The sequence below is a fragment of the Juglans microcarpa x Juglans regia genome, chromosome 1S (assembly GCF_004785595.1).
Source record: "Juglans microcarpa x Juglans regia isolate MS1-56 chromosome 1S, Jm3101_v1.0, whole genome shotgun sequence".
Classification (NCBI taxonomy): domain Eukaryota; kingdom Viridiplantae; phylum Streptophyta; class Magnoliopsida; order Fagales; family Juglandaceae; genus Juglans; species Juglans microcarpa x Juglans regia.
In genome coordinates, this window is record NC_054595.1 from 924,927 (window position 1) to 1,069,105 (window position 144,179).

The 144,179-nt window shown below is 35.8% G+C and overlaps 10 protein-coding genes and 2 pseudogenes across 14 annotated transcripts; 8 read left to right on the forward strand and 4 right to left on the reverse strand.

The window, feature by feature from the left end:
• Positions 1 to 2,520, forward strand: part of LOC121247876 — a 2,734-nt pseudogene extending 214 nt beyond the window's left edge.
• Positions 2,521 to 15,177: 12,657 nt separating this feature from the next.
• LOC121246703 (F-box protein GID2-like) lies at positions 15,178 to 16,023 on the forward strand. The gene has a single exon (XM_041144941.1). It carries the CDS (start codon positions 15,193 to 15,195, stop codon positions 15,868 to 15,870), a length of 678 nt encoding a protein of 225 aa, XP_041000875.1. The 5' UTR covers positions 15,178 to 15,192; the 3' UTR covers positions 15,871 to 16,023.
• A 10,700-nt stretch (positions 16,024 to 26,723) lies between these two features.
• On the forward strand, positions 26,724 to 27,705 carry LOC121246702. Its single transcript, XM_041144940.1, has one exon. It carries the CDS (start codon positions 26,845 to 26,847, stop codon positions 27,529 to 27,531), a length of 687 nt encoding a protein of 228 aa, XP_041000874.1. The 5' UTR covers positions 26,724 to 26,844; the 3' UTR covers positions 27,532 to 27,705.
• A 2,671-nt stretch (positions 27,706 to 30,376) lies between these two features.
• Positions 30,377 to 42,707, forward strand: LOC121246701 (protein MRG1). Of its 3 annotated transcripts, none has more exons than XM_041144936.1 (11): positions 30,378 to 30,653; positions 31,515 to 31,568; positions 31,765 to 31,778; positions 33,965 to 34,110; positions 34,522 to 34,557; positions 35,413 to 35,453; positions 35,910 to 36,011; positions 36,232 to 36,311; positions 41,097 to 41,266; positions 41,710 to 41,794; positions 42,371 to 42,707. In XM_041144936.1, the coding sequence occupies exons 1-11, from the start codon at positions 30,516 to 30,518 to the stop codon at positions 42,459 to 42,461; spliced, it is 957 nt and encodes a 318-aa protein (XP_041000870.1). In that variant the 5' UTR covers positions 30,378 to 30,515; the 3' UTR covers positions 42,462 to 42,707. The 3 variants fall into 3 exon arrangements, with proteins under 3 accessions (XP_041000872.1, XP_041000870.1, XP_041000873.1); XM_041144939.1 differs by having other exon boundaries at positions 30,566 to 30,653; positions 31,765 to 31,782; positions 33,922 to 34,110; XM_041144938.1 differs by lacking the exon at positions 34,522 to 34,557 and having other exon boundaries at positions 30,377 to 30,653.
• Positions 42,708 to 52,816: 10,109 nt separating this feature from the next.
• On the reverse strand, positions 52,817 to 54,137 carry LOC121247091 (transcription factor MYB44-like). Its single transcript, XM_041145426.1, has one exon. The coding sequence runs from the start codon at positions 54,064 to 54,066 to the stop codon at positions 53,110 to 53,112; it is 957 nt and encodes a 318-aa protein (XP_041001360.1). The 5' UTR covers positions 54,067 to 54,137; the 3' UTR covers positions 52,817 to 53,109.
• A 27,599-nt stretch (positions 54,138 to 81,736) lies between these two features.
• On the forward strand, positions 81,737 to 85,188 carry LOC121247081 (probable LRR receptor-like serine/threonine-protein kinase At4g37250). Its single transcript, XM_041145416.1, has 3 exons — positions 81,737 to 83,918; positions 84,283 to 84,951; positions 84,991 to 85,188. The coding sequence occupies exons 1-3, from the start codon at positions 82,238 to 82,240 to the stop codon at positions 84,993 to 84,995; spliced, it is 2,355 nt and encodes a 784-aa protein (XP_041001350.1). The 5' UTR covers positions 81,737 to 82,237; the 3' UTR covers positions 84,996 to 85,188.
• LOC121247082 lies at positions 84,843 to 94,908 on the reverse strand (annotated as a pseudogene).
• A 2,823-nt stretch (positions 94,909 to 97,731) lies between these two features.
• On the forward strand, positions 97,732 to 101,463 carry LOC121244971 (microtubule-associated protein RP/EB family member 1C-like). 2 transcript variants are annotated; one of them, XM_041143238.1, is made up of 6 exons: positions 97,738 to 97,940; positions 98,054 to 98,209; positions 98,404 to 98,510; positions 100,315 to 100,537; positions 100,604 to 100,717; positions 100,801 to 101,463. In XM_041143238.1, the coding sequence occupies exons 1-6, from the start codon at positions 97,833 to 97,835 to the stop codon at positions 101,077 to 101,079; spliced, it is 987 nt and encodes a 328-aa protein (XP_040999172.1). In that variant the 5' UTR covers positions 97,738 to 97,832; the 3' UTR covers positions 101,080 to 101,463. The 2 variants fall into 2 exon arrangements, with proteins under 2 accessions (XP_040999166.1, XP_040999172.1); XM_041143232.1 differs by having other exon boundaries at positions 97,732 to 97,940; positions 100,315 to 100,717.
• A 6,047-nt stretch (positions 101,464 to 107,510) lies between these two features.
• LOC121247588 (cyclin-D3-2-like) lies at positions 107,511 to 109,580 on the reverse strand. The gene is made up of 4 exons (XM_041145963.1): positions 108,722 to 109,580; positions 108,410 to 108,611; positions 108,137 to 108,267; positions 107,511 to 108,026 (listed from the first exon to the last, which is right to left on the reverse strand). Exons 1-4 carry the CDS (start codon positions 109,217 to 109,219, stop codon positions 107,763 to 107,765), a joined length of 1,095 nt encoding a protein of 364 aa, XP_041001897.1. The 5' UTR covers positions 109,220 to 109,580; the 3' UTR covers positions 107,511 to 107,762.
• Positions 109,581 to 126,362: 16,782 nt separating this feature from the next.
• Positions 126,363 to 134,366, forward strand: LOC121247205 (small RNA degrading nuclease 1-like). 2 transcript variants are annotated; one of them, XM_041145572.1, is made up of 13 exons: positions 126,363 to 126,532; positions 127,005 to 127,093; positions 127,772 to 127,954; positions 128,186 to 128,275; positions 130,043 to 130,111; positions 131,034 to 131,174; positions 131,387 to 131,503; positions 131,573 to 131,642; positions 132,007 to 132,107; positions 132,295 to 132,429; positions 132,511 to 132,618; positions 133,228 to 133,332; positions 133,638 to 134,366. In XM_041145572.1, exons 2-13 carry the CDS (start codon positions 127,061 to 127,063, stop codon positions 134,058 to 134,060), a joined length of 1,575 nt encoding a protein of 524 aa, XP_041001506.1. In that variant the 5' UTR covers positions 126,363 to 126,532; positions 127,005 to 127,060; the 3' UTR covers positions 134,061 to 134,366. The 2 variants fall into 2 exon arrangements, with proteins under 2 accessions (XP_041001506.1, XP_041001508.1); XM_041145574.1 differs by having other exon boundaries at positions 128,219 to 128,275.
• Positions 134,367 to 135,379: 1,013 nt separating this feature from the next.
• On the forward strand, positions 135,380 to 137,642 carry LOC121247207 (protein RER1A-like). The gene is made up of 4 exons (XM_041145576.1): positions 135,380 to 135,846; positions 136,725 to 136,905; positions 137,028 to 137,093; positions 137,184 to 137,642. Exons 1-3 carry the CDS (start codon positions 135,410 to 135,412, stop codon positions 137,082 to 137,084), a joined length of 675 nt encoding a protein of 224 aa, XP_041001510.1. The 5' UTR covers positions 135,380 to 135,409; the 3' UTR covers positions 137,085 to 137,093; positions 137,184 to 137,642.
• Positions 137,643 to 140,764: 3,122 nt separating this feature from the next.
• LOC121247206 (cysteine proteinase COT44-like) lies at positions 140,765 to 144,020 on the reverse strand. The gene is made up of 4 exons (XM_041145575.1): positions 142,974 to 144,020; positions 142,069 to 142,304; positions 141,795 to 141,935; positions 140,765 to 141,247 (listed from the first exon to the last, which is right to left on the reverse strand). The coding sequence occupies exons 1-4, from the start codon at positions 143,458 to 143,460 to the stop codon at positions 140,987 to 140,989; spliced, it is 1,125 nt and encodes a 374-aa protein (XP_041001509.1). The 5' UTR covers positions 143,461 to 144,020; the 3' UTR covers positions 140,765 to 140,986.
• Between the last annotated feature and the right edge of the window lie 159 nt (positions 144,021 to 144,179).

A 144,179-nucleotide genomic window follows, 5' to 3' on the forward strand; every position in this document is an offset into this window, starting at 1 on the left:
GTGATCTGAATTCTGGGTCTTTCTCAGTTGGACCAAGCTCTATTATCGTTGCCACCGAATCATCACAAAATTCGTCTCTTTATCAAACTGCAAGAATATTCACAAACCGATCTTCATTTGAGTTTGATATCATCGATATTGGCTTTCATTATGTACGCATCCATTTCTTTCCGTTTGTGTCCGGGAGGGTTAATCTGGCTGGTGCCCGATTCGATGTTTCAGCTTCTAATTTTTCACTGTTGTCAAATTTTGGTGTTAAAAGCATTACTAAAGCGCCTGTGATTAAGGAATACTTGCTCACTATCAATGGAAGCAAGTTCAACATCCACTTTAATCCTCGGAGAAAATCTTTTGCTTTCGTAAGTGCCATTGAAGTATTTCTTCTTCCAGATCAGGAATTCGTCTCGGATGATCTTCCTCGAGGTAATCCGGGAAAAATGATAGGTACCATGGTGTCCGTTCTCAGGTTCTACATACGATTCACAGGGTCAATGTTGGAGGTCAAGAGACTAATGACACACAGTGGAGGAATTGGATAACAGATGAAGATTATTTACTCTCTACAGGGTTTGCAAAAACCTGTGTTCCTTATGAAGATACGCTTTTATATCTTATTAATGGAGCAAATAATTACAGTGCCCCAGATCTCGTCTACAAGACCTGCAGAGAATTGAATTTGGATTACAACGGGGGATTATCAGATTCTCCTAACATAACTTGGCGTTTTGAAGTGAGTAGGAGTGCCACACATCTGGTTAGGCTGCACTTTTGCGATATTGTCAGCCAGAATTCTGATAAAATCTACTTCAATCTCTACTTTGACGGAAAGATCAGCGAAATGATAGATACGCTTAACATAAGTCTAATGAGGGCAGCTCCATTGTATTACGATTTGGTGGTTAATTCAGATGATTCGGGATCCATGAATATAAGTGTAGGGCCTAATCAGGATTCAATATATAGAACAGCCTACCTGAATGGGGTGGAGATAATGGAGTTTATGAAGGAAGCAAGTTTGTTACCTTCTGGCAGTAAGGAAAAGAAAACCCTTCATGTTATAGTTGGTACCGTTTGTGGTCTGGCGTTTGTCTTCATTTTGGTAGTACTGCTGTTCTTGATGGGTTTAAAATGCAATAAAGCAAATCATGGTGATGAAGTGGGCTTATTGCCATTTTTTCATGGAAAAGGAAGTCCTGGTAAGGGGACGTCATGTGCCTCCCTGTTCGTAATTTGAACTTAAAGTTGAAGATGCCTCTTCTTGAGATACTAGATGCCACTCATAACTTTGACACCAAATTATTGATAGGTGAGGGTGGCTTTGGGAAAGTTTATAGGGGTATCTTCGGAGTGGCATGACTGTGGCAGTCAAACGAAGTGATCCAAAACATGGCCAGGGACTTCCGGAATTCGAAACAGAAGTATTGGTCTTGTCGAAAATTCGTCATCGCCATCTTGTTTCTTTGTACGGATATTGCGAAGAAAAGTCAGAGATGATATTGGTGTATGAATTCATGGAAAATGGGAGTCTGAGAGATCATATCTATCATTCAAATGACAACTCTGACTCTGAGGGACCATCTAAGAGATCTAAGTTGTCTTGGAAGCAACGGCTTGAAATTTGTATTGGCTCGGCTAAGGGCCTTCATTACCTTCACTCATTTTCAAATGGGGGAATCATTCACCGTGATGTTAAGTCAGCAAACATCTTGCTGAATGAACATTACGTGGCTAAAGTTGCTGATTTTGGTCTTTCAAGATCAGGTCTTCTCGATCCAGACCATGTCAGTGTTGGCATAAAAGGTAGCTTTGGCTATATGGATCCCGAATATTTTAGATCTCTTCAATTCACAGACAAATCTGATGTCTACTCCTTTGGTGTGGTACTTCTTGAAGTGCTTTGTGCTAGACCAGCTATCATTAACTCACCCAACAGGGAGGAGGTGAACCTAGCTGAATGGGGGGTGTTTTGGCAAAACAAAGGACAACTTGAAAAGATTATTGATCCCTCTTTAGTGGAGAAATTAACCCTTATTCATTGAGAAAGTTTGGCGAAACAGCTGAGAAGTGTTTGAAGGGTGATGGAGCTAGCAGGCCTACTATGCTTGATGTGCTGTGGGACTTGGAATATGCACTGCAGCTTCATCAAACTGCGGTGCATAGAGAGCCGCATGAGGACACTGGAACAAATGCTCTTTTGGAGTTACCTTTGCCTACTATTCAGCATTTGCCTTCTAAAAGCATCCCAGATTGGGGGGAGATGATAATGTGTCCATGGGAAGCAAAGGGTCAAGGGTTTGGATACAACAGATGGTGGAGTGTTCTCTCAGCTTAGGATTGATGGTGCCAGATAATCTCATCAACTGCTTTGGAATATTGTCCTGTCATTTTGATTTCCATTCTTCCTTATATCTACGAAGCTTCAAGTGTATTTTGAAGTGATGCCTTGTTTACCATTAGTGTGGAGTGGCGTGTTGTTAGAGCTATTTTGAAGTGTTATGCTAATAAGGTTAACAGACTCAATTCATTGGCTTCCAAGGTTAGGTATCATTCCTTGCTGCATAATTATTTACAAAATGCTGACATAATTATTTACTTGTATGGGATATGTATCCTATTCAACCGGTTTAGTTAGAATTGGACCAAAGCCAAAACCTATTATATTATAACTGCTACGAATCTTGTGGATCTGTTACATCGTGCACTTTCAACTGAAGTATTATCGGGCTTGCTGTATGGGTGGGATTTGCTTGTTCTCACCTGATATGATTGCTTTGAGATATAATCATTTAGATACGTTGGTACATGCATCACACTCAGTTATATGTTCATAGGTAAAGGAAAGAATACGTATTTTCATCATCTCTGTTATCTTTCTTATCATTAGTTATCTATGTTAAGAGTTGAAAGAATCTGTATTACTGACCTACTATGTACTGGCTTCTACCTATGAACTATCCCACCCAGCCTCAGAAGGTGCCGCTCTCCATGAATGCATGGAAGTTAGCCCTTCTATTTTGGAGCAGTTAACTTTGGTTTTCAAGTATGTAGACTGCACCAAAAAGACTGAAAGTTTCCTATGATTTGGGTAAATTTTCAACATGGTGCCAACTTATACAGTCATAACAACATAACTTGGCAAGTTTCAAAGCGACATGTTAGGGATTAGCTTCCATGAATTTTTTTGGACAAGTTGCAGTTATGTTTCTGTTTCATTAAAAATAATCAGCTCACTAATGTCTGATAGAATCAATGCAAAAAAAGAAAAAAAGAAGAAGAAAGAAAGATAAATGCCTCGTGTGAAGTTCGAAAATGCGTTATTTATAACTAACAATATGACACAAGAAGACAAACATAGGAAAATTGTAAGCAAGATGGTTAGTGACCAGAGCCTTTCCTGCTAGGTCCAGAGGCCAACGGAATGCCTTCGTCCCTCACAAAAACCCGACCACCAATCCTGTTGGCAGCGCTAGAAAACGAAGCATCTCCAATGATTACACCGCCATCAACAGCCTCAGGATGATCATCCATGCCCTTCTTCATCTCTGCTCCAAGGGCTCGACCATGAACCAGACTCGGCTGTGTGAACACCACGAACATCAAGACCAGCAGAACCAGCATCAAACACTGTCTCATTGGTGATGGTCTGGGTCTGTTTTCCAGGAAGCCCATGTTTGATGTCTCTTTCAGTTTCATTTATATTCTCTCAACCAAAGGATGGAGAAGAGAGGAGATTTTTTGGGAATCTCAAGTTGCATAAGCTAACGGCCTTCATATAAGGGGAATGGAAGGTTTGGGTGGCCAAGGTGTGAGGACTGAGGACGGTGCGACTTTTTGGTAATGGGACCCTTGTTAAGTGGTATTTGACTTCACTTTTCCCATTAGTAATGAGGAGCTGAGATTGCGAAGGAATTCCACCTCTCAAGTTTGCGTTGGTCCAAATTTCCACTTTACAGTAGGCATGTGTGACCAAATTGGTAAATTGAGGGGATCCAATGTATATCGGGTCGGTGCACACTGCATAGTTTCAGTTCTGAAAGTCGATCATTACCGGTTATTAAATTGGGTGGCATAGTTTCACATCAATTTATTACATAAAAATCTTACTTGCAAACCAATGCTGAGAGCACATCTACCTTCCACACTCCTAACATAACAGAACTTGATTTAAAAGAGAAGCAAGACAGCATAAAGAATCCACCGGCAAAATTATTAAATCTTTGTTTTTTTCCATCAATCTAAGTTTTTCGGATAAGTAATGATTTCACATAATATTAGTATAGGTTCTGGATTTGAAACCTAAGGCCCTGTTTGTTTCTTGGACTCTACTGAGATCAACTCAGTTCAGTCTAATTTTAAGCTAAGTCTAACATCTAAACACTCGACTCTCAAATTACTAAACTCATCTCAACTCAAACCTTTTTACACGTGAAACTCACAACTTTTTTCAATTCAACACTTATTTATACGAGAGACTCACAACATTTTCTAAATTTTCATAAATATATCTAAACTCATTTTAACATCTAAACTCATCTTAAGCAGATCCTAAAAAACTTACTCTAACATCTCAACTCACTACTATTCATAAAGAACTCAACTCATCTCAACTCAACATCCAAACGTAACTTAACTTTACGCTTCATCCAATTAATTAAATATCTCATATGTTGAGCTCATGACTTACTAAAGAAGAGTCTAGCCCGCACATGCAGATGAATGACTGTTAAGATAAAAATAAAATCTCGTTCACTTCAAATTATAGTATATTCGAGAAAAATACAGAGATGTTAATGTTGTTGTCCACAATCTTGTTAGTTGAACCTCCAGTTATGAGAAAGAATTTGTAAATTGAGAAAATAAAACTAAAATACCCAACCGACGAATTTTCTATCCTCAGGAAAACCAGTACTATAATCCCTATTAGAAAAATTTCCTGTGTCTTAGCTTTTCCTTGTTCCTTCTCCTTCCCAAACCAACCACTGAATCAAAGGTGCCACCAAAAATTTTGATGGATATGAGTAAAAGAGCCAATGAGTGTAGGATTCTCAGCCTCTTTAATGAAAGGGATCGGAGTCGACAGCGAATAGTGATAAAATTAATAATACAAGCAGTCCAAGATTTCAACAAAAGAATTGTTGTATAATATGTAGTTTGGACGAATATTCCTGATATTAGAATCAGTGAAGTAATGGGGGTTCCAACTTCCACGGTTCCAGGTAAGCCCTCATATTCTCTTTGGCAAGTACATGTTTGGAATAATGTTCTGGAGGTGAAAATTAAGCAGATTGTCGTGTGTTCATGTTACTCATGTCTGCACAGAAACCAATTAAATTCCAGATTTTTTTTTTTCTTTTTCGAAAGAGTGAGCTGAAAGGGTTTCATTATAAGATCCACCTGTCGAGAAGAGATGAAAGTTGGCCTTAGTGATTCAACAGTGCCGTGAGGAAGGACCGTGACTCGAGTGATGAGAGTTTCTCTACCGATCACATGTTGATCTTAAACACCGTGTATGCAAGGCGTTTCAAAAATTACTCATTCACCGTGAGAGTGTCGAGAGTCATTGTGTTGATTTATATACAAGGATACAAGACTGTGTCATGAAGAATACAAGTTGTATTGACCATTGGGGTGATGTATGTACAAGGAAGAATTAGATCTTAAGTTGACTAAAATGGATTGTATATAGACGTTGTGTTTGAAGACTTCCTATATATAAAACAGTTGTTGGTGAGTTCCCATATATATCATTCTTGACTTGAATCTTCAGTGATGTTGTGACCATGATTGGAGCATATCCGTTGAGCGTGATTTTGGACATTATTGTGTGTTAATTCTCCCCTGCAAACTGTGCCGAGGAACAAGGCCAAGTTTGGACAAGAGTGAATAGAGTTGCGAGGGGCCAAGGGGTTTGCTGAGGAGATCAGCAAGTTAAAGCGATGCTAGATCATGTTGGGTCTGAAGAAGTCAAAGAGCTACTCGTTCTCATACGTAGTGGTAGTCAATCTCGATGTGTTTACTACGAGCATGAAAAATTGAATTGATTGTCATGTAGAGAGCACTCAGGTTGTCACATAGAAGAATTGGCGCAATCGAGAGTTGAACTCCAAGATCACAAAGTAAAAAAGAAATTCAAGTGAGTTCGGCAGTAGCCTGGGCCATGGCTCGATATCCAACTTCAGGACTTCATCTTGAAACAGTAGCTTGCTTTTTGGCAAACCAGAATATGCAATTACTTCCAAGAAATACACAGTAACCTGTGATGGAGAGTCAGGTGAGGGACAACCTCCCCAATCTACATTAGAAAAGGTATAAAGATCAAGTGTAAGATTGGAACTAAAATGAATGCCAAGGTCGACAGTGCCATAAGCATATCTAAGGATACGTTTAACCATTTTATAATTAGCCTCAGTTGGGGAATACATGAATTGAGATAGAAAATTGACACTATAAGATAAATCAGGCAGATAAGAGTACGTATCGAAGAGCACCAACAATGCTACGATAGGGGGAGGGATCAGGGAAAGGAGTATCAGAAGTGAGACCTTTGATCTTAGGCATCAATGGGGTTCCCATTGGTTTACTATCTTACATGTGGGCATATTCTAAAATATCTAAGGCATATTTGGTTTGAAACAAAGCAAGACCATTAGTGGTGGGGTGACTTGAATACCAAGAAAATAGTGCAAAAGCACAAGATCTTTCATGAGATATGAGAGATTAGACTCGGTTAGAAGAATGTCGTTGACATATAAAATTAAAACAAGTGTACCATGAGCGGACTGACAATTAAAGAGTGAAGAATCAGCACTGCTACAAATAAATCCAAAGCTAAGTAAAAAACTACTAAGTTTGTCAAACCAAACGTGGGTTGTTTATTTTAAACCATAAAGAGCTTTATTCAATTTACATACATGAGATGAGAGAGTACAATGGACAAAACCTGGGGGGTTGTTCCATGTAGACTACCTCATAAAGGTCACCGTGCATAAATGCATTCTTGATATCAAGTTGGCAAATAGACCACCAATTCAGCAAAGCAAGGCTAAGGACAATCCAAATCGTACTTGGTTTGGTAACCAGAGAGAATGTCTCATTATAATCGATAATGTCTACTTGATGAAAGCATTTAGCAGCAATGCGAGCTTTAAGATTGTAACGACCCAATCCCAAAGGTCCAAGGAGTTAACTCATGTTACCTAAAATCATATCTCAACCATACAATCATAAACTCCAAGGTTTCAATGACACATACAACTCATTATTTCAAATCAACTACTCCAATATAATCATGGATTCTATAATTTGTTCTGTGAATCATTTTCAGGAAAAGGAATCAAGTGGCCGACTGGTTGGCTAAAAAAGGGGCGATAGGCTCAAATTTTTCATGGCACAATTTTGGGGATATACCTCGTGTTAAGAGGATTAATTCATATGGATTATTCAGGGTTGCCTTCATTACGTTTTTATTAGAGGTTGTTGGTTTTTTTTTCTTGTAAGGTTTTGTTTATTGGTTTGTAATTGATTGATAATAAGAGTTATTTTTATATAGAAGTCATGTAACCACGGTATTCATCCGCTAAAAGTGAGAGTTTATCAATAAAGACTGAAGATACCGTCCTCCTTCCACCAAAAGAAAAAAAATTAATGTAAAACACCACAAAATCTTAAAATAAATATCAACCTTCCAAAATATCAAATCAACAAAGCAAAGCAAAAAATAATGAATAAGATTCTCAAATAATCAAAGTACTTTCTTTGTATTTAAATCCACTATGCTCACATAGTCTTGCCCATGTTTGCTATTTTGAATCCTCAGCTGAAATACCCAAAACATCTGAAAATATTGTGGAGATAAGGGTTGAGTTATCAACAACTCAGTAAGCAACTAGTATGTAAATATGAGTTTTTTCTCAGAGTTCAGAATGCAGAGCAAAACATTTTTAATTTCAGAGTGCGAAACCAAAACATATTCTCAAACTATCAGAGCAACAATTCATAAATATTCATATTCAAAAATATCATTTAGCATAGTATAAATGAACATCATCATCATCATCAAATCATCTCATATCATATTGTATCAGAGCATCATATTGAAACAAATGCCATGTTTAACCCCTGTAGTAGGGTTATGCTATCCCCGATGGCCAAACTGGGTAGAGATAAAAGTGAATCTTTCCCTTTTTATTCTCGAAGCCCAAGTGTGCACACAAGAAAGACCACACATAAAATCACTTTGTTTCCAAAGTGGATGCACTCAAAGACAGAGAAGTTGGTACCAACCCAACAGAGGTCATAATTTTATACTCGTGGTAAGGTCAGAGCAAAGCCAGATACAAAATCAGAATGTCATGTCAAAAGTTTTCAGATATCATATCATATCAAACAGAATATTGAAAAGAGTCATATCATTTTCACATAATCAAAATCGATTCAGAGTATTTTCACATAATCAAAACAGATTCAGAGCATTTTTTCGTAATCATGCCAAGAAGATTTCAGATTTTATTTTTGCTCATTTTGCGTAGTTCAGAAACAAAATGCCAAAACTTTGTTCATGTATATACCAGTCATGACAAAATATCTTTCTCTTTTCTTATTCAGATACAATGAGTCATGCAAAACAAAATGACCAATGTTGTTTTCAAATTTTCTTTTCATAACAAAACATGTATATTTTTCATAAATCAACCTCAATCCATCTCTTTTTATACAAAGTCTAGTATAAGAACTCCGCTTATCTGGACTTTTTAAATTTATAATTTTTTTTACAACTGTGCCGAACGAATATCAATCATCACCTATACAAAATACTAATTGTTACTAAATTTCTAAAAAGACTTGTTAAAATTCTCCATTTACTTAGATACATACTACAAAAATAGCTTTAATAATTATTTTGCTATATACAAAAATTAATAGATACTAATATTATTTAATTTTTCCTATCTACACTTTCAGTTTACAACTTAATAAAATACTTGTATCAATTTCAATTTAATGTAAACAATGGAAACTTATTTAGTAAGATAGACATAAATTAGATTTAAAATATTTAAAATAAGATTAAAATCTAATTATTTACTACTGAAATTATATCTAATTTGAATCCATAAATATTTTTTTATATAAATTCTTATAATTCAAACGAAACCCACCCAAAGCAAGTTTAATATAAAAATTAGGCCCGACATAGAACCATCCTAATGAAAATGGCATTTTGGAAATTAACCATAAACATGCATGGGCTCTTTGGGAAGGCTGGGAACAAAAGAAAATCTAAATTAAAAAAAAAAAAAAAAAAAAAAACTCTAGACTAAAATCGTGCAACGAAGAGGCTTTCCACGTGCAGGGCTCGTGGCTTGGGCCAAAAATCACAGTGGCACACTCAGATTTCCATGTGCGTGGTGTAGAAAATTTGAAGAGAGAAAAAAATTGTTGGGTGGTGTCAAACCCTGCTGCAACAAAACCAAAGGAGAGGAGGAGAGACAGTATCATGGCTTACCGAAGCGGTGCGAGATGGCAGAGGGTGGCTGATCGGCAGTTTCTATAGCTACCCGAGGACTCCAACGCATTGTGGTGGTTAATGGTGGGCTGAGCAACACCCTCAAAGAGAAATCAGTTACGACGGAGAGAGAGAGTGGAAATTTCACAGTGCAGTTTGGGGTGGCGCTACCGTGCTTGGAGGGATTCACGTTGACTGGTATAGTGGTGGAGGGTGGTTCGCCGTGCAGGCTGGGATTCACGTTGGGTGTGGCTGAACAACCGTTGGTGACTAAAACCAAGGGCGTGGAAAGCCTGCTTGCTTGCTCTGTTTTGAGGAGTAAAAATAGAGGTTGGGCAAGGGATATTTTCAGTGGTTCACGGTGTCGCAGCGTGGGCTTCCTATGGTGATTTTGTTTCTGTTTGTAGAAGGGAAAGATCAGGGCTCTAGTGGTGGTCCTCTGCTTCATTGCTAGACTTAGAGAAGCATGCAAGATGCAACACTGTGGGCTTAACGTGGGCCGGGGAAGACAGCTTGAGGCTTGGAACAACGGAGACTAAGGGTTGTTTCTGTGAGGGGTACGACAGCCAAGAGTGGGCTTTGGTGGGGATTGGCAGCAACGTGGGGCTATATCATGGTAGGTCATCTCAATGCATTCAGTGGCTAGCAGCATGCTTGGCATGATGCGGTGGGGTGCAGGACATCGTGAGGGTGCTGATCGCTATGGTGGCTTGGGCAGTGTTCTATGGTAGTTTGCTTGAATGTAGAAGTCTTGGTGGTGGAGGTCATTGTGTGACAACTATGCTTGGCTTCAGCGCACGATAGAGCGATAAAAGGATGAGGGAGAACAGTTGTTGAGAGAAACAAAGACGTGGGTAATGGAAAGGAAAATTTGTTGAGGAAAAAAAAAAAAAAAAAAAAAGAGGAAACCGTCGGGGGTGAGGAAGAGAAGAGAGGGAGAAAAATAAAAATAAAATTAAGAATAAACCCACTTATTAGAAACGACATTGTTTTCCTTAACTACTAGGCGTCTCTATGGGCCTGAGCCAAGATTGGGCCAAGAATGTCTCATTATAATCGATAACGTCTAACTGATGAAAGCCTTTAGCAACAATGTGAGCTTTAAGACAATCAAGGGTGCCATCGGCGTTGAGTTTAGTTTTAAAAGCCCATGTACAACCAATGACAGGCATGTTAGGCTCACAGGGAACAAGCGTCCAAGTATTAGTGTCATGCAAGGCTTGTAACTCATCATACATGGCTTGGGTCCAACCAGAATGGAGAGAGCAGATTGAATGGTTTTAGGTTCTTTTGGTAAGGGAGCGATGTCATGGATGTGAGACATACTTAGGGTTAGGTTTGCGAATACTAGCCTTTGAGCGAGTAACCATTCGGTATTCAGAGGATACTAGAGGACGTGAAGAATTAGTGTGTATAGTGAATTAAGGAGGTAAGTCATGGGTGGGCATAGTCGAGGAAGAAGCACATGGAGTAGTTGGTGGATTGAGAGTCGACTCACCAGGTGGAGAAGTAAGGGCAGATGCAGGCCTAGGAATAGTGACGATGCCGATGTCAATGGATAGAGGAGTCTCTGGGGTGGAGTCAACAAGCATATCAGGAGTGGTAGGCGTGGAAGAGGAGGAGAGTTGCACATATCAAAGGTATAAAGAATCACCTAAGTGGAAGGAGATAAATGTATATTACCCAGTTGTTTAAATGGAGAAGTGTGTTCATCAAAAACTACATGATGAGAAATAAAGGCTCACCGAGATGGAGGGTGATAGCACTTATACCCTCAATGTTGGTCACTATATCCCATAAAGACACAAGGTAGGGTTTTAGGCTCAAACTTATTTTGTTTGGTATCCTAAGTATAGGGATAACATATTGACCCAAAAATATGGAAAGAGCTATAGTCAGGATATGTACCATATAGAATAGAAAAATGGGACTCTAAATCAAGAGAGATAGAAGGAAGGCAAATTAAGAATACATCAGTTGCAAAGGCTTCCCCCTAAAAGTGCTTTGAAACACCATTGTGGAAAAGCATGATCATACCTAATTCGCATATAGTATGATGGTGTCGCTCCACCACACCATTTTTTCCAGGTGTGTGTGGACACAAAAAGTGGTGAAGAATGCCTCATTGTTGCAGATGAGAAGCGAGTTGGTGACTAGAAAATTCACCTTCCCATGAGATTAGAAAATATTATTTCTTTATTAAATTTGCATTCAATATATTTCTCAAATAATAAAAATGAGTGAAAGAAATCAATTTTTTTGCGCAATGGAATAAGCCACATACATTTTGAAAAAGCATCAACAATACAAGCATAATAGTGAAATTTTCCAACAGAAATAACAAGGGCGAACCCTCACAAGTCATAGTAGATTTTATCAAAAATTGCATGAGTAACACTAGATGAGGGTAAAAAATGAATTTTACTTAGTTTGCCTAATTAACAATTTCACAAATGGGAGAACCCTTATTAGAATCCAAGACGAATAGAGGCTTTTGATGCTTGTAACCGAGAGACACGACGGAGAAGGAATAGGGCACTACCGTTGGCTGCTTCCGGTGGCTGGTTGACTGCTCTGGGTTGTGTTGGCAGTGGGAGTTTTGCCGCTTGCTAGATGTGGGCATGAGACTATTGCACAACATGAGTTACTTCAATTTCCATTGGACTGGTTTCCCCGTATAACACAACTAGAACGAGAGGGGAAAGCAATCGGCAGACGTTTGTAAAAGGAGATTAAGCGGCAAGGAGATGAATGTGCATATATATATATATATATATATATATATATATAGCAACCCTAAGAGCAAGGAGAAGAAGATGAACGTGTGCAAAGTGGATCGATTACACGTGATTTATTTGACGAGAGAGAGCGAGGGAGATACAGAGCTTAAAATGCTTAAAATACATTTATCCTATTAATAATTAAAATTAATAATAATACCAGTAATGATAACTTGAGTTAAAATTACCCATGTTATTTATAAAATTTAATAAAATTCACAATAGTAATATATGTTAAAATAAATATTTTTGATAATATTTGAAAATTTAATATATGGTCTAATTTAGGCTCAATATGAGACAAACCTAAGCAAATAATAGCTTATCAACTTAGATAAAATTGGCCCATTAAACCTAATTAGGCCTAATAAGATTATCTATATTCTGACCTTAGAAATATTAGGCCGAGTCGTTACAATAACAATGATCCAACCACGTAGCAATCAGTCGGATTTCTGCCAATAAAGGAACTACGGATTCAAAGCTGGTTTGTCAAGAGCAAAGACACATACAAAGTTGTCAAATTGAGGGGGTGCCAACTTCTCATCAAGAAGGTGATCAACTAGGTCTTGGCACTTAGCCAAGGCTAAAATTTGCTCATGCCACAGTGGATAGTTTGTGTTGTTGAGGCTGAGGATAACGAAGTTACCAACATTAAGGGAGATAAGCCATGGGAGAAGACTCTCTTACTCTCACACTGGCTCTAGTACCATAAAGATAGTGTATGCAAGGTGTTTGAGAAAACTACTCAGTCACCATGAGAGTGCCGAGAGTCATCTTGTTGATTTATATATAAGGATACAAGACTTTGTCATGAAGAATTCAAGCTGTATTGACCGTTGGGTTGAGGTATGTACAAGGGAAAATTAGATCCTAAGTTGACTGAAATGGGCTGTATATAGACGTTCTGTTTGAAGACTTCTTATATATAAAACAGCCGTTGAAGAGTTCTCATATATATCATTCTTGATGTGAATCTTCAGTGATTTTGTGACCATATATAATTGGAGCATAGCCGTTGAGCATGATCTTGGACATATTCTTAGTTAATAGATCTTCCCAAGCTCACACAAATACTTATCTCTATTGCTCAATTGAGGGTTTTCATGGACCCAAAAACCAAGCAAAGAGCTCCCTTGGATGAGAATAGATCGAAACGTTAGGCTAATCTTAATGAAAAGAAAAATTCACATGCCACAATCACATCTCACTTCTACCTCATTATGGCAAGGTAACATTACTCATCATCTATTGATTTTTTTTAAAACAAGAATAATTAAAAGGATGATAAAAGTATCACATTTTATATAGTAAATAAAAGCGTAATAGAAGCGTGATCCATAACATTACTCTAACAAGAATAGAGTTATTTCAAGCTTTCAAAGAAGTTTACGGCGTTAGGCAAGGTCAGTAAATGGGCTGATCCATTATTGTTTCTTACTAGACTTGTGGGAAATATCAGCCCGCTTTTGAAATAATGACCAGCTCAAATGCCATTGAGCTTTAGGCTGTCCAAGATGAAGCCTAGCACAGTGCTATTAACATTAGGAGAAGTCAGAAGGCCGATGAAGTCAGGATCGAGGTTGCTGCTACAGATTACAAACGTTGGGCTTTAAAAAAGAAAGCATTTCTTCTTGCCTTGAATTTTGTAAATTTCTTTTTATATTAGAGTATTTTGTAATATTAGGTATCGTTTATTTTTATAATTTTTTTTATCTCATCTCATTTCATTTAATTTAATTATTACAATTTTTTTAAATTCTTACACAAAATATAATAAACAATTCAATTTTTTTAAATCACAAAATAAAAATAATATTAAAAAAATATATTCTAACAATATTTTATTTAACTTTTAAATTTTATCTCAATTTAACTCAACTTATTTCATTTCATCTGTGAAAACAAACGAAACGGTCAATTTACTCACATGATGTATTTTAAATAATTCCAAAAAATAATTATTCAAATAATTTTTTAAAAAAATTTGACAATCAATTAGCATGACTGAAATGATAAACTTATGATTTTTTACGAAAAAAAGAAAAAAAAAAAAAAAAGAGAATAGATGGGGTTGGAATCTTTGGAATTTTGGCTAAACGCCACCCACAAAGCTACATGTTAACTCAAGAGGAGGCATTAGGCCGCAAGCATCTTTTTGCTGTGTCTTCTTCCTCCACCACTTGCCAAAAAGTGAAAATACCCTGTCGCTTTACTTTGCGTACAAAGAAAGTTTTAACTATGAATTTTTTTTACGTGCTTTTTTGTCCATAATGGCGACAAAATGCAATGTCTACCCCCCTCTACACTTTTGTATCTTCTGTTTTTTTTGCTAATTTTGTTTTAATCCTCTCCGGTCACAATAAGTTATTATTTTGAATTATTAATTATTCCAAAGATCTTAAAATATTACACTTTATAAGAAATATAATAAATAATAATAATAGAGAAAAAAAACACTATTCCACATTGTAATATTCATATAATCAATTATCTTAAAAAAATTTAAAGAACAAATGGAGTCGATAAATTAATTGAATATTAATATTATTTTAACTATTTGGTTAAATAATTTATTTATTTTTTCATTATCTTCATCAATACAGTCTATATTCATTTTTCAAACAAAACTGCTTTAGTCTCAAAAGATTATAAAACTACTTTTATTATAAAGTAGATAACGTATTATATGAAGTCATGTCAATTTGTGAATATATTTTTAGAGAATTTTTTATAGTGATAGTACTTCTCAACTTCAACGTGGACTTTTACTACAAATGTTTGTTTTTCCTAGGCGTTGATTTCATCAAATGTGACGGACATAATGTGTGATTTTGCTATCCATGAATCATCATGAGACGTGATTGCGAATAGATTATATTAACCAGAGAAATGTTAGCATAAAACATGGTCCTAATACCAACCCAGACACCTTGCGTTGGAGTGAAGGCATACCGGTCATTCCGCTTAAACATACTTTCTCATAGTTTCCTTTCCCCACACACGAACGCACTCGAAGCGAAGGCACAGCTTGAAAGGGACTGCAATATTCCTCGCGTCTGTGATCGGAAAATGAAGCGAGCACTCCACTTCAGCGAGTTTCTCGAGGCCGGAGACTATAAGAGAAAGAGAACAAAGCTCTCAGACGAACAAGAAGAGAAGCGCGAAGAGGATAGGTTCGTGAACCTTAACGAAGATTTACTGTTTGAGGTACTGAAGCACGTGGACGCGGGCACGCTAGCTACGGCGGCGTGCGTTAGCAAGAAGTGGCGGAACACGGCGAACGACGAGAGGTTATGGGAGATGATCTGCACGCGCCACTGTGCTAACGTTGGGTGCGGGAGCGACCAGCTCCGCTCAGTGGTCCTCGCTCTCGGAGGCTTCCGTCGGCTCCACGCGTTCTGCCTCTGGCCGCTCCTCAAAACCTCGTCGTCGCGCACTCTCTCAGCGTCGTCGTTCCCGTCGAAGAAGGGGTGTCGGAGTTGGGGGAAAGATGAGGTTCAGCTCTCGCTGTCGCTGCTGTCCATTCGGTACTACGAGAAGATGGATTGCAGTTCCCAAGCTTGTTCGAATAGAAAATGTTGATCGTCTCTCCGAACTTGTGAGTATTCCATGTTGTGATTTGGTTTGTTTTGTGTGAGAATTTTGGTTCTTTTAATTAAATTATGCAATTTCTGTAACATATTTTTGTTTATTTTTTTTATGGGTATAATACAATACATATGACGTTTAATGGTACCGGATCTTGTCATTAGATGTATATAGACAGAAATAATTTACTTTTTTATTTTCCTCAATCTCTTATCTAATTTCAATTCAAGATATTTAAATTAACATGGAAAAGTTCTTCTCTTTGTTTATTGGTTTTTACATCAAGCGTGCGATGCCTAATTGATTAATTTTGTATTATGAAGTTTAGAAAGAGAACTATAAGAAATTTTATCATAGAATCATGATGTGTCTAATCTTTTATAACCTCACAGTAACATTAACCTTTCAGGAAAATGCTAGTTTGTTATGTGGATTTGACACTTAGTGTATTTTTTTTTTTAATGTTTAAAAATGTTACTAATGAATTTGTATATTTTTTTTTTTAAAAATGAACTCATTGAATCTCAACTCAACTCAACTCATTTAATTTGTGAAAACAAACGAGGTCAAGTGTTTATATAAAATTGTATATATGCATGTGTTTATGTATATAAGCTTCTTAATATTTATAAAGAAATGTTTGCTCTGTACAAAAGTCTTATACAATAAAGTTTAGAAATCAGCATGGTTTAATGTGGTTTATCACATTGTAAATTTTTTTAGTATAAAGTATATTTGACATAATATATTAAGTCACTCTATTTGTAAAAAATTATTAAATATGACAGAAACTAAGGAATAAAAGACAAGACACTTGTCTGATTTTGAATTTCAATTTATACATTAACAAGAATTAGATTCTTTTAACTTAAATAGGAAGTGGAGTAAAAAATAGAATCTCATTTTCTCATAGGCAATATTATTTCATTATTAAATAAAAATAAATATATAAGGAGGGCGGGTGGGACCCAACAAACTCCCCAATTCATTAGATACCGTACAGATTAAAAAAACTAATTCGGAAATGACACCACATGATTGGTTCGGTTCCATGGTCAGAAAATTTGAGGATGGTTGATTGAGCAATCCATTGATTGATCAAATGCTTGAAACATCCATTGCAAAAAGATTTCACAATATCTAGAGTGGGTGGACAAAAGCCACTTCTCGACAAAAGAATGCACTAACGAGCTTTTAGAAACTGGTGGGAGAACCGAACATCTTGCAAATTGCAACAAATTGAGATTCCAAATGCGTACACAAAACATACCGAAAAAAAAGCCCAACATAGTTGCTGCTCAAGATGGACAGAATGTGTGGAAGGGATCGATGCAGGATCATGGGCCTGATTTGGAGGAGGAAGTGTGGCAACGCGTGATGGCCACGTGCACCACGCCAGAATCTAGTGTACAAAGCAACGACGAAGAGGACAGTGTAAGTAGACACGAGGGGTGGCATGAGGTTGAAAATGTTGGATTTTATTAGAGTTGTTTGGGAGAGGAGTGTGGAGTAATAATATACACACAATACATTTTCACAACATATTTCACAACAATGTTATAAGATGATAGTATTTTTATAAAATGATGTTATTTTTATATAAGATATTTTACAAAAATACCTCTCATTTAAAATATTGTTATGTAAAGTGTTATGAAAAATATTGTGTGCAAATCATTTTCCTTGTAAAAAAGAGAATGAGAAGAAAGCCGTGGTGAGGTTTGGTGTGAGTGACAATGAATGCTAGAAATGTGTAAATTTTAGCAACGATTAAAAACATAGTTTAAAATAAAAAGAACAATTGAAAAATGTAGCTAACTGACCAGAGAATAGAGCGTCCAGCTAGATTTATTTTTGAAGGGGGAAGGAGAGGGAAGACCAGCTTGCTTGTGTACTCATGTACATAATTCTTCAAATAACTTTAATATGGATAATAAAGAAATAATAACAATATAGTAGCTATAAGGTCGAGGACACTACAATCACTATATAAGGTTTAGAATAAGGATATCTATATGATCTTGTTGCCCTATTATGTATAGTATACAAAAAGCGCATTCAGATGTGAAATTAGTTAATAATTATGACGAAGATGACTAATTAACCCTAATAAAAACCTAAAGATTCAAGCTATCACACTAATGAAAACTTGATCTAATTTCGAAAAGAAATTAATTTTTAGGATGAAGTTAATTGCCAATTGGCATGCATGACATTATTTTTGCAGTGATTTAGTTTTTTAAAAAATTAAATACAGTAAGGTCGGAGAACCACCTTGTCCATATATATATAGTTGAGAAATAATAGTTACAGTCGTGACTACGCAAGCGTCGTGCAATCATTTTAAAAAAAGTAAATAAATACGGAATCAATTGAAAATAAACTAATTTTTTAATATGAATCATACTCTTTTTTAAAGCGACTGCAAATGCTTGTACACTCTACTACTATACGTAACATTACTAGTTTGAGAGACTACATAACAATTTATGACTGATCTATACACTTTGCATGTCAATATAATCCTACGAAAAAACTGGCAATTTCAAAGATTTTACAAGTTATCACAACTGCCCATGAATACTACTCGTAGTTTTAATATCATGGAATAATAATGATGGTAGAAGTAATATATTTAAAGTAATGATATACTTACGACTCTTGGGGTCCATTTGGATACAGAGGTGAGCATCTCACCTCATCTCATCAAATTTTAATTAATAATCTCACTACTATTTATAAATCATTTCTTTTCATCTCAGTATCTAAATGGACCCTTAATTTACGACTCATATCATAATTAACTATTGTAAAAATCCTATTTTATTATAAATAAATTTTACAAAACTACCGCTCATTTATTTAATATGAAACTGTAAAACAGTTGTAATTAAGGAAATTGTAAATTAATCATTTTTCTATGTAGTTTAAGTTCCTTCAACGCGGTAAACCTCAAACCTGTCAGTCATGCATCATGTGCATGCATATTATGAAAGAGAGTTTGCATGGAGCGATTTTCCTTTCAATAATTCCTTCATAATGTACCATGCATTAATTTGCAGTATTTCTTTCACATCATGTCATTATCATATTTATTTTTTGAATGCTCTACGAAAGGTATATTTGCCAGAAAAATAAAGAAATTTAGAAAAAAAAAGTATATATAATTGCATAGATATAGTCTAGCAAGTAATCTTACAGCTTATTAATGTTTGTTTTTATAGTATCTATCAACAATGCCGTGTCATCTCAAGTACTTTAGAGTCGAATCGTAGTTGTTATGTTTGTAGTTTGATTTTCAAAATCAAAGCTGGATAACTATCAAGAAAATAACTGGCAGAAAAATACTTTCTGATAATTACCTCAGCCAAACAAAAAAAAAAAATACAAGGATATATATTCAATGTTTACAACTCAGCAAAAATTATCTACAACTAGTTACATTCGAAATACAAGTTGAAGCTAAGTCTAGTTAAAAACTAACCAAGTCAAAACATTGACCAATACATCAAGTAGAAAATTTAATTCTCCCCCTTATGATGGAGAGTAGATAGAATGAACTCTCATCTTGCGTATCAAAGTAATAAACTGCTGATTGCCCAAAGCCTTAGTAAGAACAAGAGCAAGCTGATGTTGAGAAACAATGTGAAATGTCTTTATAACTCCAGTTTGAAATAAAATGGCAATCAAGCTCAATGTGTTTTGTATGCTTATGAAAAAAAGGGATTTGCAACAACGTGTAGAGCAACTGTATTGTCACAAAACAAATGAGCACAATCTGTATGAGGAACAAGAAAATCTAAAAGTAAAGTGAGAAGCCAAATAATTTCACAAGTAGTGGTTGTCATCGAACGGTATTCAGCCTCTGTTGAAGAACGGGAAACTATTTGTTGTTTCTTGGATTTCCAAGAAACCAATGAATCTTCAAGAAAAATACAATATCAGAACAAGAACCCCAATTAGAATATGTAAAAGCTTTAATTTGGAGAAGATTGTCAGTTGAAAAGAATAAACCATGAGTAAAATACGACTTGCAAATGAGGTTGGCGAGGCTAATCCATATATTGACTAAGCCTATGTACAGAAAAAGTAAGGTCAGGTCTTGTAATTGTGAGATAAAAAATTCTACTAATAAGTTTTCGAAAAACTGTAGGTTCCTCCAATAAGTCATCATCTTCTTGACTACTTTTTCAGATTCTGCTCCACAGAAAAAGATGTTGGTTTAGCACCAAGAAACCTAGCATCTTTGAAGTATTTCAAGAGCATATTTTCGTTGGCATAAAGAAATGCCTTGAGGAGATCGAGTAACTTCCAAACCAAGGAAGTATTTAAGCTATCCAATACCCTTTAGTTTGAATTTTGTATCCAGCAATAGTTTCAATTGATCAACAGAATGTAAATCATTACTACATACACAAGAAGAGCAATAAAAGAATCACCATTAGATCGTGTAAAAAGGGAATAATCAGCCCTTGATTGAATAAAACCCAGCTCAAGAAGAGTAGTGAAAAACTTGGAAAACCATTAGCATGAGGCCTGCTTCAAACCATAAAGGGACTTGTTTAACTTGCACACTTTAGACTCCCCTTAGTATGAAAACCAGGAGGTAATTTCATGTAGACTTCCACTACCAAATCACCATGTAAGTAAAACATTATTCACATCAAGTTATACCAAGAACCAATTTTGGACAGCAGCTATGGCAAGTAATGTTCAAACAGTCACCATTTTAGCCACAGGTGAAAATGTTTCAGAATAGTCTAAACCTTCAAGTTGGGTATAACCCTTAGCAACCAATCATGCCTTATTAATGTTCAATAGAGCCATCAACTCTATATTTGATTTTATAAACCCATTTACATCCAATGAATTGTTTCCTTGGGGGTAGGGAGCTTACAGTCCAAGTATTATTGGTTTTCAAGGCTGCAATCTAGTCATAGCACCACTCCAATGAGAGTGCTGGACAACTTGATAGTAAAACTCAGGTTCAATATCAGCAGTAATTGCTAAGACAAAAGGTCTGTGTTTAGGAGATAAACGATGATAAGAAACAAAATTAGTAAGGTCATATTGATTACTGCTGAAATAGAAACAAAACCTGTGGAATTGTTGGAATTTGATGCAGAGTGTGCAGTAAAAGAGTTACAATAATAATTATGCATATAACCAGGAATCCTTGGTTTCTAGATGATTTACGAATTGGTAAAGCCGTAAAGGAGCTGTATGGAAATTTGTGGATGAAGAATCTGGATTTGTAAGTGAGGTTGTGTTTGGATATGTTTTTGTAGAAGAAATATCTCCATTGATCTGGTGAGAGGGTGGGAGGGTGAGGTAACCGTTGAATGCACAGTAAAAAATTCAGATATTGATGATTAACTTAGAAATGGTAGTGGAATAATAGGTGATTGCATTGAAGTATATTTAGATGGGCAAACAAAAGGTAAGGAAATAGAGGCTTTATAAGGAAAGACATACTCATGAAAGATAACATGTCTAGAAATAAAAGTTTCTTTTGTAGCAAGGTCTACGAGCTTGTAACCCTTTTATACCAAATGGGTAACCAAGAAAGACACATTATGGTGCTCTAGGATCAAATTTGGACCGAGATCTGATTAAAGAAGATGCAAAACAAAGACACCCAAAAACCATAAGATGATTATAACTAGGAGGGGAATGAAAAAGCAATTCAGAATGAGATTTATGACTCAATATAGGTGTTGGTAATCTATTTATGATGTGAGTGACTGTAGAGATGCCATCACCCCAAAAAGAAAAGGGTAAATGAGATTGAAACATTAGGGTTCTAGCTATGTTTAGGATGTATTGATGTTTACACTCAACAACAAAGTTCTGTTGAGGAGTTTCAACACAACTAAATTGATGCAAGACACATTTGGAATTGAGAAAAAAGGATAATGAAAATTCAGTACAATGGTTAGAATGAATTTTCTTTATTTTAGTATTGAATTGGGTTTTTATTAATTTGAAGAATTGAGGAACAATAACTGAAACTTCATATTTGCAACGTAAAAGATATATCCATGTGGCTTTCAACAGTGGGGGTGGAGAAGGCCCCTAAACATCACAGTGGATGAGATCAAAAGGGAATTTAGAAAAATGAGGGATTATTAGGAAAAAGTAGTTTCTTTTGTTTGGCCAAATGACAAACTGAACATGGAAAATGAGAATCTAACATGCCAGGAATAAGTTTATTGAGAAACTTCATCCTTGAAATTGAAGGATGACCTAATCTATGATGCCAAAGTTTAAACAATGTACATTTTGATGAATTTGAACAAATAGACAATTGTTTAGCTAAATTTGAAGGAAATATAGACAAAGGCTGAGAGAATGAAAATCACAAAGGAAAGAGCCTGATTGTTGCAGTATGTAGAGTTCTCCTTTTTGTCTACCCACTCCAATCAGCTTCTAGTGAATTAGGTCCTGTATGAAAACAATATCAGAAAGAAAAAATAGACAGTAAGTTAGAGATGAAATTAACTTGCTAACAGAGATTAAATTGAAGGAAAATGCTGGAACACAAAGAACATCTTTAGGAATTAGAGTTTCAGAGATACGAACAGTGTCAACGTGTGTGACAGAAACACATTGGCCATTTGGGAGTTTGATTGTAGTATTTACAACTAAAGTAAAAGAAGAAAAATATGATGTAGAAGAAACCATATGATTCCTGACTCCCGAATCAAGAATCCAAGAAAGAGAGTCAATATGAGAAGTATTGAATGTATTAGAGGAAGAAATTGAAGGAATATGAAGATTTGGTTGATAAGAAAATGAAAATATACTAGCGAGTGGAGAAGAAACAGAAGCAACTGCATTAGTAGTGCGCTGTGGTTCGTCAGATGAAGAAACAGAACTCGATGGTTGAAGCAAAGCCAATAATTGCTGATACTGAGACTTATTCAAAAGAAATGAGAAATGCAATCGAGGAAGTGTTGTCAGAGACAACCTGATTTGCCATGGACTGTTGCCTTGCCTTGAATTTATACTCCAGTGGAAATCTATGACGCTTGAAGCACATCTTAACAATATGATTAGTGGCTCCACAATGTTTACAGGTTGGACTTTCTTTCTTGGACGTGGATCTTACAGGACGACCAGTATCGGCTTTGATAGTAAAAGCATGATTTTCAGAAAATGAAAAAGGGAGAATCGAAATCTCACATTGTTGCTTTTCTTATAAAACAAGACTGGAAACCTTGTTAAGAGGGGGCAAATGCTCCATTAAAAGGATCTGAGTCCTAATATAGGAATATGACTCATTTAAACCAATAAGAAACTGAATAATACATTCCTGTTGAACATATGTATTTAAGGTATGAACAACACCACAATAACAACTCGGGATCGACTTATAGTTAATCAATTCATCCTAGAGAGCCTTCAATCATGTAAAATAGGCACTAACAAAAAGTTGCCCTTGAGAAAGAACATAAATTGAATTCTGTAACAGAAAAATACAACGACCATCATTTTGGGAGAATCGTTCCTTTAAATCATTCCAGATCTCATATGTTGTGTTGATGTAAAGGATGCTAGCAAAAATTTCAGATGAAACAGAGTTGAGGATCCAAAAGATTACCATATTGTTGCAACGCCTCCACGAATCAAGCAAAGGATTTGTCGGATTGGAAGGTTTGAGAATGATTCCATCAACAAACCTTAGTTTGTTCCTTGCAGACAAAGCCATGGTCATTGAATGGGACCAAGTATGATAATTGTCACCGATAAGAGCCTGAGTGACTAAAACGATATCAGGACTATCTCTTGGACGAAGAAAGAAAGGACTAGCAAAATATTCTTTAGTCAAAAGGGAAGAGTGCATCAGCGCCATGAGAGAGAAAAGAAAAGAAAAGTGTAGAAGCATGTAGATCAAGGTCTTAGAAATCTGATACCATATCAAGAAAATAATTGAGAAAAATACTTTCTGATAATTACCTCACCAAAAAATACAAATGTATATATACAATTTTTATAGCTCAACAAAAAATATCTACAACTAGTTACATTCGAAATACAAGTTGAAACTAAATCTAGTTAAAAACTAACCATGTCAAAACTAGGGGTGAGTTCGGTCCGGTCCGGTCCAGTCCCAGGAGGTTTTGTGGACCGGCCTGTACCTATTCAGTCCAGGGTTTTCCCACCCTGGACCGGACTGAACAGCCTAAGGACCGGTCCTGTTGGTCCGTTCGGTCCAACTTTTTTTTTTATCGATTAATAAAAAAAATTTATTTAAAATACTGAATTAAAATTAAGTGACTTATTAAATAAAAATTACATAATAAATTGTACAATTATTAATATATATTAGTATTATATATTATAGTTATACATTAAAGAATATAATAATACATTGATCTAAATATATATAGTTATAGACTTAGTACCAATATTATAACTAATAACTATATTAGTAGTATTACTAATATGCTATATGTTAGTGATAAATTGGGAATACACTACTAATACTATATTAAATAATACTCTATGTAGTTACAGTGATTTAATACTAACATATTAAGTTAACTATACTAATACTATTATAAATTTATACATATACTATAATTTATACTATAACTCTTATAATATGTTAATATATTAATATATATTAGTACTATATATTCTAGACATTATACATTGAAGAATATAATACTTATGTAATATTGTGATATATTAATAATTAATTATATACAATTAATTATATAAATAATATATATAAATAATGAAATATATTTATATATTTTTTTAATTTTCATTCGGTTCGGTCCGAGGTGAAAAACCCTTGAACCGGGGACCGGACCGAATTCATTCGGTCCTATATAATTTGGACCGGATCAATTCGGTCTGGTCGGTTTCTCCGATCCGAACCGGCTGAATCTCACCCCTAGTCAAAACATTCACCAATAAATCAAGTAGAAAATTTAATAATAACCTCATCGCTCATCATGTAAATTGTGGCCACGTACAAATACATTCCGAAGTAGCTTCGTTTACCACCCTACTAAATTGGATCAAGATAGCTAGTAAGTAGGATACCAAAATCTTTTCCTTACAAATTCATGCGATCAAGAAGATTGAAATCCAATTCCGCTTAAGTTATAAAACATATAATTCAAGGAATTTATATTTTTTTAAGTTGTTGTTTGGACTTAAGAATGTTAACTGAAATAGAGATAGATATACGAAGTGTGCCCTATATGTATTTATTACTGCCTTGGAAGAGAGATGTACCAAGTGGGGAATTTCTCTTCTATATATACTAGTCTATATCTTTTCAACTTGATATCTTCAATTTCAGGCAACAATTTGGGAAGATATTTTCCCAATTCAAATATTTGAAAAAAAAAATCAATCTGTTTTTTAATTCTACTCAAAAGTTTACGACAATTTCTCATGGCATCATATTGTAGTCCTTAATTATGGCAAGTTGCCACAAGAATGACAAGTTCCAAACTACATCAAAGATATCGATCGTGTGATCAATACTCTTAGAATTTTTTTTTTTATCGAACTCTAGAATATAAGCAAAAGAGAGATAAAAATGGAATCCACTTCTAAATAGCATTAAGGCCTTGTTTGTTTCGTAGATGAGATGAATTGAGATAAAAGTTGAAAATTATTTTGAGATTTGAAAAAGTTAAATTATTTATTTTATTTTATATGAAAATTTGAGAAAGTTATATTAATTAGATAAAAAGTGTTGTGAAAATAAACGAGACCTAAATGTTTATATGTATATTGTCCATATCTCTCCCATTCTTGACCTTAAGATTTAGTAGAAACAATAACATCCAAATTCAAAGATATCCAATACTCTCTCTTATACAAGGTTAATTTTACATGGTCATCAACCCAGCTTACAATTAATCAACATACATACCAATTTTATCAAGTCCAAAATTACATACAAAATCAACAAATGATAAGTCTTTTGCTTTGTTCTTACGTCGCAGCTTCTCATTGACATTTTTGCCACCCCGCGTGATTTTTCTGTTCCTCATCGACAATTTGAACCCTCTGCCAAAACTTTATCCCGGTTCAGAATTACATTTCCATGTATAGTACGTACTTTCTCAGGGAAAAAGAATTAGGTCTCGTTTGGTTATATGTGATTAGATAAAAATTGAATAAAATATTATAAAAATATATATATTTAAATATTATTTTTATTTTAAAATTTAAAAAAATTAAATTATTTTTTATATTTTATTTAAGATTTTATAAAAATTACAATAATTAAATGAGATTAGATGCGATTGCAAGCCTTAATTTCTCATTCGCGTGATATCATTTTTCAAAAACTTGGCCACTACGTACCATGCACGTATTGCATTTTACTTGTCGAATACATATATATGGATATATAAGTTCCCTTGCTCATAAGTCATAACTATGACCGCTGACTACAAGAACCCCAGTCAGACCACCAATCTGACTCGTTTCTTAATTTGGAATTCATAAACTTTGCCTAGTCTTTAGTCAGCTACTTAGACCGTGAATGCAGAACTTTCCGATGATTTCTGCAACCGGCGAAACCTAACGTACACTAAACACGAATGAATTATTTTTCTACGTCACCCTTCAACTTGGACTCGCAATCTCCATTTTTCTACATTCCTAACTCCTCCATCTTAGTTTTTCTTTTTCTATTCGTTTTTTCCTCCTCGTTTCTACTTTTTCAAACCAAGAACCTCCCGAGCAATTTCCTGCAATAAAACATACATTGTTATAAGTAGTCTCTCACATTTGTTTTGAATATAGTGCGCCTCCGTCGTCCCCACTATTGTCTAAGTCAAAGAAGTCTGATGATCTCATCACCCTTCAATCCCACTAACACTACTATAAATACGACACCCCGAGCTCTCTTTGTTGCATATCACATTATATTTGACTACGTATAACCTAGCTAGTTTTATTTCTTGCACCAAAAAGTTTGTGTTGTTCAACATGACAACCGCCCACAAATACTACGCCTTTTTTGTGCTTTTTCTGTTCCTGAACTCTATTTTCATTGCAACTGAAGCCCGTCCCTTCAATGTCATGGAGACTCGAAGCGCTGCTAATCATGGAGGTTGTGGGGGTTTCTTTGATGGTTTGTCTCTCAAAGCAATCAAGCAATCGGGCCCGAGTCCTGGAGATGGGCATAAGTTTACACAACAGCAGACCCTTGGAGGAATCAAGCAATCGGGCCCGAGTCCTGGAGATGGGCATAAGTTTACACAACAGCAGACCCTTGGAGGAATCAAGCAATCGGGCCCGAGTCCTGGCGATGGACACAAGTTTACAGAACAGCAGACTCTTGGTGGAATCAAGGAATCTGGCCCCAGTCCTGGTGACGGACACAAGTTTACAGAACAGCAGACTCTTGGTGGAATCAAGGAATCTGGCCCCAGTCCTGGTGACGGACACAAGTTTACAGAACAGCAGACTCTTGGTGGAATCAAAGAATCTGGCCCCAGTCCTGGTGACGGACACAAGTTTACAGAACAGCAGACTCTTGGTGGAATCAAGAAATCTGGCCCCAGTCCTGGTGACGGACACAAGTTTACAGAACAGCAAATTCTTGGAGGAATTAAGGATTCTGGCCCAAGCCCTGGCCAGGGTCACAACCATGTTAATGGCGTGCACGAGTGACGACTACTGCTTGAACCTGTTTACGAAAGATCAATTTAAACGTTGATTGCATCACAAGAAGTTCTTTTTTTATTGATTCATTTGTTTGTTGTGTACAAGCAAAGACCAGCTTTAATTAATTACTCTTTAGCACACATCATTTATATATGGTTTATTCACTTTGTTTTGTACTAATGGATTTGTTGCCCATTTGTTTGGATAGACTAGTCAATACCAAATAAATATACAGATTCATACTATTCCAGGTCCACACCTAAAAGATTCCACCTCGGAAAACTTCACTTCACATAAATAGAAAAAACACCATTTCGGATATCATTCATTAATATCACGGAAAACACGATTGAGTAGTACCAAGTTGTTTCGTTTGTCCAATCACTTGATAACTAATTAATCAATAATACTTATAAAAAAAAAAACTAATCAATAACTTTTGCTGGCTCTGTTCTATAATTAACAACTGGCCTGCCTATGGTTAATTATGCATGGCACCTGTAAGACTTTTGTTTGGTTCTTAAATCAATTTCAATTCATTTCAATTCATTATTATAATTTTTTTAAATTTTAATATAAAATATAATAAAAAATTCAAATTTTAAAATAATAATAATATTAAAAAATAATATTCTAACAATATTTTATCATTTCAATTCAATTCAACATCCAAACGCAATCTTAGTAGTTACATGATATGAGATCAATACTACATCTCTAACACCTGGTTTGGATAGTAATAACCTCTCATCTCATTTATAATCTTATCTCATCTCACTGTATCTCAATATTCAAATACAACAAATATAAATATTTTTCAATTTCAATTTTTAAACTTTTTATCTAATTGTTACCTAATTATTACAATTTTTTCAAACTTCTAAACAAAACAAAAATAATAATTCAAATTTTTTAAATACCAAAACAAAAATAATATTTTTAATTTTATAATATTTTTATTCAATTTTTTTCTCTCACAATACTTTATAATATTTTTATTTAATATTTTCTCATTCACTTTCCAAATTCTCATAAAATATTTTAACTCAAATCATTTCATTATTATTTATAGATTATTTCATTTCATCTCATCTCACTGTTCAAATTAGGCCTAATCATACTAGCTAAGTTGTTCTTGGTCTTCCTTAAATATGTCGAGAATGAAAGGCAAAAAATGGCTGACTGTCAAATATTACTGCTATATATATATATATATATATATATATATTAGGTAGGTATAAGAAAACTTGAAACTTTGTATTGTTTTTTTATTTTTTTGAAACAGAAACTTTTTATTGTTGTTTATATATACACGTCTCGGTAAATGAAATTAATAGGGGCAGAAGATACTCTATTTATTTTGGTGTATTAATATTAAGAAAAAAGCTACACATTTTTCTTTTGAAGGCTGAACAGTGAACACGAAAAATATAAAATTATCATTTATACCCATTAGATAAAGAACAAATACTTTTCTTTGTTAATAAAAAAAGAGCTACCTGTAAAAAAAAAAAAAAAAAAAAAAAAAAAAGGCGTTCGTTAAGGAGGTAACAGTATTTGGTCATGACTTATTTCTGTTTTTTTTGAACTTTTTTTTCGTTTTTTGAATAAAATATTATGAAAAATTCTATATACCATACTAGGGCTGGGCTCCGACTCCGACGGAGTCGGAGTGCTCGTTTCCGACCTCCGACTCCGACAAGAGTCGGAGCCAAATTGGAGCTCCGACTCCGACTCCGATTGGAGGTCGGAGCTCGACGTGCTATAGGAGCTCCGACATAAGATCAGAGCTCGACGTGCGCTCGACGTGGCGCTCGAGTGAAATTCTTTCAAAGAGGTTCACTCGACTTCCGCTCGACATGTCGCTCGAGCGAACCTCTCTAGAAGAGGTCTGCTCGACTTTCGATCGACATATCGCTCGAGCAGAACTCTCCCATGAAGTCGAGTGAACCTCTCTAGAAGAGGTCTGCTCGACTTCCGATCGACATATCGCTCGAGCAGAACTCTCCCAGAGATGTTCGCTCGACTTCCGCTCGACTTCCGCTCGACATGTCGCTCGAGCGAACCTCTTCCAACCTCTCTGAAAGAGGTTCGCTCGACTTCTGCTCGACATATCGCTTGAGCCAATGTTCAATACAACATGTGCTCGACACCTCGCTCGAGCGCAAGTGTACAGTAAAAAAAATTTCGAAGTCAGAATCGGAGCTTCTTGGAGCTCCAATTCCGACTCCATCTCCGAATAGATATTCGGAGCTATTCCGAATTTCGACTCTGAATTCCGATGACTCCGACGAAGTCGGAGTCGAAGTCGGAGTGGAAGTCAGACGGAGTCAGAATTTTCGAAATTTTGCACACCCCTATACCATACTACCATCTTATTTTCATTCCACTACATAAGATGTGACATATTTATCACTAATGAATGATTATTTATTAGATGATTTTTTTTATCACCATTAGATGATTCTTTATTAGATATTTTTTATCATCTAATGATATCACATCTTGTATAATGGGATGACAGTGAAATGATGGTATGGTGTATAATATTATTTAAATATTATAAAAATAGTTATTGAGGGATCAAAATCTTTAGAGCATTTTGGATAATTTTATAAAATATTAATAATAATCTTAAATTCTTACAACGATATTATAATATTATCATTATTTTAAACTTTTTTAATAATTTTGAAAATAAAGACTGGATTTTTTATTTTTTATTAGGATCTGGAATCTGAGTCAGTGGGCTCTTGTGGGGTCTTTTTTGAAACTCAGCAGTCAGTATCCTCCAAAAGTTAAATTAACCCTAAACCTAGCTCCTTGCTTGCAAATATACATCTTACCGATTTTGAACTGGGGGGAAAAGATGGAACAAATCTTCCCCCGCGAGGGAACGAACAAAAGCCAGGGTTTTCAACTTTTCACTCCTGGTTCTCTCGCTCTTCTCTCTTTCACTCTCCGTTTTGGCCTTTGGGGTTCTGGCGGAAATGGTAAACTCGTCGAAGGACGACTCGGCCACCGACGGTGACACCTCTAGCGGCGGTACTCCTCCCTCCAATTCCAGCGTCTACTCCGAGGGCGAGAAGGTCCTCGCCTATCACGGCCCTCGCATCTACGAAGCCAAGGCACGCTCTCTTTCTGTGTTTAGCCCAGTTTTTCTTTTTTAATCAAGTTTTATCTTTAAAGTCCTATTATAATTCTCTGTATCGTGTGGAATTTTCGATGCTTGAGGTTCTATTTCTGCTTAGGAATGATACAAGAAGGTTAGTTGCTCTGGGCTTCAATGATTGAGACATCGCAAGCGTAACGATAGGTTAGGCTTGGTTTCTGAGAGAGATGCGGCTGAGTGATTTACAAATTAAGGCTGTGAGAGGACTGGTTAAGGATAAGATTAGGGTTTGTTGAATTCCATTTTTAATATGATTTTACAGATTTGTCTCGAATTGCATAAAAATTAGGACGAAGATTGGTTGCCTTTGATCATTAATGTTAGGATTGTTATTACTCACTCATGCTCCAACTAAAAACTGATTTTTCTGGTAAAGTGGTGTTGGTTTATTTTTCTTTTTTGCTTTGGCCTGATAAATGTCAACTTGAGGAAAGCTACTCTTTCTATTAAGACATTAACAGGATCAATTACTGATACTCTTTTTAGATCAATTTAGTATAATTTTTTGTAAGTATTGTTGGTATGGCTGTAAAATCTACTGTTCTGGTGTGACGTTAGTGTTCTACAAAACTCTCATGTTGAGGCTGTTGAAAGGCATCTTATTTCATGTCAATGCGGTATAATATAGTTTGTTTATGAACTCTTCTGTGTCCTACTTTGTTATTTGAGTTTTTATGTTCATCAACTATTCTAAGAGGACTTCAAAAGCATGGTCAAGCGAATTTTATAATTATCTAATCATTATTGATATTCTTTGTTTTCTTTCAGTTTTTAATTGTTGGAATAGTCTAATGAACTATAAGTTTTTATATTTTAGGTCCAAAAAGCTGAACGTAGGAAGAAGGAATGGAGATACTTTGTTCACTATCTTGTAAGTTTGATCTTTTCTTTTCCTTTTTTATTTTTAATTATTATTATTTTTTTGATTGTGTAGTGCACAGTACCAAGTTTATAGTATTTTGAGATTTTAGATTTTAAGGCAGACAAAGATGGCTATTGAATATTTAGGGTAAGCCAAGCATTATGTAATTATGCTAATAAGTGAAGTTCCTCTTGCCATTTTGCAGGGTTGGAACAAAAAGTGAGTATGTCTTCCATCCTTTTCACTTTGTTACATCATTTGAGTTTGGATTTCAAACTAATGAGGTATAGAAAATAGAATTTAAAGCACAGTTAATATTTTTGTCATTCAACTATTTTGAGCAATGAAAAAGCCTTGTGTTTCTTTTGTTACTTTAAGTACCATCTTTCTTTTGTGAATTTTGGCCAATCAACTGCTTTGAGAATTTAAAGCACCATCTTTCTTCCCCCCCCCCCCCCCCCCCCCGGCTCTCTCTTCTCTCTCTCTCTCTCTCTCTAGTTTTACCACATGGTACTTGCACTTTGGGATCTGCAACTTGGATGGCACTATTTGAAATATGCTAAGGAAGTTTGTAACTTTTGATCTATATTTATGTTATCCAATTACTGCACTACAAAGTAGCTAGAACAGTTTAAGCCTCAGACTTCCATCTTTTTGGTTTTTAGTAGGTGATGCCCCAAAATGGTTGTAGAGTTGTTAGTTGTTGGAGAAGTCAAATGTAGGTCATTGCAACATGAAAGTTTGGCGGATTGTTCCATTACATCTAATGTGGTGCATGTGGAAGGAGGATGGGCTTAGATCTTTAGTGCTAAAAGTTATTTATGTCTGGTTGACTCTGAATAGCCTTGGCTTTCTAATTATCTTGATATTATTTCCTTTTGTTTTCTTTCTCCTCCCTAATCGGGTGCTTTCTTCTGTATGCACCCAATGTACTTAGGTTGCACTGCTCTACACTTCTAATAAAATTGACTGACTTATCAAAACAATTATGTAATCCAAATATAGTGTCAAAATGGAACAATCATGCTCTTTTGAAATAAACTTTTTTTGTAACACCATTTAATCAAAGGAAAATGATTTTCACATTAGTATTGTATCATATGTTATAACCAAGTTTATAGAGGGACTTTAGGAGTCTATTCATTTCATTCCACATTTTAGGCTTTACTTCAAGAAGAAAAATGCATTTTAGGCATTTTTTTTTTAGTGCACTGATTCGTCGTAATGGAATGAAACATGCTGTAACATCAAAGTAACTCTAGTGTTCATTCAAATCCTATGTTAATAACATGTTTCCCTATTATTGTTATAATTTTGGCCTAGTCCTTTTTCCTACTAACAATTTTATGTGATGTACTCACACAAGCATTCAATTTCCATTTACTCTATTGTGTCGGGCATTGATGAGTGCATTCAAATTTTTTTTTTTAAGAGTAAAATAAAAAATTTTATGAAAACAAAAAAATAAGCATAGCCCAAGTACATAGGAAGTATACAAAAGAGAACACCTAATTACAAGTTAGGAACTAGAAATTCATGGCTGATAAGTGTATTCTTAAGTGGTGGCATTCAAGGATGAAGGATGTACTCTAGGTCTTAAAATGATTCTCAATCTTGACAAGAAAGAGGAAAAAGATTGGATTTTAAAAGTATTTCATTGTCAAAATTTAAGCTAGTTTTTTAAAATAAGGAATGTAATTTTATTCAACGTGCAAAGGGGTGCGTACACAACAAGTATACAATAGGAGACACCCATATGTATGAAGAAATAGAAAACAATTCCATGACGACTTTATTTTTTATGAGTAAAAATATTATATATATTAATCAATTCCATGACGTCTAGTAAGCTAGAGGAATGTAAATACTGGCTCTAAATTTTAATACCATCCTCTCACAATTTTCGAAGGTTCAAGGTTTACGTTCTTGCCAAATACACTACATCAAGCACAGAGGGCCAATCATTCAAACCTCCATATTTCTATGGCTATTAGGGGAACTTCGTCAAGCAGCCATCAAGTCTACTTTTAATTGGACATGACACACTCAATTCCAAAGGAGAAGATGATCGATGTTTTGTGTTGTGCTTACGTTACTTGTGTTGTGCTTATTTCTAGCTCTAAGAATGTTCCTAGACACATGAAATCTTTAGTTTACTAGGACTCTGCATTAGATTTTTAATGGCTACTACATAGATATTTAGCATATGGTTCATTTACAAAAAGCTCAAGTTTCTCAATTTTTATTTATTGAGTAACGTTGTGGTATTTGATTCCAATATCTGTTAAAGGTACTTCATAACCTTTATTATTTTTGTTGGAATTGTTTGCTTCCATTAATAATTATGCCCCTATTTAAAAAGGGAAACAGAAATCATTACTATGGCTTCGACATCTTTCCAACAGTTGGGACGAGTGGGTGGGTGTGGACCGTCTGATGAAACATACTGAAGAGAATGTCATGAAGCAGCAGGCCCTTGACAAAAAACAGGGTGTAGACAAGAATCCAAAGTCAGGACGTTCAGCTCAAACAAAGCCAAAAAGCTCTGCGGGTTAGCTTTATTTTATTTTTTATGTATAGTAGTTTTAGTGTGTTAAAATCAATTAGCAGTTTGGTAAAGCTTTTGTTCACTTTATGCATGTGTGTGCTTGTGTGGATTATCCCCCTGTTGAAGACCATATTTAATATCCAATTAATCAATAAGAGTGTTATGTCTTTTTTTCTTTTGGTGGGAGGTAATTACATTACATATTTCTCTCCCTGTGAAACTATAATGTTCCAGAGGAAGTGCCTATAACCCCTTCTTTCTCCCCAACAATCACACATCACAATATAATCGTGTTCACTAGAAACGTATCGTACAAACTGATTCTGTCAAATTTTCCCTTACCATTATGTTATTACCGCATTTCCCTACTGTTGTGGCTATTAATGTTGCCTATTCTGTCTTTGAACTTTGTAGATGCAAAACTTGATAAAGAAGACCTGAAGAACAATGGTATCCATTATTTTTATATCCAATTCCCTTTTACCTTCTTGAATTGGTTGTCGTGATTCTCTAATTGAGTAACTTTTCTTTACAATCAATATCATTTGATTGCTGCTACTGCTGTTGCTGTTGTAGTTTTAGTTGATAATTTGTTAGTTTGTTTAGATGTCTATCAAACCCTAAGTTGTGAATTTGGGATGTTTATACTCCTGAAGTGGGATCAATTATTTATTTGTAATTTTGGATTATTTTTCCCTCTTTTCAGATTATTAAATGCATGGTCTGTCTGTGTAATGATTTCCTACTAAGAAAAGTGTAGATAAAAGCTTGGATTTTCCAGCCAGTTTGCTTGAGTCCCTTTCTTACTTATCAAAAAAAAAAAAAAAAAATCAGTTGAGTCCTGTTATACAATTTATAAAAAGGGGTTAAAGATGATATCTAAACTTCAAATGATACGTTTTAAGAATTATCTTCTAGATTGAGACTGGATCCAATGTCATGTTCACCAAGCCTTCTCAAGTTGTTTCTTGGGCTTCAAGAATTGCTGAGAATTTGGTTCGTTCTCTCATGGAATGCCAAATTAATGGCGATTCGGTGTTTATTGTTGATTGAATATGGACAGTTGATGCTAAAGGTAGAATGGTAAATTTTTATCCTCATCTTTCCTTTCTGACAAACATGAGGGAGGTTGACTTCCCTCTCTTCCCTCTTTTTTTTTTTTTTTTTTTTTGCTGCCTCCTAACAGACATAGTATTTGTAACTTTTTCTATTCTCAAGTGATCTAACATCAGTCATTGCATAAATATGCTAATAATTATAGAGAAGTTGGTTTAATTAACAACTTAATGTGGAAATTGTTTGCAGTGTCAAAGGGGAAGAAGCGAAAGAGTGACTCAGGTGCTGAGGTCTGGTTTGTTTTATGTTGAAATAGATTGCTTAAATATTCTTGTTTTTCATATTCTGGATCTTTATTAGACACATTGGTGCTCACATGCAAAATGTCTCTGTGTTGCTCTGCTATTTCTTGTTCTAGTCCCTTATGATGGTTATATATAGACAGTATTTCTAACATACATTTTCATGGTCGCAATGGTGCATTTAAAATTGTTCAATAACCATTACTAGGACAGATTTTTGTAGAACAAAATGAATGACAAGGAACAAAGATATGTAATTTTCCTTGATGGAGATTGGATTTTCTTTTGTAAATGAGTTTTTTGGGCTTGAGGTGAAGCAGCCTTTAGTCATATAAAAGACCGCTGCTTGCTTGGAACATTCTTATATTAGTAGCACTTGTTTTGGTTTTGACAGTGTATTTTTTTTTATAATGCTAGACTTACTGTTGGTTTAATGAATTTTAGAAGGACAATGTATCTCTAGAAAAGCTTGTTAGGATACAAATTCCATCTACACTAAGGAAGCAACTGGTTGATGATTGGGAGTTTGTTACTCAGCAGGACAAGGTAAGCTTGGAATGTTTTCTCAATCTAATATATAAACAGTGCGTGTAAAGTGCTGGAACGCTATTCTTTTATTTTTGCTATATGGACGCTTGTAAATTATCACATTTTTTGAGCTGAAACATTTTTCCGACTAACCGCACATCCTGTAGTAGTCTGTATGCTCATGAGAAATTTAACTTCCAAAATATATCAATTCATCAGAGAATCCTTTTTTCTGCAGCTTGTTAAACTTCCACGTTCACCAACTGTTGATGATATTTTGACAAAGTACCTTGAATACAGGTCAAAGAAGGATGGCATGTAAGATTTACTTAATTCCTGGTATAGTTGCATGGAATCAATCATTTCTTATCAAAAAAAAAAATTGCATGGAATCAATCATAATCATATACCTATCCTATTTCTGTTCCTTTTATGTTTGTGATTGTGATTTAAGTTGTTATTTCTGTACTTTATTTCCAATGATAAAGTAACATGTTACACTTTCTCCCAAAGTTCTATGAGCAACAAAATTCTAGAATATCATTGGCTGGGTTAAGCTCCAAACTGGGTGCTTATCAACAAGGTGGTAGTTTCATAGCACATGAAACTATCTTACTTTTTGTGTCTTTGTTTAACTGTCTAAATCCAACCCTTTCTCACCCTTGGCAAGGAAATCCCGATTGAGCACCCTCAGATTTCTAATTCCCAAACCAGAAGAGATTGAGGAGCATATATTGTCCCACTTGACCAGATGAAATTTGAATTTATCCCCAAGTCCACTCCAAAGGAAGTCACGATGTAATTTCTCAATTCGTGTCGCCACACTCGCTGGAATTGGGAACAAGGATAAAAAACATGGTAGATTGGACAGAGTGCTTTTAATTAGCGTAATCCTACCACCTTTCGACAGATACAATCTCGTCCAGCTTGCCAATCTTCGTTCAATCTTCTTAATTATTGGATCCTAAATGGGTTTAGCCTTGGAGGCGAACCCTAGAGGAAGGCCAAGATAATTCATAGGGAAAGAAGAGACCTTACATCCGAGGGTGTTAGCTAACAACCGGATGTTACGAACGTTGCCAACTAGGATAAACTCTGACTTGGATAAATTCACTCTCAACTTGTATACAGCCTCAAAGCAAAGTAGAAGTGCCCTTAGTGCCCAAATCTGGTTCTGATATGCCTCGCAAAAAATTAAGGTGTCATTTGCGAACGAATGAGAAATGTTAAGAGTACCTCGATTTATATAACCAACCGAAAATCCATCCAAGAAACCACTGTTAACCATAGTTGAAATCATTCTACTAAACACCTCCAAGACTATGACAAAGAGGAGTGGGGACAAAGGATCCACTTGCCTTAGACCTCAAGAGCTGTTAAAAAAACCCAATTGGGCTACCATTCACCAAAATTGAAAACCTTGCCGTCAATATGCACCACCTAATCCATGAGCACCACCTCTCTCCAAAACCACTCCCAAGCAAGTACAACAAGAAATCTCAGTTAACATGATCATAGACCTTCTCCATATCCAACTTGCATATGAGAACCCAGATTGCTAGATTTTAGTCTACTATCTAGGCATTCATTGGCGATGAGTACTAAGTCCAATATTTGTCTTCCTTGTACGAATGCGTTTTGGGGCTTTGTAATGATCTGCTCCAAAACTTCTCCTAGTTGATTTGCAAGCACCTTGGAAATGATTCGCAAAGCTAATGGGCCGATAATCCTTAATCTCTGATGCCACAGTCTTCTTGGAATAAGTGTAGGGGTGGGTTCGAAGGACCCTGCCTTGGAGAGGTTCCTCGACATAAAAAAAAAAAAAAAAATGCAATAAAAGTGGTGTTAAGACTTTTCTCAAATTTTCCAACCGAAAAAAAATTCATGAAATACCTTCATTAAGTCTTTCCTTCACCACCTTCCCAACAAGATTGGAAGAAACCCATAGAAAATCCATTTAGGCCAAGTGCTTTATCTTTGACCATCTTCCTTACCACTTTATGAACTTTGGTCTCCTCAAACGTCCTCTCCAACCAGGAGACATTTTGTTGCTCAATGGACTCAAACGCTAGCCCATCAATCTTTGACCTCCACCCCGTTGGCTCGGTAAGCAACTGTTCAAAATAACCGGCAACATGTTCTTGAATCACGGGAATCTTCATGCAAACAGTTTCATCAATATTCATCATCTCAATGGCATTAGTTCTCCTATGAGAATTGGCTACTCTATGAAAAAATTTTGTGCTTCAATTAACTTCTTTCAACCACAAAGCTCGAGATTTTTGCCGCCAAGAGATCTCCAATAGGATAGCCCTCTCCAATTTTGAAACTAGTTTTGTCCTCCGAGAGAGTTCCTCCAAAGAAAGGGCCCATTCCTCGTGTGCCCTCTACCTCATGAAGCTCCTTCAATAGTGACTTCTTGCATTTGCCTATATCTCCAAAAGGCTACACATTTCAAAGTTTGAAATCTTTCTTTAAAGCATTTAATTTCCTTGCAAGAATGAAACTTAGGGGTGCCTTGAATCTTATAAGACTACCATTGCCTAACCCGTTTCACAAAGCCTTCAATTTTTAGCCACATATTCTCGAACTTAAAGTATCTCCGTCCTCTTTGAATACCCCCACAATTTAACAAGATGGAGAAATGATTAGAACATAGGCGAGGTAGTCTTTTCTTACATAACTCCGGGTAATGAGTTTCCCACTCAGGGGAAACCAAGAATTTGTCCAATCTAGACCACGTTTGGTTATTGCACCACCCATTAGAGGCATATCCACCAACCCCAAGTCAAAAATACAATCCGAGAAACTCAACATTGCTAGCTGCAACCTGCTTTCTCCTGATCTTTCACTTGGAATCTTATAACATTAAAGTCTCCTCCTATACACCAAGGAAGGTCCCACCAGTTATGTAACCTGGATAACTCCTCCCATAGAATGTGTCTACTATTGTCATAGGTCGGCTTATATATTCTAGCAAAAGCCCAACTAAAATTATCCACCACATTTTGAAAAAAACAAGCCACTGTGTACTCCCTAATATACTCCATTTTATCCACCACCTTTCTATCCCACATTACTGGTACTCCACTTGATGACCCAATTGAAGCTAGGAAAACCTAGTTGACAAATGGACAACTCTACAAACTTCTAACGATGCTTCTTGAAATAATTTCCATCTTAGTTTCTTGCAAGCACACAATGTATGCCTTCCACTCTCGGAACAAATTTTTTTTCCACAGGCACTTATTAAGCTCATTGAGCCCTCGGACATTCCAGGATATAATCTCGAGCTTCGTAAAGAAAATGTCGGCTCCTTCCCTTTGGATCTTTTTCTACTTGAGTTGCCCTTATGATTGATAGACCAGGTTAATCTTTTGACCTCCCTTTTCCAACTTCAATGGCAGTTAGTAAAGCCATGAATTATTCTTCAAACCTTCACACTCAATCCCCACACAATGCTGGATATTCTGCACCATATGAATAACCCAATCAGAAGTAGTATGCTGACACGGTGGTAGAGACTTCAGAGGTATAGGCTCTCCATCGATCTCAACCCCTTCCCTGGATGCCTACTGCAATTCCAACAGCAGCCTGTCTCCTCCTCGGTGGAGATCTGCATTCCCACTCAAGTCGATGGTCCTGCATCACAGGTTTCACATCTGCCAACCAGCGGCACAACTAGTCCTCCTTGGACCAACGGCTCCTCTTAGACTAGCTGACGTGTCAGACCTTCCCAGCCTGTTTTGTTCAAGGAAGGACACCCGTGCCCTCGGCAATTGGAGGTCCTCCCTGTACGAACGCGTGTACGGTTGGTTCACCGCCACCATCGCCACCGCCAACACCTGGAATGCCCCTCCTCTGTTGCGGCCCACGTGTCCACCCTCTCTTCCAGCCTCCCTTAGTGCATCCACCAACTTCCTCCATCCCTTGCTGTCCCTCTCCTCTGGAATGAAGATGAAGTTTCGTCTACCATCTCCTCCATACTCCACTAATGCCATGTAACAGACGCGAGAATCAGAGCATCTCTGCATGATGAAAGCCTCTATCTCCCTCCTTATGAGCAGCATAAAAATCTCTTCTTTCACCCTTCAAACTGTCCTCCAATGCTTTGGCAAACAATAGCACCATGAACATCCCAGACTCATTTCTTTCACAACTCTCCAGCTCCTCTTAGTAATGTGCAAATATATTCCATCCCTCGACAATACAAAAGCTTTTGATTCAATTACTACCTGTTTCGGAAATCCCATATTCCACTCTAAAGCAACAGGAAGCTCGTCGTTAAACGCCCCCAGCCACCATTGAACATTAAGTGTACGGAGAGAAAACGTTAACTTTGATATTTTGATTAGAAAAAAAAAAAAAACTAATATGATATTTAAAAAAAATTGAAAGTCTTTAATTGTCTCAAATGTTTTATCCCTATGCAAGTCTCTTAAAATTTTGGTACTCATTGTTATGACTTCTAAAGAATGGCAAATACACATAAACCCTTAAAATTGTGACCTGACCGGCAATCACCCCCAATGCTATTACAAACTACCAAAATATTGCAATGTACCCTCTCTGTGAAAACCTACACTCAGCTTAGAAGGGTTACAATTTTTTGGTGGTAGTTTTTTTTTTTTTTTTTTTTTTTTTTTTTTTTTTTTTTTTTTTTTTGGGGGGGGGGGGGGGGGATGATTGCAAATGGTGTGGTTGTTCGACGGGGCTATGTATATTTTTCTCTTTAAGAATGATTTATTTTTTCCCATTTGATGATGGAGAAAACTGGCAAATATCCCCAAAAAACAATTACAATTTACAAGTATACTTCTTCTGTGAAAACATTATAAGACAAACATAACGAGGTAAATATGCATGACCTGTAAATGAAACCATTGGAGGACAAGTAACAGTGCTGTTTGTTTTTATTATAAATGCATGCTGGAGGAAGAGGAGTAGGGAAAACAGTTGAAACCTTATAACATATAGGAATACTTTTCTGTCGACTTATCAAAAAGAAAAAGGAATACATTTCTGTCAAATTATGTAGGTTTGGAACCTCCACTGATACTGAATCACTGATGATGGTGGCATGGACAATATTTTCTCATGCAGGATGACTGATTCAATAGGAGAGATCTTGAAAGGTATTAGATGCTACTTTGACAAAGCATTGTCAGTGATGCTCTTATACAAGAAGGAACGCAAACAATATCATGAAGCAGTTGTGGATAATGTCTCTCCATCAACCATATATGGTGCTGAGCATCTTTTACGGCTCTTTGGTATGTTTGTCTATAATAAGTACTGATACTTTTGAATAGGCATTGGATCATCTGTAAGAACCTTTTTTCATGCGACCAATATGTCAGAATGCCTTTAGTTTGATGAAACTGATGTGGCATGCTTAGAGTATTACTCTCTCCTTGAGCTTCTATTCTTTTGATCTCTCGAGTCAATTTCTATATTTTCTGGTGCTGGTAATTCTTGGGCTACATGGCATACACAAATTCCTATTAAGCCTGCAAGCAAGTTGTTTATAAAATGGAATCACAATTTTTTCTTTGCATTTATGCACCAAAGAATCTCATAATCTCCATACACTTGCCCATATCGTCATTTATAATTGAGTTTATTTGTCTTAATGTTGTTTGGAAGCAAACTTTTGTTTTTAATTTATCTGTCTTTTAGGCTTTTGCTAATGGTGATATTGTTTTGGTGTTTGCAGTTAAGTTGCCTGAGCTTTTGGCATATGTGAATATTGAAGAGGAAACGCTGACACGCTTGCAGCAGAAATTACTTGATTTTCTCAAGTATCAACTCAATCCTTACTCTATTGCATTGAAATATAGTATTTGACTGATATAAGTTAATGTAATGTATTATTTATAAAATTTTGAATTTTTTCATGATTCACTGAAGTTTAAAATTGAACAAGTGCATCATCCTACTCATCTTCACAATTTTAAGCAAGATATAGCTCATATCAGGTGTTAAAAAAAAAAGTGTCTCAAATCACATTGCGTTTTAGTTTCTATAAAGATGATCAAACCCTCCCCCTCCCCCAAACAAACCATAATTCCAATTAGCGATGGTTCTTGAGCATGACCGTGTTTGAGGTTGAAGTAAGCATCATATGCACGTTTATAAATTCTGAATGAAATATAATGTTATCTAGAGGCATTTTGATCGCAACCTGAAAATAAAAATGTTTCAATTTTAGCATCAATGCATGTCTATTTTGGGTCAGAATAGAGTTTCATTGCTTCTGCTCTCTTTTACATATATCTGAGTCATTTTGCTACGTTTGACAGGTGGATTGTGAATCTAAAACATTTCAATTCCTTCTGGGGTCCAAATGCTGACTATCATTGCTGACCATCATGCAGGTTTCTGCAGAAAAATCATAGTACTTTCTTCCTTTCTGCTTATGATGGCTCGAAAGTTTCTGAAGGAAAAGGCAAGGGAAAAGATGAGTGAGCACTCTGCTTGCCTTGTCCTCTCTCACACTTAACAATCCATCCAGGGACAGAACATCTAATTGTTGTTGTAGCAGTAGCATTTGTAATTCATTCTTTGTATCTGAAATTCTTCTTTATCTTAATTTGACATTCTTCCGGGACTTTCTTGTTCCATGAGTGCTTCCTGTTGCAGTACCCCAGTTTGACGTTTTGTAACTCTTTTCAAGTAATTGTTGTAGTGTGATCTGCATATTAAGAAACCAAAGACCTCTCAAAGTAGTGCTTCCATATAAACACTGCACTCCTAATGCTTTACCTATCACTGCCCTCGTAGCAAAGAAAAGGAAAATTAGTACGTGCGCATTACCACCCCGTTCGTTGTTTTTTAACATTGGTTAAAAACACGAAGAATGATATTATTCTTCGGGTAGTGCTACTATACCTTTTCAATTTGCCCACTTGATTTATCTCCTATTGCAAAATTGTATCTATTTTTTTCAAACATTTATATAAACATGTTTAAACATTTTTATATCAATATATTAATAGTCATTTCTTTAATTAGTAAGAAAAAAAAGTTTTTTTTTGAAAAAAGAAATTAAATGTATGAGCGGTTAAAATGATAGGATATATTAGCATTATTCTTATTCTTCCAAGTATTTTCAACAACTTTCTTTTTCCTAACTTTTGAAATTTTCACTTGCCATTTCTCGTCATATTCAGTTATATATAATCATAGATCTCAAAGATACCCAAAGGAAAAAGCTTGTATCTTCTTCGTGAACGTCAATGGGCGGGAGTAGGCTTAGTAACAGATTGCTCGAACGATTTATTTCCATGCGGGACAACATAGGGATAGGTAGGCCTAAACGTTGCTTTATCCCTCCAAAAGCAGAGAGCAAGACCAGCTTCGTGGCAACCTGAATAACCTACCCTGACCCCTGCTACGAGGAAGTATGGGATCAGCGCCAGCCTAACCCAAAATTACCCTTTCCTACGATGTCAATTGGCGGAAGCGGGTCTAATAACAAACTGCCCGAACGACTTACCTCTTTGCAGGATCCCATAGGGAAGGAAATGTGGGCCTAAAGGTTGACTTATCCCTCCTACAGTGGAGAGCGGGTTTAGCCCCAAGCCTACCCTAATGCTTACCTTGACCCCCACCATGGCGAAGGAGCGGACCAACCACGTTGTGGTTCGAATTACCTCCATGAGGGAGAAAGAGGCGGTTTGGAGTGAGGCATTCTAACCTCTCCTCGGCGGAGAGCGGGCCAAGTCCATGGACTACCCGAATAATAAATAAAGCAATAGACATGCGCATCATCAACACGAATGGCGGAAACCCAGCATCAAGATGGGCATCATCAAGAAGCATTGTCCAGCATAGATTGGAGAACCCAAGTTTGCGACATTAACTTCTGTAACAAAAAAATAAAGTAGTGATAATGCTCTTGTTTCCTGAATAGGTGGACGCCGTTACGCTAATGGAGGAAGAGAGGCATAGCTTCAAACTACCTAGACTATTTTACCTCCCTGTGGGCCGAGGAGACAAGTCGGGCTTAAGGCCATCTTGACTCCCCGTGGTGGAGAGCGGAATCAGCAGCGCAGCTGCCCGAAGGACGAATCTACGTGAATGAAGGAAGATAGGTAAAGTTTCAAACTACCCAGACTATTTTACCTCCTCGTGGGCCAATGAGGTGACAACGAAGCTATGATAATGGAGATATGGAAAACGCTCGCACCTTAAGCAGAGTGAAGTAGGCCAGGAAAATGGATACATATAGTGATGGTCAACGAAAAGAGCGTAAGGCGGAAGACCGCCGATAGGCGGGGTTGTCAAATGTTGGTCGAGCACTGGCAGGGTGGACCGCAAGAGGAGCCGTGTGGCAAAACCTCGCGGCCAAGCTCTACCCGGGCCGACCCTTAAAAACAAAAAGAGAAGAGAAAAGCAAGAAGAAAATAAGAATAGTGGAAAAAAATGCTAAAAAAGCATGACAAGATATAATCAATAGAAGGTAATTTTGTTAATCATTGAAAGTTACACCATAAAGCTACAGAGCTACAAGGAACAAGTTACACCATAAAGCCACAAAGTTACAAGGAACAAGTTACAACGTGAGACCCTATATCTTCAAAAAACAAGTCCCAATGCTCGACTGTAGACCTAGACCGTAAAACGGCCGGGGATAATCCAAGAGGACCAGAAGACCACACTGTTCTCGGACCCATATGAAACAAGATGAGTTGAAAATCTCCAACAACGACGAAGATACCGCCAAGAATTGAAACTTCTTGGAGTTGATTTCTACATTGTGAATCACTTACTGGACAAAGGCCAGTGATCACTGCAACCGAGCTCGATCAAATCATATTTCCGTGTGAGCAACAAGTAGAGATCTCCACCACCACGATGTGTCGATAACACTCAAACTTACCTTGAAAAATCAACAGGGATGCAATGAGGCAACTATTTGAGTTGTACGATGATGACTATCACCCAAGAGACTCCCAAAATCACCCGCCGGCTGTGGAGAGGGAGAAGAAATTGTTGGAGGAAGTGAAGATGCTGGGTGGGAATGGCTTCGAAGTCGAGCCCTATAAGCAAAAGGGCGAGAACGAGAACAAGGGGTCCAGGACCCCAATAGCGAGGGATTGGCAAGATGATCTGCTTGGAAAATCGCCCTCAATGGGCACGATCATTCCCCACAGGGCCATCACCAAGGCCGCTTGGGATCAGACTCTTCCCAAGGATGTCACGCCACCGCAGAGACTCCTCATGTGGGGAAAAATCCCCCACATTCATAACCCTGAGGTCGCACTGGGGGTTCTGAAGAATGTGAGTCTTCATCTGCTCTAAGCCTTCTTTATAGCTGAAGTCCCAGGCATCGTCTTGAACACCACGGACATAAGACAGCTCCTCCCGCAGACCTTGGATGGTAGCTTCACGGCCTTCAAGAACAAGCCTGGTTACTTCCTGGGCGACCTCCACATATTTCCTTCACTGCCTTTCCTCGTCGTCGTCGCTGACTCATTAGTATTCTCAACTTGAGTTCTGAGTCATTTGATCGACTGACTGTCCGTGTCCCGCTGCTGGTGTAGCTCTCGGACATCGGCCTGCAGTCGCTTAATCTCTGACTGGCATTTGTCAAGGGATTGCTGTAGTGCATCCCTCGCCTCACAAGCAAGCGAGGCCTCAATGCGGAACTCAACAACTTCCTCCTGGGATTTGGAATTTGCGAAAGATTAGGAATGAAGGAAAGTCTGAGGAATTTGCAAGTACACTTTTACCCCTGCAAGTAGCCGTTGGAGTCTACCCTCCATCTTGCGAAGTCGGTCGGTGTGACCGGGCAATGTGGTCCCCCAAAGATCTACAGGAACTTCTTCAACGACTTCCTCGCCCTCGCCCTCGTTGGGCGTACCGGGTGCCATGGCTTCCTCGGCCAAAACATTAGTCTCCACCACCTCAACACCACTAGAGGAGGTGACCTCGATTAAGGGGCAGCCTCGGCAGCAATGCCTTGGACCACCAAAATGGCGTACGCGAGGAGGATTCACTATCACCATCTTTTCGAGAGCTCTTGGGGCTACTGGGATAAAAAGCGCCATAATAGACGGTCCCCTCAAGAGGATGGGAACATTATTAGAATCGGAACGGGCAAGATGAGATCCTCCGAGGCTTCTTTCCTCTTCCCTCTATTGGTGGACTAGGGGAGCAACTACGAGCGAGCGATGTGACCGGGTTTATGGGAAAACCAGTTTCAAAGAGCAAATTGGTTGGGGGAGCCAGATACCAACGAAGGTTGTCCTCAGTCAGCAAAGCCTCCGAAGAAATGTCGCCTGCGTGCGCCTTCACTTAGGCTTGAACAACATAGAGCCTCAATTCTTCCTTAAGGGTCAGTTTAGGGCGGTGGTTTGTGTCCCCATCTATAGTGCCCCATATGCCACACACGTGAAACAAGCGCTTGAGGGTCTGTCCGGCCAGGAGCTCTCATCCATCGCCCGACAAGAAAAACAATTTGCGGCTATATCCCTTCACGACAATATACCATGCCTCCACCCGGACCAGTTCTTGAATCGGTTGGAAGCTGTAGAGGTGTCGGTCCTTCCACACAAAGTTGTGAGTAATGAAGAACTCACGGGCTGTAAGATCCGGGCAATCTGACCAGGCCTCCTCCAACGCGCGGCGCCCGATGACACAGCACTAAACAAGGATCCTCCATGCAAGTGGAGGAAGCTGAGTAGGCGCCAACTCAAAGAAGCCCAAGACTTCTTGCACTGGTCTACAAAACGGCAACATAAGGCTGCAAGAGAACATGGTGGGGTACATTGCCACCTTGGTGCCATAGCCTTCGGAATCCGCTGCCCTGTCAGTGGGGGGGTCACCATAAGCTCCACCTTTGAGGGGATCCTATAAGTCACCCTCCACTCCTCTAGTTCGGCAGAGGCCACCACCGATTGCCATGAAAACCCTGCGAAGTCATCCAGGGTAGAACCACTGTGGCTAGCAGTGGCCTGGGTACCACCAGAGGAACCAACCTATCTAGCAGGGCATGAAGATTTCTTCAGAGCCATGAAAGATAGAAGGAATAGCATAGAAATTTCGAGAGAAAAATAAAAGAACGAAGAACTCAAATCGCAGAGCAAGGGGCGCAGAATGCAGAGTAAAAGACAGAATGAGTATAATGGATTTCCCAACGTAGAGGAGCCTCCTTATATAGGCGGGATTGACGTTTGAACTCCCGAGGCGCCAAAACTCCACGTAGCACCATGTGTCTCCCCCAAAGTACCAAAATTTCTCGATTATCACAACTGTTGCCGAGTGTATTTGTTAATACGACATGCAGAATTAATAGCTGCGTAACATGAAGTCATGATGCAGAATCAAAGGGGTGCCATTCAATACGAAAATGTAACTAATGCCATGTTGCCACGTGGGTGTAATGCGGACGGTTGCTCGGCAGACAACGAAGAGGGCCGGGAGATCTAGCAAAACAAAGGACTAAGGAATGAAGGAAGAATTCCCTTCGGACCCGTCTGAGAGGAATTGACGGGATAACTGTAATGAGATTTTCCCTACTTCTTAAAGCACATTGGGCCTCAGCCCAAGGGCCCCCAAGCCCGCACAAGGGGCGGAATGTCTACCCGAATAATCGACAAGACATATCAGCTTGACAGTCTGCAGCTGCTTTCAGAATCCAGAGACCTGCATAGAGCGTAGCAAGAAATGCGAAGAGCCCTCGATTCATCGAGATCAGACCATCTACGGCTCATATAGACTAGATGCGAAGTCAGGAAACTGCGTCGTATTAATGACACCGCTGCTAAGTTGCACGCCACATTTAAGGAGCTGTCGCAGAGCCACGCTGCATTAAACAAGGTCTAACAACAGAAACAGAAGGGAAGGCACGAACTTTGTGGAGACAAAGACGATTTGCACTCCCCAACCCACGGTATAAATAGTCAGCTCCAGGTATGAAAAAGCTCTCTTTGATCCCTAGACTCTTTTACTTATTTATAAACTTCCAAGATCATTTACTAACTTTGGCATTGAAGGTTCCCTGATCCTGAGGCCGCCCTCTCCTGGTTGCACTATTCTCAATCTTTTGCAAGCCCATTTTCGAAGACCTGAGTTGCCGAGGGTTGGCCCAAAGGTGTGCAAAACACGACGTTAACAAATACCATATACGTTTTAAACAAACCAAATGGCAACAAATATAATAGAGGCTTCTGATGTAGATACAAAACGGTTTGAAAAAGTTTTATGTGCATCTAAATGTACTGACCATTCACGAACGTACACTAAATACCAAAAAGTTCATCACTTCTGGCTTTACTTCCAAAAGCTCAAAGAAAAGAAAACTGAAAAAAATTAAAGACATGGGGGCCAAAATCTGCTAAAAAAATATATTATTTTCTAAAATCTTGACCCCAACTAATTTTTTAGATTTAAAAAGAAATTTTCTTTTCATTAAAAAAATCATCTCATTCAAAAATCACAAGCGGTAGTTTCATGGATAATTCTCAATAATTGAACAAATGAATTAAACTCATTTCTACCAAGTTGATTTTCAACTTTATGGATGAATTCTTTGATTTTTCAAAATCATCAAATTTATTATTTTAATAAATAAACATACATGTATTTTGAAAAAAAAAATGATAAAATATCCATTTCCTCCACAAGTTAAAATTCCTTCAAATTCACAAAGAATTGTGTGAATTAAATTTAACAATTTGGTATTTTTTTCAACACTTTAATAAGGCCGTTTTGTAATTCATGCTTGACTACAAGCTTCACATTTTTTAAAATCCTTTGTTAGTTTGGGAATTAATCATAAACTACTCATGATTGTAACATATCTACTATTTATAAGACATAAGTGTGCATGCCAAAACATAAAGAAGAAAGCATATAAAGAGAAACATCATATGCTTTATTCTCAATATTTAATTTAAACATTTCATTACAAGCATAGCCCTTGCCCACAAAAAAATTTATTTTTTGTAATTACATATTGATAAGATTCCATAGTTTGTTTGAAGTCCGCTTTGTTGAGTAAAAAACTCGACATCAATTTTTTCCTCATAGACGATATATAGAGTACATATTTGAGAATCAATATATGTCCAGAGGTGAATTTCAGCTCGACCTCACCACTCCCAAGGACCTTGATTTTACTTGAGTCATCAAGTATAATAGTCTTCTCAAAGGGAGTAAAATTTTTGAAAGCAATCTTTATTATAGCAGACATGCTTATTGGCACCAGAATCTGCCCACCACCCTTCAATAAATAGAACCATGTTAATGTTTGTAATCATTGCTACAAACAACTTCTCAGTTACGTTAACTTGAGGATTATTTTCTCGCTTCCGAAACTTACAAATTTGATCAAAGTGTCCACTTTTTTCACAGACAAAACAAGCTTGATTTTGTAAGAGGGTCATTGGTTCTTATCATTTTGGCTTTGAAAGCCCTTTTTGTGAGGTCTACTAAATTTCTTGAAATCTTTTTTTTGCGGCTTCAAATAACTATTTCTTGTATTTTGACTTTTGGACAAGCTACCATTTTCAGAAATTAAGCTTACCTTTGTCATGGAATCCTCATTACCATTTTGAAACACCAAATCATATTGACCTCTAGCTTCCCTCTCTACGCGAATACTCGTGATTAATGTCTCCAAGGATGTCTCATTTCGTTTATGGCGTATCGACTTTTGAAACTCCCTCCACGAAAGTGGTAGGTTGTCGATGATGCCACAAACAATTAGATTGTCTTTAACCTTGATGCCCTTGGATCTAACTTCTGCTACAACCATTTGAAAATCTTGCGCTTGCTTCGCGATGGATTTTTCATATATCATTTGATATCTAAAGAAGTGACTTGCCGCATATTTCTTTGCTCTGACTTCTTTTGTATCATATTTACTCTGTAAAGGTTTCCAAATTTTCTTTGCAGATGTGTAAGTAGTATTGTAGTAATCATAAAATTGATCCGCAAGACAATTTGAATGATAACATCGACAATTATACTTATCTTTGGTATATTTTTCAATCTTTTCTTTGTGAGCTTTCACTTGTGCTTCAATCATGTTCTCTATAGTGATCTTGTTAGGATTCTTTACAGTGAGAACATAAGAGACATTGAGAAGGCTTAGATAGAAGAGTACATTGCACTTCCATCTCTTGGAATGGGCTCCTTTGAAACAGAATGGCTTGTTGAGATCTCCAAAGCTTTCTATGGATTTTTCAGTTGTAGACTCCATTTGAATCTCCTTAAAATTGTTAGTGAAGTACCCAATAATATAATAAAAATTATAATGAAATTAACATTCAAACGAAACCAATTTAGATTGAGGCACGGAAATCACGCTCTCTTTAAGGACATTCAAACCCTCTACGACATATAAAATTTTTTCAAATGAACCGGTGCAGCAGAACTCATCTTGACTTGTCTTTTCCAGGATACAATAGCCCAACTGATCGTCGTATAGCCCGAACTCTATACAAGTGGTTGGGTTCAAAACTCTATCAAAAGAACACATCTCTTTTATCTAGAAATACTTTCAAAATTATCTATGGACAATCATCTTTCCTTCTACTGATTTTCCTCTATAGTGTACGGACAAAACAACACCGCACTGGAAAATTAATAGACTGTAGACGGACGCCAACCTCCACCAAAATTTAAACAATTCAAATACTAAATTAACGTTTTTTCAAGAAACGGCACTATCAGTCACTACCAACTTAAAAGGAAAAAATTGATTGCAGAAACTTATTGGACCATTAACTAAGAGCCGGTAAGAAATTAATTGATAAAATTAAAGTTCAAACGTAAAACAACGGTACAAACGTTAATGTCCTCTTAAAAAAAACGTTGGTAATAATTATCTCGAAACGTTATTGATAAATACTATTTATTAAAAAAATACCAACACTGGTTTAGGCTCAAAGATATCATCTGAATAGTATATTTTATTTTTTTCTTTTTTTCTTTTTCATTTTTTTCATGTATTTTTTTAATCATCATAAATAATTTAAAAAAAATTAAAATTTACAATATTATTAAAAAACACTTCCTTAATCATTAAAAAAAAAAAAAAAAAAAAAGAGAGAGAGAGAGCAGAGAAGGAGGCGTTCGTGACACATTCGGAAGCCAAATTCGAGACCGCATTTCTGATGATAAAATGGCATGCATCTTGTTTGTCAGGTCTCTGCATCACTTGATTTTTTTACTGATATTATTGGTGGAAAAGAGTGTTAATGGCTCTAACCGATATAAAAAAAAAAAAAAAAATGAGTGGCTTTTGCAGCCTTTGCATCAGTTTTTATGGAAACTTCTCAGGAGGAGGGTTACTTCTTGCTGATTGGTGGCTGATTCAATATATAAACAAAATGTGTGATCGGAGCCATTAATGATTTGCTTCTTTTCTATCACATCGTCAACGGTTTGCATTTGTAATTATTATTGTTCTTTTTTTTTTTTTTTTTTTTTTTTGAGGCTTAGATTACAATCATGAGAAGTTTAGACAGATGAGCTCTCTGTGTCCACGTCCCCTCCGCTCTTGGCACTTGATCCTCTTGTGCCACCTCTGTTTAAGACACCAACAAATGGTTCAATTGCCTCGGGTCCCTTGCTGGATGATGTTGGCCAACAACTACAGTCACAGCCTTGCACTAGTGTTCCCCTGCGATATCCTTTTCTGGTAGTGCTCTCCGAACCACGGGTCCTCTACTCTCAGCTGCTGAACAGGTTGTTGCCACCAGGCCTCCTCAGCCAACTCGCATGGTCACACATTCCATGAATAATATCTACAAACCCAAGCGGCTCTTCTTGGCTACGAAGCATCCAACACCCCCAACATTGGAGCCCACTGGTTTAATACTCTTATATTATCAACCATAGTGTAAGTCTAATAGTGTCCTATGAGGCTACGAGATTCGTGTTGTTTTACTTCAGATATGTAGGAAGACATTGGCATAGCTATATTGTGATTTTGGATTTTAAAATGATTATGAATTCTGATTTTCGAGCCAAAAGTAAATAATTAAGCTTACAATTCTCTGATTTCTTTGATTTTTTTATGATGCCATGCCACTTAGCAAGTCCGCCCGTATGGTTGGCAGATTTGTTCTCTTTTTCTTCCCCACCAAGCTCTTTTTTAACTTGATGCAGGCAAAAGGTAGACGTCGAAGGGAGTCAACTCCGAACTGGGTTGTGCAATAAACTGAAGAAGCACAATCCAAGAAACCGAAACTTGATGGGTGGATTATTTTGGTGAGCATTACTGCAGGCAAGGTGGGTGTAGTGACCATTGATGTGGCGCTATCGAAGGGCCATTTTTATTCAAGCGGCCAGCCATTCTTATCAGCCCAATTAGGCATCAGGTAATTTGGAGAAGGACAATGCTAAGTTTACTATCAAATGAGACTACTGCACTAATACAAATAAATTTTTTTATTTTTTCTAAATATTTTTTAAACATCTTTAATCGAAATATATATATAATAATTAATTCTTTAATTATTAAAAATAAAAATAAAAATATATGAATGGACATATCTACTGTCATACTATCATTTTTTGGTTAATATATTAATTAATGTCATCGAAATAATCAAATTTTTTCTTGCCACTTGCGTTAGATTGCCTGACTTTGGTGGCGCTGTGTGATTTTTTTTTTTTTGGAAAATGAGATGCGCTCATTCATTTGCCCAGACCAATCTTAAACAGAGACTTGGATCCTTTGTTCCCCACTCAGCTCAAGTGTCTTGCTCCAGTTTTCTAATGGCATTGCTCATATTCAAATTTAAAGTTCAAAAACAGAGGAAAAACAAATACGAAAACTGATGGACTGAAGACAACGATCAAAATGAGGAAATTAAATAACTTCTCTATATTTTGTTCTTTGTTCTTTTTTCCAGTTGCATGTTTTTTTGTTTCCTAAACCTACTGAACAAGGCCATAGAAAGATCAAAGTTCCAATCTTTCCAAACTCTTGCTGCTTGCATTCATCTCAAAAGTCTCTCTCCCCAAAACATATTTCTACCCGTCGCTGTACATTGCCCAAATTTATTTCCCAAGACACCAACGAGAGAAAGGAGATGAAAACGAAGACACGGTTTTCTTTCCCCATGATTTTATCCAACTATCTCAACAACTAATACTACTCGATCCTGCTGATCCCGATTCTCTTCATTGCCAGGTTCCTAAACACATCCTCATCCCTCACATCCACACACATTCCAGCACTCTGCTCCAACACGTAGTTCCTCACCTCCTTCCTTATCATGTCTTGTATCACACCCATTAGCTCCGCGCTCAATGGCACCAACCCAATGCTCCGATCCTCTTCCCGGTTCATCTCAGTCACCGGAGTCGGATTCATCTCTGGTGCCGGAAATAATGGTATCGTCGTTGCTTGGGGTGCTTGACAAGATGGATCGTTCGAAGTCCTATTCGAAACCTCGCCACACGAATCGGAGGCACCCGGAAGGGAAAGAGACAACGATGTTGGGGGGTCAATAACAGCAGTCGACGACGAAGTCTCCACGGGAGGCACGACGCCGCCGGTCCTAGCCACGGGTCGGTATACATGAGCAGAGGGCAAAACGGGCACACTGGAATAATCGCTCACGTCGGATCCGGACGGACTGCTCGGGTTCCCGTAAAGCCCGGTGGGCAAGGGCATGCCCGAACCCGCACTTACCGACCTCTTCAACGGCTGTTCCAGGTGAGTCAAATTCCCATCGTAGCCTCCGCTCTCTTCGGTAACCGAGGAGCAGCACTTGCGCTTGAGAGTGGAGTTCCAATGGTTCTTGATGGCGTTGTCGGTCCGACCGGAGAGCAGTCGGGCGATGGTGGCCCACTTGTTCCCGAACCGGGCGTGGGCACGAACAATGGTATCGTCCTCCTCTGGCGTGAATGGTCTGTGCTCGACCTGGGGGGAAAGCTGGTTACACCACCTGAGCCGGCAAGACTTCCCGGAACGGCCGGGAATGGACTTGCTTATGAGCGACCAGTTCCTGGGGCCGTGCTTCTGGACCAGCCTTTGTAGAGCCTCGTCTTCCTCGGCGCTCCACGGACCCTTGATCCGATCCATTTCGCTTTTACTAACTGCCATGGTCCGTGCTCTCTGGTGATTCGATTTTCTTGAAAGATATCGAGGAAAAGAGGAAGATGGGGGCGACCTGGGAGTGAGCGTGTGCGTATATATCAATGAGGGAGGAGAAGGGTGACCGGTTGAGCAGGTAAAGATTGTGGGAGCGACCAAAATGGCGTTGAAGTGCGAGGGCATTCGGCACCGCTTATAGCAGGGAAGCGGTTGTGATGAGCTCTGCGATACAGCTGGCTAACCAACACGCGTCATGTTCGATTTTGCACTGATTTACACAATTTTACACCTAAGTGCCCCCTCCTCCCCCTCCTTTTTGTTTAAGCGTTGCAATTCTGCGGTCCGAGTAGCACCGGTTAGAATTATCGATAGTTATTTTTGTAATTTTTATTTTTGTTTTATTTTTTTATTCATATTTTTTTAATATATTTAAATATTTTTAAAAAAATAAAAAATATATATCAATACATTTAAAATTACTTCTTTAATTATTAAATAAAAAAAAATTTTTATCAAGTGACATATTTGAGCGGTACATTTCAAGATGTAAAATAGCTTTTCTCTTTTTGTTTTTGGTTTCTTTTATGAGAATAATTTTAGACCAGTTGGTCTAATAATCATCAAATAACAGTCTTTCAATGGGCTGTTGACAAGTAGACTATTCATTCTAATTTTGATGCGCCTGCACCTCACGTGAAAACTTGCACTCACAGAACCCATTCTCTCCCCCTACCCCCATCACATCCTCTCGCAACAAAACCCATCCTCTCTCCCTCGTTTCATCCTCTTGCATGAAAGATCTCACCGCCGACCTTATATCAAAACCCACATAACCCCGCCTAAATCCTTCCACCCCCCTTCCTCCCTCTCCCATCCTCTCGCATGAAACCCACCCCTTTCCACCCACCCTTCTCCAAGACTAGACTTGACCCTCCTCACTCGATTGAAGTCGTTGCCACCATTGAGTATTTTTTGAAGCCGTGACACTTAAGAGGACGGGACAGCGCCAACGTGGTTCCTCTCTGGTATGCCCTAATTCGTCTCTGGTAGCACAAATTTGTTGATATTCCTTTCTTTTCTCTTCAAAATTTTGATTATTTTCTTTTGATTATATCTTATGGTTGGAGCAGCACACTAAAACGTCGGTGAAAGATTGGCTTTTTTATTTTGTTTCTGTGTTTTTCTTCAAAATCTAGTCAATGTGCTATCTTTTTTCTTGAACTAGACACTGATGAACTTTAGATTCTATTCGAGATTTTTCTATAATTTTTTGTTTCTGAGTCTGGGTTTAACTCTTGATTTTTCTTGAATAGGGTGTTGGAGGCCTTGATGACAACCAAGGTGGCCGCCATGGTTGAAACCTCTGCTCAGTGAGAATTGTTTTGTTCAATGCAAGTTACATGCAGATTCCCACAAGAGTGAAAGCAATATGTACTATTTGGTTTGATTATGGGTTGATTTTGGCGAAGAGATGGAGATGATTGACGGAGATGGGGGAGATGGGCGACGACGGAGATGCTTGGCGACAGCGGCAGGAGAAGATGAAAGGACTAAGAACATGGAACGTGAGGGGTCTAGGGTCATACAGATAAATCTAGTGTGATACACTCTATTGGCTTAATATGAAATAAGCGATGTGTCAAAATTTAATTGGGGGCTATTTATGGGTCAATAACAAACCGATTGCTCCAAAGTGGTTTTGTTCTTTTTTATTTTGTTCTTGTTTTTTTTTTAAAAAAAAAAAAACAAATTCGAGCATTTTTCCTTTAAATAAGAAATAATATTTACAATCATAGAGTACATAAACATTGCACAATATTTTTTAAAAAAGTAAGTAAATATAGAATTCAAATAAAAAATAATAATTTTTTAATAGTAAATCTCACTCTTTTTCAATCAATTGTATGATATTCGTATACTTTACGACAATATGTAGCATTACTCCTTATTTATATCCGTAGAGTCTTATAATTTTTTTTTTATTAATTGAATCGCAAATGAAATTAAGTATCTTACGAATTATAGAGGATATTGAACCTGTTTGTTCCATATAAGATTTTCAGATTAGATTAGATAGAGAACAATGATATAAAATCAATTATTTCACATATCACCTCATTGAAAATATTATAAGAAAGTTTTAGGTCTTGTTTATTTTCTTATTTCATATCATTTCATTTTATTGCATATCCTCTCATCTAATTATTATAATTTTTTAAACTCTCACTTAAAATATAATAAATAATTCAAAATTTAAAAATTTAAAAATAAAATTATATTTTAATAATATTTTATTCAATTTTTAACTTTTATTTATGTAAGGAATTGAGTTCTTAAAATCTAAACTTTTGCCTGAGTTATATTTTAGATTTTACATAATGGGATTATTAAAATTGCGTTTAGATGTTGAAATGAGTTGAGTTAAAATGATAAAATATTATTATTATTTTAAAATTTAAAAAAGTAGAATTATTTATTATATTTTATATTAAAATTTAAAAAAATTATAATGACGAGCGGAAAGGAGTTTGATTTTTAAAAGAAGCCTAAAAACAGTTAAATGTTGCTATCCTAAGATAAATTATCTTTATATGAATCAATGCTAACGAGATAACGATGATAACAGTTGGGTAAGGTATTCGATTTGGACCATCAAGGGTTTGACCAAGCTACTGAACTGCCAGGCTGTATAGCATTTTCGTGTCTTGCGTGGGATTTCTTCTCTTCATTTTAAAAAAGTGATGAGGTGGAGGAAAACGACAAGATCGGTCGCTAAATGGGAGAGCGATGGAATAATTACAAGTTTTCTGTACGTCCAAACAATGACCAGCCTGTCAACCTGCTGACATCACCACCACCGTCTTTAACGGCCTCATTTCAACCGACACCTGCCCCTCCGCCTTACACCCAAAATTAAAACCGCCTCTCCTATGAGACAAACCCTTCTCGGTAACCTGTACGGAACCGGTCAAGTGATACGCACACGCTCCCATGCCGAGGGACCTTCTGCCCAGCTTCCTAATCTCTTTAATTATTCAATTCCCTTGTTAAATTAAATGAAATGATAGTTACGATAATAAATTGCGTAAGTATTGAGTATTTTTTAAAAAAATAATTTTTTAGCGTAAATATCATATTTATTCATATTTTTTAAAAAATTTTATGGTATTTACATACTCTATAATTATAAATATTATTTCTTTTAAATTAAATAATTTAAATTTAAATTTAAGAGTTTGTTTGAGAAGACAACTGTTACTCAAAGAAAATGTTAGTTTGTTTCCATATATTTTCTCTCTATATTTGCTAGTGATTTGCGTACTTTTTTTAAATGCTAAAAAAATGTTTGAAAAAGAAGGTTGATTGCACTAGTAGCAATGATATTTTCAAACTACTATAGCACACCCAACGATAAAAACTTGGCGGTACAGTAGTATTATCTTATTTTCAAATTATTTTACTACTACCTACAAACTATTAACTATTATTTACGAATGTTTTGAGAAATTTTTAATATTCAAATAAGGCCTAGGTGTGATTTTGTAACTTAAAGCGGGTGATTATGGATGTATTAGAAATTGTGAGAAAAATATTCCTATAAAGATTTAACAGATACATGTAGACAATTTGATCCATCTAGTGAGGTTCAAATAATATTATTGGATATGACCCGTCTAGCTACTCAGATTCCGTACGATGAAATGACTATGGTGCGAATCTTGACAACTTTTTAAAAAAAATAATACTAGGTACAAATTTTAAATAGATAAGTTTCATATAAATATTTTATAAAATAATAGGTTTTACTAATAAATAATAATTTTTTTTTACACTTTTTTAAAGTGTAATTCACTTTTTTACAAATATTTGTATGAAGTTTGTTTATTTAAAATTTGTATAAATTATTTCTCTTTCAAGAAATACGTCTATACTGAAAAGAGACATTTTTAACAATGTGAGAGAATTTTCAATCCATTCTAAGGTAATTGTTTTGAGTAGCCTTGAAATATTCGGAGTTTATTACCACCAACGTGCTCTTTCTTTCCCTATATTTTGGGGTCATATGGTGAATTATGACTAAGGGTAGAGAAGATTCTTATCGTCGTGAAAGATGGTGGTAATAATTTAGAAATCATTTGGTTTGTGGTTTGGTGTGGGGTAGCCATGATTCCATTTTTTGGCAAGGAGACAATATAGATTGCCGTGATTTATTGTGGTCTATGTCAGTCTTTTTGCTAGGTATAGAAATTTGATAAATTGAGTTGAGTTATAAATAATAGTATTTTATAGATTTTATTAAGATGTGTTTAATTTTTTTAAATTGAGATAAATTTAATTTTTTTTATAAAAATTGAAAAAATAAAGAGTCTCATCCAATAATTAATTTTAAATAAATTGAATTTGATTTAACTAAAGTCATCCAAGATAGGGTACTTGTTATTTCTTGGTTGTGGACCACTTTATTTTTCAATGGTCGTTTCCATACCAATAAGGCAATAACATTCGTATCTGATCTAATATTGCAAATTGTCAAAGTTCTTTTAATGCTCTATTTTTGTGATTTTATGAAAAATCTGACTGCCCTTCTTTTTGGTGTCGGTGACAATAATAATGCTGAGAATTGGTGAGCAGGGGTGTACTCCCTTCGGTTCTGTCTGATTTTAGATAAAATTTTAGATAGAATCGATATGTATAGATTTTATATTTTTAAGAGTCAATTTTATATTGATTATCTCCTAAACCAATATATTATATATTATATTATATAATATATAATAGTATATTATAATATATAATATTATAGTGATAATATATTATAGTATATTATAATTATATTATAGACTATAATAATATATTATAATATATAATGATATAGTATTAATATAACTATTAATATAATAGACTATAATGATATATAATATTAGTATAACTATTATATTATAGAATGGAACGGCAAAGTAGTTTTATTCGTTAAATAATGTTGAGTAAGAACAAGAATTTTATGCTAATATTAAATAAACATGCAGTCTAAACTGAAGGTAGCTTGTTAGCGTCAAACAATCCTAGAATACTGATCTGAGAAAAATGCAATTTGTCTTTATCGTTTTTTGGGTTGGTAACCTGTCCTGTCGTTGAAGAAAGGTACGTCAAGCTTATGATATAATACATGAAATACAAGCATGAAAAGATTAATTGCTGCTGGCAACATGTGACATGGTGGGAGACATAATCGAACAACAAATATAGCCTTTTAGTTACGAAATAGATCATGATATTCATTGTACCAATACGCCTCATCTATACTTCAATAATAGAAGATAATCTAATCTATTCTCTCTCTTCCCAAATAAATTACATAAGCGTACTTTTTGGTACATTATAAAATATGATTGCACGACAACTCTTTAAAAACTATATCGTACTTTATTCTACATTGTATTATTCTGTTTCAGTTACACACAAGTACTTGTCTCTCGTCTCCCAGGAATTATCCGGTAAACTCGGACTTTTAAAATTCTATTAACATATGCTGAGATGCTCATGGGAAGTCCTTCTACTTTTTTTTTTTTTTTTTTTTTTTTCATTTCATTTTAGATATTCTGAACATGTTTTTTTACAGTTTCGTTTTAATTTGAAGATATTTTTTTTAAAATAAGTTGTAAAATAATTATTATTTTTCAAAAAATTCTTCATTTAAATGCAAAGGTGTAAAAATAATTGTCAAAAAGACAGAGGAGTGCGTGAATAACAACTTTCTTTACTTTTTTTTTTTTTGTGCCAATTTGAAAGTTTAATATAGAAAGCCGAAGGAACATCATCCGAATGGAAAAAGACAGGCCTCTTCACTTTTATAAAAATTTTTATTTTATTTTATCTAATTTAATAATATAATTTTTTTTAAATTTTAATATAAAATAAAATAAATAATTCAATCTTTTTAAATTTAAAATTAAAAATAATATTAAAACATATATTTTAATAAAATTTAATTTAATTTTTAATTTTTACCTCTCTTTATCTCACATGAAAAAACGTGCGGAAAAATCTTACGAAGACATTTAATAATGCTTCATTTCTCCCAACCATAACAGTACTTTAGCATAGAAAAGGAAGATCTTTCACGGAGAATCATACTTTTAACCATTACGTGGGAACAGCTGTAGCCTGTAAATGTACCCATCACTCAACCATTGATTAATTTAAAGGAAAAATTTAATGGTAAGTGATTTTGTAGATAAATATATGCATCTATTTAATATAATTTATCAGAAAATAAATTTTGTTAAAAATAGTGTCAATTTAAATTTAAAATATAAAAATAACAATATTAATATACAGATTAAAATGTAAACTTATTTATACATAACAAAACTCTAATTTAAAATAGTAGTACGCGTATTTACTATTTTATTTATATTTTTAGTTACAAGATTTATTTTATTAATATTTTTTAAAATTTAAATTTTAAATTTTAAATATCATGATTTTCAATATATCAATAACTGATATGTGAAGAAGTAAGTTTTTTATAATTTTTTTAAATATATTTAACATTTTTTTAAAATTTAAATCTATGTTTGGTAAGTAGGCTATCTTTGATAAATAATTATTTTATTATTATTTATGAATTATTTTATTACTATCTGCGTATGATATCACTCTAATATTCAAACAGTCTAAGTTGTTTTTCGCTCGAAAAATACTATTTTGCCACCTCATTTTGACCCTTTATATATTTTAATTTTTTTTTAATTTATGTTTTCACTTAATAGTTAAAGAAGTAACTATTACAATATTGATTTTTTTTATATTTTTTAAAAATATTTTAAAATTATAAAAAAAAATACATGAATAAAAGAATTGAAAAAAAATTAGAAGAGAAATTTGTATTAAGCGGCACGCCCAACAGTCAATGTGGGCGGCAACCTAGCACTGTTCTTTTTGCTAATAGAGTGTAGAACCCTTTGTTCGTGGACTAGAATTTTTTTTTTAAAGCTCATTTGGATAGAAAGATAAGATGAAATAAGATGGGGTAGTTTTAGATGGGTTGAATAAAATATTATTAGAATATTATTTTTTAATAATATTATTATTTTGAGATTGGTAAAAGTTGAATTATTTATTTTATTTTGTATGAGAATTTAAAAAAATTGTAATGATGAGATGAAATGGATTGAAAATATTTCTATATCCAAACGGGATCTTAATCTCAGCCTTCTTTTATAATTTATATTCTTGCAATTTATATTCAACCTTATATTAAATACAGTAAAAATGGGTACAAATTAGATTGGAGTTATGTTAAGAATCTTAAAAAGTGTTTAAATTGTCTTTAAAATTCTTTAATTATAAAATTAGTTTATTTGTATGTTACATATTAAATTATTTTTTAATTTCAAATAAACTAAAAAATATGTTTAAGAATATACTCATACAATTTTTAAATAATAACAACTTTGACATTTGATCTTATCACATCACATGCATGTCACTACAACTTTCAAATGATCTTTTATGTCAATTCTATCTTAAAAAATATTTTTTTATATTGTTTCCAAAAAAATATAATATATTTTAAGTTACTTTAAACATATAGTTACTAAACAGTAAATATATTTTTAATAGTATTTAAGTTCTACTGCTATAAGCCTTAAGTCAAAGGTATATTACTCACGGTAATTCCAAACATGTACTCGATGTTTTATTTTTATATTTCACGATATATGTGACATTTTACTTTTATCATGCTGTATTTACGTAATATCTTTATTCATCAACTTAAAATTATTATTTAATAATAAATATAGATCTAAGAATCGATTACTCGAGTTATATAAATACACTAAAATGAGAATAAAATAAAGATATAATAAATAGCAAAATTCTTCTCCTAATTATAGAAAATATTTGGATTGCAAAATTATTATCATGGTCCTTTTTGCTTACCTTTTTATTTTTCCGGCTGTTTTTAACTTCTTCAAAGTTCAAGATATGCAAAGGTAAACTCCAAAACGTGCTCAAGCCTGGCGCGGAGAAGACACGTATGCCGTCTCAATGGGTGAAGACAATAATGTTTGTTTGATTGGTATGAAAAAATCTACTCACAAGTTCACTTTTTACATATCAAACACGTAGCTGATATAAATTTTTACTCCTTTAGATAGCATGATTTTTTTTTTTCTTGAATTTTCTTGTAACTATTCTAAATCAAGGAGTAGTACTGTGAGATCAAGTACCTGTAGGCAAATTAAACAGCTCTCATTAGTATATATCTGTTAAAATATAAAATAAATAATAACATTTACCTATTTTCATCGGTCTAAACTTTTGAAGTAAGTGGTGATTCACATGGTAGTAGAGCAAAGGTCATGAGTTCAAATTTTGACTCTACACTCTACTTAATTTAATTAAATATTTCACGTGTTGAACCTCTCATTAAGAGAGAGTTTGACCGACATGATAGAGAGTGTTAACATATAAAATAAATAATAAAATCTACCTCTTCCTTAAGCTTTTGGGACAAGTGGGTGCAACCACATCGAGAGAATAACCTCTTTCTTGATTGTAGTATGTTTGAGATCTTCATCTATGATTTGTTTAATTATAAATGATAGAAAAAAAATAAGATCAATATTTACATGATTCGACATTAAAACCTATGTAATATCTACTATAATTAGAGTTTGATACAAGTTCTCAATCATCACTAAACTCTCGACAACTGCTCTCGTAGATTTCTCTCAAAAGAAAAATAGTCATGGAGCTCTCTCGTTTTTCCCTTCCCTCCGAATCTTAAAATGAAGTCCACTCTTCTTCTGTTGCCTCTCTGTATCTTTAATCTCCTTATTTATGTCATGTCCTCCGGATTTATGTCCTCCCATCTTCACTTTACGTCCGATCAAGCATTGTCCATTACTAGACCCTCCCTTTTCCCATCCTTCCTAACGCAGCTAACGGACTTTCATCTTATATTAACCTTTGGTGGGCTTTATAATTGTGTTTATTTAACCCCCAACACGAGACATTATTCTTATACATTTACGCATATAGATTTATATTCAGTAATGAAGCTAATAAACAATAAGTGATAAATCTCGCTGCACTTGTCGCGGAAGATCTGCAAATAGGTTGTTGCTTTATTCGGATTTGGACTGCAACATTAAACGCAACCGCACCTGAGAATTTTACGATAAGAAACACAACAATTTATCATATACGCAAGGCATTTTAGAAAGAACATTTGAGTCAAAAATTAAAACTACTATTTTAGGGGGAAAAAAGCTTTTTAATTTTCTAAGAAGTTAGAAACTTAGAGAGTCCTGCAAAAATAAGTATAATTCCGATTAATGGAAAATTGAGATTTGGTATTTAACATGAAAATAACGCATGACAAAAAGTTAAGGAGACATTATAATTTAGAAAAAATCTATAAATTTAGAAAGAATTTATAGCAGCTGGAGTATAGACTCCAGGTGAAGGGAATGAAATATTTTGGCCAAGGTAGACCATGCCAGCGCACCAAAGGGTTATCACTGGAAGACAAATAAAGAAAGAGAAATGAGAGATAAGGAAGAGACAACGGAAATGAGGATGTTAAGACGAATGGATGAGAAGGAAAAATGAGAAATGAGAGAGAAGAGAGAAGGTCAGACACACATGAAAAAAGTTGTCAATTCTCACCACTCCCTAGGGGCATGCAAAAAGAGGGATCAGATAAAAGGAAATAGCCAGACGACCCCATGAGACTTCGGCTTCTTCTTCTTCAACTTCTTCAACCTCGCGACAAGAGTTTCAGTGAGAATATATACTCCAACGAATAGATCTGCGACTTCCATTATATAGTGAGAAATGAGAGACTGTAAAACAATCATATTATATTGGATTTCTTCTCCCCAAACGCCTGTGAACGTAGGAATCATGCCGAACCACGTAAGTCTGTGTATCTCTTTCTCCATTTATTTTTCTTATATTTATTTTCCATTCATGATCATGGATATACGCATCGTTGCCGTACAACCGCACTTGGTCACTGCCAGGGGCTCTAGACGACATCGATCGAGGCCCGAATCGCCACAGTGGGTTGGGAATGATTATTTCTTCCCTTCCGGTCTGTTATGCGATTTTTTCGACATTAATAGAGACTCTAGGGATCCTACGAATTTTACTAAACACACTGTCCTCGGTTCGAGGAATAGAGAGATGTCTAGTAGGAAGTGGGGAAGGAGAAACAGAGGAAGATGAATTTGGAGGGAGGGTGGAGAAGAGACTCCTTGGCTCGCAGTACTGCATGTAGAACACGTATGGTAACTGGTAAGTATCATTATCATCGGATGGAAGTCTCCTCGTACCATTCTGTCCACAACTCTCATGAAGTTTAGTTTGTTGTGTTCTTTGATGTTTGATCAAAAAGAAGAAATTACCATTTATAAATTCTAAGTCCTTGTTTGGATAGCAAAAGTCTCTCATTCTATGTTATCTTATTTCATCACATCGTAATATTCAAATACCACAAATACAAACACTCAATTTCAAATTTTCAACTTGTTTATCTAATCATTATTTAATTATTATAATTTTTCTAAACTTTTAAATAAAACATAAAAAACAATTCAACTTTTTCAAATCTTAAAATAAAATTATATTAAAAAATTATATTCTAATAATATTTTAATTTAATAATATTTTTATTCAAATTTTTCTTGCTCCTTTCTCAAAACTCTATAAAATATCTTAATTCAAAGGGTAGTGTTAGTGTGCCACCCAGCTTTGACCGCTGGGCATGCCCACTAGTATAAATTTTACTTTTTATTTTTTCTTCTTCTATTTTTCTTTACATTTTTTTAACATATTTAAATATTTTTAAAATATAAAAAAAATATACCGATATACTAATAATCACTTCCTAATCAATAAGTAAAAGAAAAAAAAATTAAAAAAATTAAATGCATGAGCGGTCAGAATGAGGCAGTATAGTAGTATTATTCTAACTCAAAATCATTTCAATATTATATATTCACAAATTATTTTACTCTTATTTACAAATCATCTCATCTTATTTTACTATCCAAAGCAAGCTTAAATGTATGAATGAATTGTCAATCAACATGAACACAATCAAAACCATGAATATTTAATTTATAGGTCTGAACCAATAATGGATAGAGAAATGATAGTTGCAGTCGTGTGTATGCAAACGTCGTACAACCACTTTGAAAAAAATGAATAAATACGGGACCCACAAGAAATAATAATAATTTTTTAATAATAGACATACTCTTTTTCAAAGCGACTGTACGGCGTTTGCGCACTCCACGACTGCATGTAGCATTACTCTAATGGATATGCATTAATATTAAGGATTGTGCTAGTGGGCTGCCCAGGGGTAATAGTTAGGCATACAGCTAGTTTATTTTTTATTTTCCTTTCATTTTTTTCAATAATTTTTTAATATCCTGAATCATTAAGAAAAAAATAAAAAAATACATAACTTTACCAATAAGCACTTCTATAACCATTAAGTAAAAAATTAAAAAATTAAAATAATTGAGCGTAACTTTGAGGGACTCCACTAACATTTTCCTAATATTAATACAACTACTTTAAAAGTATTGTTTTTGTCAAAAGAGTTGTTTCGAGCATTCTCCAGTTCGCAAGAAGAAATAGTTGAAGACTAGTGAGAACCCGTGAATATGGACGCCGGAGGAGCAACGACAACTCGGGGAGAGGAGCCGCAGGGTGGTGATGGGCCACGAGCAGAAATCATGGCCTTGCCTTTGGAAGAAGAAGAAGCAATGAATGAATGAAAGAAGTCACAAAGAGAAAAAGAGGGCAAGAACTCAGAAATGAGAGTAAGAAATGCGAAAGGGACAAAAGTTCAAAAGAAGAGGGAAAACAAGAACCTGAGGGGCATTAAATAGGAGTTTATATGAGATGATGGTTGAGATGTCTGAGGAATGGAAAGGACGACACCCCAACACACCTCGAAAAATGAAACGGTGCTTAGATTCAAGTCCCTTCACACCGTGTGTAATGAGATTTTAGGGGGTAACTGGGGAGGACATCCCAAACAGTTAGCCTCCACATGGACCTGGGCCTTTGCTCTAGCTTAGAGCATGTTCCATTACCGAAAAACTCAATGTTGTTAGGAGAACCCAGCCCACTGCAAATACCGATTGGGTAACCACCCAGTGGTGATAAAGGATAAGAATGATTATCATTTGAAGTCTAAAAATGGATAAACCTTCATCTCCAGATTTGAATTCGAATAATGGATAACTATTATCACCTAAGGAACAAAGATAGTTCAGGGAGCTCTATATAAGGAAAGAACCAACCTTCATCTTTAGATTTGAATTCGAATAATGGATAACTATTATCACCTAAGGAACAAAGGCAGTTCAGGGAGCTCCATATAAGGAAAGAACCAACCTTCATCTCCAAATTTGAATTCGAATAATGGATAACTATTATCACCTAAGGAACAAAGGCAGTTCAGGGAGCTCATATAAGGAAAGAACCCAAGTACGTAAAGAGGATTAGATTCTTGAGAATTACATTATTATTTTCAGTAATTGACTTAGGCATCGGAGATGTTCCATCGAACCCCAAGCCGTTTACTCTTTAGTTGCGGGTGATCATGAAGGGGTGGCTGTGAAGCACGCCCATAACACTAACACTTTCTTTTATACCTAAATAAAAGATTTTTAAATAAATTGGTTGGATATATAAAAAATTTAATTAAATAAGGATGGAGTATGGAATCGGAAATTAAAATCAAAACCTCTATTATCTCCATCAAAAGTAGTCATGATAAACGGGCCGTTATCACCTATAGACAGCCAGATCCTTTCAAAAACTGCGAGGCCGTATGCAATGAAATGGTTTTCGTCTTTCGATGTGGCGTGCCACTCATTCCTAAGCTCTTATTTTACCCTCTAAACTTTTCCAAACTGATAATCATTTGTCCAATTTTCCAAAAAAGCTACATTTTCCTTTTGCTTTAAAACCAGCCAAAATGGCTAACCTTAAATATCGAAGCTAAGTTTCGGCATATAATTCACTTGGATCTTTCTTTCATAATTCATATGGCCGTAGCCAAGAGAAGGGGCAATGGATTTTGAGTTGCATTTTTTGTAAACTCAACTTGAACAAGGAATCGTATCAAACTTACCCCACAAGACTTAAATGTTGTCAACATATAGTTACCTATCTTATTTGCATTAGTATCTTGTCAAAGATTCTAAGAGTATTATGACAATATTCTGTAAATATTCTAGGTCAAAATATTTTATATGAAAAATACTAAATACAATTATAGAGTATGTAAGCCTCACGCACTCTCATTGAAAAAAGTGGATAAATATAGAATCCATATAAAAAAATGTTATTTTTTTAATAATAGACACCATTCTTTTTCAGATGGAGTACTCCTCGACACTTGCATACTATATGACTATATTTAACATTACTCATTTTATATTTAGGTATTGATTGCATTTCTTTATTACACATGCCTTATTGCAGTATAAATAGGCCACCCTTGTACATTGTTAATACACCTTGAACAGTTAAAGTTTTCTCACATACAGTTTTCTACATGGTATTAGAGATGACACTTTCTTGGTACTTCTAGTCACGACTGTCCATGCCACACCTTTTTGTAATAGCCATTGGTGTTTCCTTACTGTTTTCTTTATAGTCCAACACAATTACAGTCCAACACTGTCCAACACACCTTTTTGTAATAGCCATGTACTTCTCAACAAAATGAAAGTGCATAACGAAAACAATATCACATTCTAGACATTGTAGGAGCCATTCTCATTTCTACTTCTATTCTTGAAAGCTTTTGGGATGAGGCTGCTCTGGCTACTATCTATACCATCAATCACGTGCATTCTCCTACCATTCATAATAAAACTCATTTTGAGCATTTCTATGGAAAGATATTTGATCACTACTTCGAGTATTTGATTATGTATATTATGTTACTCTTCTTCAACAAGAGCACAATAAACTTGAACCAAGCTCTCGCTTTTGTTGTTTTCTTGATTATGACATCACTTAAAAGGATTATTATTAGTATGACCCAACCACTAAACGCCTTTAGGTTTCTCACCATGTGGAGTTATCGGAACACAAAATGTTTGCTAGTGTTTTCGAGTTTGCGCCATCCTTCTCTATACATTCACCTATATTCATTGATCCTTTCATTGCGTTACTTCCTGACTCTTTTGCAGAAATGTCAAGCTCCTTAGGCAATCATATTTTAGCTCCTCTCAACAGATATGACACGTCTAATAGTTCTCCTGCTACATCACATGCCCCAGAGTCCTCTAAGGTATTTGAATCTCGTCGCTCCAATAGGATTAGTGTATCTCCTTCTCACCTTCAAGATTATCATTGTTTTTCTTCTACTCTTAATATTTTCCATGAACCTCACATTTATCGCGAGGCTAGTGCTGATCCTTTTTGGCAGAAAGTTACCTCAGATGAGTTGAATGCCTTACCAAAATTCATAATTGGGACCTGATGGATTTGACTCGTGAAAAAATTACAGTTGGACGTGAATATACAAAATTAAGACATGAGCATATGGATATTTGGAATACTAAAAGGCATGCCTTGTGGCAAAAGGCTTTGTCCAAGAGTATGATATTATTTATGAAGAAACATCTACTCCTCCTATAGCAAGACTTACCTGTATAATATCATTAATTGCAGTAGTAGCTGCTCTTTTTTTTCCTTTTCTTTTTTAAGAAAAAGACAATACCGCAATTTTATTGATAGCCCTCACTTATAATGGAGGAAAACCGTAGTTACAACAAGACACCTGGGGATACATTTAAGCAAAAAAACCAAGCCCAAGCATCAAAATTACTAAGACATCCGGATACAGAACAAAATATCAAAGAAGTACAAGATAAACAAAAACTAGACATTGTAGAACCAACCCTAGACAAAATAATTAGAACCTGCAAGAAAAGTCACAAGCAACTAAGAATAAGACGAAAAAAAACCAAAAAACTACTTACCAGGAACGACATTAGGAGATCCGCAAGTAAGGAAGAGCAATTTTGTCCATACGAAGAAGACATTTGAGACTACTTGGCAGCAAATGATCACCAGACCAATCCGAATTTAAACTACCAGCTTCCCGCTTGGCAAGAAAATTAGCCACGACATTAAATTCCCGAAAAACATGTCTCACAATATACTCCATGCAATTAAAATAAACATGTAATTCGTCTAAAAAATCCTCTAAATACCGGATAGTACAATCACCCTTGATGAGCCAATTAACCTGAAGTTGAGAATCAGTCTCAATCTCAACCCGAGAGAATCCCAATTGGTAGAACCTACGAACACATTCCAACAAACTTCTCATTTCAGCAAAATTATTAGAACCCAAACCCAAAACCATAGAATAAGCCGCAAATAACCTACCACAGTCTTCACGAATAACACCCCCAGCTCCTAACGGTCCCAGATCACTAAAACTACTACCATCAGTATTAAGTTTCACCCAATCCTGAGTAGGCCAGATCCACCTCACCACACGAACTTGCTTAGGTCTAGGTAATAAGATCGGGATTTCCAATCTGTGTAAAATTGCAACATCCTTGGTAGAAATTTTAGAAACTTTCATAATCATGTCCATAATATGGTGAAGCCATAATTTAACAACAAGGCAAACCAACTCAACCATATCAACCTTTTCTTCGTACCAGGCCTTACAACGCCTATCCCAAAGCTTCCAAGAGACAATATATGGGAGAAGGCCAAAAATAATCTGCACCTGGGAAGACTTACCCGCACGACGAAACCAAAATTTCGTTTGGTCTTGCCATGTTTGAAAAACACCCATATGCACTCCAAGCTGAATTGCAACCAACCGCCAAATACGTCTGGCAAAATCCCCGGTACATAGCACATGATTCAGATCCTCTATATTTTTCATAGTACTACAATTACATTTAGAAACCATAAGGATGCCAATCCTTTTAATCCTTTCATCAATGTTCAAACAATTATTAACTGCATTACACATCATAATGGAAGTTTTCTTAGGGAGGTTAATATGCCAAATCCATTGAGCCCAAGGTAAGAAGGTGCCCTAACCCTAATACAATCCCAAACACTTTTAGTATTAAAATTCCCACTATTATCTTTCATCCAAATTAAAACATCTTGCCCCTCATTCCTCCTAGCCAAGAATTGATATAGATCAAAAGCTTTCTGATGACCCACAAGTCTTTCCAATAGCAGAATATCCCACTCATTTTCAATACGACATTCTTTTATTTTCAACAAACGTTTCTCAAGCACTAGGAAATTGCCATTTAGAGGACCTCCCTCCTCCCAATTAGCATAACAAAAAGAAATATTACCCTCTTTCACAATCCATTTAAAACCATTAAGGACATCTGGGATACTACGAACAATAGACTTCCAAAAACAGATCCCCTCATTAGGTACCAAAATGGATAAGTGACTACCTCTAACATACGTACCATAAAAAAAATCTGCTCATAAAGACTGACCCTGCATGAGATGCCAAGAAAATTTCATACTTAAAGCTCTCTGAATGTCCCCAAAATCCTGAATACTCAAACCACCTTCTTTAGTTGGCCTACAAATATGTTTCCAAGATATCCACATCCCCTTACCCTTACCATCAGATTCACCCCAAGAGAAAGAGCTCATAAGCTTATTCAACGCCATGAGCACAACATTAGGAATATGTAACACAACAAGAAGATGAATGGTCATACTAGATAAGACATGACGTAAAAGAATAGTAAGCCCTTCTGCTGAAAGCATTTTCATCTTCCAACCCGCAATGTTCTTATTAACTTTGCCCAGCAACTCACCAAACTGACTAGCCATAAGTCTACCCACCATAGTAGGCACACCCAAATACTTAAGAGAAAAAGACCATTCAGAAAAACCTGTAATACGAATAAGGGAAAGCTTCCTGGAGACAAGAATTTTATTAGAAAAATAAATAGCATTTTTATCCTTATTAAGAACTTGACCCATCCAATCTTCATAAAGTTTCAAAACCTTCATCAAACTTCGCATAAACCTCTTACCACCATTAGCAAAACTAACAATATCATCAGTATACATAAGATGGAAAATAAGAGGGATGCCTCTAGTTTAAGTAAACTGACCAATTTTACCATTCTCAAAGTATTCTTTGAGACTGCGATAGAATACCTCTTGCATAATGATGAACAAATAAGGAGAAAGAGGGTCACTTTGCTTCAAACCACACTCACCTTTAAAGAACCCCAAAGAGGTACCATTCATCATGATTGAATACTAGGATGAGGAGATAGACAACTTAATTTGATCACAAACATGAGAAGAAAAATCAAAATTAGCCAAGACATGTAATAAAAAATTCCAATCCATTCTATCGTAAGCCTTAGACATATCAAGTTTCACCAAAACATTTTCCCAATTAGATCTTTTATAAATAGAGTGGACCATCACCTGAGTTAAAATAATATTCTCAAATATATTACGACCCGGAATAAACGCCCATTGCTCTTGAGAAATCATCTTAGAGAGCAAATTCGTCATACAACCCACTATAATCTTAGCACAAGTCTTATAAATCACCGAACAAAGGCTAATAGGCCTAAATTTATCAAAACCAGAAGGCTTAGCCACCTAAGGGATTAAGACAATAGAAGAAGAAGTGTAAAATTTGGGAAGCGAGCGATTTTGAAAAAAAATCAACAATGGCTTCTAAAATGTTATTTTTAACAATATCGCAACAAACTTTAAAGAAACCAAAACCAAAACCATCTGGGTCAGGACTACTATCAATGGGAATACTAAAAGGTGCATTCTTAACTTCCTCAACAGAATGAGCTCTACAAATAGCTAAGTTCTCCTCACCGGAGATAACCGGAAGAATCAAATCACTTAAATTAGGCACTTCATGATAACTTCTATGACCCAGGAAATTTTGAAAATACTCAACAATATCCTTATGAATGTTTAAAGGAGTATTTAAAACAATGCCATTAGCCAAGCAAATGTCCTCAACCCTATGATGAAACTTGGCATTCAGGCAAGCATGATAAAATTTTGAATTTTAATCCCCATCTTTAAGCCAACTTTTCTTGGCCATATGAGAAATACGAGTGTCCTCTCTACCCATCTAGGTTAATCACTCCAACTTAAACGCCAAGTGATCATTATCATCCTCTTCATTAAAACAAACTTAGAGATGATTTTCCAAATTATCAATATGTTGCTCTAAATCTTTAATAATGATATTAGTCCTACAAAAAACATGCTTATTTTACTCCTTAAGCGCCACCTTAACCCTTTTCAATTTAAAAGATAAATTACAAAGCACAATACCAAGTCCCACTTGCTTCCACACCCCCTCCACAAGACGAAGAAAGTCTAACTGATCAGTCCACATAAACTAGAATCGAAAGGGACTAGGCCCATACCTGAATGGATCTTCATCCATTTGGATCACCAATGGGGAATGATCAGAGATAGTATGAGCCAACACCTGGAAAAAAATATTAGAAAAATAATTAAGAAAATTATAATAAATAAAACATTTATTTAACCGTGCCCAGCTGCGAGCTAGTCCGCCTTGACCATTGCACCAAGTCATTTTCGGTCCTCTATAACTCATGTCCAGCAAAACACAGTTTTGAATGCACAGGTTGAAATATTCTATAGCTGCAAAAGGGCAGGGATGACCACCTATACTTTTTGAATCATCTTTAGTAATATTAAAGTCTTCGCAAATAACCCAGGGAAGATTGCCACTACCAGTAGCCTCCAGATCCTCTCGGATAGCTTTCCTCACAATTCGATTACACTTAGCATATACAATGGTAAGAAGAAAGACATGACCGTTCTCTTCAACTCTCACAATCACGTTTTGATTAAAACCTGTCAACCGTTGAACTAAAACAACCAAATTTCACAACAGCCAAATTTTTTCACTTTGTAATTCATTAGTGATAAAGAACTCACAATTAAACCAACCTAAATAATTAGGAATTTTTTCCTCCAGCAAAAAAGGCTTAGCCAAAGATAAAATATTAGGCCTATAATTTTTTTTGATTTTTCTCAACTGCACCCGAGAAGTACCAACTCCCCTAATATTCTAAAAATTAAAGAGACTTATCATAGATTAAGTTTGGAAGGGCGAATCACTGCCTTAGTAGATCCCATTTTCTGAAACTTACCAACTATATTGCTTGTACCCTCCGAGTCAGTACAATAATCCTTTCACTTATCCCTTTAATCTATCTCTCTCAAATTCAGGTTCTAATTGGGAATTATTAGGCATTTCCATTTCATCAACATTCTCAGCAGCCATGGTCTGATCCTCTGATATAATCAAACTGAACCCATTTGCAACACTATTTAGACTTGCGGGCCATTGCTCACTTTGGGCCTTATGCCCATCAATTCCTCCCGTTGATCCACATGCACAAAGGCATGGGACTCACGCTGGCCCACAAAATGCTTCTCCTGTTGGCCCACTAGCTGCTCTTCTCTCTGGTCAACAGACTTCTCCTCCTGATGGCCCATAAACTGATCTTCACGCTGGCCCACAAACTGTTCCTCCAGTTGGCCCATGAAATGCTCCTCATGCTGTATCTCACAAGGATCATCTTGCACAAACGGAACAACTGCATGCAACTAATGCTGGCCCAGTGCACTTTCAGATCCACTGCATGCAGACCTAAAAGAGATATTAACTCCTACATCATGCAATTCTTGAACAGCCATAGACCCCTGCACATTCTCTTGTTAATTTCTAGAAACATGAGTAACCAGCAGACCCGAATCAATTTCATCATTTTTTCTAGCATCAATGACCCTATCTAGAAAAAAAACTAGTGAATTATCAAAAACCTCCTACACTACAATATCAGTAGCGACCAATTTGGTGCCCTTGACTTCTGGCAGTACATTTTTCATCAACAGTGATCCCTCAACCCCATATTTTTCTCCTTTCTCAACCCAAACTTGGCCCCCATTAGTGTTTTTTTTTTAATTATTATTATTATTATTATTATTATTATCACTACCATCATGACAGGTTCTAGCATTATGTCCCTGACATTTGCAAAAGGAATAGTTTGCAGGCAATGTTTCAAAGATAATCTCTTCCCTCCTACTTCCTTGCATCTTTGGTCTTCCTATCCAAAAATATGAAATAGGATCTTTAGATGAATCAATCTCAAGACATACACGTGTCCCATTTGTTCTGGTCACACAAGTTGTGGAATTATCATGTCGAATATACTTCCCTATCGGCGCCGTAAGAAACTTAAGCACAGACGAATGATAGAAATTGGGTGGAAGTCTAGGAAGAATACCCAACCCAGCACACAAGGAGGTTCAAGATCTTCATGAAGTTCTAGTGTCCAAGCAAATGGTCTATATGGAACCCCATTCACATCTGAATGAAGACGTTTCTCGATTGCTACATGGAAGAAACCACTAGCATACTAGATAGACCTCATCGGTTATGGATGTAGGCTCTCACGGCATCTACGGATGGTCTTTACCGGAGGAACTTGAGCACTATGGAGAAATGAAAAGGCTAGGCAATTTTCTCTAACTCCTCTGTCGAAAACGTAAAACATTATTCGCCATCTATGATTTTTGGTGGATGGAAAGGCACCTCTATCTCTAGCAACGGCTTCGGCACAGCAAATATAAGATCGGCGAACGACCGAGACTGAACTGTCGGAGGCAACAAGGCATCAACGGCTGCCATGCAGATCACGTAAAAGCCTAACAAGCGCAAAACAAAATCGCAACCCTAGCATAACGTTTTCTAAGAAAGGAAACTTTTTTCAATTAATCAGTAGTAGCTGCTCAATGAGAGATACCTGGTTTGAGCATCTAAATACAGTCCAATATGACGAGTCATGAGACTAATTTATCTTTAAAGAAAGTGAATAAATACGATGTGCCAAAAGTTTAGAGAGAAGTGCCTCGACACTCTTCTTGCCAAGTGACCGTCTAAGAAAACGTGTGAAATTGTTTTAAGGTGCCCATCCAAGCAGCAACGCTAACTAGAAGCCAAGGCAAAATCACATTATTGAACTATCATCAACTGGAATACTAATATGTCAAAGTTTCCAGATAAAACAGAGATCTTGGGGGGTAAGATAGGTTCATACATCCAAGAAGCATAATGAAAATTGGTTGAAGGAAGCCGTATAAGCAAATTCCAGGCACAATTATATGTCTGCTTAGTAAAGTATTTTTTTAGAAGATGATGAAATTCTAGTTTTTTTTAATAAAGTCTCTCTCTCTCTTTTTTCTTCTTCGGAAGAATACCTTTTATCTCGAAAGACATTTATATTTAGGTACAGTTTAGATAGTGAATTATGATGAGATGAAAATTAAATAAAATATTATTTTTTAATATTATTATTATTTTAAAATTTAAAAAAATTAAATTATTTATCATATTTTATATAAAAATTTAAAAAAATTATAATAATAGAATGAAATGAAATAAAATATTTTCACCGTCTTATATCATTGATTTAAATGTCACCATGAATAATATTTTTATGTACGGACTTGTAAGAACCATTGGACACCATTACCTTATCAGTTCATTCTTTTTTATCCTTTACAAAAGACGAACGTTTCATTACACTCTCTTTCTTGGGTTTGGTTCCACATGCTTTTAAAGACATGGAGTACTTGATTAGAGGGCTGCACGTGCAGTTACAGTTGAAATTAGCCTTTTGACGAGATTCAACTGACCTGTACGAGTTGTAATGGCTAAGAAAATGGATGGTTCCTGATCATCAAATTCCAACTAGACAAGACAGAGGAAGACTCCAGCAGCTTCACCTGAACTGAAAAATAATATTCGTCGTTTCTTTTATTGTCTTGTTGTAGTGTTACACGTACATTAACTTTACTCAATAATTTTACTCCATGGGAAATGCTTTGTATCCCGAAGATTCTACTGACAATAAAATGTTGCGAATATTTTAAAAAATATATTTAAAGAAATAAAAAATATTATTGAAAAAAAAATATTTAACCTTCTGAGAGAATTTGTCAAGAGTGTAACCCGACTCTTCCTCTATATAGTTTGTTTAAAGTAAAATTCATCCATGTATTTGTAATTATCCTTTTTACTCTCACAAAAATCGCCCAATAATTTTGGAACGGGAGAAAGAGTTGTTCTCGACTCACAGGAATGATTTTGGTCTCGGTGATACAGTCTGAAGCCTACAATGGCAGTTTGGGACATCGATATATATAATACCATTGTATACATCCATAATAGTAAATAAAGAAAATTGATAGGAAATTTAAATAGAGAATGAAATATACGAATTTATATGATTTGGCATAGAACCTACATTTACAGGTCGTTTGGAGAGTAAACCCACTATGATTGGAGTATTTACAGTCTCTTATGATTTCTTGTACATCACTATACAATAGGGTTGGTGAGCCCTTTTTAGCCTAGAAAAGATGGTCTATCTAGAGTCTCTTGCGAAGAGATCTGTAGAAGATCCTTCAGTCCTCTAGCCCGAATTTTCAAAAACATGCTTTAGGCTTCATTTGTTTTTAGATATGATAGGAGAGTTGACACTAAAATTAAAAAATTGAATAAAATATTGATAGAATATATTTTGTAATATTTTTTCTGTTTTGTGATTTGATAAAGTTGAATTATTTATTTTATTTTATGTAAAAATTTGATAAAGTTGTAATGATGAAATATGAGGTTTTCAAGATTTTCAAAGTTTTGAATTTTAGTCTTGAAAGCAAACCAGGCTAGTATATGGTTTTTTTAAAGATATCCTAATATAAAGATAATTTGCCCCCCAAAACATTTTCAAAAATCTCATTTAGTACTTAGTTATCTAGGTTTCTTTTAGTTTTTTAATAATTTTCTCATACTTACACCTATTTTTTGTCATTAATAAAATCTCACGTTTTCCTTTTTTTTTTTTTTAACATCTCATAAGAGGCAAGAAAATATCTTTATCTCTTTTTATAAGCTATTTTGTAAATTTTCAACCTCATTTTTCCTATTTATTTACACTTTTCCTTTCAAGTTCTACTAGCTAGCTTGTTTATATATACTATTATCGAGTTAACAATTAGGAGTGAATGCAACAAATCTCATATAATTATTTCTACTATATTATAAAGACTTTACAATATTAAATCTTAGATTCAATAAAAAAGTTTATCTTTGTTCACTTAATTTTTATCATTTGCTTCAAAAAATCTTACATGGCTATTTCTATCTTAATTTTTATCGTTCACTTAAGTCTGATGGAGCTTAAGTGAGAGATTTAGATGGGTGGCTTTAATAATTTAGTTTGTCCCTAGATAACAACTTTATATAGTTAATGTTAAATGTCGGTGACACACTTTGCTACCTTAAATATCAGTTACTTTTCACCCCTATATACGACACACTTTGCTAATCGCCCCCCAAGTACCAAATACTAATTCCGCCCTTGTCTTTGATCTTAGATAACTTCTTATATTGGATCCTTGAGAGTGAAGAATATCATATTTATGTCACTTCATGTCCTTGGGAGTAAAGAATGACGGCTTTATGTCACTTCATCATCTTTATTTATATGTCTGACTTACTTTCCTCATGTCTATCTATTTGTCTTATCTTATCTCTTTCTTATTTTTTTCCTTTGCTTCTTGTTGATAGATTTATAGTCGAGCTTGGTGGGTCTTAGGCATGGTGTATCTACCACCAACAACTCTTTCTATTAAATTTAATAATTAATATTAACAACGTTAAATTAACATGTGCCTCTTGACAAGTGAAATCGATACCACCTGCTTAAAAAAGTTGAAAAAATAATTATCTCCAAGCCTTTCATAATATATATAGCTAGCAAATTTGGGTAGCGTTTCCATCCCGCTACTTGGCCACCCGTGGTGGTCAAAGTCGATGTTAAATGCAAAAATAATCTTTGTTTTTTTAGATAGAATGTAAAATCAATACAGGTTAATCAATACATGTAAAATCAATATTTGTTAATATTGGTCACAGGTCAGTGCAGTCTTAGTCTAGCAATAGTTACGAAGGACATGGTTTACTTGTATTGTAGAAATGCGTAGACTTCCTACTTTCGTACGCATGAAAGAGAGGGCAAAAGAAACAAGATCCGTTCAATGTGGGAATTGAAGATTAGTAGTTAGTACATCCTGCATGCAATATTCACCATATTTTCACCTTATATGGTGAAAACTAGCTTGCCGACCCTTTTCTACAAAAGTTCCAACAATGGTCATCGGCTCGCATACAAAACAAAACGTACATGAGCCAGCTTGTTTAAAGGACTGCTGTCATATTCCAAAGGGATAGTAACTCCAGTACCGACCCTTTCATCCACAATTCTTTGTATTGGACACAGGCAGGTTTTGACTCATGATACTTGTAAGGAGATTTTCCCCACAAAGCCAAAAAGGTCCTATCAAGCCTGCCCAGAGCATAAAGCCATGAACCCGATCCATTTGAAGGCTCATATATACATAACCTGTAGGAGAGAAGGTGTTATAGAGGATGAGACTTGTCGATCTAAGGACCCCTCGAGTAGTGTTCAGTCATCGAGTGTCCGCCCACATGACAGATGTGATTTACGGAGAACCGTTGATCTACTGACAGAAAATGGATGAACAGACAGGAAGGAAAACAAACTAAGAGGAGAAGGTTGGAGAACCACGCCACATTAATGGTTCCGCCACTCGGACAACATGCCACATTAATGACGTTGTTGCAGAACCATACCGTATTTAAAGATTCTGACAAAAGGAACATTACTAGGAACACGGGCTTCATGAAAGCAGGCGCGATCTGCTCCTTGGACTAGTAGTATAAGTAGTAGGTTCTAGGTACCAAAATGCTCTCTCTGATTCCTAGACTTTCTTACTTATTTACTACACTCCAAGAATATTTACTAACTTTAGCATTAGAGGTTACCCGGTCCCGAGGCCACCCTCTCAAAGCCACACTCTTTTCTACCTTGCACATGGCCCCTTTTTGAAGACCTAAGTTGTCAGAGCTTGACCCAAAGATGTGCGAAACATGACGTTAACAATATTGTTTTATTATTTGTTTCTTTATATATATATATATTTATATATATGCCATTGCTTTGCTCCTAGGAGAGGGAAAAAAGAAAAAACCTAGCAATAAAAAATAATTGAAGGATATAATCTCATCTTGGCAATTCATGTTGATGTCATAGTATTGTGTTCATACTCGTTTGTGAGTAGGGTTGTAAACGAGCTGAGCCGAGTCAGTCTTTGGCTTGCCGAGCTCGGCTCGACTCAATATACTCGAGCTCGAGTTTGAGATCGAGATTTTTTTTATTCTTCGCTCGAGCTCGGCTCGATAAGCTAAACGTTCAAGTCGAGCTCGAGCTCGAGCTCGTCCCAAAAACGAGTTCGAGTCGAGCCGAACTCGAGCTTGAACTGTATATTTTTTTAATTAGATTTAATAATTAATAAATAAAATAAATAAATAAATAAAAATCTAATATTGAATTTATACAACTAACAGGTAGAACCTCTATTGAATTATAAAATTTTAAAAAATTTATAAATAATTAATATCTAACTAGTTTATATTTATCCAAAATAACAATATATTATAGCCTACATATATTATTAATACATACACTTAATATGATATCATATATTTATTTCATATATGGTTCTCATATACTAGTATATAAAATTATTAAATTTTATCTACTAATTATTATACAAATTATAAAATATACTTATGAAGTATATATTCACTATATAGACATACGTAATTAGATTACATATTATATATTTAATTATAAAAGTGATATGCTTATATTATTAGTTACTATATATATATATGTGTGTGTATATATACATATGTGTATGTATATATTTATCAATATATGAATGAGTTTTAATCGAGTCGGGCTAACGAATCCACTCGAGCATAAACGAGCGAGCTTTAACGAGTCTTAGTCGAGTCAAGTCGAGTCGAGTTTTGTCGAGTATGTATCATTTATAATTTGAGCGGGTATCTGCTTTAACGAACAAGCTTTTTTTTTCACGAGTCGAATTCGATTCGAGTTTAACCGAGCGAGTACCGAGCGGGCTATCGAGTAGACTGGTTCATTTACAGCCCTATTTGTGAGATAGACACTTCGAAAGAGAATCCGAGTCAGGTCCCAAAAGCTTAAACTTGAGAATTTGGTCCAACATTATTGCATTAAGCTTTCATTATTTGGACTTTTAATCGATACAATAGGTATCACTCTTACAACAGAGGCAACAATATTACCATTACATAATCATGAATTCATCTTTTTCCTAACATGCTGTCAAATTCCTGAACGTTGAGTGGCTTTGGTGGATGAAAGCTGACCCTTTCCAAAAGTTTCTTACTTTTGCTCATCTTTCTCAAACAGCCATGGCCCAATCTCCACCTCCAACCTCTCTCTTGTGGCAATTACCATCTTTTCACAGAAAAGAAAAAGTAAACTGGTTTAGATCTTTTCTGTCAATTTTCTCTTTCACTTAGACAAAAAGAGAGGAATATTAAAGAACACGATGAAAAGGAGGTTTTGTCATTAAAATGGAGTTTGATACCTTCGTAAGTAAATCCTATTCTTCATTGGGCATTCCAAGTGAATGGTTGATCACCAAACAAAGCAACACCGCGGGCTCCTTCAAGCTTTGGTGTTCTAGTGATTTAATATCGAACCAGAAATGTCATTCTATATCTTAAATTTTGTCATCTTTAATCACACTATGTAAGATTTTAAAGCAGCCACAAATAAATTTAAGAAGAACTGGGAAAAAACTGAGAATGGCGTTGGTTTGTGATGGATGAGATGATGCATTCCCATGTGTCAGGTTTATGTTAGCTCTGGTGTCTAAATCGGAGAAGCTTTGTACAGTGGAGGACCAAAACTAGGACCAAAAATGGCTTGTTGCCAATATCCAGCTGCAAACTTTCGTACGGCGTGTATTTGGAATTCAGATTGCTGGTGGTCCTCCTGGTCTTGTCCACCTTCACAATGATCACAACTCGGATAAGAAGCATAGAACCATCTCGGTGCATTTTGCTAGCCATACAGTTTAATCCCGATGATAGAAAAATATCTAAGATTTATGTGTCTAATTTTCTTTTATTTGAGATCACAGAAAAATCTTAAATTTCCCAATTATTACTGCTTTCATCAGTTTCCATGATCATATTAATTCTGAAAACTAAGATTTCATTGATTACATTTTCCCAGTATGTGCAAGTACCGCAGATAAAATTAATGCCTGCTAGTCAAAACTGGAGCGGTAGAGCATTGAATGAAGACCAGATTGCTCAACAAATCCATCAGTGATGCTGTAATCATAGAACATTTGGACCCTCTTTGGCCCCCCTACAATAATGCACAATTCTTAGTATTATCTACTGTTTGCCCCTTCTTCTAAAGAATTGTGCATTCGATCACAGATTCACAGTTCGTTTTTGTGCTTTTCTTATATACTAATGTTCCAAAGTACTTAGAAAATCAATCGAATTCACAATATTTTTGCTTCTAGTTCCATTTTTTTCTGTGGTTATGGGAAAAAAGAAAGAAAAAAAAGACATAAATGGTGGAGAAGTTTTCACTTGTAGGGTCAGACTTCAACGTAACTGCTATAAACAGAGAGAGAGGGAGAAAGAAAATACAACTGTTAGCATTGTAATAGTGACGAGAGCAATAAATTAAGCAGTGCTAGGTAAAGTCAATCCAAGGGGGCGTTTCAGCAACTCTCAACTCCACCCAGGTGTCTTGTAGCAAAGATGCTTTTCGGGGTACCATATTTCTTCTTGTTTATTGAAGACAGACGTGAGCACCGGGGGACACAGAGAGAGAGAGAGAAGAAATAGCGGTGACGGCATTTAATTTTTCAATTTAATCCTTGATTAATAGTTGAGGACCTGAGCAGAACGCCATACTATGTTTGGTTGGCTGAGCTGTGTATTTCTTCGCTTTTTCTCCTTTTTTTCAACAATCTTCAATCACATGACCCCTGCTTCGTAATAAATCACAGTCACCTCTCTCTCTCTCTCTCTCTCTCTCTCTCTGTGTGTTACCGTAGGGAAAATGTTGTGTCACTGTGTAAAATGATGAGCTCCGAAAGTGTTGTTCACCAATTATGGTGGACGATTCTTGCCTTTACTTTACTTGTAATTCAATCTTGTGGGCTTAACTCAGATGGTATTATCTTGCTTTCTTTCAAGTTCTATGTTCTCAGCGACCCTCTGTGCGTACTAGACAGCTGGAACTACTACGACGAGACGCCATGTTCATGGAAAGGAGTTACATGTGCAGCTCAAGGCTTAGCGGCCAATTCTCGGTACTCACCGGTGATCGGTTTGGCTCTCCCAAACTCTCAGCTTCTTGGCTCCATCCCTGTCAATCTCGGCATGATTGAACACCTCCAGAATCTCAACCTCTCCAACAATTCTCTCAATGGTTCTCTTCCTTCTTCGCTCTTCAACGCAACTCAGCTCCAGTTTCTTGATTTGTCAAACAACTTGATCTCTGGTGAGCTACCTAAGACTGTAGGCAAGCTTCAAAAGCTCCAGTTTCTTAACCTCTCTGACAATGCCTTGGCGGGAAACATACCCAACGACCTCACAACTCTCAGCAATCTAACCACTGTTTCTTTGAAGAACAACTACTTTTTGGGTACTCTTCCTAGTGGGTTCGACTCTGTTAAGGTCCTAGATCTGTCCTCGAATCTGATGAATGGGTCCCTACCCTCTAACTTTGGTGGTTCTAGTCTGCATTACTTGAACCTCTCCTATAACAGGTTCTCCGGGAATATCCCGCCAGGGTTTGCCGAGAGAATTCTAGACAATGCTACTATTGACCTATCATTCAACAATCTCACCGGAGAAATCCCGGAATCTGATGTTTTCATGATGCAAGAATCCAAATCCTTTTCAGGGAATCCTGATCTGTGTGGGGAACCAACCAAGAATCCGTGTCCGATTCCTTCTTCTCCTTCATCTTCTCCGCCAAGTGTCTCTTCCCCTACCTCTCCTCCTGCAATTGCTGCCATTCCAAAGACAACGAATTCCACCATAGAAACCTTGACACCTGGGTCGCCAACAGGGGCCTCTCAGCAGGCAAAGCAAAGCGGCCTGAGACCAGAAACGATAATAGGAATTGTTCTTGGAGATGTTGCAGGTATTGCAATTCTCGCTTTGATTCTCTTCTACGTGTACCAATTGAAGAAGAAAAAGAAGAGAGCCGAGAATACAGCGAAGAAAGAAGCTAACAAGGCGAAGGATGATTGGTCATCGTCTTCCTCTGAGTCAAGAGGATTCACGAGGTGGTCATGCTTGCGAAAGAAAGTAGAAGAGGAAGAGAGCTCAGACGCCACAGAGTCTGATGACAGCGAAGATCATGGACACCAAAGCCGTCAAAGGGGTCAAGAAAATCATCAACGGCAACAAGAGCAGGAGCAGGGCAAAGGAGGGACGCTGGTGACCATTGATGGTGTGGAGAAAAAACTCGAGCTTGAGACGCTGCTAAAGGCTTCAGCTTATATATTAGGTGCCACCGGTTCGAGCATAATGTACAAGGCTGTCCTAGAAGACGGGACAGCAGTTGCAGTTCGAAGAATCGGTGAGAGCAGTGCGGAGCGGTTCAAAGACTTCGAGAACCAGGTCCGTGTCATAGCTAAGTTGGTACATCCCAACCTGGTTCGCATTCGTGGCTTTTACTGGGGCGCCGACGAGAAGCTCATCATCTATGACTTCGTTCCCAATGGCAGCCTCGCCAACGCTCGTTACAGTCAGTCTCTCTCTCTCTCTCTCTCTCTCCCCCTCTCTCTCTGTGTGGCGCAGTTTAGCATGTCAGTATATTTTTGCTAAAGTACGCTTTGGAAGGGTGAGATTTTGACAGTGGAGTAGGTGTATCTGAACAACTTAAAAAATGCATTAGCCCTTCAGAGCCTGATAGCGATACACGTACTCGTTCGTAATTCGGAAGACGTAAATAAATAATAGAAATACGCCACGAAGTGTGTTTGTTGTTGTGTGGGTTGTCACTCTAGTGGAAAGTGACCCCAATTTCTTGTTTTTCATTTTTATATCAACACATTCTGCTAACTTTTGTTCCTATGAAAGAGACTGATGAATGGGAATTGGAATTTCAGGGAAAGTGGGCTCCTCTCCTTGCCATGTTCCGTGGGAATTCAGGCTCAAGATAGCAAAAGGTGTGGCCCGCGGCCTTGCCTACCTCCACGACAAGAAGCACGTGCATGGCAACTTGAAGCCTAGTAACGTCCTCTTGGGCTCCGATAAAGAGCCTAAGATCGGGGATTTCGGTCTTGAGAGACTCGTATCGGGTGACACGAGCTATAAAGCTGGAGTGTCGGCCCAACATTTTGGGAGCAAGAGATCCACGACATCGCGCGACAGCTTCCAAGATCTTGGAATTGGACTCAGCCCAAGCCCAAGTCCGAGCTCGTTGGGGGTATCACCTTACCATGCACCCGAATCGCTTAGGAGTCTAAAGCCCACACCAAAGTGGGATGTTTACTCGTTTGGGGTGATGTTGCTTGAGCTACTGACTGGGAAGGTTATTGTGGTGGATGACATGAGTCAGGAAATGGGGCTTATAGTTGAGAATAAGAGCCGGGCTCTGAGGATGGCTGATGTGGCAATCCGAGCTGATATGGAAGGGAAAGAGGAAGTCCTAATGGCTTGCTTCAAGCTAGGGTTTAATTGTGCCTCTCCAATCCCGCACAAAAGACCCACAATGAAAGAAGTCATGCAAGTTCTTGAGAGAATCCCATGTTCATCTTCCTCATCGCACTATTATGGTCCCTAAGAAGATTATGACTCTTTTTGATAGAGGTGTATGTAGTATGTATGATAGACGCACGCAGAGATTGTCATCTGGTCTCATGATTTTGTCCTTGTAATCGCGTGAAGTCATAGAATAGATCTTGTTGTGTGACATCAATTTACCCCTGCTAATTCTGGACTCATTTTAGATACTAGGAATGATCGGATTTTATGTCTCTCTGTTTTTTTAGTCAAATAGTTATGTTGGTCGATCCTTGTGTTGTCGTCCTATGTTAATTGGTCGATAACATAAGTTAAAAGAGCTTTGCGATCATCCGATAATATTGAAAGTGATTGGATTGGACTATTGGCATGTCTAAATAAACTAAACCCACGATCATGATCATGATGCTCATGTGGGCGGATATCCATCTTTGTGTGGCGTATAAATAAGATGGGCTTCCTTTTTCAATGGCACGTTAGATCCGGTAATCAGTTGTCAATGTAGTAGAGAGATGTACAACAACGGAGAAAGGAGCTATATGAAACATTCGTATTAATTAATCCTAAAGAATATGGGTAGAGCAAATTAAAAGGCTTTCTTAGGTGACGAGATGTTTTTCATTTCACGTTAAGTAGATATTATCCATTAAATTTAAATACGAGATATTTTGATTGTTAATATGATATAAAATATGAGATTATATTTCTTATGCTTTACGCTAAATAGAAACTATTGATTTTAAATGACATGGAGAGGATGATCCATAGCATCGAGCATGTCTTTTGCAATCAACGAAGTTACCCGACAAGCCCACATGACCAACCTACGCCAAATCTCCACACGCTCGTTACAAGATCTTTATTCAAGAGATATAGTACGTAGATCCACAAAAAATACAGTGAGATCAACACATTGTGTTTGTATCTCACAAGAATAATGATAGGGTTACTACCCTACTACTATCTATCTACTACTCTTTTCGTATTTAATTTTTTTTTAATTTTTTATTTTACTTAATAATTTAGGAAGTGAATATTAATAAAATTATATTTTTTTTTTCTTAATGATTAAGGATGTTAAAAAAATATTTAAAATAAAATGATAAAAAAATAAAAAACTTAAAATACACTTAGGTAGTAGTATTTTTTAATGGATTGATAGTAAATAAATGAAATATCTCATTTCGTGGATAAAAAAACCTCCAAAAATTTCAGAAGGAAGAAGATGGTAGAAAGACAATTCTATTACTTTTTGGATGAAAAGAACAATACCGCCACTATAACTTTTATGTGAGAATTCCCTAATGGGGCCTAAGGCCATTACACTAACTAAACTATATTAGGTTCCACTCCAGTCCAGTAGCCTTGCGTTGAAGACCAAGCCCAAGCCCGTAGCCAATGTGCCCAAAGCCATGGAAACTGTTATAAATTCTCCACCATCAGAGCACCGACCACAAGGTGCAAGTGAGATTCATTGATCTGGTCTATAGAGTTCCCTCAGTCAGGAAATGACCAACTAACATGCTTGCAGGTCTCAAAATTCTTCATAAACTCAAAATTTTTGATAGCTTCATCACTAGCCTTGCAAGCCACAATTGTAGTCTCAAGTAAACTAGGAACACAAGTACAAGATAATACTAGTAAAACAACCACAATTGCAATTAACATCACCAGTACTTTAGTCATGGACATCACTCCTTGAAGGACATCAAAAGTCCCTCCCAGAATTGGAAGCAGAGCAAACAGTAAATGTTTTATAAATGTTGTCTTTTCTGCTGAATACTATTCCCAAAAGTATGACCATGGGTTTAGCATCAAAATCATTGTTAGTCATCGAGGGAAATACAAATCGTTAAAATGATATGTAACTTCCAATGACTTTAGCTTTTCACTATACAACCTCTTTAAGCCATCAATAATTAACGTAACTGCATTGGGAAGTAGTTTCTTTGCTAGTTTTGAACCAAGCCATTGAGCTTATGGTGGAGGTTGAGGTTGAACTCTTCCATTTTCAATTGGATGGCCACTTATCATCACAACCTTAATTTTATCGACCAAAACTTCCATTATAAACAGCCATGCATCAATACCCATAAAAAAAAAAAAAGAAAAAAAAAGGCCACTAGGACTTATTTGAATTGCTTGAACCTCTTGTTTAGCAAGGATTTTACCCCTCTCAATAAATGATGGTAAATCATACAGGTGGATAGAGTTATAATTGGGAGAGCATAACAAAATTGGCTTAACTTCCGAACCATGCATCTCACATAGGGTAAGTAGGCCATGTTCTTCATGGTGAGGGTATGTGACTTCCAAATTTCCACTCTCTGTATCAACCCACACCTTTATTGTTTGGTCTAATGCACACGATAATAGAAACTTGTTCCAGCAAAAAACACACATCGCCACTGTAGTAGGGTCCTTAAGTGTCTGTATACACTGCAAAGTTTCAAGGTTCCAGACACGTATAGTACAATCCATGTACCCATAATAGAGCCTATTAACTCCAACTACTAGAGAAACAACTCCGAGGGCATGACCTTTAAGGGATGCAGCTGGTTCAAAACAATTGATACCAGAAAAGAGCAAAATCAGTACCCACAAACAAGACATAAACTTGTCCTACTGACCCACTTAGACTACGCTCAGTAGGAGTTTAGGTGTTCCATGCCTTAACAACATTTGGTATTCCAACAAAAGACCACATGACTTTCACTAATCTTACAACCTACTTCACCCCCATATTCTTCTTAGAAATACTGCCTGGCATTTAGAAGGTTAAGGCTATTGGCTATTTCTATACCATATGACCCTTAGACAAACACAATCGTAACGAAGAGATTGATAATGAATCTCTTTTCCATTATCGCGTTCTGCTTGCTCTTACAATTTATTCCCACATGATTTATTTCTCTTCCTCTAACAAAGGGTTAGAAAACATCCTTAAATGGCAATAAATCAAGCAATGAGGAGCAAAACATTTCTTACATGTGGAAAGGGCATGCTTCCACCATTATCATCTCGATGCAACGCATCAAAAAAATCCCATAAAGGCAAATCATCCACAAAGAATTCAAAGCCAGTAATTATTTTCAAATGCATCATTGACATGTTTAACCTTTGCCTTATCAAGATCCAGAGAACACATGACAACATTCTCCAAATTTCTTTCGAACTTTAGTTGGATCTGGCTGTTAGTTAGATCATTTCCACTAAGGACCTCGCCTTTGATATTTGTAGATCTGCCAATCTTTTTGCATACAAGTTCTTCCACTTCCGCTATGATTTTTTTCCTTTAAAGATTCTTGACCCATCTCAACAGCCTTCTGGGTGGTGGTAATGGAGTGGATGGTGGTCACTAGACCCTTAACAATTCTAAAATTGTCCATGATTACCTTGGCAAGGGGAGCAAGGCATTGGTGGTATAGTTGGCATTAGAAACAATGTCAAGCTGGTTCATGTGTTCCTTTCATTCACACCCACAACAAATATTGGTGCATCCTTGCTAAGAGCCTTTTCTTTGTTTGTGAAAACCCCAGTAGGCTCCAAGATATACTCAACTCTCATCTTTTCCCATGGGTTTCCTTCCAGGTTCTAGATGCCGAAAACAATGACGGGATTTTGGCCAAAAAGAAGGGTGCTAGAGTTCTTGACCTTAATGTTATGGTGCTTCCAATGGCCATGTTAGATACTTGTTGTAATTGTTGCTATGAATGTTGTGGTGTAACAAGGATTTGGTAGAAATGTAAATGGAAGATACAGTAATGGAAAGAAGGGGTGTAAGGAAGGTGTTTGATGAAATGCTTCAACAAGCCACATGTATATTGATAAAGGAATTATTCGAGGGACTCCAAACCTCCATACAAGAGAGTAGCCTTAACAAATTTCAGATCCCCTTTTTCTTCCTCATGTTCACCTCATATACAAAAACACTACAGACTCTGTAATTAACTCCTAGCACTAATAAACTAACCTCATAGGCAATTGAAAATAACAGTAATAAAAGTGCACCGTTTTGGTGTTTTTAACCCCAAAATAGTGTCCATTACAATAAACCCAAAACGACAGACTCTACTTACTTATTAATAAAAAAATGTTGCGTATTGCAGCTCCTTAAATGACAACCTCCACTTCAGTTAGCCACCAAAATGCAGTTCTTCATAATACACAGCGACGTCGTTCTCACTTCAACCTTACTTCACTTCAATTCATTTCATAAGACCAAAACCCTTCACTTTCATCACTTCACTTCATCTTTTCTCGTCTTCTAGGGTTCCAGCCGCTAGTGTCCTAACAAAGTCACCCCCTTCAAAGCACATTGCCCACAAGTTGTGGGTAAAGGCCTTATAGCCGCCACAGCAACTCCTAACTACTCTCCTCCTTGGGAACTCCCACCCATTTTATAAGCACCTCTGTTACAGCCTGATCTCCATGCCTCCCCATTCATCAATCAAGTACTTGTTCTCGTTCCAGCAACACTTCACCCAGCTGATCTGTTGGAGGAAGGGAAGGAAGGACTTGAACCTGGGATCCGAGCTTCTAAGGCAAGAGACATGAAATGTTGGATGGATTTTGGACGATTCGGGTAACTTCAATCAGTAAGCCACTTTAATAGTCCTTGCCTCAATTCAGTTTCATATTATGTCTCAATTTCAAAGTTTTTTTGTCTGTTGGGTTGTAATTTCAAATCAACCCAATCATTTGTTTCAAACTCCCTTTCTGTCCTTTTCTTGTCCGCATAACGCTTCATTCTGTTCTGGGCTTCACTTAAATTGTGCTTCAATAACTGAATGACTTGATCTCTATCTCATAAAAACTAATCAGTAAACTCATTGGTACTGGGTCCTGGAACATAGGAAATGAGAGGGGTGGAAACCCATAGACAGCTTCAAACGAGGTCAATTTAATGGATGTGTGGTAAGTCGTGTTATACCACCACTCAGCCATGGTGAGCCACTGTGACCACAATTTAGATTTCACCCTTGCATAGCACCTCATATAGCATTCAATACTCTTATTCAGAGCTTTAGTTTGGCCATCCGTTTGAGGATGATAGACTGAGTTAAAGTCTAGTGAAGACCCCTAAGAGTGGAATAGGGCTTGCCAAAACGAATTTAAGAAAATGGGATCCCTATCGGACACCACAGACCTAGGAAATTCGTGAAGTTTAAAAACATTTTTCAGGAGTTCTTTTGCTACAACTTGGGCAGTGTAAGGATGGGACAAAGTCATGAAATGTGCATACTTAAAAAAACGATCAACAACCACAAATATAACATAGAATCCCTTAGAAACAGGCAACCCATCAATGAAGTCAAGGGATATGTCAGTCTAAGGCTGTTGTGAAAGAGGTAAGGGCTGAAGCAACCTAGCTGGGTGTGAGGTCTCATACTTCATAATTTGACACATATCACACTCTCTAACCATTTGTTTAATATCCCTCTTCATGCCCTTCCAGTAAAAGTCTCATTTGGCCCTTTGGTATGTCTTCAAGTAGCACGAATGACCAGCTTGGGGATTATTATGCACGTATTGCAATATCTTCCTCTTGAAATCAGAATCTAAAGCCAATACTAGTCTGCCCTTCTTTATAATCAGACCTTGTTGTAAGGAAACCCCTTTAGGAATGTGCTGATTAGACTCCAGCTGCTTAAGCAGTTCAGCCAACTCCTTAGAGTCTTGATAACTTTTTTTATGTTCCTCAACCTAAAGTGGGGTGGGAAAAGAAATCATAGCAGAACACATAACCTCTTGTAACTGGCATCAACCACCTTATTCTCATTTCCCTTCTTATATTCAATAGAAAAATCATACCTCATCAATTTTGTTATCCACCTTTGTTGGGTCTCAGTACCCACTCATTACTCAAGTAAGAACTTGAGAGCTTGTTAGTCAGTTTTGATAATAAAATGCTGCCCAAGGAGGTATGACCTCCATTTTTGCATGGCGATGACGAGCGCTAATAGCTCCTTCTCATTGGTAGATAATAAGAGGACCTTACCTTTAAGTACTTGACTTAAGAAACAAATGGGCTGCCCTTACTGCATTAAAACCACTCCAATTCCCCTTCCACTAGCATCACATTCAATCTTAAAAGGCTTACTGAAATCAAGTAATTTCAAAATAGAGGGATGTGAAACTGCCTGTTTTAAGGCCACGAATGCCTTGTTGGCCTCCTAGTCCCACAAGAAGTTCTTCTTAAGTAAAGATGTAAGAGGCGTTGCAATCAGTCTATAATTCTAGATGAATTTTTGGTAATACCCTGTGATCCCCAGAAACTCTCTTAAGGCCTTCACATTCTTAGGCTCTAGCCACTCCATCATGGTGGCAATCTTAGAAAAATCAGCTATCACACCTTCCACATTAATCATATGGCCTTAATAGTCCACTTCCCCAACTGCAAATCGATATTTAGATTTTTTTGCATACAAGCAATGATGTTTTAGCATGGTTAAGACGTTTCTTAGGTGAATTAAGTGCTCCTCCCGAGACCTACCATACACCAATATATTATTGAAAAACATGAGCACAAATTTCCTTAGACAGGGTTTAAATACATCATTCATCAACCCTTAGAAGGTGGCTAATGAATTGGTGAGGCCAAAAGACATCACCAAAAACTCGTAATGCTCATCATGGATGCGAAAGGCCGTCTTAGGAATGTCACTAGGCATTACCCTGACTTGGTGATACTTAAATCAAGTTTAGAAAAGATCACCAAGCCACATAGCTCATCTTGTAGTTCGTCTATAACTGGAATAGTAAACTTTGTCTTTACAGTTTCCTTATTTAGTGCCATATAGTCAACACAAAGCCTCCAACTCCAATCGGCTTTACGAAGCAGCAAAACAAGTGAAGAAAATGGACTGGAGCTTGGCCTCATCACTTTTGACTTCAATAACTCAATTACTATTCTTTCAATTTCTATTTTCTGGTAGTAGGGGTATCGGTAAGGTCTATTGGTGATGGGTTGGGTGCCTTCCTTAAGGACTATTTGATGGTCATGGTTGCGGTATGGGTAGGGGTGTCAAATCGTGTTAATGGGTCGTATTCGTATCGTGTCAAGACATGTATATTATACTATATAGGTCAACCCTAACCCGATCCGTTAAGCTTATCGTGTCAAAATCTCAAACCCCAACACGATCCTTAACATAACGGGTCGTGTCGTGTCAACTCGTTTTGACCCCTTTATATAAATGGATTAAACAGACCCAAAATTAACCCCCTTGATCTAGTTAAGTTTAGCATAATTTTATATAAATGTTAAAATCACAATATCTATAAAAAAAATATAAAACTAACTACAAGTCTAAAATTACAATCTAAACAATAAAAATATCGAAATTAAAATCTCAAAAATTTTATTTTTTAGGTATAAGGGTATAATTGTAACTTTAACTTTCTTAACGGGTCATAACGGGTTATAACGAGTCATAACAGGTTGACTCGTTATCAACTCATTAAGCTATCGTGTCTTAATGGGTCAACCCGTTTTGACCCGAACCCGTTAAGGCTAAACCCTAACCCACTTTTATCGTGTCGTGTTCGTGTTGGGTTAACAAGCCGTGTCACATATTGCCACCCCTAGGTATGAGGGTAACCCCTTAGGTTCATTAAATACCTCTGTAAATTCCTCAAACAGATCAGAATTTTCCCCTTCTACTACTTCAGAAACGTGTTCTTCCATTTCATCACAAATGATTTGTAACAAAATTCCTTTACCCTTAGCCATAGTGGCCTTGAGCATTTTTTTGGCTATCCTCTACAACTGAAGGATTTAACTTCGACCCCTTCAACTCCACTGTTTTCCCTTCGAACACAAAACTCATCAACAATTTCGAAAAGTCTCAAGTTATCGGGCCCAAGGTCTTTAACCCTTGGACTTCGAGTACGACATTACAACCAGCTAAATCTAGTAAATGAAGAGGAGGTTGTAATAAAGTACCTTGTGCCTTCATTTTCACGGTTCTGCACATTCCTTCACTACTTAGACTTTGGCCATTAGCTACCTTCACCTTCAAATTAATGAAACAGTCCACTAGCAGCTGCAACTTAGAAATTAAGGCGGAATCAACAAAATTATGTGAATTCCCCGAGTCCACTAGTATAACCACTTGGTCTCCTATGATGTTTCCCACCAATCGCATGGTTCTAACGGTGGGGGTTCCAGTAATGGCAGCCAAAGAAATCTCAAGTTCCTCAGGTTTGCCGATAAGAACTTTCTTCTCCTCACAGTGGTAGTACAGTCAAATCCTTCACTGCTCATCCATTTGCATGGATGACACTTGCTTAGTCGTTTTCCTTTTTTCTTTTTTTCCATTTGTTGTAATTGTTATTAGAAAATGAGGTGTGTGCAGAACTTTCTATCACTCCTGTACCATGCTTTCTCCCCCATAGACTTGCTGATTTTCTTAGTACTCAAGAGGTACTCTTCTTGCATTTTTGCTAACCCATATGTTGTGTTTACATTGACAGGGTTGAACATTTTGAAAAAAATGTGTATCTCATCCTCCAAGCCACTGAGAAAACAACTTAGCTTATGAGCATCCGATAACCCCCTCAGACGGTTGGACAAGGCCTCGAACTATGCCTTATACCCTGCTACCATGCTGTCTACTTCAGATTGGTCAATGTCTCCATGGGATCGTCGTACTCTATTGGGCCAAAACAAAGAAGCATGAATCTAGTTAATGTTTCCCAATGCATTGTCCCCCTTCCACAATGTCTTGATACCACACAAGAGTCTCTCCTTCTATGTCGTAAGAGGCCATAAGCATCTTGTGAGCAAGAGGAGTCTGATGAAAGTCAAAGTAGTGGTTTGCTTTAAAGATCCAAGTCACTAGGTCGTTTCCTTAAGAATGAGGAAACTCAAGCCTAACCCCTCAAAAATTAACTCGTCTATTATCCTGGTTCTCCTGTTCCTGATTAATCTCATGGTGAGGATCCTGGTTATGGTGGTGCGGGGTATTGAAGAAGGTTCTCATATGGTCCTTAATTTCCTGCACATCAATTTTCAATTTAGTGATGGATTGTTGTTAGTGGTCGACTTGGTGTTGAAGAGCCTCTTGTTGTTGGTGCTTGGACCTTGTGTTATCTGCCATAGGATCAATGGATACTAATACCAGTTGTTAGATACTTGTTGTAATTGATGTTGTGGATGTTGTGGTATAACAAGGATTTGGTGGAAATGTAAATGGAATATGTTGTAATGAAAACAAGGGGTGTAGGGGAGGTGCTTGATGAAAAGCTTCAATGAGCCACACGTATATTGATAAAGGAATGCTTTGAGGGATTCCAAACCTCTATACAAGAGAGTAGCCTCAACAAATTCCAGAACCCTTTTTTTTCCCTCATGTTCACCTCATATACGAAAACACTACAGACTCTATAACTAACTCCTAGCACTGATAAACTAACCTCACAAGCAATTGAAAATAACAGTAATATGAAGTGCATCGTTTTGGTGTTTTTAATCCCAAAACAGTGTCCATTACAACATACCCAAAATGACAGACTCTACTTATTAATCAAAAAAATGATGTGTATTGCATCTCCTTAAACAATAGCCTCCACTTCAATCAGCCCCCAAAATGCAGTTCTTCATAATACTCAATGACGTCATTCCCACTTCAACCTTACTTCACTTCAGTTTACTTCGTAAGACCAGAATCCTTCACTTTCATCACTTTACTTCATCTTTTCTTGTCTTCTAAGGTTCTAGCCACTGGTGTCCTAATAGGCCATGAACGGTGTCGTACTTGAACATATAATTCATGTAGTCAGTGGTTATGAAGGAATCGTTACTGACAACGAGTTCAACATCGTTTCTCTGGAAAACAACCTTGGCAACCAAACGATCGATCCTTCCACGCCTGTTAATTCTAATCTTGATCTTCTTGTCGTAAGCCATGACGATCGGTGGAGATGGCACATTTGTAAAGAGAGGTGAGATTTGAGAGGAGTGGGAGGAGACAGACATTCTTAAGTACGACTGTATTTTTTTAGGATTCTCTTCGGAGAGACACAAAGAAATGGGAGTGAGAAAAATCTATGCGTTAAAATAAAGTTTGGCTGGGTTTTTGTGGTGAGGATAGAGAGTCGACACCACTACCAAGGTAAAACTCCCATCTAGTGTATAGGAAATCAAGAATGTCACAGTCCTTGGCGTTTGGTTTGGAATTTTTGCATGACGTTTATCTTTTTTATTTGGAGTTTTTTAGTGTTTTTTATTGCCTCTTTATATCCTCCATTTTGCCAAAAAAGGGGTAAAATTGAATGCAATGTCTTATAAATATAATAGAAAAAGTGACTTTATATAAAAGAGTACATAAAAGTGACTGCACATAAAATTTTTAAATATAATAACATGCCCTACAAGTTTCAAGATAAAACAAAACAACCATTTGAGGCTATGAAAGAAACAAATACAACTCTCTTACATCCATCCATTGTAATATTAGTTATCATCGTTCTCTCGACATCTCATAATATTCCATCAAATAATTAAAAAATTATTTGTTATGTTTTTCTTATCTACTAATCATTCGATACTACATCAAAAAATATCAAGAGGATGATACTAAAATAATGACAAATACATTTTTTTCTTACAAAGATAAGGGGCAATCCATGCTCATCAAATAGCAATTAAACAGCCAAAGAAAGTAACATTTTAATATGATATAGTCACCTTTATAGATTGACATCCGTCTTAACAAAACCTAAAAGTAACACTCAGACACAATCAGTTCAACCATATCAATATAGGCATCAGCAATGGTTTAGCTAAATTCTTGGGTAAAGTTTGGCTAATATGCCACTTTTTAAATTTAACTTTTGGATACTCATTTAAAGTTGAATACTTGAACCCCACATTGGATTAGGTATATTATTCTATATAATAGTATTTTTTTTCTAATTTTTAAATGCATATTTTTTATTTTTTTGTTAAATACTTTTTTTATCTTCATTTTCATAATTTCCAACAACCTATACATCAAAATATATAAGAAGTTGTTTAGACAACCTATATTAACTTCATTCTCAAACACAAACTATCAAAATATGTACAAAATCAACTTCATACTTATATAAAACCTAGAAATCAAAATATATAAAAACCTAAAAGTTGTGAGAAAAAGTACAATAAAAATACTACCTTTTGGCAAGAGAGAAAGAGAAAATAACATAAAAGTTTATAAGGCTAAGATACTACTTACTTACATATATAGACAACTATCGTAGCTCATAACTAAGATGACTTACTCCGTTTGACAATATAACCATTATCAAGTATTTTTAGATATTCTCAAAAATTTTCTTTTTAAATATCACTTAAATACAAAACACTTTCAATTTCAAATATTTTTTTTCATCTAATTATTACACTTTCAAACAAAACACAAAAAATAAAACTGTTTTTTCAAATTTCAAAACAAAAATTATATTCAAACAATTTTTTAACTTTATAATATTTTTATTCAATTTATCTTTTATCATTTCTCAAAACTCAATAAAATATTTTAACTCAAACCGTTGCACTACTATTTATAAATATATTGAGATATTCTAAATATCCAAACGAGGCTTAGACTTGGTGTAGATGTAAAAGTTTGCCTATGACTAAGTGACTAAGTTGATAAGTTTGTATAGAATTAGGTGACTAAAATAATAGAGTTTATCCTATCATTAAATTGGTAATTTTGGATGAATGTAAATTATTTATTGACTTTATCTATAGCAATATTAAGTTTATCTATGAGGTATTAGATGTTGTTTAGATAAGTCATAAGTGTAAAAATTGAGTCTCCAAGGAATCTACTCTTATCCATTAAAGAAGCTGAACTAGGTTCAGTTTCTGTAGAGAGAATTTATCGTAGGTGTTAGCAATCCATCGCGAGAAAGTCGCTCCGTGAGCAGAGTCCTACTGCGATTCAAACTCCTATCATATTCGTTCCATTAGCAGAAACCTATTGCAATTCAAATTGATTTTCAGATTATTTATCTAAGGGATCCTACTAGTTAGGATCTGTAGAGATCCAAATCTAGACATTTTTCAAAGAACTTTTCAGTAAATATTTTGGTCAGAAAATTCCTTGGAGAATTTTCATATTGTTTCTGTCAAAAAGAGTGATCGTGCTCCATGTTAGAGAATTGAATTGGTCGAGTTTCAACCACTTAAGTTCCAGGAGAAAAACCAATGTTTAAAGATCGTCAGAAGTTCTTGCTGCTACTGTGGTTGAAGACTGGATCATTTGTCTGGTCAAGTAAGAGTGTCAATTGACAAAAGTTTTGTAATTAAGCTTTACTTGTAATTGATTTTCAAATAATAAAATTAACTTTTCTGGATTTGGTTACCCTGTAGGATTTTGCCTTTAAAAAGTTCTTTAAAGGATTTTCCTTCGTCACCAATCGTTGTGTCATGCAATTTATTTATTTACTTTATATGCTTAATTATTAAATTAATTGCATATTTTACAACTAATTAATTTGTTAAATGAATTGATAAATATTTCCGCTACATTACAAAAATACTTAAGTAATTTCACTAGCTATTCCAATGCAGGCCAATTTTTCTATATCTTAAGCAGCTTTTAGATATCACATGCATATGATTAAACAGATGCCAGTGCTCTAACGAGCTAACTTGCGTTTGGGCTTATAGAACAATATTGGGCTTCCAATTACGTATTACACTTGGCATGCTGGGCTCCGGAAGCCGTAATCCGTAATCCGCAAAAATACGGATTCGGAAAAAGTGGGTCGGTTTGTTCCAGTTCTGACCATCCATTTTTTAATTGGAAAAACCCCGCTCCTCCTCATCTTTAAATTCCCCCTCCCTCTGAAGTCTGAACCGTTACGACGTACAAGCTGCGCAGACACAGAGAGAGAGAGAGAGAGGAACTGAAAAATGGCGACGAATATCGGTATGATGGATTCGGCTTACTTCGTCGGTAGATCCGAGATACTGGCATGGATCAACTCTACCCTCCAACTCAACGTCGCCAAAGTCGAAGAGGTTTTCTCTCTTTTCCACTCCGCTCCGAATCTTAGAATTCACTTTTCTTTCTGATCTATTCTTGTTTTCTTTGTACGATTCATCAGTTTAAGTGCTGGATCTTTGTCTCGCAGGCTTGTTCCGGTGCGGTTCAGTGCCAGCTTATGGACGCTGTTCATCCAGGGATGGTGCCGATGCACAAGGTCAACTTCGACGCCAAGAGCGAGTACGAGATGATCCAGAACTACAAGGTTCTTCAGGACGTCTTTAACAAACTCAAGATCACTAAGGTTTAATATCTCTGACCTTTTTCTTTTACGCTTGGTTTTTTTTTTCCTGTAATTTTGTTTGAATTTTGTTTTTCGTGTAGCCCCATAAATTGGAGATCTGGAAATCCAGAGGTATCCGTATTAGAGTTTATCTCATTTTTTATTTTATTCGAAATCGTTTAAATTTTTGTTTTTGATTTCTTTTTGGTGTTTAGCACATTGAGGTTAACAAGCTCGTGAAAGGCAGGCCGCTTGATAATTTGGAGTTCATGCAATGGATGAAGCGGTACTGCGATTCTGTCGACGGGGGCACGATGCATAAGTAAGTTTTATTTTTGTCAACATTTTCTTGTTTTCGACGAGATTAGTGTTAAAATAATTAACAATTGTCTCCAAAGCTTAAACTAATAAATAAAATTAGTGAATTTAATTATTTTTTTAGTACTCCATTTCACATGCGAGCCAAGACAGAATATGAGAAATGATACTTGCAGTCGTGAGTGTGCAAGCGCCGCGCAGTCGCTTTGAAAAAAATGAATAAATATGAGACCCACATGAAAAGAAATTAATTTTTTAACAGTGGACCCCACTCTTTTTCAAAGCGATTGCGCGGCGTTTATGCATTCCACGACTGTATGTAGCATTACTGGACAGCATATATACTCCACCAACTAATGTTTTGAATACAGTACCGGACGCAGTATCAATCAAGACACTGAAACGAAATATTTTGATACTGATACTATTTCAAAATAGTCGATATATAAATAAATTATATATATATATAAATTATATTCCAAAATAATAGTTTATATATAAATAAATTATATATAAATACATATATATATAAATTATAAATAGTTTAGTCTGAATTAGAGATTAAAAAATAAGCTTGTAGTTTGAAAAAACGAAAAAAAAAAAAAAAAAAAAACACAAGCCGAAATATAGGTCGGTACAGGCCGAAATTGAGGCCGGTACTACCGGTATTTGAGGCGGTACGAAAAATTTCGGCCGTACCAATCGGTACGGTACGAAATTTGAAACACTATCACCAACAGGAAAAGTATTTGATATTTTAATTACATCTCATTTATTACTCTTTTACCGTCTAGATATTTCTTTTCATTTTTTTATTTGAATTTAGATTAAAAATTTCAGTATATAATATTATTATATAATCTAAAAGAAAATAAATTCAATCAAATAACGTAATCATGTAAATTAATTGAAAAAAAATTCAATTTTATAAAACTGACTCAAAGAGCAAAAGAATGTCAATTTTTATAAAATTGAATTTATTTTTAATTGAATTAAATTATTACATTAATTGATTAAATTTATTTTCTGCAAGAATATAAATTTTTAATCCACGTTCAATGAGCAAAAGGGACAAAAAGAGCTGGGTAGTAAAGTAGTAATAGAGGAAGTGGTTAGGATATCATTATCCAACTACTATCAAGTTTTATGTGTAATAATCAAATGTTTCAAAATCTAAAGATGGTACGAGATGAATTTAATCATTTAAATTATATTCTCTAACAATTTGGAATTTCTCAATAGGTGCACATTCTGTTATATTGTCTTTCATTTATATTTGAGAGTTTAGTTACCTATACACCTGTTTTAGAAATGCTTTTGACGAAACCATGGTTATACAGTGGGGGAGTAAGACTACGATTCCGTTATTGTTTATATCCTAGCTTGGTTATGTGTTTGAGCGTCAATTTTGCAGCTTCCATGAAAACTCATTATAGAATCGCTGCTGATTGCTGAGTGCAATATCTTACTATAATCACTATTAAAGAGATTCAAGCTTTCTGAAGTTGGCAAAGCTTTTAACTTGGTGTAGACCTTCTCTTTTACCTCTTTAAGCAAACTTATTCAAATACTGAGATAGTTTGTATTTGGCATTATTTTTATTAAGTAAAGGACAATGTTATTTTCCTGTTGTCATTTTTGAACTGTGTAAACTTCATACTCAATGTTGAATATGAAAATGTGAATTTATATGCATACAGACCTTTTAATTTGTGTAACTAGACCGACATTTGTAGGTTTGAATGACTTGCTTGTTCTCTCTCATAGAGAAGAGTTAGAGTTTATGTTGTAATGGTGTGTAATGCTAGGTACAATGCTTTGGAGAGGAGAGAGGCATGCAAGGGAGGAAAAGAGGCAAGCAAGAAAGCTGTTTTATCACAATCTTCAACCAAAAGTTCCGCAGCTGCCCCAAAAGCTCAGTCCTCCAGCAATGCTCGAAGAAATGATGCGTCTTCTGCACCAAACCCTTCAAATCCGACGTTAAAGGCCTCAAGACCCACATCTAGTGGAGGCCCGGCATATGACAAAGAGGTACGAAGTCAGCGTAGGAAGGGAAATTTTGGTTGTGTTGAAGGTCTAATTCTAATCTTGATGCAGATCACGGAGTTAAAGCTATCAGTGGACAGCCTTGAGAAGGAGAGGGATTTCTACTTTGGGAAATTGAGGGACATTGAAATTTTGTGCCAAAGTTCTGAGATAGAAGATTCCCCTGTATGTGCTCAAAAGTCAAATGTATTTTGTGGCGTTCTCAATGATCGGTGCCAAGAAATTGATGAGTTGCACTCTTTTTGTAGGTTGTTGAAGCCGTAAAGAAGATTCTTTATGCTGCGGATAATGATGCATCAGTGGTGGCAGAAGCTCAAGCCATGCTGTCTCATCGAAAGAAGGAAGCTGAGGCCTTGAGTCTCATAGTTGAGGTTTCAGGGGAAAGAAACAATTCAGAAACACAGAAGAGAAAAAACATTGTGAATTTTGATGTCGATGCTGTTGGCATTACAACATTGTCACCAAGGCAAAGAGTTTCTGATGCTTCCGATGTCCATTGCAGTGGGTCACCCCTTATGACTTACTGATTATCCCTTTTTTCTCATATATATAATTTCGTGTCCTCTTTACAGAATCTTCCCGCTAGAAAATGGAAGGGACATGGGATTTATACATACGTGCTCTTTCAGATCACAAAGTCATTTACTTGGAAGATGTAACAACGATATCCTCTACTTTTTGGTGCTGGGTACTCTACTTGAATTTCTTTACATATTGATGTCATATGGTGTAAGGTGAGAACCTTAAAATGTTGTTTTTTCAGTACTTTACATAACAGGTTATCCACAGGCATAGCCATGTTATCTCTTTTATCCATAAACGCAGGTGCCTGCAGAACTGAATTGTCGATTTTTATGAGTTTGAGAATATGAAATTCAACATGGAATTGTTTGGATTTGTTGTTATATTTAGAACCCGAACATAGAAACATTTTTAACACACCTTTGCATCTTCTTCATTAAACAGCAGTGCTCTGTATTTTTACAGATAAAAATTATAGCCACATGTTTATCTCTCTTTTTTCTCTGGATATGGTCATCCGGTCTATATCAGCTCAAACAACAAAATTCATCATACTAAAATGAAAAATTGCAACTCGTATCTTAAAGTTGAGACTGTTGATGTTGTGTTTCGTGGCTTGGACATCTTCATGCTGTTGAGCTCGGTCTAGATTTTGTTGAGAAAGAGAATGGGGGGCTCGGGGGCTGTGGTACCTCTGATGCTTAAGTTAGTTGTTGGATGGAAAGAAAGAGATAAATATTCAATCAAAGAGAGTAATGACTTGAAGTATGAAAGGGTCTGAACCCCACCCTTGATTGAGGGAGGGGGTATTTATACTTGGCCGAGGTGAGTCTTAAGGTGGAGGTAGTGGGTGTGCAACTTCGTAATAGGGTTGGGTGTCTTTGCCAACTCCTTGTTGTGCTGCAAATTTGCCAGGCCTGATTGTGGTTGTCATTGACACCCCAGGAGGCACGTCGTGGCGTGCCAAGTCCCGAGATGCATTAAATGCGGCGTGGATCCGGTCAGGTACGTCCATCCTTCTGACCTATCAAAATGCCAAGGTTCAATGATAAGGGATGCCCTTGACTGTTAGCCAATTGTGGTGTCTGACTGTCTTGCTTTCCGTCCTTTTGTCAACATGCTTTGCCCAGTCACCTCCCCTCCTAGGCCAACTTGGCCCAACCCAACCCTTGTCCTCGGGCTTCGTGGAACGGGCCCACTCCCTCGGTTCAACCCTAGGGATTACTCCCCTCACAGAGACAATATATTATCTAGACCATTGATGTTGGGACAAGTATATCCTTCAACTATCAAAATAGTATAATGTATGAAAAAATCTATTCATCATCCCAACTTCCATCATCCTCATGATGTGGCATTAAGTGATAGGTTTAAAAGTGAAATGTAATAAATAATTTCTAATCACCTATTGCCACATTATATAATGATGGAAGTTAGGATAATGAGTAGCATTGCTCATAATGTATATATTCTATTAAAGATTTAATCCTTAAAATTGTCTTACATCACCCTTTTTTTATCTATCTTAACTATATTAATTTGATGAAAATATTATTTAATAACCAAGGGTAATTAGGGTGCTATTTAATTATTATGTTATTGATTATAAGGAAAGATGAGAAAATAATTAATAGCCAAAAGAAGCATTAAAAATTTTACAAATTTATTACGGCGCTATTTAATTACTTTCTGGTAGGAGTATAAGAAGCTGGCCGTAAGAGAGCAGATGTGCAAGCATTATTACTTTCTATAATTCAGCCTTAACTTTACAGCAAGCGTTGTCTGAGACAAACGTATAGTTCCTTGCTAAATGGGGACTTTATTATATTTGACCAGCAGGCTGAGTACTTAGAGGTTCAAAAAAGTAAGCAATGCAGTTCTCGGTATCACGATCTTTCTCATGATCAGCTGGATGTGAGGGTTATTTCTGATTTTAAGGACCTCTTGCAGACTTGCAGTTGCCGGATTTTGGTATTGTCGACAAAAATATGTATCTTAACTCGTATGCTCACCTTTTGCATGGAGTAATGGTAGATAAAGTTATAGATTGTGTAAGTGTCGTGTATTTTTTTTAAAATTCATCAATAAAAAATTTAATTTTTTTTATGTAGATTTTATATTTACTCACTTATTTAAAAAAAATACGTAATATTTATATATTTTATAACTGTAAATATCATTTCTCTTTCGTGAATGTACTATTTGCATGGTTCTTGCTATCAACACAAGCAATTCCTTGTGTGTGTGTCGTCTCTTGTTCAAATAAAATTATCTTGTCTTATCATACGAGAAAAACCTAGCTAGATTAAGATAATTTACAAACGTTGTTGATGCAATTTTCAATACACCTACGACCATCTCCTTGTCTTGCCGAAGGCGAGATTTGGAAATCCCAAAGGTATACTTCCGATGTTTAAGTTATACTTAGTATATGAACGCAAAAATGAAAGGAAAAAGCCGAGAGCCCCCTGTAGGGTTTACCTTTCTCATTGTTCATATATCATGGGAAGCGTAGTCTAGCGTCCACTCCCTTCTACCTAGACTTTCGTGGTCTAATACGGTAATGTCCCCTAGTCTCTAATTCGGGACATTAAATACGGTAACCCTTTCAGGCCTGGTTTGACTACCAACAAAATCGATTTGGTATGCTCATTATGCTCGAATTGATCATTACGGGACCGTACGCTATTGGTATATGGCCAGCTGGGCTGACGTATATTTAGGATCCACCTAGGTCGGCCGGTCTTGAAAGTAGGAGGACAGGGTCAGTTGGCCCAATTGACGAGCCCAAAGGGAGTGTTTATATCCGTCACATGACTCTCACATGGTTGTAGCCTTTAGTCGCCCGTGGTCCTCTGTTGTGCTGCTATGTTGGAAACATAGGAGAATGCGCGATGTTGTAAATTGTTGTTTGGGATTGACCAGAAAACACGTTCGTAATTCAACTCCACATTATAAGAAAACTGTCGAATGAAGTTAGGCTGCACGCAAAGCTCATGCATAGTTACATCAACCTATACAAGAGACGATGGAAGTTGGATAATTAAAAAGATCGAAGGAAAATGACAAAGACAACCATTTTTTAGAACTTTCTTATAATTCTATTTTAGAACCCATGAAGTTTTGTGTCCAAAACCAAGCTGGATGGCATGGCATCCCTTTGAATCGGTCTTATAAAAATATCTTCCATTTAAAACAAAAAAAAAAAAAAAAAAAGTTGTAAAAATAATCATTCATGTCTCTATCATTACTCAATGGTGAAAATTGGAAAATGCTCATGTATATAAGGGTAAGAGAGTATAAAAATAAGAAGGCATGTGAAACTCACGCGAGGTAAAACGACGTGGGAGTCCTATTTTTTTGACAACTTCAGCACAAGAGAGATGTTGCCAACAACTTCTAGCTGTTCCCAACGACTTGGGAATTATGTTGTCTCCCTTGTACCATGTACAATTCTTCGAGTAAAAGAAAGTCACCCTTAAAGAAAGTAAAGAGAGAAAGCAAAGTCACCATGCACTATTTATTTCGGATCTTCACTGGTTACCCAGCCATCAACAGTTTAGTGGGATTTGACAATGATCTTAACAGCTTTAACTCTTTTGGGCAACTCGTGTTTGACAATTCTAAGCTACATTGTTGTTTGATAATGCAATTCTTCAGCATCAAAAAATTAAAATTGGTTCTTTTCTTCCTCCTTCTCGACATATTTACATGCCAAACAGGGATGTTTTGCCCATCCTTTCTTTTAAAAAAAAAAAAAAAAGAAATTGCTGGGGTCGTTAGAGATTTTAATCATTATTTGAAGACAAAAATAAGATATTCTCTCAATTTTCTATTCAAACTTGTAAGTCGAATAAAGTTAAACACATAAAACAGATATTACAATATTTATTACTCTCGTGAATAATGTTACATATAATCGTAGAATGCATAACTGTACAATCGTTTTAAAAAAAAGAAGATTTATTATTAAAAAATTAATTTTTTTTATATATTAATTTTTTTTTAAAATGATTGCATAATACTTACGTACTCATAATTGTAACTATCATTTTTCTTTTGAAATACTATACCATTAGAAACCAAGAAACAACTGACCCATCAGGCACTAGTGCCGCAAGTCAATCAAACGTAATTAGCAGGTTCATGTTTAACCACTCTGGCATAAGCAAATAACAATTGAGGACTGTTCCTTTGATGATAATGGTTTTGACACCTTGGTTTTGGTTTTTTATGTAAATTCAAGATGATGATTACAATCATGGTTTTCCTCCAGACGTTTCTATAATAAAAAAGTTCTATGCCTTTGGGAAAAAAAATAAGGACTGTTTCTTTGACCAGGCAGAGCCTCTTCCATGGGGACTAAATGATTGGTGAGATAATGGAATTGTCACTTTCATATTGTGGTGCATGCCACCTGCCTATTCCTACAATCCTACCTATTATGAGTAATAAAAAAAATATTTACAATCGTGAATATTTATATTAAAAAAATATTTAAAAAAAATAAATAAAATATAAATTTTATATTAAAAAAATTAATTTTTTAATAATAAATTCTAATCTTTTTCAAAATAATTACACAACATTTACATACTTCACAACTGTATATAGAATTATTTATGAGTAATAACATTCCTCCCCATAAACACTATCTCTAGAAGATATCTTTAAAATATTGACATAGTTTTATGTGATACATTTTATCTACTTTATAATAAAAATAATTTTATAATCTGACGAACTATATGAAATCACATCAATTTATGAGATTACTTTTGTATAATTCATTTGTGGTTATTTCTCAAAAATTAAATGTACAAGCACCACAACATTACTGAGGGGAAACAAACGGTTGGAGGCTCACCCAAAGTTCGAAATTCCATATACACACACATTCGTGTCTAGACTAACAAAAATCTAAAAGATGGCTTAGCATGCAATAGCTTTTTCTTCAGTGTAAAATGATTAAATGAGCAATTTTATTTTCACACTGAGTTAGAAAAGAACGAAAAACATGTAAACCAATGGATTAGTTATGATGGGAAAGACAAGTCAAACTATAAACAAACTTAAAGCGAAAAAGGTGGGAGCAGTGCGGCAAGAACAAAACAACCCTCACAAAAGAGGGAAGAAAAGTACCTATCTATTCATAGTCCACCATCAAAATCTCCACTATTCTTCAACCTTTAACCTTTTTCAGGTTTCTCAGTGGCTAAAGCAATCAAAACGCATAATCACAACCGATTTTTTCTTTCCCATCACTATTGTTCTTGTACAAATTTTGTTTCTAATACAAGTTCTAAAGATTAGCCAACTTCCCAAATTTGTATTGTATTCTCAGCCTGGCTCCACCTCTTCTATCTTTTACAAGGGTTGTGTGCAAGGTACTTCCAGTTTGGATTGAGAGATGAGATGATTTGTAAATAGTAATTAGATTTGTGATTTGAAAATTATGAATAATAGTGAAATGAGTTGAGATGATTTCTTTTTCATCTCTCAATCCGAACCAGCGCTAAATCTTATATGTTTTCCTTTTCATTTATATAGATTTCCTTAAATTACTCAATCTACAGAGAAAATAAAAAAGTCTTATCAACCAGTAATACAGCACAACATTTACTTTAAAGCTAATCTACCTCTGTTAGCAGTGAAACTATATTGTTAAATCCACATATTAATTAGTGCCCCGTGTAGAAGAGAATGAATGATAAGGAGAAGAAATTCCGAAGCACATCATATGCAAAGACCTGTTGTGTAAAGCTGGAGAAACTCTACTTCCCGAAACATACATGATACAAAAAACATTACTTATAAAATGCATTCGTTTAGTTACCCTTTCAATCCACAATCAAAAATTGAAACCAAAGAACAAGCTACCGCACATAATTGGCAGACCTGATATGATGTTTGAACAGGGCACTCCTAATTCATTTGAATGGCAGCAAGTCAGGGCATAATTAGATGACCAACCTGTTTAATTTACCCATTCAAACAAAAGTGGGGAAGGTAAAACTAAGGATCTGATGGCATTCTAGTCAAGGCACTAAAATATTTGTCAACCATTCCCAGTCAAGCTTATGAAATACAAGGAACAGATGGAACGTGTATTGTCTAACTCAAAAGACATGCCTACAATATTTTATTTAAATTAGGCAGTTCAAGAAGAGAGGCAAAGAGAAATGTTTCTGCGCAGGAGCAGATTGTCAGCGAGCATAGACTTGGTTGTTGCTTACTAAGACTTTTGCCATTGAGTTTAACCCTTCTGAGAGAGCTCTCCAATCCAGTTACCTAATTTGAAGACTTGATTATTCTAGACCGAAGCGGTTGAGAATCTCAATCTATCTATCCCCTGGACAACCCAACCCCCTTCGTTGGGGGGTTCAGAAGTAACGAACCACTTAACATCACTGTGCGCAGTACTATGAAACAAGTCTGGTAAAGAAGCACATTCACTTTTCTTTTTATTCCAAGACCACCATAGAACCTCCCAACCCAAATCAGAAAATGGGGTGTAAGATGTGATCTCCATACTCATTAATATAGATTCAGCAGAATGCAACACTAAATCATGGAACACAACATGATTGCAAGTTACAAAAAAGATACTACCAATAATATGAAAAAGAGGAAATTTATGATACCATGTTTACTAGTAGACATTAAGACAATGAAAGATTAACGAGTGCTACCAAGAACACCCACAGACACGGTTTAGTGAAGGCAACCGCATCTGCTGATCCTGTGCTCTGCTCCTTTTGAAAGAAAGCTCTGGGGATGATGATGCCACAGCCCATGAGTCATTAGAGCTATCACAGCTGAAAGATGCATCAATAACGCCATTTGGGCTGCCCGGTGCTGACAGATGCTTTCGCTTGTTACTACGATTATGATTGTGGCCATGGCTCTCAGATATTTCCTGGATAAGCTTGTAGCACTCATTTAGCTTTTCCTGTTAAAGGAACCATCAAAGCCTTAACTAGTAAACCATGGTGTTTGGCACGTCTTCACAAAAGTAGAAGCGCCATTAATATATAGAAATCAATATAATTAGATACTCACCTCACTGATTTTAAGAACATTAGTAAGCTGGTTCTGATATTCCAGGGGATTATATGGCTCAACATCTTCAATAACATGAAGCATTGTTGCAGTAGCTAATACAGAAGGAAGATAGCTCATAACCCTCGAATCTGGAACCAAAGCCCAATATTAAGAAGATACGATTACAAATTGAGGAAATCACAAATGAATACGACTCTTTCCTTCGGTATCTGCCACTGAAGGACCATGTCATTGACTAGAAATAAAGCAAAGAACTCGTTAACAGCTTACCGGCAATGACAGAAACAATAAGGCGCTCACACCTCCACAGAAACTCCCAATGCAAGTGGGTCTTCAAACCAAGCCTCCTGATGATGTGATCAAAGAAGGAAATTGGGGTCACCGGATTCATCCTCCATTGAAGAGTGGACAACACTAGAAGCTCCATTCTCTGAATAGTCTTTGCTTCAAACACATACTTTGATTCCTCCACCTGAAACGACATAGAAACCCCCACATTTTAACGTTAGGAAAAGTTCAAGAAACCCACATTATGGCAATTAACCAATCATCCTGATTGCATAATAAATAAATCCCACATACTTGCAAGTCTAAGAGAAGTGGCACTTGGGTCTCCTCCACCTTGGCAGCCAGAGAAAGACAAGCCACGGTGGCGAGATGGCTCATCCAGGGCTTGTCCCGCTGGAACATCAGACCAGAAGCAAACCTCTCGAAGTAATTCACAGCGAGAAAAGCGGTCAAAGCAGAGAACCCATAGTGCGCCTTAACCCTCAAAATCCAATCCACAGCCTCTTTCCGAGCCACCATCAAAGGTCCATCTGAGATCAGACTGCTCAGACAAACATGGGTTTCTCCTTCTTTAATAATTAGTGACACAAGCTCATCATTATCCCAAACCATGTCATTCTCTCCCAAAACTGAACGGAAAAGTGAGTGCTTTTTCACATTCTCATCAGCATTCTTCCTCCCTTCTTCCTCGATACCATCTTCTTCCTCAAAACTCTCCTCCTCACAGAAGAGACCATCAAGGACCATTTGAGGGCTTTGTAGCTGTTGGGTTTCTTCTTCCTGCAGAGCCATCTTCTTCTGAGAAGAAGAGGTTGAAGCCTCTGCTCATTATACAATGAAAGTTTCAAAACTTGAACGCAGCCCCATATTAAAATTCTTCCTCAGCAAATTGTCTGAGAGAGGGAGAGAGAGAGAGAGAGCCAAATGAAGAAAGCAGACGAAGGGTTTTATCTGAGAAGCCTTTCACGCCTGTCCTTTCTTTCCTAATTTCCCGTGTTTTCCTTTCTTTTTGTTTTCATTTCTCTCCACTATTCAACTCCTAATATATATGGATTCCATTGTAGATATAATAAATGGTCAAAATGGGGATGTCTGGAGCGCAGGAAAGTGGAATAAATGTAGGAAAGTATTTGTGTAACGAAGCATTCGCCGAGTATTTGCCAGAAAAATAAGCCAAAATCCCTTCAATCCCTATTAAAGAGGAAAAGACACTCTCTACGGGCTGTTCTGCTGTTCAGCCTTTCTTTAAGACAAAACGAAAAGTTCGATAAATTTTTTGGGTTAAGATCTGAGGTTGGGTTTGTATAGAAAGTTAAAAATAAACTTAAATGAGATAAAATGTTTTGTTGAAAGTTAAATAAAATATTATTATAATATAATTTTTTAGTATTATTTTTAAAATTAAATTATTTATTATATTTTTTATAAAAATTTAATAAAATTATAATAATAAAATGAGATGTTTTGTATATAAGAACCCACCTTAAGAACTCCCTCATTATCTTCTTTCATGTCATTTTTTTAATTGTTAGATTTTTAATTTTAGCTTCCTTTTCATTAAGGGCTGTTTGTTTTCAGAGATGAGATGAGATGAAATGAGATGAGATTAAAGTTAAAAAGTTGAATAAAATAATGTTAAAATATATTTTTTAATATTATTTTTGTTTTGAGATTTGAAAAAGTTGAATTTTTTATTTTATTTTTTGTAAAAATTTAAAAAAATTGTAATAATGAGGTGAGATGAGATGAGATGAGATGTTTTTCGAAAATAAACAAAGCCTAAAAATCTGAGGTGTCCTGCAAGCGAATATCTCAATTATTTTTTAATAAAAAAAATCAGGGTCGCGTTAGTGTGCAGTTTGGTGCAAACCCTTATATCTAGAAAAGCTCATCCAAAAATAATTATAGTTTTGTTATACAAAATTAAATTTTAAAATAAAAAATTTTTAAATTTTTTATTATTTTCTATTTTTCATTATCTTTAGACACATAGCACTACTCCTTTATAATAGCATAAGCAGTGCATGTAACGGAAAGACTTTAGAATATCATATTATTCTTCCATTTATATGTAAGAAGTTTGGTGCACGCGCATTAAGGAGCCGTGGGATTGCTACTTTAGGACCGCAAAGACGTTGAATGGATGAAAAAGGAAAATGACAGTACGAATGTCGTATCCGTTCGTGTTTTTTTTTAACCGGTTAGAGAAGCGATTATTAATAAATTTATATATTTTCTTATTAATAAAAGATTTAAAAAAAATTCAATTACACTTATTATATTCATATTTGGGACGCTGCGCGACACTATAGAAAAAGATTTGAGTAATGATATATATATAATCTTTTTTATAATCTTTTTATAATTATATTTTAAAATGAGAATATTTATATAAATGATATTTAAAATATAGTTATGTAAAATTTATAAAAATGGTCCGTAGTCGGTATTATATGTCTATAAAAAGTTGGTTTTATGTGAGATTTAAATAGTAAATTAAGATGAGATGAGTTGAGATCAAAATTAAAAGTTAAATAAAATATTATTAGAATATTATTTTTTAATATTATAATTGTTTTGAAATTTAAAAAATTTGAATTATTTCTTATATTTTATGTAAAAATTTAAAAAAGTTTATGTAATGATTATATGATATGAAATAAGATGACTTGAACTCTCCGTTTAGATGTTGAGTTGAGTTGAGAAGAATTAAGTTCTTTATAAATAGTAATGAGTTAAGATAGTAGAATGAGTTTTGTGAAACTCACCTAATATGAGTTTAAATGTGTTTAGATATTAAGATGAATTTAGATATATATTTATAAGAAGTTGAAAAAGATAGTGAGTTCTGTATATAAAGAGGTGTTGAGTTAAAAAAATTATGAATTTTATATGTAAAAAGATTTTAAATTAAGATAAATTTAATAATTTAAAAATTAAATATTTAGATATAAAATCAGTTTAAAATTAGAATAAAGTATAAGTTGCAAACGTAAATCGAAACGGGCCCTCATCGCAATCGGCTGACAGTGATACAGTCACTCGCTCCTTCACGGGTTTTCGTGAATTTGAAAACGTGTACCAATTAAACCGTTGGATGGTCAACTAGCCTGACGCCATGGGTCAGCCCTCTGTTCTCGTTTGTCCATTGGAAAATGCTGCGTCCACCAATGATGCAGAACGACAAAGTTATCAATTCATATTTTATTTTATTTTTTATTTAATTATTAATGAATTATTTTTAAATGAGTTTATAATTTTTTTTTAAAATATATATATAAAGGATTTAAAAATGCTTGAAAAAATAAAAAAAAATACATTTTACACTTATCTATAAGAATCCTCAAGGCCACGCTCGGTGATCCTAACAAACCATTATCCATATGAGTAATAATACATACACAGAATATTTTATAATATATTTCACAATAAATATTTTAAAATGAGATTATTTTTATAAAATAATATTACTTTTATAAGTTATTTTATAAAATACCTCTTATTTTAAAATATAGTTGTGTGAAGTATAGTGAAAATTAATGTGTGTTTATCATTTTTCTATCCATTTATTTGAGAAGTGTACAATGGATAAAGAAATTTTATAAAAACAAATTCATAATTATTAATTTTTTGTTAAATTTTTTAAAAACATATATATTTTATTTATTTATTTATTTCTCTTGAAAAGTCAAAACACTTGAGATTTTCATTTAATAAAGCCCAAAATCTTGATAAAAAAAAATAAAGGAAATTGTTGGGGGTTATCATGTATGATTGTTAGAACTTTAAAAACATCATTTTCGTTGGTAAATGGCATGTCCAAAAAGATAATTCAAGATATAATATATGTATATGAAAAATGATAGACATATAATTCTTTTTATAATCTTTTATATAATTATATTTTGATAACTACTACTGATATAAATAAATTACACAAAAATAAATCTACAACTTAATGTGGTTTCATGAGATTCATTAGATTTACTTTACAATAAAAATAACTTTATAATATAAAATATTATATCAACTCATATCAATTTATTATTTTACTTTTATGTAATTTTTTTGTAACTAAAATATTTCTCTTATATTTTAAATGAGAGCTCTCATTTAAAACATAAATACCTTCATTTTAAAATATAGTTATAAGATTATAAAAAAAATTATACATGTATCATTAATATATATATAATATTATATATATATATGTATGTATGTATGTATGTATGTGCATGTGTGTTACCGACAAGACAAGAAGAAAAGACAAATGAAAATGCCCGGCACCTTCCTATGTTTTGTTTTCTTTGAAACTTTAATTTGTTATACTTTGAAGTTGCAATTATTATAAAATTCGATCATCGACCTGAAAAAGTTAGCAAGAAATCTCGTATTACAATTATTATAAGATGGCCAAATCTCTGGTGTAGGGAATGACAGCACTTCAGATTGATGAATGGGTCAAACACCATAAATAATAAACAAATATGTTTTCTTTTTACATTTTTTTCTTAAATCAGTTTTATAAATTGAGATTAACAGACAAATGCAAAGCCTAATTCTACGTTTCCAAGACTTTTATAAAGAAAATACTTTATAATCTTCTACAATATAATTATTTAGATTTACAAATTCAGTTAAAAATACAAGTGCAGATCATAGACAATAAATGAGATTAAATGAGCTCAATATTGAATTAAGCTTTTGGCTTCATATATATGAGATTTAAAGAGATTTTATAAAAGCAAACCTACAAATTGACGTGATTTCATATGATACATTAAATCTACATGATATTTTACAATAAAAATAATTTTATAATTTAACATATCATATCAAATCACGTCAAATTTTAAATTTACTTTTGTGAAATTTTTTTGTGATTAAATCATTTCTCTTGAATTAATTAGTCTCGTGTCTTCATTATCTTTAGCTTCCATTGATCCTTGCATAGTAGTCATCATCCAATGGCTAATGTGCGGATCGACTTGACTTAGCTGCATGGATGTTAGTCACAGTATCATGATGAGTTAACAGCCCCCTCAAGTGAATGGATGAAAACTAGCTGCTGATGTTAATAGTGCTTCCCTTGAGTTTGTTCAAAGTCTCCCCATAAAATTGAATGGTTTATATACACTTGGAAAAGGCTAGCCTTCCCACTTTTGACATGAAGATTTTGCTGATCAGTTTTAGTTAAATATTGCATTTTCTATGAGGTTTGTAAAGACTAGCTGATGTGTATTTTTATATAAGAATTGTTACAAATACAAAGAGATTATACAAAATAAATTTACAAATTAATGTGACTTCATGAAATCTATTAGATCTACTTTATAATAAAAATAACTTTACAATCTGACGTACTATATCAAATCATATCAGCTTGTAGGTTTATTTTTATATAATTTATTTATAACTGAAGTATTTTCCTTCTTATATAGTGCATAAACCTTTGTAACGATATAAATTCCAACTATTTCCATGAATTAGGTGGCTGCATTAAATGAAACGTTTTATGTACAACAAAAGCAAAGCCTAGTCAGAGTACAATATTGCATAGCCCCAGCAGTATCGTGTATGTGAGGGTTGTGAACAATATATAACACCACCTGGAATTGAATCCTCATCATGAATCATGATACTGTGATAATCGAGTCCTTGAGCTATTAGATTATAATTAAACATTCGTGGGTTGATACAGATCAGGTGCCCTTGAAGGCGTGAGCTGGTGTTGTTCTTAAAGTGATTTGCCACGTAAATTAATTAGACCCTTTTGTGGTATATATTTTAGCTTGGAGAGAGAGAGAGAGAGAGAGAGAGGAGAAGATACATGAGAGGGGAAGGGAAAGCTCATGAAAGGTGAAGAGACTAGAGATCAGGGACTTGTGTTGGAAAGGTGTAAAAGAAAGGGAAAGGAACACATCCAAGCTGAAAGTATAAAACCCTATACGTACCGAGTGTTGCCGTCTTGTCTGCTCGAAACACACACTCTTAATTAGTTTTGCTGTTATTGACAATGCATAAAAGTATCCACAAACAGTTAAAGACAGTGCTAGCTGTAGCTGCAAGCTAGCTGCTACTGTTTTACTCAGTCTTAATGCTGCATATATAATTCGTACATGCATGTAATTGCATAGGTCCACTTCAAGCTAGCTGCTTTGACTTTAATGATTTATTTATTTATTTATTCAAAGTCATGCATGCAAGTTTCATCCTCAAAGACTTGAATTGTACGCTTTTATTTAAGGTGAAATAGCTTTTGCTGTGTGTGTATATATATTAATGGCATGGAGTTGTAGAGGAGAATATCGATGATAAAAAGCTGGTTATATATATGAAAGGAAAGAGATAATCATGCTGGCAGTTATCTCATGCATTTGTGTTGAAGTTGGAAAAGATTCAATAAGATAACCAATATTATCATCAGTGTTATCATCATTTACGTAATTAATTAAGCCATGCATGGAAGTTAAGTACTCGACGTGTTTCATGTGCACATGATAGCATGATCACAAGTTAATGCCTTCTCATTTTTTCCCATATATTTAAAATAAAAAATTTAGAAGACTAGAATGTAGTGATCATTTGAACTTTTCTCCCATCTAACCTTTTATTAGATCTTACACCACATGACAAATAAGGTGAATAATCAGTACTTAAAGATGGAAAAATATGGAGCCTTTATATATAATCAGTACTAAAACATGCAATAACATCATGGATTCATCCAAGTTTAGGCCGGGTGCATGTAAGAATTTGATGGTTTTGAAGAGTAATGTTACATACAATTGTAGACTGCGCAAATGATATGCAATCATTTTGAAAAAGATTGAAGTCTACTATTAAAAAAATAATTTTTTGTTTATGTGAATATATATTCACTTTTTTTAAAGTGATTGAGTGAAGCTTATATACTCACGATTGCAACTATCATTTCTTGATTGGTTTCGAATGATTGAGAAACAGACAAACATATATATGAATTAGAGCCCATATATATATATAGTATATCTCAAACATTATATATCGATCTAGAGCATAATATTTTATGTGTATCCCTCCCACTTAAAAGCCTTGCAAGAATCTGGCCTCATCGATCTTACCCTCAAACATAGTAATCGGAAAAGAATTATTGCATGAGACTAGTTGTACTGTGAGAAAGAAGCCACAGAGAAAGCAAGCACGAGTGAGTTGCCGTGGTAGTCAGGACAAGCTCTCGTCCCTCGAATTGATCAACCCGCGGTTACGTACTTAACTCTATCCCCCCACCTTCATATGTCATAAAAACGTACATGTTGTTGCCTAGCTAGCTAGCTAATAAAATTTCAGATCGTCAACGTTTCATGCACGCATATCCGATTCACAGCCTTGACCATGTAATATTCACGTACGTACGGCTAGTTGAATCATGAGTACTAGTACTACTATGATCATATCTAGTTAGGTCGTCTACATACATGTGCAGTATCTCCATCATTGTCCTTGGAACATCATCATCATCCACATGGTCACCATAAATATATAGTACTGCATTGTCACCCATATGATCAATTAGTTTTAACAGAGGTGATATCGATCGTTGAATATATATTTCATTAATTAATTATTTATTTATTTTAAACCAAATTGCAGAATTAATTCAGGGATTCCAATTCATATTTTAGTAGTAGAGTATCAAAAGTGGTAGCAGATGATGATATATATATATATATATATATATATATATAGTTTTAGCTCTTTTTCTTTTTGGGTTCAAGGACAGTACCAGGCCAGGCATGGAAGATTGGTCCTTTTTAAACTCGTGCTTATATATATAGTTTAGTCATATCTTTCCGGGAATAAAGCTATTGTAAATCGATACTCTGATCTGCTTTCCGTCGTTTCCAATGTCTTTACGATTCAAGCAGTCCCAAATCTCAAAGAAACCAAAGGGATCTCTCGGAGAGAGCGAAATTAAAGAGATGACCAATTCTTTTTCCTTTTTTCTTGTATTATTTTCTGGCTCTTTGACTGCATGATGTGTTGCACGATAAAGGGTCTGAGTTGCCTGCGACGACGAAAGGGATAAAACTTGTAGATTCTTTCTTTGTCCAAAGGTATTCATTCATGAAAGGTTAATTTTTTAGGCTGCATGCATGGCCTAACTATTTTCTTAGCTTTTTTTATTTTCTCCTAATTCATTCATTTTCTCGCTTTCATGGCTTAATCTGCAAGCTAGAGAGAGAGAGAGAGAGAGAGAGAGAGAGAGTTGTGGACTAACTCTCAACGGATCCATTAATAATAAAAGAACTAAGAATATTACGAGTGCTAGCTCTCTCTCGCTGATCTGCGCTGCTACTTCTGCTATATATATTGTCGTTGCAGAGAAAGGTATGCGACAGTTTTCTTTTCTTTGGTAGAAAATTATACGTATATACATGTCAGTTTTCAGCTTTCCTTAAGTCATTTTCCTTTCCGAGAAAATTTTCTTTTTCAATTTGACAGCCTTAACAACAAATTAATATCAGCCAACAACTTGGACGGCGTCATGGCATCAGTATTAAATAATTCTGATCTTAATTTGTAAGGCAGTAAATTATCTCGCTCGACACAGACAGCTGTTACTTAAAGTAACGATATGGATACAATTTATTTACACGACATTATCATATTACATGTGATAATAAAATGCTTTCAATATAGAATATTAGGGGCTAGTCATGGCCTTTTGTTTCTCTGTGTATCATCGTGATCAGCAACAGATTTTCAAGAAAAAAATTGGGCTGGTCATTACAAGATGATCATCCTCGTGGCCATAAATCCCAAGCAAAGTGGGGAAAAAATCCATCGAATCGTGAAAGTTTTATTTGTAAATCGGTGTTGAGGACACATGAATTAAAGTGACAGATTTCAATATTCTATTGCAAATCTTTAAAATCAGAATTATCTAGTGTTCTTTTAGAACAACTTGCTATATAGGGTTTGTAAAAAGAGCAGAAAAATGGTTGGTTTCAAAAGACAATATCATGATGACAGTGGTCCTCGGCCAATGAAACCCATCGTCGTGGAAGCTGTTAATACTAGCTAGTAATCATTTTCCTTCCAACCACAATCTTGCTGTCATTCTGGTAACTTTTTTATTGCACTTCTAGTAGTGTGAAGTGTCCACGTTGAGGAATGAATAACACAAAGACTATGAAAACACTTTGCAGGCCATCCACCGCAGCAACAGCCTTAATTCCAGATTTCTAGCCATTGAAGTCACACCAATCATGGCACACATGACTTTGACTTCAATGCCAAAGTTTGACTAATCCACCCACCAAAGCTCAACACTTTAAATAGTACTGAGAGTGGGACATCCACTCCATTGTTTCAACCAGCTCACAGCTGCATGCAATGCCTACCATCAGAACAACGAACACAGTTGATTTATTGCAAAGAAAACATGCATGCAGCAGCTTCAACGCTTCTTTTTTCTTACCCGTTTTTGAATAGTCAAAGAACAGACAAAAACTAAAATATATTGCTATTGGGTCAAACTTGAACTGCATGTACGTGATTGCTAGAAATGTCTCTCACATGCGCGCATCATGAGCCGGCCTAAAACATATAGACTGATCGTGAGGCATGCTCAAAGTTAAGGTCCTTGAGGAGAATTACCTGTGATCATATTGCAGTGAAAACGTCGCTTCGATTACAGCTTTAAACGCGCGCGCGCGCGCGCACACACATATATTATAAGGATAAAGACACTATGTAGTCTTAAACTATTAAATGATTTTGCATTGCAAACTCGATCCATTAAGATTTACCATTAAGATTGTGTCACCTTATCTATTTTTTATTTATCTCAACAGTACTCTTGATTGAAATAACGAGCAAATTAAATGATAATTTATTTATAATTTGAGGATGCATTGTCTCATTTTTACAATTTGAAGTGTAAGGTATAAAACTCCCGGTGATTTGTTAGTGCGCTATAGAAATGTGATGGAGAAAAATATATAGCTCATAAATTTTCATTTTTCTCTCGGGTATGCTTAAATGGTCTGGGTCGACTGTTCTTCGTTCAAAGCCGCAGGCCTTGTAGATTTAATATCAGGCTTTCCCAAACTTCACTGGATTTCAAACTTAATTTATGTCTTAAAATTTTGTCTAAGTACGACAAGATTGACCCAGTTATCGAATTGGGTTCTGGCTGGCCCAACCCAATGAGGTTGGAGACTTGGGTGTTATGCTATCATGACATAGGCCTTTGGCCACTGTTGGTGTTGTTTGTTAGCTTTTAATCATTTTATTTTGTTTCTTTTTTGTTTTTTGGTAGACTAAGAAAGAGATTGGAAAACAGATTAAACATAAAACTATTAACTGTAATTGTGAGAAAATCAAGTTTATCCATTTTATCAAAATTATGTTAGTAAACTGCCAGAAACGCTACATCAACACAAATGACAATTTTGCATGTGTTATTTGATAAGCTACATGTGTGCCAAGTGTTGGGGTTAAATATATCAGGCCTAGTCAAACAGGCACCCAGCCCAATCCATGATAAAAGTGTCATATGAAAGCTAAAGGAAGAAAAGACAAGGCAAAAGATGAGGAAGGAAAGCAAGTGAGGCACACAAGGAGAGGAAGTGACATAAAACTGATTTTATTACCTACCATTGGCAGGACCACAATAAAAGAGATCCGATCCGATTAAAGAGGGGACTTCTGGGAAGGAGAGGGCTTCTTCAATCTCACGAGGCGAGACGTCATTCTTTTTATCTTATCTAAGCTAAAGGGGTCTCTAATCCCTATTGTACAGTGAGGTACAAGAGATCATAAGAGACTATATATACTTCTTTCATAGTAGATTTGCCCTCCAAACAATCTGTGGACGTAAACCCTATATTGAACCATATAAATTTGTGTGTCTCATTCTCTGTTTATATTTTCTGTATTTTTTCTCTATCTACTCCTATGGATATATGTATGGGCAACGCACCAACACCCTAGACGATAGGCTTGGGTGATCACTATGGGTCGGGAATGACTCTTCTTCCCGTTCCGACCTGTTGGGCGATTATGTTCAGCCAACACCAAGTATATAAAATGTTTAAAAACAAATCAGTATAAAAAGCAAAAGAAATATTTAAAACGTGAAACTAAAATTAAAAATAATAATAGACTTAAAAATTTTTAAATTAAAATAATGAAAACAAAAAAAAACTAATAAATTTAAAATCTTGAAAGAGTCAACTAAAAGAATCTAATATTTAACAAAAAGTTAAAAACCCATAATTCTTTCATAACTAGTGGGAGAAAAGAAAAAAAATTGGTATTTTTTTTTTTAAAATATTCATGTTGTAGTATCTGCCATGAAGAAATTTTGACAGCTAATCCGATATTATATCCACAATTCAAATCAATTTTTGGAAGTAAATCAATTTTTGGAAGCACTTTTCTTTTCATCATGAATGAGCATTATGAAAAGGAAAATATTTGCCCCTAAAGCATGTATCACGGGAGGGAAAGTGCTCACCTTTGAGGCAAGCACCATGGTGCACAAAAGTATTTGCCTTCCAGGCAAGCACCCGGGGATAGCGAAAGTATTTGCCCCCAAACGAGCAACTTTGCTCTCCGTAGTGCTCGTATGGGGGCGAGCATTATCCCTTTCCACCATGCTCTTTGAGGTAAGGAGCTTCATGCTCATTCATAGTGCTCTCTGAGGCGATGAGTACTTTGTCTCCTATGGTGGTCTCTAAGATGGCGATCACTTTTACCTTTCATGGTATTCTTCGAGATGGAGATCACTTTTGCTCTTCTGGTGCTCGCCTAGGTGGTCGTAGTTATTGTAAAAAGAAATTAAGCGTCTAAAAGTAAAAGATGTCACATTGCTCTCTTGCCACTTTCACGTTAATAACCAGCCTCTTGGAATCTATCATTCATCTCAACTGCCTTCTCCATCTTTCAACTTCTGCATAATTTCAAGTATTTTAGAGAAAATCATGTGGGAAAGCTAAGATAAAAAAAGAAAAAGAAATGGAATGTTAAACACAAGGGGTATAACAACAACAACATCGACATGCACAAATCATCAATAACAATGACTTATATTGGGACAAAATTTCAAAATCAGAAAAAAAAATAGTAAAAAAAATGAATGCATATAAAAGCTTAGTCAGGAAGTGAAAGGAAAAGTATAATAGGTGATCAGTTTTCTAGAAATAAAAAAGAAAGTGAAAACAAACAAAGAAATTGGTATACTGAAGATAAAGTGAACGAGTTCAAGTTTGGCAAGGAAATGGCGTAGAGCTATGAAGATGGAGACATATAGCAAAAAAAAAATGTCAAACCAAACAAGGGAAGACAAATAGACAGACTGAGAGAAGCAAAGAGAAAATAAGTAAAAGCAATATGGAGCCTTCTTTCTACCTTAAATCAAGAGCAGTTCTCGGTAAGAGAAATATTAACAAATCAAAGGGAATGAAATTCGAAATCCACTTACCCTTTAGTGATAAATTACAGTGCGGTTCTACTCATCATTTCTGTACCATACACCATACTTCATTTTTTATTTTATTTTTGCTAAAATAAAAGAATTCTTCTACTCATCATTCATACACTACACATTTTGTAAGAAAAAAAATTGTGTAGTGTGTTGTGTAGAGATGATGAATAGAATTTTTAAAATTTCAGATCCAATATAGTGGTTGCGATAATACTTATCTAATTAAATAACTATAAACTATATTCACTTAAAAAAAATAAAAAACTATAAACTATAAGGGTACCAAAAGGGGGATCTCCAAACAACTCACACAACTAGGGCCAAGCAAAAATTTAAAAATCTGATTTCTAATTCAATTTCGTTACTTTGTCATGTTGAAGTCGGAATTAGATTTTTTTTTTTTTTTCAAATTTTAGTTGGAGTCAAAGTTGGGTTGCTGTCGAACCAACTCCAATGCTGAATCCGACTTTGTACATATGCATTATTTATATACTGACCATATATACTGATATAAAAGTATTATTATTTATATAGTTTGATTCAATACTATACTAGTATGTGTTAATTATTATAAAATAATATAATTATACTATAATATAAATAGACTAATAATTTAGTATATGCAAACATCATAATATTACTACTGTACATAATCAAAGGATAAAAATAAGTTAGACACTAAATATAATAACATCTAATATTATAATATAATAACATGTAATTAAACACTATAGTATAAGTCTAGTATATGAATAAATTAGATACTAGTATAGAATAGTATAATGAGTTAATAACATATAATATTATAGTATAATAACATGTAATTGGACACTAGTTAAATTAGACACTAGTTAATTAGTAATTGTTAATAATCAATACTAACGATTATATTTAGTAAATGAAAAAATATAAAAATCATAGATAAAAAAACTTATGACTAAAACAAAGATTAAAATTAATTTAAGGCTTGGTTTAGGGTTTAGGGGAAAAAAGAGTTTATATGCCCAAAAACCCTGTAGCCTAGCCCAAAAGGGAGAAAATAAAGTCAAAACGGTGTCGTTTGATAAAAAAGCCTCCCAACACAGCCAAAATTCAAGTAAAACAAAGTCATTTTTAGAGAGAAAAATGTTGTTGTTTTACATGGTTAGAACCTAGGATTTTATCTACCAACCTCACCATCACTCCTCACTCACTTTCAATCTAAAAACTCACCTCTCTTCTCATGTCACTGCTCCTGCCCCTTGCCATCAGCCATCACCACCCGTCACCGTTGGTTCCTTCTCCTCCAAGTATTCCCTCCCCATCGTGACCTCAAAGTATTTCACCCAAATATCTCTCCTCTCTCTCTCTTCTTCGCGACCCCCCCCCCCAATCTTGACCTCACTCAGCTTTACCTAAATGTGTGTGTGTGTGTGTGTTTTTTATTCTAGCATGATATTGAGTCTTTGGTCCATTAAATACATTAAGGATGAAGTACTCTCCACTCTTCTAGAACACTCAACCTTCTATCTCTCTCACAACAAGTAGGTATTTTTTTCCTTATGTTTTTTGCATATTCAATTCACATAACTTGCTTGTAGTTTTGAGTGGTTTTGTTTCGATACGTCTAGAATAGTTGTGTTGTCCATTTCCTTGTTCTGTTCTCTCTTTGTAAGGTTTTCCTGATCTATTGCTACTACTTGAACTTCGTGTATTTTGCTAATTTTATTTGGATTATAATTTATTTATTATCATCATCAAAAGTGAGTTACGATGAGTAGTATATACCCAAATCTGACTCCGCTTTGATAAATCAGAGTCAAAGTCAGATTGGAACCTATTGAATTCGAAGTCGGAGTTGGAGTCAGATTTAGGAGATATTGACTTTGTTTCAGTCGATCCTACACACACACACACACCAAAAGTGATGGCAATTTTGATGATTAAAAAAAAACACACACACCTGGCAACTCATCAAAGGACAGGATAAGAACACCAATAATTACAATAAAAAATGAAAAAATTACTGCAAAACACTACAAAGACCATTAAAGACTTATGGGCAAATTTGTCCATCTAATTACATGAATTCCTATTAAGTATGGTTTATACTCACTCTTTTCTTATAAGTATAGAAATGAAAAACAATAACAATAAATTGATTTGTGGTGGTCTATCAAAGCAACAGCAGCTAGTTCCTTGGTGCTCCAAGGGTGGCCCATCGGAAGCCACAATCATGCATGAGAATTTGTTCTTATGATGAGTTCTCCATCTCTCCCTCTCCATCCAGATAAGATGGTAAAAATATTATTCTAAATAATGATGAGTCATAAAGATTCGAAGGTGAGGTAGGGGTCTAAAATATGGTTTCTTTACTTCTTTGACAACCGTGAGTGCTGCTTTTGCATTTTACTACATGAAAATTTAGCCTTATACGATTGAGTAGTGATAAACATACAACACTTTACACAACACCTTTTACAACATATTATAAAATAAGGGTATTCTTGTAAAATGATGTTAGTTTTATAAGATATTTTACAAAAATATCCCTCCTTTTAAAACATTGTTGTATAAAGTGTTGTGTGTTTATCATTTTTCTATACGATTTAAGGAGGGGCAAGCATTTATGCTTCTTCATTTTCTCGTGCCCTTTTGCATTGAAATTCTTAGGTTGTTTCGTAATTTATACATCGTTTTGACAATGTTGATTACGACATCGTATTCAAAGACTCTTGAAAGTTGGATGTGGCCTTGTTTTTTAGGATGGACTCGATAGAAAAATGACGTGAGACAGAATTAAGTTATTCTAATGGCTAGTTAATGGATGGAAAATAAGGATTGAAATCATGCAAATATGACAAATAGAAAGAAAACCATGATAAAAAAAATTTACTCATAAAATTCAAAAACTTGTTTTGAAACCCACAAGATTTAAACAACTCTTTTTTTTACCGACACTCGTTTGTTCTTTCTCCCTGCAATCTCTCTCTATTCCTCTTCTTTTGGTCTACTTGCATTCTCTCACTCAAAACCATAAATCCAATATTTTCACAATTCATTTGAGGAGGGATGATCTCCCAGATTCTTTCATGTCAATAGAAGCTAAACCCATTTCTCCATTTCACCTAAAATCGAATCCAAGCACTCAAAAAAATTACACTATCTTTTGGGCTTTAGAAATAAGAAATAATAAGAATTGCTGTTGTCTATCAGCCAAGCTTTTTTACCATCATTTCACAGGCTGGGAGTTCATCTCCATTCATAAACCACTCACTTATGGGAAAGAAAGGGAAGTTATCCGGTATTCTATGTTAGGCTCTTTGATCACATTGTAACATAGGAAGGCAGTAAAAGGCTTTTTACAATTTCTTCGATTATGTTAGGCACAATCATGAATTTGTCCAAAGTCGATAATAAACATGTTTACAATTTCTCCAACCGCAATAAAAATAAGCAGAAAAAAACAATGACTAAATCAAAACCCAGATAAATGAAAAAGAAAAATAATTAACACACCAAACATGGAGAGGGAGTGAAATGGTTAGATTTGAAAGAAGAAAGCCCATGCTTTCAATTCTATAGTAAAATGCATGTCGATGAGGAGAGAGATGGTAAAATGAGAGTCGTGCTACATACAGGTAGAAATTATGCCTGTATGCGCACTCCCATGACGTGTCAACACGTCACGTCAGCATTTATTTTATTAAAAAAATAAAAGAAGAAAGAATGGGAAAATACAAACTTTTCGTTCTCTCTTATTTTCATCTCTCTTGATTTTGAAAAAGTTGAGTTTTGGACAAGACTTCATTTCTCGTCCATTTTCTTTGCAAACCGTATCCCCGGAAACAGCTTTAGAAGCAAGAGGACTGTTTGCATGCGATCTGCTCTGGATTTTTTCTTCAATTTTTTCTTTTCGAATTTTCTTCTTCTTCTCTTGCTGTTTTTACCCAGTTTTCATGCTATTAATTACTTCTGGATTTGTTTTCCGGGTTTTGCTTCTTGGGGGCTTCTTTATTCAGCTTGAATATATACATACCATTGCTCGATGTGATTTCCTGATCTCTCTATGTCCATATTTTCCGGATGCTATTTGGTCACATATCCCTTTGGATGGCCTTGTTTTTGTGCAGATATTGTAAGCCTCGAGCAACTTCCATAGCTATTTTCATCCTTTTATCCCAGCTGATGGGTTTGTTTGTTCTGTAGGCAGCGAAAAAAATGGATAATTCATTTTTGTACTTAATTTACAAATGGAATTAGAAATGGGCTACACAAATTTGTTCTGCAGGTTCAGATAAGGGACTGGTTAGATACTAAGAGTAGGTTTCCTCTTTCAGAGAAAATGCAAGGAGCAAGACTTTCAACCACTGCGATATATCAAATCCAGAGCGATATAGAAAGTTTAAGCCTTTTCTTTTTGATCTTTTGTCAGAGAAAAGATTCATGAACCAGTCCAAATAAATTATATCCTAAGTAGTGCAATGTTCTCGGTAGAAATTTATGGTTGATACTATGTTTGGCTGCCGAGAAAACTCAAGAAAAAAATGAAAATTGTTTCAAGTTCCAATAGGTACACTCAAGATTTCTAGCTTCGAGAAACTCAGAAAAAGTGAGCTGGATTTCGATGCAAAATATATATGGTATGAAAACTCTCATCAATGAACACCTAGACCAACATGGAAAAAAATGAAATCTAAAAGAAGGAGAAAACAGACAGCAAATCTTTTCATGAAGCAGATGAGTCGTTTTCAAAATAAAAAATGATTCGAATATTTAGAAAAGGGGCAAGAAAAACAATTCATCGAGTGGAGGAAGGGGAATGCCAATCTTGAGGGGAGGAGGAAAAAAATTTGACAGAGGACACAACATTCGAAATCGTTTCTTTTGATTCAAAAAATGACATTGTCGCATTTTGCCACCGTAGCTGGCGTGCACGGGAACTTCCCGCTTCACGCTTGCAAATATACTTTTTCATATTCTTTTAGAGTGGGTCTCACGCACTACTGGGGCTCTCGCTAATTTTTTTTTTGTCACATGATTTTTTTAACGTTTTAAATATTTAAAAAAAAAATTTATAATATTATTAAAATACTTTCTTAATTATTAAATAAAAAAATATTAAAAAAATAAATTAAAGCGGAAACACTAAGCGGGATGCCTAGCTTTTACCATTCTTTTATTCTAAAATGGTACCTCGATTTATTGTACCTCGATTTATGATCAAGTGTACCTCGATTTATTCTAAAATGGTAAATGCCTAGTCCTTTTTCACCGGATCAGGTTTGAAGATTTTCTCCAGGAAATATTTGTAACTAATAAACAAAAGGATAAAAGGGTAAAAACCTTAACAGGAACTAGTTCTGGGGCTCAGCGACCGAAGTAAAGTAAATGGACTCATAGTGAGATGAAGAAAACTTATGGGCTAGGCCCATTTCCCCCGATCCAGAGTTGCCTATCTGACTTAAGCCTCCACCACACTGCCAGACCATCCCCTTCACCGTGCCCTAATCCTCAGCGCACGAAGTTACGAACTGTCACAGCTGAAGGCTGAAGCTCTGCGCCTCTCTCGACTTCCAGAACTGCGACATGTGGTTTTGAAGCTTCCTCTCTTTTGACTACTATCTATCTCTCTCCCCTTCTTTGAGGAGGTACGAACTGATCACTAAACTATTGCTAACACCTCAGCTTATAATGGAGGAATAAGGTTTTTGGTGGCCTAGAAGTGACACTTTGTCGTTGTTGGTTCGAATCTTCTGGGGTTCTTGCTGAGAATTTTTTTGTGTTTGTGCTTCTTCATTCGGTCGTTGCAAGTATTCTGGGTGGGGATTAATTATAGGTTCTAAACCTCAGGTTTGGCTCTATATTTTTTGGGTTTCATTTCCGGAACTTACGAACATTGAAGTGCCGGTTTTTCTACCTACCTTAACTATTGGTTCAACAAAGAGTTCCCCATAAGTTGGTTATTGGTTTAGTGTTTTTCGAGCCAACTTGCTTAACGGGTTGTTCTACCTCCCATAAGAATGGTTTTACACCATTTTCTTAGGTTTTTTTAAAAGGTAAACTTTTCGGGTCGTGTTTGTGCGTATACCGTGTTCTAATTCTATCAGCCGTCACTCGCAGCACTCCGGAACTTCTTTGCTCGCTTCGTCCCGTCGCCCTCGCCAAAACAGCCCCCAATGGACGAGCTATTCGACACCGCGGAGAAAAAGGTAAGCCCCCATCCCTTCTCCCTCTCCTATATTTCTTGCCATTTTTACTCGTGTTCAGCGGAAACACTTGGTGCTTCACTGCCTATTGTTGCTGAGAATAACAGGAGGAAAAGAAATTGAAAAATTGTAATCTTTTGCGTTATGTTCTTTTGGTTTGACGGGGATTTATTAGGAGTAACAGTTCTATGAGGGATATCCGGGACCCAGTGAACTATTTCTTTTCTCAATTTCTTGTCTATGGTCTTTGATTATAAATGAGCAAGTTAGTATTTTTGCATTATCTATGCTCGTGTTTAAAGAAGAAAATATCATGCAAGCATGGCTTGCAGTGTCAGGCAGATGGTATTATGTTGGACCGATTATTGAAAATTTAGTGGAGAGGGAAAGGAGAGAAATCACTTGGCATTTACCTTTGCTGGTGGTGATACTTTGCTCTTTCTTTTTTTGATTGGTAAGTGTTTATAAAATTTCATGAGCCATTGTTTGAGGTTCTCACTAAGTAGAGAAAACAAATGACTTGTCTTAATTTTAGTTAAGTGCGAGTCTGTTTGAAGAAGCAAACTGTTATTTTTATTAATATTTATTCACACTATATTCAGATATGCGTGAGTGCTGTACAAACACATGAAAGCACGCTTATGTAAATATATATCAAATTTTTGTATGGAATGTGAACAGGTCCTTGTTGATATGGTGAGGTTGGCCCAAAAACATGGAATGAAGGGTATTAAAGGAGACTGGAAGGAATTTTTGGATTTTCATGACAAAAAGCTCGGGGCTAGCTTGAGTGATCCGACAAGGAGATCCATTGATATGTTGTCTGCTTTTCTGAAGACTTTCACAAAAGAGGATGATTTGAAGGTAATTCCACAGCTATGGACTTTTTGCATTTGCAATTTATTGTCTCTGTTTCAGATTGTTGGTATTGTGGTTTAATAATCATAAAGCAATTCGGTTATAAATCCACATAAAACAAATAATATCAATTTGACATTTCATCTTGGTCCCCCCAAATGAACATATGATATTTATACAAAGATAATGGTATTTATTTTTTAAAAGACTATTCCTCTTGTGTGTTTACTTGTTCAGTTTTTTGCTAAAATAATGCAATGCCATTTAAAGCGCAACCTTGTGGATCAACTGACAAAGACATCTGCAGATGATGAAATCCCCGAGCAGGTACGGTTTGATTATGGCACTTGAGGCATTGACGCGATAGGTTTTTAGTTGCATTAGGGATTTTGTGTGGTTCCTGTCATTATTACTCTCATCTTCTTTGATTATTTTGTGCCTGATTAGGACTGTTTCACTTAAGGCTCAACTTTAGCCTTTCAAGTTCCAAGCAAATGGACAAATTAATCTATTCCTAACTGCCATTTCATACGCCCTTTGCTTGATTTTGCTTACCAACAATTTGGGTTGAAAGATATTTCTTTGATAAGTGGTCTCAATTTTGTTGAAAAAATAAAATAAAATTGAGTCCATTTGCTTGTATATCATCTTGTGTACTTGGGCTTTGCCTATCCTTTATTAATACTATTGTTTACTTGTAAAAAAAAAAAAAAAAAAAATTGTTGAAGAACACAAGAGGCATAGTCAATATATACAGGATGTATACAAGAGAATCACCTAATCACGAACAGAAATAGACATAAGGAAATCATGAAAATTGAACCTACTCAAATCTATAGCAGTTAAGAAACAAAATATTAATCGTGATAGTGAAAAAAAAAAACTTGATTGTAACTATGGTATCTATTTCAAAGCACCCCTTTTAACTACATATAAAAAGGAACCCTTTTATACCATTAGAAGAGTTTGTTAGGTTGGGTTGAAATTAACCCAAGTCATACTAATCCTGGACTAGAGCGAGAATAGCCTCGTCCCGAACAATGAAACACCAAGCAGTAATGGCAAACAAGGGTCTTTGTCCACAAAACTTGCCGGAAATTTGCAGCTGACTGTCAGACCTTTCTGATAACCACTGCAACATAAGAAACTGATGATCAAAACCATGCAATAATCCACCGCAAACACCACTTGAACCCAATCATCACATGGATCTCTTGCCTCCATGAACACTGTATAGAATGCCAGTCCCCACAACCAATCGCCAAGTAATTTGTTTTGCCTAAGAAAAACTCAAAATCATAGCAGCCACGATTATGGTTCTGCTGGTCACATCAAAACCACTGAACAGTATCACGGATGGTGATGACGACGACGACGACGTCGCACCTCTGAAGAAGGTGATCTTGACACCATCTACCACCTAAAATGGGCACTAATGCCAAAGCTTGGTAATCCTTGATCAATATAGCATGAAACAAAGTTTTCATTTTACTTATTAAAAACAAAAAAATATAACACGAAACAAAGTGGGAGAGATAGGACAAAGAAAAGAAAGAAAATGGACAAGAAGAAAAAGGGATAAAAGAAGGAAAGATCATAGTGAGATAATTAAACCCTGATATGCTGTAATGCCATGCTGTGAGATTTGCCTGAAAGGAAATTAGAAGCTGAAGGTAACTTACATAGCTTCTCATGCACCTTTACTATATATAGGTTACAACTACAGTATAATGACCAAATCCCCTGTAACAAATTCCTGTTACTCACTTTTTAAACCCTAAACAAGCCCTTCTAATATGTACAAAATTTTTTTTCCCATTGAAACGTAGTAGCTTCTGTTTATTAACTCCATGACTCATGCCCGTGTACTATGAACTAAATTTGGTTGATTATAGTTTGCTTCTATGCCGTCATTATAAAATTTGACAATGCATGTGTGATTTGTTGAGTGATAAGGCTCTAGTTTTCATCAAATTGATAGAATACTAATTATTTTCTTGCATTACGTTCTCTATTGCTTTCTTTCTTTCATATGAATCATATATTTACATTCTTTATTGTATATCTTGATAACTTCTGATAATGGCAGTGCAGAGACTTGTTCGTTTAACTCTTGAACACCCACAATACCCTTCGGATTATTCGTTCCCATCAAATGATGAGGTTTGTTGTAACAATGCTTTGCTCAGTTTCCCAATGCATGAACTTCTTGATTGTTGCCTTGCTAAGGCATGCTTACTTTAGACAATATCCATACTTCAATATTTTCCGTGCTAGTTGTAGGTTCATTAAATGGTATTTCAAACTAAAGCCAAGATAAATCCTCTTTTTTCATCTTGCTCTTTGTGGTGCTGTTATATTCTGATGAGCCTTAAGAGTCTTTCTGGTCTCAGGGCAATGAACTCACATTATTATGATCTTTCTCTTGTCCTAATTGCCCTTTACATTGAAATGAGCCACTTTTTGTGACTGGTACTGCCAGTTGTTATGGTGTTAGACATCTTCTCTCATCACTTGGTAATATCCCATAAAGTTTATGTTGTTTCTTGTTTTTGCCCGAGACTATACCCCAGAGAATGGTTGTCACATTTTCATCATTGAAAGATCTTTCTTTCGTCTTTGGGATTTCTATGGATATCAATATTTCACTGCTACCCGTTTTGATTGTTTCAGTTTCTAAATCTACTTCCAGTACATTTGTAACCATAGGTCAATCATGTTTTATTGGCTAGGGGGCAAATATGTATTATGCGATTACTAATTTGTGGACTCTCTAGTGTAGAGTAAGCTGTTGTGACAATCAATTGTCAAGAAAAGAAAGTGTAAGTAATGTGACCAGAAGCCCCTTGCATGTTTTCAATTGATTACCCTAGAAAGGCTTTGGTGTTTGAACCCTTGTGGTTTTATCAAATTAGGATTTGGTAGTAGTTGTAAGGTGTTACATCTATATCATCTGGATGAATACCAAAATACAATAAACTGTAACTTTTGGTGCTTATATATATATATATAAATAAGTTCCCGCAACTTTTGAGTTCATCTGTAGCTTGGCTTCCTGATAACTTGCGTGGAAATGTTGAAGCAGGAATGGGTAGTTATAAAGCTCAGTAAAAAATCTAAGGTGATGAGATCAAATGCAATGCTTGCTGTTGATTGCGAGATGGTACTCTGTGAAGATGGTTCTGAAGCATTGGTGAGAATATGTGTTGTGGATCGTAATTTACAGGTATTAATTAATTTGGTTTCTCTTCTTACTTATCCTTACTTATCCAAAAAATAATAATAATAATTAATTTGGTTTGTGGTTTCAAGTGCACCTCTCTTTTCCCAAGTAAAAAATGGCTGAAAAATCTTTTCTCCCTGGCCTGCTGGGTAGACAGTTCTGGACCCTTTGAGGTCCTACTTGTACAATCTTTTCTAGTAAGCTTTATTTTGCAGGTGAAACTTGATGAACATGTAAACCCCGGCAAAGCAGTTGCAGATTATAGAACTGATATTACAGGCATTAGTGCAACCGATTTGAAAGGAATTGCTTGTTCATTGGCAGATGTACAGGTATTATTTGGATGGCCCACAAGTTTTGGGGATTACTTGTATATCTTATTCTTTTGGTGCATTTTGTAGAAATCCATGAAGATGCTGTTGTTCAAGGGAACTATATTAGTTGGCCACAGTTTAAATAATGACCTGAAAGGTGAGTTAAGCATTATAACTAGATTGGAGTGTCTGTCTCTCTTTCCCTCTCAGCACTCCCACTCTCCCTCCCCCCAACTGAACTGGCCACTTTTGGATAGTGAAAGTGTTTCATTTCATCTCATCATTACAACTTTTTCAAATTCTCGCACAAAATATAATAAACAATTCAACTTTTTCAAATCCCAAAAAAATAATATTCTAACAATATTTTATTCAACTTTCAACTTTTATCTCAACTCATCTCATCTCAACTCACTATCCAAACGGCACCTTAGTCTTTTTGACTTTATGTGCAAGGTAGTTATATCTAGCATTTATTTATTTTTATTTGTATTCTTCATTATTTATTTTGTTGGTAACAGCCCTGAAGATGGATCATGCTAGAGTGATTGACACTGCACTTATCTTTAAATATTTGGATGGATCTATCAATAGAAGACCATCTTTGAATAACTTGTGCAAGGCAAGTTCTTAATCTGTTATTTCTACTTTATGTACCTGTGGTATTTTAAAAAAATATCTGTGGAATTTATGATTCGTTGTAAGAAATGATTTGAAAAAGGGTTTTTTGGCATTTCCATGTGAATAATTGACAAGCAACTTTGGCCTGTCCTTGATGTATGCTTAATTGCTCCATTTGTTGTTGACAGTCTGTGTTGGGCTATGAAGTTCGGAAGAAGGGTGCCCCACACAATTGTCTAGATGATGCCTGTGCCGCAATGAAACTTGTTCTTGCTAAGCTAGATAATGGTGTTGATAAGGCTATTCCACTAGTTCAAGAGGATGTAAGTTTAGACATGAAATTTGTGGCCATTTCAATTTCCTACCAATGTGATACTTGCTCATGACATTTAAATTATCTATAGGTACCTGAATCTGAAATGGCAAAGCTACTTCTCCACAGGATACCAAACAATGTGCCTCCTGAAGAGTTGCATAAAGTCATTCCTGCAGATTTTACCATTGAACTCAAGGTTGAGTATATCCTGTTGGAGTCTGCACTTCCCTTTAGAAGATCTGGATTGAGCTTTTGATTATGGGAATGATGTGTGTTTTACGTGTTAGGGACGTCTGGAGTCATCTTGAGTTATCAGTTTACTATTGAACTCAAGGATCTTACTGTTGAACAATGCTGCTAGTTGGGCTGTTGATGGTTTGTTTAGGTTCAGATCCTTTGATGGTTTGTTGTTTATGAATGGATGGAGACCTAAAAATCCAAACAAGCAATTTAATCTGCATAAGTTGTTGGCAGATTACATAGAAACTGCCTCCATTTGATGGGATGACAAAAAAAAAAAAAAGTATCTTCACGCTCTTTTGCTTCATCCCAATTTATCTTTATCTCAATTTATCTTCATCTGACTTATTCCTTTTAGCTTCATCCCAAAATATGTGCTTCCATCAATTAGACAGGCACAAATTTGTTGTATCAATTTTTCCTTTATATACCTCTCTTTCTTATTCTCACTCTTCTCTTCTCTTCTCTTCTTCTTTTCATTGCCTAACTTGTGAAGTTCTAGCCCATGCATATCAGCTTACTTATAAAAAAAGGTTCTAATGTGGTGCGGATGATTTTCTGGCAGCCATCTAGGAAAGTGAGAGGAGACAAATATTCTGCATTCGCTATATTCAAGAATCCACATGAGGCACATCAAGCATACGAAACTGTCAAAGGCAGCCAAGAAAAGGTATTTACTATCAAATGTGATTCTTTCAACCTACTTCACTACATGCGTATCCCTATTCTTGTTGGCTTTTGTGCTTTGAGAACTAGATGCTCTATTGTATTGAAAGATGATGTAGTTAAAGTGATGAGATTATTATCATTAACAGGCAATTCATAGTCCCTTGGGACACTTGCACCAGTAATAGTACCATGCCATAAGATCCCAAATTCGTGTACTCTTTAAGGATGTTATGCTTTATGCAAGGAAGAAGCCTATTTTTTTTTTCAATAATAGAAATGAATTTCTGTTATTCTGTTCCATGTTAGGACTCATTGGGGAGGCCTCAGAAACTTGTCGAACTTAAGCTCACAACAGGCATGGTTACTAGTCTATATGTTCGTAAAATGGCCCATGATGATTCCCTTGGCCAAATATCATTCAAGAAGAGAGCTTTCCAAGCTGAGGAAACCCCAGGTGCATCCAAGATGCTAAAGACCAATCCGAAAACTGAAGAGGATTCGTCAAATCAGTGCTGTGACGACTTGGTACTGATTGAAAGAAAGAAACAAGAACTTAGTAAAAGAGAGAGAGGAGATCCAAATCACAGTTGTGATCACTTGAAAGAGATTGAAAGATTGAAGCAAGAATTGATTGAAAGGGATGTTCGACTCACCGCGCAGGACAAGATAATAACTGATCTTAGCAAAAGGCTGAACTCAAGACATGGTAAACGTCGCCCTAAAGTGTAGGGGTAGAATATCTAAGTTGGAAGTATGCAGTGAAGAAAGAGATCACCAGGCCAGAGACGTGAAGCCTTCTCTCATCTGCAGATTTTTGTACGGTAAATTATATTCATATGGGGAACGAGCAGGAGAAAGCAAAGTTCTAAACAAAAGGACTTTGCATTGTTTTGTAGCAATCGAAAAGACATTGATCGCATGGAGTAGTCGGTCCCCTGCTTTCTTCTGAGTGCAAGTTTTTCTTTTCTGTTTTTGAGCAAATTACCTTTTAAATTACATTATAATTAAACAGTATTGTTTGAATTTCTTTCAAAATTCTTCTACATACCTAAAACTGAATGCTGAAGGATTGGCTGCAATTGCTTTGAAATCTCTTGCCCTTGCTTGTCCAGGTTTCTAACTTCTGCTGTTTCGTACTCCGGATCTCCTCTGCAGTGGCATTGGATGCATTGGCCAGTGGCCAGTGGCAGCAGATCCAGCTCCACAAGATGCTTGATTTTGCCAGCTGATGTCATGTGCCAGTCTCTCCCTCTCTATCTGGTTGCCTGGGGAGTGCAATTTTCTCTGAAAAAGCTCATCCTATTCCCTCCCACATCTTATAGCAGAAAGCCAGTTTTTCCTTTTTATTTTTTTTTAATTTTTAAACAAAGCATAGGGATCATTTTTGAAACCATAATTGATCTGTTAAATCATCCAAATTAATATGTGAAATTATGTCATCTTTTGAGCGTGAGAGACTAGATATATCATATACTTCTTGAAAAATATGTACATAAATTAACAAAAATTTATGTGCAATTATTTTACGTACTTAATATACATTCAACTAATATAATTGACTGTCATATTTTTTTAATATAAAATAACTGATTTGGTCAATCATATTTGTGAAGTGCACAAAGAGTACGTAAAAATGACTGTATCTAACAGAATTAATTAATTAATGATGCTAGTCCACCAGTTACCCATTTTACTTTTAACATCTTAAAATTCTGCACTTATAATTAATCTAGCACCGGAGTCTCATTAAATAAAACATATATCTTTGAGAGATTTAGGAGTCGATTAAATTGAGAAATATTCAAATTTTAACTCATTTCATCATTATAATTTTTTTAAAATTTTAAATTCTAAAACAATTCTAATAATATTTAATTTAATTTTCAATTAAAATTATTCCATCTCACTGTTCAAACAGCTCATTTAAAGACGCATGAGAATTTTATAGGCTGGTTTATATTGTTTAATCTAGCACCATTATTTTTATAAAAAAAAATTAAGAATTAAAGAAATCAAGCTCTTTGATGGGTAAAGTGATCCACCCGGAATTCGGATAACCCGATCCGGCACAAGCTGGCATGTACGTATTGGCTACAGAACCACGCCTTCGAAGCGGGCAACACGGAAAACGGTCAGACTCAGTGACTCTAATCAAAATGGAGACGGCAGCGGTCGGCGTCGATGATGTCTCTCCCGCCACGGCGATCTCCCGGTGGAGTTTCAGAGTGTCGCAGCGGTACCAACATCTGCTTGACAAGTCGACCCCGCACGTGCTCCACCGTTGGATCGCTTTCCTCATGGTCGCCTCCGTCTATGTCCTTCGCGTCTATGTCGTACAAGGGTTCTACATCGTGTCGTACGGCCTTGGAATCTACATTCTGAACCTCCTCATAGGGTTTCTCTCTCCCCAGGTGGAACCCGAGATCCAGGGTCTCTCCGAGGGCCCCACGCTCCCAACACGTGGTTCAGATGAATTCCGGCCCTTCGTTCGTCGGCTACCGGAGTTTAAGTTCTGGTGCGTTGCCATTTCCATTAATCCCCATAATTTCTTTTTGACTTCTTAGACCGTTTCCTGTGTATCTGACCGTGGTTCATAATATGCTATATTTATATATGTGTGAGGATTGGAGCTTGTTTCAGGATTGTTGATTTTAGGTGTCCTGAAAAGTGGTAACATTGCAAATAGGTTCTCGGGGATTAGGATTTGAATTTTGAGAATTTGATTATGATTTGAATATTTTTCAAGGTATGTCATTTGCAAAGGGGATCGCAAACAACATTGTATTTTATATTTTCTAATTTCTGTTCCTTTCAATTTTGTGTCATTGAGTTCTAGATGCGTGTGGAGAAGACAATCGTGATTGTTTTATGCATTCGATTTGAAGTGCGTTTTGTATTCGATTTGAGTTTTGGTAAGCAGGTGATTCAAAGTGAGAGGTTAGTCTGCGAAGCAACATAAAGGTTAGTAATGGGATTTTTCATGTAGAGCTAGGAGGTTTGTTCTCTGCAAGTTTCGATATATGTTGGATTGTTTAGAAGACGATAGATAGGTTACCAGATCTCTGTTAAAATTTCGCGGATTAATTGTTAATTGTCCTAATGAACTCATTAAATGCATCGTATACTAGCTTGTATTTTCTTGGATGGGTAGGCAATGGCCGATAGTTCCAATTTTTATATTACTTCTATTTGTCTAGGTGCTTGGTAGTTTTGTAGGACGAATTCTCCAACTTATGCTCTTATACCAAAATATACTCCTCTGATCATGAAAGTATTCATCTTTAATGCTGTCATTTTCTTTTTATATTTTTGGAAATTTTAAATTTCTAAAAAATGCGTCCATTCTTGATGGTTATGTGTGGGTACTGAAGTTTCCTTGTTTCCCCCTGGAAGGTACTCTATCACAAAGGCATTTTGCATTGCTTTTGTGATGACATTCTTTAGTGCATTTGATGTACCTGTGTTCTGGCCAATACTGCTTTTCTACTGGCTGTCACTCTTCATTCTCACCATGAGGCGACAGATAACACACATGATCAAATACAAATACGTTCCATTCTCACTCGGAAAGCAGGTAACTAAGAGACATCTTACTTTGAGTTTAGATCAACTTGGGTTGTGTGCTTATCTGTAAATTTCTACTGGATTTGTTTTGTTGATTTTGAGAACTAAGTTACTTTATTTTACTCTTCATAGCGGTATGATGGGAAGAGAGCATCATCAACTGAAAGCATGAATCTTTCTAAGGATTGAGTTCTTCAGGTAGACTGAAAAATATTTGCTTCTTTTACATTGCATACACACTGATTTCTTGGTTTATTCTGTCTTAGCATGTGACCATGTCTCAGCCAGTGCCTTCTGAGGATATGTTGGTAGGCAAAAGTGCTTTTTGACTAGTTTCTGCGTCATGGATGATCGTTCATTTTCCCTTGATCTTTTATGGGCAAGCTTTTGTATATCCTCCTGGAAATTTTGTTTTGAAGGGGGAGATGAAGCAGTTCCTGATACCTTTTTTTTCCCCTTTTTTACTACTAGTATAAAATATCCTTTTGTATAGAAGGGCACATACTACCTTCCCCCGTTGCTGATATATTTAATATATGTTTCACGGAGCCTTTGCAGTGAGGAAGGAGTCTAGCTTCGCAATTGGGTTTATTTAAATTTGACTTCAACTGTGCTTTCATTTTCTCATTCACATGAAACACTACTTGGCTATCATGCTGTGCATGTTCAGCAGCATGATTTAGGGCTAGTTTGGGTAGTGGAGTATTTTGAACACTACTATTTATTATTTTATTATTACTTTTCACCTATTTTTCATGACTATTTACTATTATTCAATATTCTATTATTACTTTTTCACTACTATTCACAGAATATCTGAGATCACCTCAATATCCAAACGCAACCTTAATAAATCGTCATAAATTGGTTTGTGTTCTCAGTGCTTCTGTGAGTATTATTTTGGAGGGTATCTTCTTTGCATTTTTTATGGCAAATAGGTATTTGTGGTTAATTGGCTTCACGATGGTTCTGCATTGTTTGTAACAATCTAGTCTAACAAATCATTCCGTTTTGTGTTCGGGTGTCCGGGTCATTCCTTTACTATTCACCAAGTAAATGACTGTTTTTCATGTAAGTCTTGACTCTTGGTCATGGGCTATATACATTGCTCAATTTACGTCAAGTTCCTATAAACTTAACTCGAGACATAAGTTTATCCGGGAAAGCTTATTTTGGAGTTGGATTAACAACTTAGTGGTACATGTTTAGATATTTTAGACACTATTGCAATCCGTTTTCAGGTCGATTGATGTAGAAAAAAAGAAAAGGTTGGGAGTGTTGGGGTGCTTATGTTGTCATGGTTTATCACTCTTTAGCGAAATGTGATTTCTTCATGTAGTTGCTAATTCAAAGCCTGCTTTGTTGAGCCATCATTTTCTGTTATATCCACATGGTTTGAGACAACTGTTCTCATATATTCTCAGACTACTTCATTACTATTTACAAACAGTTCACTACTATTCACAATTTATTTTACTACTATTTACAGATGATCTCCTATCCCATTTGAAAATTTATCTGTAGCCTCTTCCCTGTTAATTCGAGAAAGTAAATGGCTGCTGAGAGATGGATCAATCAATAAAGTTTTGCTATGGAGATTGGACAGGAACTAGTTCATTGGTCTTTTCCATGTTTCTCCCCCAATAAAAGTCAAACATGTATGCACATGCTCGGCCGGGATGCTACTAAATTGCTTTTTCATTGGGAGGTCAGTCTTTATGAGATGAAATCACGAATCATCCTATCAAATGTCTGGATTGACGCATAAGCACACTCCGTACTGTTGTCTTACCACTAAGGCCATGTTTGTGGACAAAGATAATAGCGTGGAGTTATTGGCCCAGAAAGCCACATTCCACGTATAGTAAATCTTTGATATTCCTTTCTAATCCATGTGTGATGGATCGTAAAACGAACCTGTTTGTTCTTAATCAATGAAATTGCTCCCTAGGGATCTTTTAAGGGTAAGAGCAAGCTTGAAGTATGCCGAGGGGTCCATGCCAGCGTAAAGAGCTATGAGCAGCCCACTCATACGTCCAAAATGAAAAGTCATCCTTGCCCAGGAGGTTATGCCTCTAGAACTTCAAACGTATTTTGAACTGCCCTAAACAACAAAATCAAGCAAAGAAACGTACATGACAGATAAATCAATTGAAAGAATTTGGAGCGAACAAACAGCTCAATTACCCAACTCTTCAATTCTTCTTGATAACAAAGATATATCATGGAATTATTGACCCAAAAAGGACACAATCCATGTATAGTAAATTTTTGATAGTTCTCTCTGATTTCTTCAAACGTTATGGGAGCAAGAATGCCAAAAGTGCATATGGCCACTTGACGAAAAGTTTGTAGTACACGTACTCTTATCTACACTGCTTGAAGCTGAGAGGAGGGTGATGTAACTGATACTCCATATCAATTTGGATTTGCACCGTTCTTATTGGGTTGGAGAGAATTTGCCCTTGAATTCTAAACTTTCTTACCTCGATCTTTTGGATGTCTAGTTAGATCAGTCTTTCTTTCATTTTGTTGTATCGTCTTGTTAATCATGAAAAGTTTAAAATTGATTTTATCGGCTCGAAATAAAATAATATTGAACAACTTATACTCTAAAATTAAGTTTTTTTCCCACATTTCAAATTAAAAAAAAAATAATAATAATTTGCATAGGAGAATTTGAAAACAAATCTTCAACTCAAAGAAAATCAACATAGTTAATTGTCTCAAAAGTTGTTCCATAATCTTCAAACTTCAAAACTTCACCACCATTTCCTTTTTCCTAATTTTTTATGTTTTCAATAAATATAGTTACCTCATCCACTAGGTCATCTTTATCAGGATAGATATCGTAAATTGGTATAGTCTCACCCTATAGAATAATGTCTATCCTCAAACTTTTTTTCCTCATAGTAGTAAATTCCCTCAACGTCATACAATAAATCAGTGAAAAGTACCAAGAAATCTTAGTAAATCAACTCTAACACCGATATCCCCATGACACTCCTCTCGATCACGATGCTCCCATAATAGAATACGATTGTGATACGAGTTCTCAAAACTGGAATCAGAATCGTGATCTTCTATCTCATGATCACCAAAATTCTACGCCGTTAGACTTCGAGTTAACTCTGCAATCTATCTCTGCAAATCTTCAATCATCACATCTTGAAAGCTATGATCACGATACAGGACTTTCTCGTTCGTAACTTGCCCATGACGACCATAAGTAATGGAAACTGATGAGATATAATCTCAAGAAAGATGCTTAAGCTCTGATACCAATTGATGCTGGCTAAAATTTAGATTAATTCTGACGGCCAGCTGCGGAGGTGTTATTTATTTCTCAGTAATTTGGTTATGGTTTTTCATGCTTCTTGGGCAATGGAACAAATATATTTTCTGAACTTTATGCCTTGAAGTATAAACCTGCTTTGTTATCGGTTGCAAACCTTGGATTTGATTGTGGAGATTGATTCTTTAATTCGATAACCTACAAGAAACCCCCTTTGGATGTATTTTTAACCGTGGGACTATTTATTTGCTTTTGAATTATTTAGTACTTCCAAAGAATGAATGGCTTGGCTGATGCTTTGGCAAACTTGGGAGTTGCTTGTGTAGATGCATCTTTTCATTCGGCTTTTCACTTAGTAAAACACTTGCATGGTAATACAACTTGGTACAGCTGTTTTATGTTTTAGTTCTTAGAACATAACACTCTTGCAAAAGCTTCGTTTTGAGATTTATGTTGCCCCAAAGCTTTTCTCTTGTTTGTAAAAGTCCAAAAGAGATAATTATCAATAAAATTGAGTTCTAATCATCCTCTTTAAAACACAAAAGGAAACAAATGGATACTACTGCAAAGCAAATGATAGTGAATTGGACATCATCATTAATTCTTGAGGTGCAACTTCGACAACCTATGTACAACAATGATCAATGTATAAAATAAGACAACAATAGCCCAGCCATCCTATTGTAAATTTAGGGCAAGGAATAGGTAGAGGGCATGCATATATGACAATGAACCATATCATGATGGGGATAAAATGGGTAATCAAATAGATCGAATAGAAGCATTGACACTTTTTTCAAGCACTGCTGAACATCTCAGCAGCCTGGGAAGGGTTTTGGTCAGTATTCTTAATGGGATAGGAGGCTTCCATCGCAATCCCACACTTGCCAGTATACGTGTCAACCACATTGCGCTCTATCTTGATGTATCCATCCTCACCCCAGTTGGTCCCCCATGAATTCCTTACCAACCAGTAATCCGCCCCATTCTCTGTGCCATAACCAACAGCAACCACACCATGGTCTAGCGCTGACCCACATTCACCAGTAAATACACCCTGCAAAAAGAATATGAAAGAAACGAGTAAGTTGGTATTGTGTACAATTGAAACCATTAACTTCCTACTTGACAAAAAAATGAGACTTCGAACTTTAAAAAAGGAGATAAACAGAGTCCAATCACACCAAGATGGCCAAGAAAGAGAACTGTCTTACCAAGATCACCCAGCTTCATATTATCATAAACTAGAGTCCAAAAGTTTACCAACCCAAGAGGCAAGAGAAAGTTATTTGAGAAGTTTGAATCGATCTTAAACAAGAAAATTTTAATCAATCAACCGTTTCTTTTTAGAGTAAGCATACTCAACCTGTATTTCTGACAAACCTTACCAGCTTCATATTCCACAGAGTAGTTCATTTGGCCATAAGCAATTCAAATGAGAAAAGAATTTCTATGGTTCTCCTGAATATAAGCAACACATGGGCTAGCTCCTAATCAAGCTAACCATAGAAAGAACAAAAAAAATGGAGCAAGCCCTTTCCTTTGAGAAACATACATGTTTACCTCTAACGCTATCAACCACGAAAAGTAGCAAGTCAGCTTACCGATTCGTAGAGCTGAAGAGCCCTGCCACCGGCTTCAATTGCAACACTCACAGGCTGATGCGCCACAGCCTTCTTCAACGCATTCTCGTCAAAGGCCGGAACATCCTCGTATCCGTCAATGCTAACAACCTTTGTATTCTTCTGCAATTAATAATCCAAAACCAATATAACCCCACAGAGAAATAAAGTAAGGAAAAAAAAAAAAAAAAAAGCTTCGAGAAAAGCATCAGAGAAATTGAAAAATAAATGAAGCTGTTTCGATTTCGATACAGACCCTAGCCGGGTCGCACTTGTTGTCAACGCCTAGGTAAGGGTAGTCAGAGTCGGTGTCCATGCCTCCGTTGTTGATGATGAACTCGAAGGCGTAGTCCATGAGACCACCATTGCAACCGCCGTTGTATTCTCTGTCGCAATCCACAAGTTCTTGTTCCGATAGAGAGATGAGTTCTCCGGTGGCAATTTGATTTATGCCTTCCACTGCAGCCACCGTTGAGAACGCCCAACAACTTCCTGCTCACCTCTCGGCCAGTTAGCAACAGAGTATTTATTCATTTATTACTACATACTATTAAGATTAAGAAGACATTTTCTAATCTCTCTATGCTTTGCGGGACCAAGTCGGATCGGTGGGCTTAAGGTGCCTTGGCCAAGCCCAACCTAACATATATATATATATATATATATATATATAGATTGGCCGACTCTGACGTTTGCGTGTTTAATACAGTATTCTATATTCACGTTAGGTTCCAAATCTAATAGTCCATTTTAGCCACCAAAAGGTCTGTACATGCAATTCTTTCTCACACACAGTTAGGTGCCGTTTAGATCTAGAAATAAGTTGAAATAGTTTTAAATTTATATTAATATTATTTTAAAATTTGAAAAAATTAGAATTATTTATTATATTTTATATAAAAATTTTAAAAAATTATAAGGTTAAGATGAAATGAATTGAGAGAAATCCAAATCTAACAGAAGAAAAGAGAATTCCCCGGGCAATTGCCAAAAGCCCTTGTGTCAGAGATGTAAATCATGAGTAAACCTTATGTTATGATCTAAGGCCATGACAATATATTCAAAAAATAAATTGAACACCCAAAAATGATCATAACATGAATGATTTTCTTTTAAATTTTTGGTTTCCCATTTAATTTTGCAAGCAAAATGTTTGCTTACCACAACTTCCTTGGTTCTTGATGGGATTAATAGCACCTTTGAACCTCCAATCAACGGACGCCGGCAATTTTTCAGATGCCCTGAAAGCGTACCTCTGGCTGGGATTCTTGGACTTCGTGATCCTTCGCTTAGGGTCAGTCCTGGTGCCCAAGTAGATGGCACGGTACTCCTCGTTGGTTAAATCGGCAAAGCTGTTGAGCCCAACCTTGTAGGTGCGGTTCTGCGTGTTGTGCTCGTCGATGAACCTCAGATTATCCTTAAAGATCTCGAACCTCCTATCGTTCTCTCCCAGCCCGTTGTAGGCCTTCCCGTGCTTGGCCATCCACGACATGAAGATGTCCATCACCTCGGCGTCGCTACGACCTGTTGATTGCTGATGTTGGTTGTTATTGTTGGTGTTGTAGCTGATGATGGACATGTCAGAGGCAGAAGACAAGGCGAAAGTGAGGAAGAGAAGAGTGGATATGGCTATAGACATGGTTTCCATGTCAGAAGATCGAGGATGGGTTGGAGGGTTATATGTTTCTCAGAGGAAGAGAAAGGAAAAAGAGGGTGTTTGGTGAAGAATGGGAGGTGGGGTTGGACTTATAAAGAGATCGAGTTACTTATCAAACAGGGTAAAAAAGAAGAAAAAAAAGTAGAAAATTAATGAATATGTATAATATTCAGGAATGATTCATGATATCAAATACGAGAGAGAGAGAGAGAGAGAGAGAGAGAGAGAGAGAGGGAGGACCTAACTCCTAGAAATACTACGGTCAGAGAACTGCAACTTCTACACCATGTGGCCTCGTGGGCTGCCGTTGGACATGACTAGAATTACAAGGCCAAGCCGATGCCCTTTTAGCAGTTGCAAGAAGTTTAAAACGGAAACGGAACCCCCGATAATGGGAAATTGGGACATGGGGTGAGTTAACTGAGAGAGCCTCCCGTTTCAGCGAATGACATTTGTTTTGAGTCTTAAAAAGCAGCACAGACGTTGCTTAGATCAGAGGTAAATGCTTAATTTTCAGAAACCTATCCGTCAACTTGAACTCCGTGCCATTGTTTATGAGCTTTTAATGGCCACCGAAAGCAATAGAAAAAAAGTTGCGTGAAAAAGAGATCAGAGGCCCCCTTTTGTGTGAATCAACAATCCAGCATGCGTTTGCAAGGTAATTGCATTGGTGTCATCTAAACAAGCTGTAGGGAACACAACACGTGTCA

What these genes read in the sequence shown, in the direction of transcription:
- LOC121246703 (XM_041144941.1), top strand. Translation starts at nt 15,193, where the DNA reads ATGGTCCTAATACCAACCCAGACACCTTGCGTTGGAGTGAAGGCATAC.
- LOC121246702 (XM_041144940.1), top strand. Translation starts at nt 26,845, where the DNA reads ATGACAACCGCCCACAAATACTACGCCTTTTTTGTGCTTTTTCTGTTC.
- LOC121246701 (XM_041144936.1), top strand. Translation starts at nt 30,516, where the DNA reads ATGGTAAACTCGTCGAAGGACGACTCGGCCACCGACGGTGACACCTCT. An exon ending in AGAGTGACTCAGGTGCTGAG is followed by an intron (nt 35,454 to 35,909) that starts GTCTGGTTTGTT and finishes AATGAATTTTAG; the next exon opens with AAGGACAATGTATCTCTAGA. An exon ending in AGGTCAAAGAAGGATGGCAT is followed by an intron (nt 36,312 to 41,096) that starts GTAAGATTTACT and finishes TTTCTCATGCAG; the next exon opens with GATGACTGATTCAATAGGAG.
- LOC121247091 (XM_041145426.1), bottom strand. Translation starts at nt 54,066, where the DNA reads ATGGCAGTTAGTAAAAGCGAAATGGATCGGATCAAGGGTCCGTGGAGC.
- LOC121247081 (XM_041145416.1), top strand. Translation starts at nt 82,238, where the DNA reads ATGATGAGCTCCGAAAGTGTTGTTCACCAATTATGGTGGACGATTCTT. An exon ending in CCTCGCCAACGCTCGTTACA is followed by an intron (nt 83,919 to 84,282) that starts GTCAGTCTCTCT and finishes TTGGAATTTCAG; the next exon opens with GGAAAGTGGGCTCCTCTCCT.
- LOC121244971 (XM_041143232.1), top strand. Translation starts at nt 97,833, where the DNA reads ATGGCGACGAATATCGGTATGATGGATTCGGCTTACTTCGTCGGTAGA. An exon ending in ACAAACTCAAGATCACTAAG is followed by an intron (nt 98,210 to 98,403) that starts GTTTAATATCTC and finishes TTTGGTGTTTAG; the next exon opens with CACATTGAGGTTAACAAGCT. An exon ending in CTGAGATAGAAGATTCCCCT is followed by an intron (nt 100,718 to 100,800) that starts GTATGTGCTCAA and finishes CTCTTTTTGTAG; the next exon opens with GTTGTTGAAGCCGTAAAGAA.
- LOC121247588 (XM_041145963.1), bottom strand. Translation starts at nt 109,219, where the DNA reads ATGGCTCTGCAGGAAGAAGAAACCCAACAGCTACAAAGCCCTCAAATG. An exon ending in CACTTCTCTTAGACTTGCAA is followed by an intron (nt 108,612 to 108,721) that starts GTATGTGGGATT and finishes ATGTCGTTTCAG; the next exon opens with GTGGAGGAATCAAAGTATGT. An exon ending in TATTGTTTCTGTCATTGCCG is followed by an intron (nt 108,268 to 108,409) that starts GTAAGCTGTTAA and finishes CTTTGGTTCCAG; the next exon opens with ATTCGAGGGTTATGAGCTAT.
- LOC121247205 (XM_041145572.1), top strand. Translation starts at nt 127,061, where the DNA reads ATGGACGAGCTATTCGACACCGCGGAGAAAAAG. An exon ending in CAAAAGAGGATGATTTGAAG is followed by an intron (nt 127,955 to 128,185) that starts GTAATTCCACAG and finishes TTACTTGTTCAG; the next exon opens with TTTTTTGCTAAAATAATGCA. An exon ending in GTTCATTGGCAGATGTACAG is followed by an intron (nt 131,504 to 131,572) that starts GTATTATTTGGA and finishes TGCATTTTGTAG; the next exon opens with AAATCCATGAAGATGCTGTT.
- LOC121247207 (XM_041145576.1), top strand. Translation starts at nt 135,410, where the DNA reads ATGTACGTATTGGCTACAGAACCACGCCTTCGAAGCGGGCAACACGGA. An exon ending in CTACCGGAGTTTAAGTTCTG is followed by an intron (nt 135,847 to 136,724) that starts GTGCGTTGCCAT and finishes TCCCCCTGGAAG; the next exon opens with GTACTCTATCACAAAGGCAT. An exon ending in CATTCTCACTCGGAAAGCAG is followed by an intron (nt 136,906 to 137,027) that starts GTAACTAAGAGA and finishes TACTCTTCATAG; the next exon opens with CGGTATGATGGGAAGAGAGC.
- LOC121247206 (XM_041145575.1), bottom strand. Translation starts at nt 143,460, where the DNA reads ATGGAAACCATGTCTATAGCCATATCCACTCTTCTCTTCCTCACTTTC. An exon ending in CAAGAACCAAGGAAGTTGTG is followed by an intron (nt 142,305 to 142,973) that starts GTAAGCAAACAT and finishes AGAGGTGAGCAG; the next exon opens with GAAGTTGTTGGGCGTTCTCA. An exon ending in ACAAGTGCGACCCGGCTAGG is followed by an intron (nt 141,936 to 142,068) that starts GTCTGTATCGAA and finishes TATTAATTGCAG; the next exon opens with AAGAATACAAAGGTTGTTAG.